The sequence below is a fragment of the Dreissena polymorpha genome, chromosome 1 (genome assembly GCF_020536995.1).
Source record: "Dreissena polymorpha isolate Duluth1 chromosome 1, UMN_Dpol_1.0, whole genome shotgun sequence".
Taxonomy (NCBI): domain Eukaryota; kingdom Metazoa; phylum Mollusca; class Bivalvia; order Myida; family Dreissenidae; genus Dreissena; species Dreissena polymorpha.
The window spans coordinates 150746217-150890395 of NC_068355.1; the positions used below are offsets into that span (position 1 = coordinate 150746217).

At 35.9% G+C, this 144179-nt stretch overlaps 3 protein-coding genes across 16 annotated transcripts; 2 read left to right on the forward strand and 1 right to left on the reverse strand.

Annotated features, from left to right (window-relative positions):
• Positions 1–6796: 6796 nt before the first annotated feature.
• On the forward strand, positions 6797–55434 carry LOC127855814 (leucine-rich repeat and WD repeat-containing protein 1-like). Its single transcript, XM_052391634.1, has 16 exons — positions 6797–6940; positions 8250–8475; positions 9055–9174; positions 13626–13781; positions 16252–16385; positions 20728–20902; positions 23767–23890; positions 28214–28320; positions 30892–30973; positions 31502–31700; positions 39255–39398; positions 42684–42781; positions 44411–44572; positions 45852–45955; positions 46774–46848; positions 47452–55434. Exons 1-16 carry the CDS (start codon positions 6864–6866, stop codon positions 47542–47544), a joined length of 2076 nt encoding a protein of 691 aa, XP_052247594.1. The 5' UTR covers positions 6797–6863; the 3' UTR covers positions 47545–55434.
• Positions 55435–57338: 1904 nt separating this feature from the next.
• Positions 57339–111902, reverse strand: LOC127855895 (F-box/LRR-repeat protein 7-like). Of its 14 annotated transcripts, none has more exons than XM_052391811.1 (20): positions 111817–111890; positions 107673–107761; positions 106169–106263; positions 105677–105760; positions 104961–105057; positions 102692–102884; positions 99831–99944; positions 97649–97787; positions 94492–94567; positions 86624–86689; positions 84747–84857; positions 80614–80656; positions 77132–77175; positions 67333–67412; positions 66914–67019; positions 64061–64151; positions 63449–63592; positions 61312–61434; positions 60562–60624; positions 57339–57545 (listed from the first exon to the last, which is right to left on the reverse strand). In XM_052391811.1, the coding sequence occupies exons 2-20, from the start codon at positions 107751–107753 to the stop codon at positions 57433–57435; spliced, it is 1863 nt and encodes a 620-aa protein (XP_052247771.1). In that variant the 5' UTR covers positions 107754–107761; positions 111817–111890; the 3' UTR covers positions 57339–57432. The 14 variants fall into 14 exon arrangements, with proteins under 14 accessions (XP_052247771.1, XP_052247778.1, XP_052247749.1 ...); XM_052391818.1 differs by lacking the exon at positions 111817–111890 and adding an exon at positions 111498–111639; XM_052391789.1 differs by lacking the exon at positions 111817–111890 and adding an exon at positions 111198–111434.
• A 4638-nt stretch (positions 111903–116540) lies between these two features.
• LOC127855962 (serine protease inhibitor Cvsi-2-like) lies at positions 116541–119167 on the forward strand. The gene is made up of 3 exons (XM_052391904.1): positions 116541–116708; positions 118487–118594; positions 118976–119167. Exons 1-3 carry the CDS (start codon positions 116618–116620, stop codon positions 119092–119094), a joined length of 318 nt encoding a protein of 105 aa, XP_052247864.1. The 5' UTR covers positions 116541–116617; the 3' UTR covers positions 119095–119167.
• The last annotated feature ends 25012 nt before the right edge of the window (positions 119168–144179 follow it).

The following is a 144179-nucleotide window of genomic DNA, read 5'->3' on the forward strand; positions in this document are numbered from 1 at the left end:
TTTTAGTGGTTTGTCGGACATTGCTATTTGATTCGATTATTAACTGTATCGAGGCTCATCGCGCTCGTGCTTAATACAATAGTCAATATGGTGGAATAATTATTGTTAAATTAATCTAAAATAATATTTATCATTGTATTGTTGAAAACACATTAATAATCTATTATTGACATATCTTAATTATATTGCTGAATATCTTCATTTAACATATTTCTATTCTAAAGAAAATTCCAGGTCACCTAGTTCACGGATAGAGTCTTTATATATAACGATTATTTTACTGGCTGCGAACTCCGGTGATGAACTGTATATAAACTCTGACTTTCACACACTGGCCGCGAATTGACCCGAAACCTCGCGGGTTGAAATGCAATGCATTAAAGTGAGGCCTCGCTTCCACTGCTCTTTATACTTCTACATGTTAACATGTTGACATGAATATGGAAGTAAGTACTAAATATGAGAACATCGCCTTTAGTATAAACGCTTTTGCGCTTGTAATTCTCTGAAAATAGGAAAATAAAAGGTGCACGCACAAACTATATTTATGTCGAGAATTGATTGTAAAACTGTTCTATCTATTGAGCCTTTTCATTCGAGATAAAATTGTTTCATGCAGTATCACAGTTTTACAAAGACGCGGATATGTTTCCAGTGTTTTGGTGTTATACTCAAATCAGCCAATAGAATAAATGAAGTGTATTCATTCGTACCTAGCCGCGGGAAATTTTATTTGAATATTATTGGACACTTACAAAGGTCAGGTCAGGTGAAAAGCTGGCTTAATACAGCACGCCGAAAAAACATCCGGTATTTGGTAGTTTTTTTTCCACAGTTCGGTTGACCTCGAAGACGATCAGATTATCCTGCTTGTCTGTGAGAGGGGTAGAGAACTCCGTGTTGTTGAGGCAATCTCGGCCTTGATCCATTAACACATATAATTGCTGCAGTTTGGGACACCATTAGATTCCACGACTATTTGCTGTATTATTCTCATTTTTCATAATATTAAAACTCTTCAAACAGTGAGTAATTGTTGTTAGGTACCTATAATATGATCGGGCCGGATAACTCGGTTGGTAGCGTGCTGGTTGTTACGTAATCTGATCTGGCCGGGTACCCAGTGGGCATCCAAGGTTGCTGCAACGTTGTATTTAGGTTGCATTCGAACGTTGCAGTTTGGTTGTACCAATGGTCTAAAAGAAAGTTTTCCCGACGTTTTTTCCAAACGTTGCTGCAACGTTTTTTTCCAAACGTTGCTTCAACGTTGTGTTTAGGTCGCATTAAAACGCAGTATTTTTAAATTCTATTTTTTTTATAATATAAAATAATAAAATATTATACAAATATTACTGCCAATCGCTCTTTCGATTAGTATCGGCAGTTTTGGACATTTTCGAGTTTGTTTCTTAGAAAGAACCATTATTTCATGTTATAGAGGAGTTAATGAAACGCTCCCCGAGTGGGAATCGAACCCACCATTCTCCCGATCGCTAGGCGGACACCTCAACCACTACACCACGGCGACAGTTGAAAGTTTCAGACAAAAATGTTGACTATTTTTTTTTTGAAACTTTGAAACTAGATTCTACCATTTTAATGCATAACACAACTTAAACAAAATATTTTATCCGGCGATTTTGAGTTAAAGTTCATCTTAAGCATCTTTAAGTTTAAGCAACTGATCTGTAAAATTAAAAAAAATGAATTTCTAAAATTTACAAGAAATCATATTTTCATTGATGCATGCATAAACTGTATTATTATAAAGTACGATTCCTACTCGGGGAGCGTTTTATTATCTCCTCTTTAGACACCAAGTACTGGTTCTTTCTAGGAAACGGACTCGACAGTGTGCATATCTGCCGATAATACTCGAAAGAGCGGTTGGCAGTAAATAGTTTTTTTGTTTTTTTTAATGCAACCTAAATACAACGTTGCAGCAACGCTTGGCAAAAACGTCTGGAAAACTTTCATATACACCATTGTGACAACAAACTGCAATGTTTGAATGCAACCTAAATACAAGGTTGCAGCAACGTTTGGAAAAAACGTCGGGAAAACTTTCATATACACCATTGTGACAACCAAACTGCTACGTTTGAATGCAACCTGAATACAACGTTGCAGCAACGTTTGTAAAAAACGTCGGGAAAGCTTTCATATACACCATTGTGACAACCAAACTGCGACGTTTGAATGCAACCTAAATACAACGTTGCAGCAACGTTTGGAAAAAACGTCGGGAAAACTTTCATATACACCATTGTGACAACCAGAATGCAACGTTTGAATGCAACCTAAATACAACTTTGCAACAACGTTTAGGTGCCCACTGGGTTTAAAAGTGCACAATTACCTATAAGCAACGTTGTTGCAACGTCCTTTTCAAACGTTCGACCGACGTTTCGCGTGCAACGTTGCAGAAAAGTTCGGAAGTGGTTACTAATGTCACAACCAGAATGCAACGTTTCTGAAACGTCCTTGCAACGTTATGATGAAACGTCCTGGTAAGGTTTTGTATGCAACGTTATGGCAACATTCGGTAATGGTTGCCGACGTTGCGACCTAATTATTACGTTTCGGCAACGTTCGCACAACGTTTGATGCCCACTGGGTAGCTTGTTTGTTTGTTTTATTTGTGCATACATGTCGAGCAATTTACATTTCAATGCAATCAAGGCAATAAATAACGTATAGATTGCATTATTATCATATTCAGAAACATGCATTACATGAATGGTGCCATTTATCACAGATCCAAATAAGATTACGACATGATGTATACACAGGATAACCCGTAAAGCTTAGACATGTAAACATGAAAAAGCTTATTTTCAACGGGGTCCCTGGATTTAGTCGAACAGATCTTATAAGTGACTATAAATATATTGTTTTTTCAGTTCTTAATATAGAATCGACATGATCCTACACATGATTTCTTCTACAAATTAAGTGAATCTTTCAAAAGTTGACATGATAATACACTGACACGAATAAATAACATAAAAAATAATGAATTACATAAAATAAAACAAATCTAAAAGTAAAAATACATGGAATTCTCGTCTACTTTCATATCATTTAATAGATGTGTCTTAACAAGTTTCTTAAAAGTAAATTTCGATTCGATTGACTTTATATTATCGGGTAATGCATTCCAATCCGTAATACCATTGTAGTAAAATGAAGAACTAGTAAAGCCATCAACTTGAGGTACATAAAAATTAAATCGGGATCTATTCCCATACTGATGAACATCTGTACATTTGACAAAATTGTCTTTCATATAGCTTGGACATTTATTGTAGAAAATCTTATGGATGTGGTTAAGCCGAAGTTGCTTGCATCTTTGCTCAACGTTCAATAAACCAAGTTCTTCAAAATGCGATACAACAAGTGATGTCCTACAATGGGAATTGTTAATAAAACGAACCATTTTATTTTGGACTATTTGTAACTTGTGCTTAAGCTGTTTCGTGAGTCCACAATACCACGAAGAGGATACATAATCTAAATGACATTGTATTAAAGAATCACATAAGCTTTTTCTAAGACTTTTATTTAAAAAATCACGTTGTCTATATAAAAAATTAAGTCTAGAGTTAACCTTCTTGACGATATTATTTACAATAGAAGTACCGGACAAGTTGGTAGAGTTCTGGTTGTTACGTAATCTGATCTGCCCGGATAGCTCAGTTGGTAGAGTGCTGGTTGTTACGTAATCTGGTCTGGCCGGATAGCTCAGTTGGTAGAGTGCTGGCTGTTACGTAATCTGATCTGGCCGGATAGCTCAGTTGGTAGAGTGCTGGTTGTTACGTACTCTGATCTGGCCGGATAGCTCAGTTGGTAGAGTGCTGGTTGTTACGTAATACCATCGGGCCGGATAGCTCAGTTGGTAGCGTGCTGGACTACAAATCCGAGGATAGCGGTCATAATATAGTAACCATAATGCAACTCTCAGCTTTATTATCCAATAGAGCCCATAGCCGCCAAAGCAAAAAGTATAAAAGGATCTAGGAGTACGTGTATGGACTATGTTTTTAATGAAATTATCATGGAATCCTCTTTGAACGTTATTGTCCCATGTGATTGAGGTGATCTCATTGACATAAACGCTCGATTGGTAATTTTCGCCTCGGATTCTACTTACATGTTCCCCGGGTACTCTTGAGTATACTTAGTATACTTACATGTACCCCGGCTACGGTAAATATTCTGAAAAGTACCCGGGAATTCTAATGCTGGTCTTTGTCGGCTTTTTTCAAAATTAATTCTGTTCATAGGTATATCAATATTCTGTATTAATAACCTATTTATCATCAAAACTCCTGCTCAAAAAGCATTTTGAGGAAGTTTCTTTTTTGCAAAGAGATTTTTGTTTCGTATTCCGTAGCGCGTTTTACGCCATCGGATTTTAGGCGGGAACAAAACACTGGTACAGTCTTAATTGACCGGTGTCCAGTCGTTACACCCCCTGGACGTTACACCCCTGGTCTTTACACCCTCTAAGCCTGGACGTTACACCTCCCAAAATATTGATTAGATTAGAAAGGTGTAATCAACTTATGAACCACTAATTGGATTTGTCATGTAAGATGACACTGATGAGATTAATGGTTGCTCAATTTATTTAATTGAGCAGCCATCATCTAAACATTAATTTTTATTTCACCAGAATGACTGTAATAATATGCATCTAAATCATAAATACTTTTTTTTCAAGAATATACAGACAGAAAAAACTTGAAGAAATAAAAATAATGATAAATAAAATAAATATTTAGGATAAACAAAACACAATCTTAATTCATAAACATTTATTTTTAGTTCACCATAATGTAATAATATGCATCTAAATCATAAATAATTTTTTTCAAGAATAAATTGACAGAAAAAACTTTGAAAACAAAAAAAAATAATGATAAATACAATAATTATTTAGAATAAACAAAACACAATCTTAATTTATATACATTTATTTTTATTTCACCGTAATGTTATAATATGCATCTAAATCATAAATACTTTTTTCAAGAATATACAGACAGAAAAAACTTTGAAAATAAAATAAAAATAATGATAAATATAAAAAATATTCAGAATAAACAAAAAACAACCTTAATTGTATACATTTATTTTTATATCACCATAATGTAATAATATGCATCTAAATCATTAAAACTATTTTTCAGCAATATCTTTATCTCAGTGTATCACTTATCTATTGATATATCTATTTGATTAGCAGTGCATAAAATGCATGCAGTGTTATGTCTCTGATATTGACAATGAAGCAAATCTGCCCTTAGGCTATTTCATATCACTCAAACAAAAGGAGGTAACTTGCTATTAATTTAATAGTTACTTCTTACTTGTCTCCTTTCAGAGTATTAAGAGGTTTTTTTCCTTTCATATTTAAAAGTTCAATTGGTCTTCAAATGAATAAGCAATCAAAGTTTTTGATTTTGCCAACAAATAATGTTTTCCAATTGTGGGTCTACTCTATAATCTTCTTTCAATTATTTTTTTGATTTAATATTTTTTTCTTATTATGTTTTTTATTTTTATATCTATTGAAAATAAAATATTTTTTTCACTATTTTGTTTAAAAAGAATTTAAAAAATCTAGGCAAGAATACATGACAGGTAAGGTGTGACAGTTCAAAAACACACATTTTGACCAGAAAAATCCAATTGACCAACTCTGACCAGGGCCGTACCCAGGATTTTTTTAACTGGGGGGGCCCAACCGGGGAGGGTTTGGGAGGGGTCCCCCCTCCCTATATATATACTTTTTTAATTTGGCACTTTGCAAGGTGAATTGTAATGCTTATAAAAAACGTATTTTGTGATATGAATTAATGGAATATAACAAGTAAATCAGCACATTTCGGAAGTCTTGAGCTTAAAACATTGGTGTAAATTCACAACAATATTAAAAGCTTTAGATTTCCGAAACTTACAGGTGCTCTTTTGTTTTAAGGGAAAGTGTACTGTGGGCCCTTGCATGAGAGAAAAAAATTGCAGTGAGCCAGCTGGGGGGCCCGGGCCCCTGGGCCCATGGCCTGGGTACGGGCCTGCATGACTTATGAAATTTAATAATAATGGTGTGACCAAACTCCTTTAATTTTAGGTGTTATTATTACATTTTGATAATTAACAAATTATTTGAAAAGATCAAAGAACAATATTTTTCACACCAAAAAAATGTTATTTCCGAATTAAAACTGCACATCAATAAGACAGACATACAGACAAACAAACAATAAAAAAAACTTGAACAGACCCCCATTGGACACACATTAAAGCAGGAACATCATTAATCAAGTGAAGTGTGCCTTATGGTAGGTGTGATCACACCTGAGTAACCTAATCAATTATGTTTACATCTTGGGAGTTGTAATGTCCAGGCTTAGAGGGTGTAAAGACTAGGGGTGTATTGTCCAGGGGGTGTAACGACTGGAAATCAATTGACCGGGTACGTGCTAGTATATTTTCCGTATATTTTAGTATACTTAAGAGTGCCCGGGGTACATGTAAGCAGTACTCGAGCCGACAATGACCAAAGACCTATAAAATACATTAGTATTTTATAGGTCTTTGTAATGACCAATCGAGCGACAATAACTGGCATATGCGCGTGCATTTAGGAAACTAGCTGACAGATAAAAGTTTAAGTTTAAAAACTTTGCGAAGTGATATAAATTATTTAAAAAAAAACACGGATGAAAACGGAGAAAAGTCTTTACCTAAATTCAATCGATTGTTTAATGTATTGTAACCCGATTCGATAATCAAGTGTTATGTAGCCAATAAATCGCGGGAAAATTGAGCCCAATTACTGAGGTAAATAAAGTAAAATGAAAGGCCCACCAACAAAAGAAAATCTTCTGCACCTCGGAAAATGTGATGAGCTTTATAAAATACAGAACCTTGAGTAAGTTTTTGCATTTGATATTTCTAATACTAGCTATTCCATTAGTCAATATAACACTAAACAGACATTCTCATATGGACAATGGGGACTTGGTTTACTATCCTCACACTAAGAAATGTAAACAAATAATTGAAAATGCAAAGCGTAGGGCCACCAGATTAGTACCTGAAATATGTGAACTATCATATCAAGATCGTTTGGCTGAATTAAATCTTCCTTCAATGGACTATCGACGTAAAAGATTCGACATGATTCAAGTATTTAATTAATCCATAAAATTGATGATATTGATGCTGGATTTTTTTTTGAATTTTGCTGAAAATAGTGGGACAAGAGGCCATTGTTTAAAACTTGCAAAACCGAAAGCACATAAAGCACATAAGTCAGTTCGCCTCCATTCTTTTGGACACCGCACAGTCTCAGTTTGGAACAACTTACCACAAGACATTGTGACATGTGATACGGTAAATTCGTTCAAGTCTCGACTAGACAAATTTTGGAGGGATAAGCGTTTTGACATATCAGAAGTGTATTAATGAAAGAAAATTTAATATCTTGTGACATTTATAACAAATATAAATCAGACCGGAGTGGAGACATTAAAATTGAAGAAGTCTAAAGGGATCAACTAGCTTTAAGAGCTATGAAAGTCCCTAGAAGACACAAGGTAGGTAGGTATTTTGAGTCCACAGGACAATCGGTCCTGTGGACTAAAAAAAACTGGCAGGACCGGACTAGGATTCATAGGACCGAAACATCCAACACGGACTCAAATTTATTGACATAAAGATTATTGGGAAAATGTAATGGAAAATAAGCAACATAACACTGAACACTAACAAATCGCAAAACGCTTGCAGTATTCTAAAGTAAAATATTTAGACCAAAAAGTAGTGAAAAACAAAACAATTTCTCAATTTATAATAATTGAAATACAATTAGTGTACATGTATACCTGCATGCAAATTGCTGTTTAAACAAAAGTTGTCAGATACTGATCAAGGCTTTTTTCCTTGTAGTAGTGTAGAATCAGAGTTTATTGACAGGTCCTACACGCCTCTTCACGAGGTCTTTATAGTCCGACCTGCCCCTGTGACCTTTCAGGGGAGAAAGTTTAATTTTGAGCCAAAGTAGGTCAAATTCACCCCGGCTTCCCTGGTATTCGCCAAAGACTAGCCTGTTTGCCTGTTTTGTTTGCTTTCATTTCAAACAGCTTTTTTTCTATAGCATGTTCATTAAAAGCACTGATTTCTACTGTGTATCAATCTGGTGTTGTTTTTTATATTTAATAATTCATTCTGCTTTGCAGTTTGTCGAGGCATAACTTAACAGAGATTGATGTAGATCTATTCAACCAACTGACCTCCTTGGAGAGCCTTGACGTCTCCCAGAACAGCCTGTCCCACATTCCCCACAACTTACACTTGCCCCAGCTGCGCATTCTTGATGTCGCTGATAACAAGCTGACATCAGTTGATTTTGTCAAAAACTTCAGATGCTTGACTGAGTTGTACATTGAAGATAACACTCTTATTGTATGTTCAATTCTTGTTTGTTTGTTTATTGGTAAAAATAATATTTTATATCAATGAAATAGTATGTTTGGCTTGAAGTAATTTCAAAAATTGCACTTAAATGGTTGATAATTTAAATTTAGATATCATTAAGGTGATTTATTCATGATTAATCAAATTCATTTTGGTCCATGATCATGAGTATTAAGGTATTTATAAAATTTATCTGTTATTATCATTCATAAAAAACATAAATTACAAACTTCAAAGTTCTAATTGGTCAACTGGTTGTTACCTTTATACCTCTATGCCAAACCAATAAAATGATACTCACTCTGTGAAAATGGGGTTAAATGCATGTGTAAAATGTCGTCCCAGATTAGCCTGTGCAGACACATTCCACCTTAACTTGATTTATGCAAAGAGGATACTTTCTTGACAAAAAAATATAAAGGGAAAGTGTCATCCCTGATTAGCCTGTGCGGTCTGCACAGTCTAATATGGGACAACACTTTACTCACATGCATTAAACCCCCTTTTTCACAGAGCTCGGCCAAAATTAATGGTAATATTAAAAGCTCTATTCCCTTGTGTGTTCAGGATGAAGATGACTTTATAGCCAAAGTACTTTGTCCCAGCCTGAAGTCACTGGATGGTGGATTTGACATGGAGGCCATAGACAGGGCCATCTTTCAATATCGAAGTCAGCTGAAGCCCCAGGTCTGTGCTTTTTGAACTTAAAGCATGCTTGAAATATTCAAATGAATAGCAGTCAAGGCTTAATGGTCTTATAACATTTTGCATGAAAAAGCTGAAATCATTTAGTTCTACAAAAAGTTTAACAGTCTGAAAAAAGTTTTAAAAAACAGATCTGAATCAATAGATATAATATTAATCATGTGAAATTTTCTCTTTCCTTGTCATGCATAACTGAATTTCTACTATCTAGAATTACAACTCTGTAACCAGATGCTTTTTGCTAGAAGACAGTGCAATGAAAATAGATTTCATTGCCTTCTTTAAGTAAAATGTGTTCTCGATGATCTCAAAAGAAACTTTAAAAACAACAACAGCATGACAAGGCATAATGCTGATGATGATTATCAAACAGATTGTGTGTTCATATTTAAAAGGACCTGTTCACAGTTTGATAAATTAACAATTTAGAAAACAAAATGTTTCAGATTTTCAAAGTTTCATTGTAGTTTTTTTGCAAGGAAACAGTAATACTGAACATTTGCCATGCTCTAAAATATCCATTATATGCATCTTTGATGATTTAAAAACCTGAAAATTATAAAGTGCTACAAACGTATAACAATTGAAGTATTTGGAGGTTTCTGTTTGTATCGTTATATGTTGTGACATTACGAGGATTGCTGATGTAAAATACATCACTTATCATATGAGCACAGATGGCTGAGTGGTTTAAGCGCTTGACAGTTTTGACATAAATTTTCGATATTGTGACATTGTGATGTTTTAACATGAATATTAACTACAGTTAAGAACTGTAGTACCAGGTTTTAATTTTATGAATGCAGTTAATGATATAGAATTACAATTACAGTCAATCTTGTGGATGCAACTACTTGAATTAAGCGACCTTTATCTAATGCGACCACTTTGAATCCCCTCCCCCCCTGACCATTTACACTTTATTTTGACATTGTATTAAGCTACTTTTGTCTTAGGCGACCACTGAATTTTAAGTATTTGAATGTCCAAAGATTGGATTTAGCAAACATTTGATGGTAAATTAGAAAAATCTGTTGATCGTTTAGGGACAAACCTGATTGCCAATTTATTGTCAGATTGACATACGTAATCAAAGGAAATCCGCTTCCTGTCAAGAAGTCAAATCAAAGCGCTGAAGGCACTGAAGATGTTCGCTATTGCATAATTTAACACGCAATTCATTTTTCAAAATCAATCGCAAGTTTGAAATGAACACACGCCATTCAACTTTAAAAAGTGTGTGTCATAGCGCACGGGTCGAGTTTTGTGTGCACTTTTTATCATCCTTATTATTTCATAGAAATAACTAAGACAAAATAAAAACAGCATGCTTTTTTGGAAGTTCTGAAAGCAAAGAAAGTATGATGAAAATGGTAATGAGAACTTAATATAAAGAAAATTTGCAGTCACCATCATATTAAAGGAATATTTTTTCTAATATCAAATGACTATCTCACCAAGAATATAAATTCATAATGAAAGTTCTGTGTACAAAACTTTTGATTTTTGACACCATATACAAATTCAAAATATACAATAATCTTCGTATATTGTATATGGAGGAATAAAAGTATATAAACATTGCTGTTTATGCTTTACTTGTTACCCGAGCAGTTCACACGGTGTCAACAACGCTAACATAAACATAGGTATAGAGCACTAATGCGCTTTTAGGCGAAGCTGTTTCAGTTTTCATCTTAGTGACTTTAACATAACGCCAACAGACACGCATGAATATTTTCGAATATTTAATAAGCTGATTCGAGATACAACCTCTGAATTTTTGCTACATCACTGCGTATGTGCTCAATTCAAAGGATGTAGCACTGTTCAGTGTAAGGAATTCTGGACCACACTCTGTATGCTCAAATTACACAAATTGTGGCCCTGTTACAATTACGCGTTACAATCCATCTCGCAGAATTTCAATTTCGCCTCCAAGATGAGAAAACAATCATTAGCGAAATAGTATAGTGTCACGATAAGAGAAAATCGTTTAATTATCATACCACAATGTTTGCCGTACTTTGTCAGCACGTCTGGAAATCATTCCTTAATGCGTCGATAGGCTGCCATTATTAACAAGTTTGCTATTTTGAATTCAATTTTGTATCAAAAAGCATTGTTTTTAAATGTGGGATTTTCAATTCGCAATGAGATTTGTAATGACCCTCGTCATGCGAAAATGGGTCTTATTCCATATGCGCCCATCATATAAATAGCCCACTCAGCTATCCCTCCTTCTGGTAAGGAGAAACATAACATATTGAGTGATTTTAAAGCGAACAGCGTCGCCTATGGCCTGACTGCGCAAGAGCACATGTTGGGTTTAACAAACGCTTGCCGAAACGCATAAGACCCATTTTCGCATGACGGCGCTATTGACGTGTGATTTAAATGTGACGAAAGAAAACTGCGTTTAAATCAAATATAAACATACGATATATTTCGATAATGAAGAAAGATACTCATAACAAGGCATATGAGGACACATATGAAGTGCTCTCCCGTAGTATATTTTTTATTTACTCACACTAATGTGTGGTTTGACAATGCTAACACACATTTCATGCGGTGAATATGCAGCTTACAAGTGAAAAACACAACACAATAGTTTAACTTTTGTTTAATTGTATTCAATTATTTAGAAAAGTAAATTGCTAACTTTATTTCAAAGTCGGCGTATACGCCGACTACATTTTTAAAAGACATGTATTGTTATAAATATATTTAATATAATATATTTAGTTGTTTTCGGTTTTAGCGATTATAAATCATTTTCGAGGTTGCCTATAGTATGCCTGAGTAATTGATGAACTCATATCCAACTGTCAATGTATTGAGAACTGTGAATATAAACAAGCTAACCCTTCTACTAAGCTTCTACTATTGCGTTGCTAGCACCCGTAAATACAAAAGATCGCCGCTATGTGTTGAGAACCAAGAACGCTTTCCAGAAATACCCGATGTAGTAGCTTCAACGAGGTTATGAAACAGGTCATTCGTATTATTATTATAAATTATTTGTTATATTCGGGTTAAGCGATTATGATTTTTTTTAGTCTATCGTATCGCTGAAGTTATTGTTGAACTTATGTTCAACGTTTTATAAATTGAGAATATAAATAAGCGTCAACTTTTTCCCAAATCTCTCAATTTACGACCTGTACTACGTCATTGAGTTGTATGTGAGAGCGTAACCTATTGCGTTGTTATCGCCCGTAAACTTTCCTTTGTTTATCGACAGGCGCATCTATTAATAGCCTCATATCATGAATGCCAAAACACCCGCGAAAAAGAACCACGTGACCAAATAGGACGCTAAACGCAAATACCATGCGACTACGACTTTAATTATGTAAGAACGCTCCGCAATTCCTCTGAAGCCGGGGCCTTGTGATTGCTTTTACGTAAAGAATTGACCTCTAACTGAAGTAAGCAAAGGAAACGCAGCACCTAATTGACCCATTCCTTCTATGTGCGAAGGCAGATTGAATTTTACTAATGTATGGTTTGCCTATTATAACACACATTATAATGCGACTAAAAGTAAAAAACACTATAATTAAACTTTTGTTTTTAATTAAGTTATTTAGAAACCAAAATTCCAAACCTTATTTCAAAACAGCAAGACTACATTTTTTAGAGAATATTCTTGTTATATTTAAATGTTTTTTAACAGTTTCAGCGATAATGAATCATTTTTATGTTGTCTATCGTATCCCTGTAATAATTGTTGAACTCGTGGTCAACGTGTTATTAATTGAGACCTGTGAATATAAACAAGCGTAACCTTATACTAGTGCGTAATTCTCACCCGGACTCCCCTTTGTTTATCGCCAGCCTCCGATTTATGAATGAGATGAGCGAAAATACTACGTCACGCAGACGCAGCAGAAAGTGGACTATTTTAATCATTCATAAACAATCTCCTCCGCGACACGTGCAATACGATCATTGTTTTTTTTATTCTTTTCTATAAAACACCATTCGAAACTATTGCATTTAACACGATATTAATATAATGTTTCCATTTGTGAATAAACATAATTGGAGAACTCAAACCTCTTGCATAAATTATACAACTCTTTCTTCGCGCGTAGTGTAAGCGGGAATTGGGCTAATCATACCCAGGCCGTATCGACCTGAATTTTACATCAAGCACATTAGACGGTCGCTAAAGCGACCATCTAAAAACAGTTTCTTGTCAATAAAATTGGCTTCCTCTGATTGTCTACTCTTTTTTGTGGTCTCTAAGTAAAAGATTGACTGTACTTAAAAATAGACTTTGAATAATAGAATTGTGGCAAAAATTCAACAAATTGATGGCAACAACCTTTTTTTTAAACCTCAACCAGCAGGAACCCTTGCTACTGAGAGTAGTAGTTTGCAAAACTTTGCCGCAGTGGTTAACTCGCGACACAAACTATTAGATTCAGGCCGTGTGGGAAGCCAGGTTTGCTGAGGTGTACAGCTCGGGTGTGCCTGTGTCAGAGATTGAGAGTCTGCATAAGGTGTTTGTAGACACTGTCCATGATGGCAACTTGGTCGGAGCCAACCTAACCATGACGAAGTTCAAGACATTCATGGTAAGTGAAACCAATGTTTTTCAGCTGTGCATATTTTTGTAATGCATTGACTGAATTTTTTTAGCTTACTCGAGCACAAAGTTCAAAATATGAGCTTTTGTGAACGGCCTATGTCTGGCATTCCGCAATATGTGTAATCAAGCTGTAGCTCATTACCACTCTAGAGGCAACATTTTACATCCAATATCCATTACACTTGGTCAGAACATTAAACAGGACACTATCAAGGCAGAATTTTAATCTGTGTCAAGTACATTTCCAAAACTAGGTCAATGGGTCTAATCTAAGAAAAACTTTGTCACCTCTCTAGAAGCAAAATTTTTAATGGGTCATTTGCATCTAGAAACACCATTACCAGGTCAAATCTTAACACATTTTTACTTTTCTGGGGACTGGGCAACATTTATAAGTCGAGCATTATGCAACTTATTAAGAATATTAATCTTACAATATTTAGGCCATGTTTGAATCTGGTTCAGGTGCGACAAACTAGGTCACCTGATAATATCATACAAATAAACTTGAAACCACTCTATAGGCCTCATTTTTGACTCAATCTTGATGAAACTTGGTTAGAAAGCCATCTTTTAATATGGGTTATGTGCCGCTAGAAACTAGGTTACCATGTCAATTTTTAGCGAGGCTGTCATAGCCAGCTCGTCGTCCGACTTCCGCCGTCTGCCGTAGGCGTCGTGCTAAAACCTTAACATTGGCCATAACTTTTTAAATATTGAAGATAGCACCTTGATATTTGGCATGCATGTGTATCTCATGGAGCTGCACATTTTGAGTGGTAAAATTTCAAGTTGAACATCATCCTTTAAGGTCTAGGGTCGAAAAAACAAAGTCAAGGGAAGTAATAAGCTTTAAATGGACATAGTTATCTGACCTGCCCACGTATATATTTTTGTTAAATAATCAAAGCGGCGCAGTAGGCGGCATTGTGTTTCTGACAAACACATTGTGGTAAAAGGTCAAGGTCATCCTTTACGGTCTATGGTAAAAAATACAGATTTAAGGGAAGTAATAAGCTTTAAAAAGGGAGAAAATTATTCAATATTGAACATAGCCACTTTATATATTTGGCATGCATGTGTATCTCATGGAGCTGCACATTTTGAGGGGTGAATCTACAGTCACAGTATAGTGGCTTTTAATTATTTGCTACTAAAAATAGAGATTTGTTACAGACAATTATTTTCAAGGGAAGTTATTTCTATAATTATAAATCTCATATTATATATTTCCTTACCAAGAAATGAAGTTCTTTTCACAATTACTGTACAGATTTATTATTTTGATCCTTTATAAACCAAATGATTGATTTTTCAAAGTTTTTTTTTTTAATGATATAATTATAATTTCTTTGATGTTCATTACATACCTGTGGACTTATGTCCATAGATGCATGATCAACTCTGGTTATGATCTCTTTTAAACCACAGGCCTTGGTTGTCAGTGATGTCTGACATGGTCATAATTGACTGTGAGACCCCCCCCCCCTGGTTGGATTGGACAAAATTCAAGGGAAGTAATAACCTTTAAAGGGAGATGATTTCTATACCTGCCAAATGATAAATAGAAATTTCATTTCAATGCAGCGCAGAAGGGGGCATTGTGTTTCTGACAAACACATCTCTTGTTGGGTCACTAGGTCAAAGGTCAAGGTCGCTGTGACCTCTAAAAAAAAAAAAGAAAAAAAAAGAATCTGGCAAGCTTTCGCAGCCGAGCGTGGCACCCGTTATGCGGTGCTCTTGTTTAAACAAATTCTTACCAATCTAGGGGCTACATTTATTAGTATATTACTCAAACTTAATGAAACTTGGTCAGAATGTTTATTTTAAAAATATCTAGGCTATGTTTGTGTTAAAAAAACTTGGTCACCAGATATAATCTTTATTAAAGAAACTTGTTACTACTCTAGAGGCCACATTTGATACTCAGATTCGATTAAACTTCAGAATGTTTATCTTGACATGGTCGGCCAGATTTGAATCTTGGTTAATTGTGGTCAAAAACATTGAAACCAGATCTCTTTTCTCAGAAGTCTTAAGCAATTAATATCTGTAGTTTAAGGGGAGCACATAGCAGAATTCTTGTTTTATTACATCAAAAGTTACCATAATCAGATCCTTTCACATCACATTTTACAATATGATGTAAGAAGTGCAAGACAACAATGCAAATCAATTTGAAGGTTTTCTTTATGCGCCATGTAATGACAGCCTCTTGACTGCTTATCACTGTTGAAGAAATGGCTTTTGGTGTGAGATATATTGGCCATTTACCACTTACACCAGATGACTGTAAAACTCAGTTGTAATAATGACTGATTTTCTCCAGGCGTACTTTTGCCAGGTGACTGCGTAACTCAGGTGACTGCTTAGTTAGGTTGGACTCTTACTTTTCTATTTCAAACTATATCCCAACTTCTTTGACACAGTGGTTTTCCAATGAATAATAATTTCAGATAAGCCATCTCTGTCATGAGCTACTGGAGGATGTAAATAGCTTGACAAAGAAATTCTCAAGGGGCTCTACCAACACACTGTCACGCTATGGGACACGAGTTTCCTTAGGAATTACACCAGAGAAGGACTACAGGTGAATATTCTTTTTATCCCCAGCCAAAGGAAAGGTGGCCCCGTGGCGCAGTAGATATGGTGATCGCCTAGAGACCTGGAGGTCACGGGTTCTGTCCCCACTGTGGGAGCGTTCTTTAGATCTCCCCCAGAAAAACCAAGTACTGGTTCTAGGCCCAGGAAACAGACTCCAGAGCATTTGAAATTAGCTTAAGGCTTTCTATGCAATCAAACTAAAATAAATAGGTTTGAAAAAAGGCAGAGGGATCTAGAATTGGCAATGTCCATTGGTCAGTCTGTCTGTCTGTCCGTCATTCTGTATGCAGTCTTTCTGAAATACAGTGTGTCCTCGTATTTTTATGCCCCCCTTCGAAGAACAGGGGGTATATTGCTTTGCACATGTCGGTCGGTCTGTCGGTCGGTCGGTCTGTCCACCAGGTGGTTTCCGGATGATAACTCAAGAACGCTTGGGGCTAGGATCATGAAACTTCATAGATACATTGATCATGACTTGCAGATAACCCCTACTGATTTTGAGGTCACTAGGTCAAAGGTCAAGGTCACAGTGACCCGAATTAGTAAAATGGTTTCCGGATGATAACTCAAGAACGCATACGCCTAGGATCATGAAACTTCATGGGTAGATTGATCATGACTTGCAGATGACCCCTTTTGATTTTGAGGTCACTAGGTCAAAGGTCAAGGTCATGGTGACCCGAAATAGTAAAATGGTTTCCGGATGATAACTTAAGAATGCATATGCCTAGGATCATGAAACTTCATGGGTAGATTGATCATGACTGGCAGATGACCCCTATTGATTTTGAGGTCACTAGGTCAAAGGTCAAGGTCACAGTGACCCGAAATAGTAAAATGGTTTTCGGATGATAACTCAAGAACGCATATGCCTAGGATCATGAAACTTCATAGGTAGATTGATCATGACTCGCAGATGACCCCTATTGATTTTGAGGTCACAAGGTCAAAGGTCAAGGTCACGGTGACCTGAAATAGTAAATTGATTTTCGGATGATAACTCTAGAACGCTTTTGCCTAGGATCATGACACTTCATAGGTACATTGATCGTGACTCGCAGATGACCCTATTGATTTTCAGGTCACTAGGTCAAAGGTCAAGGTCACAGTGACAAAAAACGTATTCACACAATGGCTGCCACTACAACGGACAGCCCATATGGGGGGCATGCATGTTTTACAAACAGCCCTTGTTCAGATAATAATTTGGAAAATCCGGAAATGATTATAATATTGTAGGACCTCGTTACCGATAATAAAATTATGCTTCTTGGAATTCCATTAGCTATTTTCAGAAAAGTTTCAAGGCTAAAGTTAAAATTTACTGAATTATTAATGAATACTCCAATAATGTAGAACGCTTTTTAATTGGTTGATTAGTGTATATATGGTATCTGAAGGTTTTTGTGTCGTCGTCCAAGCGAAAAACACACTATGTCATCACTATATGGGTACATTTCGCAAAGGGAATCAAAACTGACAACCATGTGCTTTTTGGTTCCCGTTTTATTGGATTAATTCATAAGCAAGCAGGGCATAAACAAAGGTAACTGTGACATTCTTGCGAACTGTCAACATCAACACAGGAGTTACAATACAGTTATTAAACATTAATTAAATAAACAAACATGGAAACAAGTATTTAATTAAATTACTAACATGCTCCCAATGAAATAAATATTGTGAAGCTCTCAGATGTACATTAACTTGTTTAGGAGGAATTAAGTTTCATTATTGTTCAGTGACATTTATGAATATTGATATAAAATTTTATTTGCCAAAACTGCATTTTTGTCTTAATCATCATTTTTATTTTGGGCAGGAAATGATCAGTACGGGCCGGCAAAGGCTGCATGATTATAGGACCTACTGGCTGGAAATTAATTATAATTTTAGGAAGGACTGTCCTCTGTCCGTCACCAACTTTTCAGATCTATATCTCAGAAACTATTTAAGATACCAACATGCAACTTCATGGTTCTATAGATATTAATGAGAAGAAGTGACATGAACAAGAACCATAACCCTACACTTTCTTCATTAAGAGTAATTGACCTTTGTTTGTTTGATGTAACTTTTAAGAGCTTTATCTCAAATACCATACAAGATTTCAACATGAATTTCATGGGTGTACTGACATCAATGAGGAGAAGTGCAATGCTTAAGAACCATAACCCTACACTTTCTTAACTAAGAGTTATTTCCCGTTGTAGTTTTTTTGTATGACATAATTTGTCAGGGCTAAATCTTTGATACAAAACAAGATTTTAACATCATACTTCTTAGGTGTATAGATATTACTGAGGAGCATTGCACTGCATAACAACAATTACCCTACGCTTAATTATTTTTTAGGATTATACTGAATATCATGGGATTTGCACCAGTCCATAAATAAACTTTCATTTGACAGGGAATATCAATTCAACGAATTTTCTTGTCCATGTACAATTGTATAATGTCTGCAGCAAAATGGAATGGAAACACAACCTTTAGGTTTAACTTTTTTCTCAGTATTGAAAACTATATGCTTTGTTTTCAAGGTTGTCTTTGTCTGCTGTTTCATAAGTTTATATTTTTCATGTCCCCCAGTCTGTACTGGGGGACATATTGTTTTTGCCCTGACTGTTTGTTAGTGTGTTTGTTTGTTTGCTTCAAACTCTAACATTGGCCATAACTTTTGCAATATTGAAGATAGCAACTTGATACAGTACAGCCAAAGCGGCACAAACATAATCCGCGGCTACGCCACGGCCAGATTATTAGTACGCGGCGGCCGAATCGTGTGTTGACGCGGCGTATCGCCGAGGCACTCGGCATCTATCTGCGCAACGACGCCGAGTCTGTAGTTAACCTCGCGTACTTTCGCGGAGTAAATCCGCCGCATACGTACGCGGCGTATCGAGTGAAATGACATCCACCTATATGTACATACATTTATGTGTAGCGTAGAATTAATTTACGAGCAACTGTTAATGTTTCGTTCAATTATCATTATTAAATTTGTAATCCGAAACACACTTCCGAATTTTAATGCTAACGTGACCTTTGGCAAATTCTAGCATCAAATAAACAGTGCTAAAATATCCTTTGTTTCATAAAAAGCGCGCGAAAATAATATGCAGACATGTAGAACGTCGTTTGGAAAGTTTGGGTGTATTTTGTGTTGTATAAATAAATGAACATCACGTCAGGTGTAAATTGCGTGTTCAGTGGGGAAAAAAAAAGTCCCGATTAGACGTTATTTCATCATCTCTATAAATAGTAAAAAATGCCAAAATGTATTTGATACTAAAGGAAATATCGAGAATGTTTGTGTATCGTAAATATTTACCAGCATTTGCTTCAAAACTGGAATATACGGGATTATCGGGTAATTAGTAGCGATATTAACTATATAATATGAACAAAATAAAACGTGTTTATATACGCATATTCAAACAATAGTTATATAATAAGCTGATAATTAACAAAACAACAAATATGTCGTCACCGTCTTGATTATTGATGTGGCTTCAAGCTGCTAATTTTCTCAGCTTAAATATAATAGCATATTCAACATGCAATTAATTTATAAATCCACCATATGCAGTAGCCTTGACAACTTGTATGTGCGAAAACATAATTATGTGACCTTGTTTATGTGTGAAATACATACACAAGGGGCGGGAAACAAACTTAATTGGCCAGGCACATTAACTATGCTTACATGTATATGCTAATACAATCCGCGCGCAATAAATTTATTATGATTTTAATTATTATTATAATTGTTCTTTCAAAATTTGTTAACTACATGTAACTAATAATTTTTACAAGATTTTTTATTTCATGATGCGCATCGACTCGGCATCATGTCGCGGATCGCAGCATGCCTCGGTGGACAGATGCGAAGTTTTGCGGGGAAATGCAACTTGCCGCCGCATACTGATGCGGCTTCAACGACTGACGCGGCATCGACTCGTTTCACCTTGCCGCCGCGGATCGCGAAATACGTTTGTTCCGCTTTTGCTGTACTGTATTTGGCATGCATGTGTACATCTCATGGAGCTGCACATTTTGAGTGGTGAAAGGTCAGTGTCAAAGTCATCCTTTATGGTCCAAGGTCAATTACCCTGTATATGGGAGGGGGGGGGACATAGTGTTTCAAAAACACATCTTGTTTATGCTGCTTATTTTTCCTTGTATTAAAAAAAAGCAGCAACATTTTTAATGAATTTGTGTCTCAAAAATATATGCACTCGGATTTTATGAGCTGTTAGGCATTATTCCCACCTTTTTGATACTCCTGCATGACACCAATTATGTCATCAATGCTTTGTTTATAGTCATGGAACACCAAAGCTGAAAACAGAGGTTTCTGAATCTGAAAGAAGCAAAAAACGGAAGAGAGATGAGGACACAGAATGCAAGCCTGTAAAGTCTCCAGAGGCAAAAAGAACAAAGACACATCATGTGACCCCAGTTGTGACACAGTTGACACCAGACACTGAAATTATTCCAGTTCGTTACTTAGTTGTTTTGTTTCATGGATTCATTACAAATATAATCTGAGTTGCATTGATAATTGCGATCGTTTTGAAAGCAAATTTGATGTAATGTTACCCCCCCCCCCCCCGTTCACACATAGCTGCAACTTTACGACGATTATCCCGATCAAGCCAAGATCTGAAAAAAGGATTAAGGCCGATCGGAGTCTAAATGGAGCAATTTGGCAAATTATGGTCTTCATTTCGACCGTTCTACCATGCCCCTACGTCAAACACTTACTGCATTTACTGCCGCGACATTCAAGATCACACTACGACACTACGCAGAGCTTTTACTGCGCTTTTACTACGTTCATGAAGATCTCTCCACGATGCTTCCCCGCTGCCTGTATGATTACGGCGCTTCTACAACGCTCTTTTTACGACTGTACAACGATTCTTGTTGGCCACGATTCCGCTACGCTTGTTTTGAGCGTGTTCAAAATAAGCGTGGCGAGAGCGTAGAGCTTTCCGATCATGAAGACTCTACCGCGATCATACTGCACTTATGAAGGCTCTACTACGTTTCTCCTGCGATTTGTCCCGATCGGCCACGTTATCAGCCACACTTTGATCGTAGTAGAAGTGGCGTCTATGTGTGAACGGGGGTTTATGTACCAAGATTCTAAGAATGATAAAGTCTCTGTTTGGCAAAAATTGTTTAAACGGAGGGGGGAGGGGGGGGGGTATGCTGGAGTCACCATAATGGTTGGTTGACTCCTTTATTAGCAAATCTTTTCTTTTGAACTTTTATTTAGATGAAACTTCTGCCTCCTTGGATAAAAGTTAATCTTAATTTCTTTGTATCTGATATGATTTAAGAATTGTGAAAGAAGTTGAATAAAATGTTAATCTATAACAAATGCTCTCATCATGCATGGGTAAGGACATTGAGAGGTCAAAATACAAGACAATGTAATGTCAAACCATTAATTAAATGTGTGTGGATGTATCCCATGTAGTAATAGCTCTTGTATGGGTAAAACAATAAGGAAATATTGCCCATTTGTATAAATGCCTATAAGCGGAAAATTAAAAAGATTGTTATGATTGAAAAAATGTGTACACTGTAACTCCAATATAACGCGGTCAATGGGGTCCAAGATGCGAAACAGCGTTATAACGGATCCGCGTTATAAGTTTTGAGCTCATTTTCTGCAGGGCGCTATAAAAAAACAGGTATAGAATAGCCTATAATATAGGTAATGTATATTGCCATTCTGTGTTGACGCAAATACATGCATATAAATCGAATCGTATCGATAACAGTATACATACCGCTTTTCTTATGTGCATATTTATCCGATAATCCAATAAAATTGCAAAATCACTTAAAAAATAATAATCTTGAACATTAATGACGATATATGTTTAAGAAATTCGTAAACACAACCGTACGCATATATGCCATTTTCAGACGTGTTTAGAGTACAGTGCATTATGGGGCAGAGCTTTAATTGGACGAGCGACTTTAAATTTTGATTGAATGCAATACGATTCATGTACAAAAATTGTTTTATTGCGTCATACGCATGCAAAAAACGTGTTTCCCGGGGACTTTCTGATACTGCGCGAAAATGAAAGTGAAACTCTGTTAACAATTACAGGTACACTGGGTTCGCATGTAAATAAATCGTCTGCATTATTTAATTTCTTATACACGAACTAAAAGATTAAATGACATAATACTAGAATGATAATGAAATGAAAGAAAAAGTTGTTTTATACAGTGGGCAGTATATTTCCCAGCCGCTCATTTAATATAGTCATACTGCAACCATATCAAAGTAAGAATGTTTTAATCGTTTTGAATTACTTTAATTGTATAACTATCCCGCTTGCACTTAACTTATGGAAATTATCGCACTGAACCGCTCTGATGAGGAATACATGTAATAAACACTGACACGCGAGTTTTTCACACCTTAATGGACATTACACAACAGATTAACACTAATTAGCTGTCGTGTTGTTTAATCTCGAGGCGATTATAATCGGTTCAACGGACGGTTGAATAAAGCAATCAACATGTGATTGCCGCCATCTTTGAATTGTCTGAAAATACATGAAGTTGCATAATACGGATTTGAATCAGAAATCAAATGGAAGGTTGGAGAAAAAATGGGATCCAAGCACCCCCCGCGTTATATTGGATTCAGCGTTATAACGGAGCGCGCTATATTGGAGTTACAGTGTATAGCTTTATGCAAGAACAAATTTAAATGAGCCTAATTTCAGCAAAACGGGACTTAATGTATGTGTGAAAAGTGTCCTCTCCGATAAGCCTGAGCAGTTTGCACAGGCAATTCAGGGATGACACTTTCCGCTTTAATGGTATTAATTGTTCCAAGGAAAACTTTTCTTAGCTCAAATCCAGCTTAGAAAGAAAGTGTTGCCCTGATTAGCCTGTACAGACTGCACAGGCTTATTTGGGAGGATGCTTTATGGCTGATCTGGGATGATGCTTTATGTACATTTATGAAGGCCTGTTTTCCCAGAGCAAAACTTAAACCATTGTGGCCTGTATTGTATTTCAGTCCTCAGAATGCCAATGTGACCCTTCACTGTATTGTATTTCAGTCCTCAGAATGCCAATGTGACCCTTCACTGTATTGTATTTCAGTCCTCAGAATGCCAATGTGACCCTTCACTGTATTGTATTTCAGTCCTCAGAATGCCAATATGACCCTTCACTGTATTGTATTTCAGTCCTCAGAATGCCAATATGACCCTTCACTGTATTGTTTTTCAGTCCTCAGAATGCCAATGTGACCCTTCACTGTATTGTATTTCAGTCCTCAGAATGCCAATATGACCCTTCACTGTATTGTATTTCAGTCCTCAGAATGCCAATATGACCCTTCACTGTTCATTCGGTGTCACTCTGATAAAAATGATCCGGAAGACAGAAACACAAAAGTGTGGAAATGTGCTTTTGAGCCATTGATTGGGGGGAAAAAAGGTTGGTATGTTTATGTTTAAATATGATGCCTCGATAGATCAAATTCAAAAACAGATTATTAACAAACACAGGTGGTTAGCGTGTGGCTTATGATATTTAGTAGTGAAAACATCATTTTGAATGATAAATTATAACGAAAAATCTACTTTTCTGGAAAAAGAAAATTTCACTATCAAATATATGTATATATATACCTTGGTAATGGGGGCTATGTAGGAGTCACCATGTCTGTCCGTCTGTTGGTCAATCTGTCTGTCTCAGGGGTTCCACTGGCCCAAAAAAAGTTGTCGCCACTTTTTCGTGGCGCGAAACTGTCAGTTATTCCGACCTTATTAATTATGACAATCGTCTAAGAAACCTTACAACATCAATGTCATTGACTATATTATTACTTTTAAAAGTATGTAAATACATAAATAATAATAAGTAACTTCTTAAGTCTTAATAAGCTTTATTTATACATAAAAACATTGGTTTGCACATGATAAACAATCACATATAACCAAACTTATCTAATCATGTTAACATCAATGGAACAGTATGCTGCATACATTTTTTATAAAAAATTATTTAACAAGGGCTGTTTGTAAAACATGCATGCCCCCCATATGGGCTGTCCGTTGTACTGGCAGCCATTGTGTGAATACGACTTTTATCACTGTGACCTTGACCTTTGACCTAGTGACCTGAAAATCAGTAGTGGTCATCTGCAAGTCACGATCAATGTACCTATAAAGTGTCATATCATAGGCAAAAGCGTTCTTGAGTTATCATCCGAAAATCATTTTACTATTTCGGGTCACCGTGACCTTGACCTTTGACCTTGTGACCTCAAAATCAATAGGGGTCATCTGCGAGTCATGATCAATCTACCCATGAAGTTTCATGATCCTAGGCGTATGCGTTCTTGAGTTATCATCCGGAAACCATTTTACTATTTCGGGTCACTGTGACCTTGACCTTTGACCTAGTGACCTCAAAATCAATAGGGGTCATCTGCGAGTCATGATCAATCTACCCATGAAGTTTCATGATCCTAGGCGTATGCGTTCTTGAGTTATCATCCGGAAGCCATTTTACTATTTCGGGTCAACATGACCTTGACCTTTGACCTAGTGACCTCAAAATCAATAGGGGTCATCTGCAAGTCATGATCAATGTACCTATGAAGTTTCATGATCCTAGGCCCAAGCGTTCTTGAGTTATCGTCTGACAACCACCTGGTGGACGGACCGACCGACCGACCTACCGACATGAGCAAAGCAATACCCCCTCTTCTTCGAAGGGGGGCATAAGCATACAATCACACAAATGTACATCATCTGGAGGGGAAAAAAATTCAAACATCAGTAAATAAAGCCTCTCAATTTAATTGTTAAACAGTTACATTTCAGAAAATAAAACATCTAAATTTAATTTTTTAACAGTTACATTAATTTTGGTCATTTGGCTAATATGATGCACATTAATTAACTGAAAGAGAAAAAAATGATACACATCTGAACGACAAACATCTCAATTTAAATTAACACCGCCTTATATATCGTTATATCGCCATTGATCTTTGTGCCAGTTTGTCCTAAGTGTTACATAATAAAAGAACCGTTAATCCGATAATAACCCCAATAAAACTTGACAATAGCAGTAAAAACACCGACTGTAACACTTTCACGCTTCCGTGATTTCAGTGCACTCTACACTGTAGGTCGCTTACATCGTCGTAAATCAATATTTACAACTGACAAACGCTGGCCGCTTATGCTCGGTCGCGTACTTTTCGACTCGCAGTACATTTTCGGATAGGATTTTACCGATTTTTTTAAATTCGCCACTTTAAAAAAAATTGGAGCCACTTAAAAAAAATTAGCGCCATTTGGCGCCAATGGCGATCGACAGCGGAACCCCTGTGTCTGTCCCAAAAATGTCATCCGATCTTCACCAAACTTGGTCAGAAGTTGTATCTAGATGATGTCAATTTTGAATATGGGTCATGCCGGGTCCAAAACTAGGTTACGGGGTCACTTAGTGCGTTAACCGAAAGTCCAGACCATAACTATTTCATTGATGTTTAGATTTTAAAATGACTTGGTACATTTGTTCACCATCATGGGACGGTGTGTCATGCGAAAAAAGTACGTCCATATCTCAAAGGTCAAGGTCACACTTTGAGTTCAAAGGTCAAATGCTTGTATGGGCCATTACTTTGTCATTTATTGTGAGACTTTAAAATCATCTGTTCACCATCATTGGGCGGTCTGTCATGCGAAAGAATTACGTCGATATCTCCAAGGTCAAGGTCACACTTCGAGTTCAAAGGTAAAAAATGGCCATAAATGCGCTTGTCCGGGCCATAACTATGTTGTTCATTGTGAGATTTTAAAAAATCATTTGGCACATTTGTTCACCATCATTGGATGGTATGTCATGCGCAAGAATTACGTCGATATCTCCAAGGTTAAGGTCACACTTTGAGTTCAAAGGTCAAATGGCCATAAATTATCTTGTCCGGGCCATAACTATGTAATTTATTGTGAGATTTTTAAATTACTCAGTTCATTTGTTCACAATCATTGGACGGTGTGTCATGTGAAAGTGTTATGTCAATATCTACAAGGTCAAGGTCACACTTGGAGTTCAAGTTAAAAATGGCCATTAAGGAGCTTGTCCGGGCCATAACTATGTCATTCATTGTGAGATTGTAAAATGACTCTGTACATTAATTGTGTTCACAGTCATTGGACGGGGTGTCATGCGAAAGAATTCAAGAGTTCAAAGGTCAAAATGGCCATAAATGATACTTGCATAATAGTTCTTAAAAATCGCCATAAATTAGTTTGTGTTGTCTAGTGAAGACAGCATGCAAAATATTCTGTCATACATGCCATAAATTTTCAGATCAATTCCGGGACATTGAGCTCAATTTTCTGGGACATTTGCCGATTTTCAAGGACATGTATACATATAGCGATATAAATATATATATATATATATATATATATATATATATATATATATATATATATATATATATATATATATACACATATATGCATTTTTGGTACGCATTTTTTCACATCGTAAATTTCTAAGTTTGGAAGCCTAAATCCGAAATACACTAGATCTATCAATGTCAAATTAAACATTACTTCTTTAGTTACTAGATTCAAGCCACGTGTTTTTCGTGTTTGAAAAGAGCACCAAATTGCTATTGTGTACATGTCACATCATCTGCAGGAAGAAAAACTAAGTTTAAAGTATAATTTTCTGGGATACAATTATGGTGTCGGAAAAAAGAGCGTATGAAAATCTAGTGCAATAGCGGCAAGTCACAATTGTGCTGACAATTTAAATTTACTTTTTATTTGTATTGTATAATTACTGGGGGTTTAGAACAAGACAGAAATAAACCTAGTGAGGATGACAATTTCATATGCTTAATTTTTGTACTCAACTTCTTTTTCGGTTAAACGTGCGAACATAACCAGAGCTTTTAATTTTTTACTCAAATATGTTAACTGGACTTCAGATGTGTAAACAACTCCTTTGCCCTTACGCAGAGGGAAATTATAACATAGTATATTAAAGCCAATTAACAACCACATTAAACAATGCCACCTTTTCGGTTTGACTGCGAACGTGAGACAATCAATATGAAAACAGGATCCCTGTTAATTGATCGATTTTGACACATAGCGTAGTCACCTATTTTGGTAGGCATTGCCATGGAGACGCTGCGGATTAAGATAAGGTACATGTATATATGGGTTTTGTAAAATCCCGGACACTTGACAGATTTCCGGGACTGCAGGACACGGTCTTCATTTCCGGGACAATCCCCGACAATCCGGGACGTATGGCATGTATGATTCTGTGTCAATGCAGAGTGTGGGGGTATACGTCACGTCTGTGACAAAGCTTTAGTTTGTATCTGTCGTGTCTGATTTTGTACTTTCGAACTGAAAATCACAGAATGTGATTGGTACAGCCCTATCAAAGCTATTTTTATGTCCCCCACCACTATAGTGGGGGACATATTGTTTTTGCCCTGTCTGTTGGTCTGTCTGTCTGTTTGCGCCAACTTTAACATTTGCAATAACTTTTGCTATATTGAAGATAGCAACTTCATATTTGGCATGCATGTGTATCTCATGGAGCTGCACATTTTGATTGGTGAAAGGTCAAGGTCATCCTTCAAGGTCAAAGGTAAAAAAAAACTTAATCAAAGCGGCGCAGAAGGGGACATTGTGTTTCTGACAAACACATTTCTTGTTGTTCATGTATTTTGTTTGTTGCTACTATGCTGACAATGTTATTTTTTCGAAGGTGAGACAAGCAATATCCTGGCCAGCTGTGGAGGGAAAATTGTGTGCATTATCGACTGTCAGACTGGAAAGGTGATTAAACGCTACAAAGATTCCAGCAAGTCAGAGGTGAGAACATGCATAAAGGTCATGGTAAAAAAGGGCACATAAGACTTAAATAAATTTAGCTTGGACAAACACAAGTTACATGAATTTCCTAAGAATTCACTAAATATAAGAGTTTGATAAGTAATAATGCCACTCATAGGTTTATAAGCAATTGTCTTATTTATTATGCCCCCCTTCGAAGAAGAGGGGGTATATTGCTTTGCTCATGTCGGTCGGTCTGTCGGTCGGTCCGTCTACCAGGTGGTTGTCAGATGATAACTCAAGAACGCTTGGACCTAGGATCATGAAACTTCATAGGTACATTGATCATGACTCGCAGATGACCCCTATTGATTTTGAGGTCACTAGGTCAAAGGTCAAGGTCACAGGTGAAGGTCACAGTTACTTGAAATTGGCATTTTAAGGATTTAGCATGGTTCAAACAAGGGAAACAACTACCGTTTATGCATGTTCTTTTTGTTACAGCATTTGCCTCCCTTGTAATATTTTTAAATTTTACCAAATGTAAGGCTAACTGCATTTTTGTAATGCATTTTATCAACCACCACCACCACCGCCGCTGCCGCCGCCACCACCACCAACACCACCACCAACACCACCACCACCACCACCACCACGGTTGTTCACATTGACAAAAAACGTATTCACACAATGGCTGCTACTACAACTTATAGCCCATATAGGGGGGCATGCATGTTTTACAAACAGCCCTTGTTTATCTTTTCTTCAATTTCAATCAGTCTCAATACAAAAATATGGTTTGAATATTTATTGCATCAAAACATAGGCCTAGTTAGAATTCTGCATCAAAAATAGATAGTTATCGAATAAATCAAAACTGCCATTTTAAAACTTTAGTGTACATAATATTGTTGGAAAACGTAAACAAAGAGGCATTTAATGTTTATGATGTTTATAGGTTTTGATCTTCACAATTATATAATTTTATCACATGCCATACCCTGTTTCCCATGTAATATAACCATTACTTATTTTCTTATATTACACACAGAGCTCCAGATAAAAATTTGGTCAAATTCTTATTTACCCCCTATTTTAAAAATAGACACTTAGGCTTAGGTCATAATGGCCTTTTGGTCGCCGTTAAAGTCATATCAAAAACTATATTTAATATAATGACATTTTGAATAGATATACAGTATATTACTTTTGTATAAAAATTACGATAAGTGTAATTTAAAAGGTACAATAAACAGTAATGACTTGCCTGCAATACTTGGAGAACAGAATCGAGACCGTTTGGCCTTTGGACCGTTCTTAGGTGTGGCTCTTCCTCACAGCAAACGCTTGAGTTACGTTGACTTAAAGCTGTAGTTTTAATTGAGCGCCTAGACGAGTCAGAACCGGGATGAAATGTTTACCGTATAGTCTATAATTTGCTACTGGAAGTTTTACGCACGCTCGAAAATTTCGAATTCGTGTTTTATTTTTTCAATGCGTAACTTTACGCAAAGATTTTAAATCTAAATCGTTATTCAAGAAATTTAATTTGTCTTTACGCCTTTACGCATGTAATCTGGAGCACTGATTACACATGTGTAATACAACGTTTTTAAGAGTTTTCATTGGCTTAGTTTTTGTTTATTGACCAATCGCTTTTTGTTATTTTGCTGAAATAACGTTGCAATGTCAAGTGACATCACGAAATAAAAACAACATTCGGGATTTATCATTATGTTTGCGTAAATGTTTATTTAATTTGCTCATTTAAAAGCATGTGATAAAAAAGATCTGACACTTGTTGTCATATCATACCATATCTTATTAAACTTGTCCAGGAAATTCGTTAGTAAGCTCGCCGAAGGCTCGCTTACTAACAAAATTCCTGAACTCGTTTAATAAAATATGGTATGATATGACAACTCGATCCTATATATATTATATCAACACTAGATTGTTAGTTTTTTTGTAAAGCACTGTACCCACACTTAAAAGCACTGTACCCACACTGCAAAACACTGTACCCACACTGCAAAGCACTGTACCCACACCGCAAAGCACTGTACCCACACTTCAAAACACTGTACCCACACTGCAAAGCATTGTACCCACACTGCAAAGCACTGTACCCACACTGTAAAGCACTGTACCCACACTGCAAACCACTGTACCCACGCTGCAAAGCACTGTACCCACACGGCAAAGCACTGTTCCCACAGTGCAGCACACTGTACCCACGCTGCGAAGCACTACTCATGCTACAAAGCACTGTACCCACTTTGCAAAGCACTGTACCCACACTGCAGCACACTACCCACACTGCAAAGCAGTGTACCCACGCTGGAAAGCACTGTACCCACGCTGGAAAGCACTGTACCCACGCTGCAAAGCACTATACCCACACTGCAAAGCACTGTACCCACGCTGCAAAGCACTGTACCCACGCTGCAAAGCACTGTACCCACGCTGCAAAGCACTGTACCCACGCTGCAAAGCACTGTACCCACACTGCAAAGCACTGTACCCACACTGCAAAGCCCAGAGACCAGCTCTAATTATTGCCATATTTCTGGAGACTCTGGGTTTCTGAATCCATGTTCTCTGTTACAGTCGTTCTATGCACTTGCCTGGACCACACTGAAGGCTGATGGGGAGAACCTAAAGGAGGATGCAAATATCCTGGCTGTGGCGGGTAATTGGTCGTTATTGCATTTATGGTTTCATTTGGTTATTGTGTTTTACAACTATTGTTAAGGTTTGCAATGACTCTGGATCGAATGATGAGGGGTATATTGTTTTTGGCCTGTCTGTCTGTCATTGAATGTGCAGATGTGTGTTTGTGTGTCTGTCTCAAAACTTAAACTTGGTCATAACTTTTTTCAATATTTAAGATAACAGCTTGATATTTGGCATGCATGTGTATCTCATGGAGCTGCACATTTTGAGTGGTGAAAGGTCAAGTTCATCCTTCAAGGTCAAAGGTTTAAAACAAAAATCAAAGCGGTGCATTAGAGGTCATTGTGTTTCTGACAAACACATCTCTTGTTTTTGTGGAAAACTGACGTTAAATGTTTATTTGCCTCTCTAGGGCCACATTTATGATGAAGTCTTTATGAAATTTCAATTGGTGTCTATGAACTCAGGTGAGTACTGAAGGACCATCATGGCCCCTTATTATCAGTTTTTAAACATGTAAAGGAAGCCTTCATTCATATCACAGGGGAAGATAGGCAAATCAAGTTGATTCACCCAACCCAGCTGGTGATGTTTGGATGTCTCAGTGGTCACCGTGGGTACATCTCCTCCCTCGTCTTCCATCCGAGTAGACCTGAAATCTTGTTCAGTGGCTCCCGCGATAACAAAATCATCATGTGGCAGATTTGCACACCAAATTTCAAGGATTTTTCCATTAGGTGGAGGTAATCATGCTGTAAATTGTGATAATATGGCAAGACTGTTCCTTTAAAACTTTCTTATATCCTTAGTTGTTAAAGACTTATGATCAAGACAATAAAGGTAATGGACTCGATCTTTAATGAGCATTTCTTACCAAATTAATATTATTTTTAAGTTTTCTTCTCCGAAAATAGTAAAATGGGCATCATTACTAAACAATTTGAAGATATTAGTTTTTTTTCGTAAAACTGCTGCCACAAAAGTAAAATACATGTACAATCATAAATAGTTTTTATGCCCCCCTTCGAAGAAGAGGGGGTATATTGTTTTGCACTTGTCGGTCGGTCGGTCCATCCATCCATCAGTCAGTCCACCAGATGGTTTCCGGATGATAACTGAAGAACCCTTAGGCCTATGATCATGAAACTTCATAGGTACATTGATCATAACTGGCTGATGACCCCTATTGATTTTCAGGTCACTAGGTCAAAGGTCAAGGTCACAGTGACTCGAAATAGTAAAATGGTTTCCGGATAATAACTCAAGAATGATTTGGCCTAGGATCATGAAACTTCATAAGTACATTAATCATGACTGGCAGATGACCCCAATTGATTTTCAGGTCACTAGGTCAAAGGTCAAGGTCACAGTGACCCGAAATAGTAAAATGGTTTCCGGATGATAACTCAAGAATGCTAAGCCTAGGATCATGAATTTTCATAGGTACATTGATCATGTCTGGCAGATGACCCCTATAGATTTTCAGGTCACTAGGTCAAAGGTCAAGGTCACAGTGACTCGCAACAGTAAAATGGTTTCCTGATGATAACTCGAGAATAAGTAGGCCTAGGATCATGAAACTTAATGGGTACATTGATCATGACTGGCAGATGACCCCTATTGATTTTCAGGTCACTAGGTCAAAGGTCAAGGTCACAGTGACAAAAAACGTATTCACACAATGGCTGCCACTACAACTGACAGCCCATATGGGGGGCATGCATGTTTTACAAACAGCCCTTGTTTAAATTACTTTAGGCAACAAAAATGTTCAAAATCAACGAATATTTCCCAAAATATTCCATAAAATAAAGTTAACCCATAAAGAAATCAGTGTTCTTCATAGCAATAGCCAAAATTTCAACGCTAGATGTGGTATGGTAACAAAGATTTAACGAGATACAAAATGATCGTTTTTAGCTGGATTTTTTTCGAAAAAATCTCGGCTTATAGATTGATGTTGTCGGGGGGGCGGGCGGGCGGGCGGGGTGGCGGCGTGCTCGAAAATGTTAAAGTTCTTATTTCATGGTATAACTTTGGTATGCTTGGACCTAGAGTCTTCAAACTTGACATGAAGGTTGGCCAGGATTAACAGATGACCACTGGTCATTTCAAGGTCATTCATTTGAAGGTCAAGGTCACTGTGACCTTCAATATAAAAAATGTTAAAGTTGTTATAACTTTGGTATGCTTGGACCTAGAGTCTTGAAACTTGACATGAAGGTTGGCCATAACTAGTTAGTAACCACTGGTCATTTCAAGGTCATTCATTTGAAGGTCAAGGTCACTGTGACCTTGAATGTAAAAATGTTAAAGTTCTTATTTCATGGTATAACTTTGGTATGCTTGGACCTAGAGTCTTCAAACTTGACATGAAGGTTGGCCAGGATTAACAGATGACCACTGGTCATTTCAAGGTCATTCATTTGAAGGTGAAGGTCACTGTGACCTTCAATATAAAAATGTTAAAGTTGTTATAACTTTGGTATGCTTGGACCTAGAGTCTTGAAACTTGACATGAAGGTTGGCCAGAACTAGTAAGTAACCACTGGACATTTCAAGGTCATTCATTTGAAGGTCAAGGTCACTGTGACCTTGAATGTAAAAATGTTAAAGTTGTTATAACTTTGGTATGCTTGGACCTAGAGTCTTGAAACTTGACATGAAGGTTGGCCAGAACTAGTAAGTAACCACTGGACATTTCAAGGTCATTCATTTGAAGGTCAAGGTCACTGTGACCTTGAATGTAAAAATGTTAAAGTTCTTATTTCATGTTATAACTTTGGTATGCTTGTACCTAGTCTTCAAACTTGAAATAAAGATTGGCCAGTACTAGAAGATGACCACTGGTCATTTCAATGTCATTCATTTGAAGGTCAAGGTCACTGTGACCTTAAATGTTAAAATGTTAAAATTGTTATAACTTTGGTATGCTTGGACATAGAGTCTTCAAACTTGACATGAAGGTTTGCAAGCACACTTAGATGACCACTGGTCATTTCAAGGTCATTCATTCTAAGGTCAAGGTCACTGTGACCTTGAATGTAAAAATGTCTGGATTTCTGTGTAGGTATGTGAAAGCAAAACAATAAATAGTATTATTTCATCTAAGTTTATTTTCTTACATTTGATAATGAAATTGATGGAAACTTCAAACAATATGTTACTAATTTGCTAATAAAAAAATTGAGATCAAACTTTCCTAATTGTCAATTCAAGTTCATATTTGTGACCTTAAATGTTATTGTTGTTCATGTATATGCATGCATTCAAAACATAACACAAGGTTTGCTCATGCCTTGAAAAGTACTTACATTTCATTTTGACCTTTGAACAATATTTCAGTAATTTAAGTATTGCATTGACAAAAACACGAAAGGTACTTTCCTGTCATTTAAATCAAAAATCCGGCTTCAATGCGGTCATCTCCGACCGCGGAACTCTTGTTATTTTTTGTGCCACAATATATTTAATTTTAATTTTTCTGCAACAATATCTTATCATATGACACACAAACACTAAAACGGTATATGAACATGTGTTGAATATACTGTAAACGTATAGAAATTCGTCGGTATGAAATTTCGTGGTTTAATAAAAAAACAACTAATTCGTTGACACGTAATTTCGTGGATTCCAAATTTTTGGAGAAGACTGACCGTCATAACAATTGAACTTTTATTAAAACAACAAGAGTAATAATGAAGCATAATCTGCTAATCTGTGTTGACAGCAAGACTTGAGGTTAATTTGCAATGAAGCATGAAAGTGTTGCCGAGTATTGTCAATTAGAGGGATAAAGCGGCGCACTTGTTTGTCCCCGCTCGCTAATTGCCATAAATGTTGTTTTGACAATATTTGCAATTCTCAGTGCAATCGAGATCCCCTAGTAGTAACAATTGAGAAATAAGGTCCCCAAAATATACGTGTGAAAACCGTTATGTCTCTTTTAACTTTAATTGGCACTAATTGACATATGTGATAAATCTGCAAACTGTTAATTTCACGCATCACCTAGAAGAGAACAATCATTAGCGTACAGATTAAATACATAGTTTGTTTTAAAAGTATTATTACCCAAACACTTATCAAGAAAACAACATATTGCAGGGCTTTCCAAAGGCCATTGAACGATCCCTCGCCGGGGCGCTTGAATTTCGAAATCTGAGTCCCCGGGGCGCTTGAAATTTTCCGATCAGTGTATTTTTCAGTAAATGAAAGTGGAGATTGTCCAAACAAATCAAGGTTTGTCTATCAGTGTATCAATATTCCCTGTTTTAAAAGAGAACTCGGTACCTACATTCACAAGTAATCGCCATAAACACCACATGGGGTAATGGATAATCCACTGCATGACGCGCGTATCGATTATATTAGCCACATTACACAGTCATTTAAATGCTGACAAGGATGTATCTGGTAACTTTCCAGTCGTCAAACTGTGAAGTTCCTCGTCCAATCGGTTACGCCCCCCCCCCCCCCCCCCCCCCCCCCCCCCCCCCCCCCCCGAAAAGTATACTTTTTTCCCCTTTTTGGGGGCAAAATTCCCCCTAAACAAAAAGTGTAATCAAAATAATCAGATGTCTCATGATTATTATATTTCAATTCTATTTTAATTTAATCTTGTCAAACATACTAAATTATGAAATAAGCAATGAATATAGTTCAAACATGTACAAATGTAATAATTAGATAGTAAGTAAAAAATCCCCCAAAAAGGGAAAACGCCGCGAAAATTCCCCCTGCTATGGGTAGTGACCCGCTTCCCTTAAAATGGATTGAGGGCCCTGACAACGTGAATTTCATGCATAATTCCGTCAAAACATTTATTCGACTCGTCAAGTGTTTAAACAAATTATCGTTGAATTTATAACGCAACGGTTTATATTGGTTGAAATCTCAAATGGTAATAATTAAATTTGTAATCCGAAACCCATTCCCTGAAGTCGATGTTAACGCGTTTTTAATCCGAAACACACTTCGAATGTACATGTTACCGCAACGTTAAATAGTTTTGCTTCAAATAAGCAGTGCAAATTTATTGTGTTTTGAATCTTTTTCTCAATTAAAAAGAGCGCAAAAATTATGCAGCATGTACAACGTCGCGTCATTTGCATACAAAAACGTGCGTGTATTGAGCGTTTTAACAAGCACACAACAGGTCAGGGGATTGACGCATGTTCAGAGGCAATATTTCATTAAATCTATAAATAATCACTAAATATTTACCAGAAAGTGATTTATAAAAATGGAATAAACGGGATTATCGGGTAATAAATAGAAACTTGAAAAGAAGTAAGTATATAGTAATAGAGTTGGGTTGAAACAGATGAATTGGGGGAGTCGGGATTACCTATCTGTGCGGGAAAGTTTTAAAACAATTAAACAATATAAAAAAATAAATATTTTTAAATGACTGGGGGATTTTTTTAAGAGTCATAGCTCACCAAATGACGTCTTTTGACGCTGTTTTCTTTGAGTTATAACGCACCACAGAACATGAATTGACACGTTAAATTAAAAAAAAATCAACGTTGGGAGGGGACACCCCTCCCTAACCACACCTAGCAGCCCCGGGGCGCCTGACAAAAATCCTGTGGAAAGCACTGTATTGTATTACCTAGCATAGCTCAATCAAACAATGTCTCTTTCAAAATGGTTGAAAACAGGAACAGTTCAGACACGTCCTCCTACTATAGCATGATTGCCCCGTTGACATTAGGAAACGACCAATTTCGGATTACAAATGTATAAATAATCGTTGGTACTTGAATTCCTGGTTCAGCGGACCAACGAAATCCACGAAAATTCGTACCACATGAAATTTAATGGTTTTACAGTATTGTCCCACACAAAAGGGCATTTTTTTTATCTTGTTAAATCTATGTTACCAGACCACATCTAGCATTGAAATTTTGGCTATTGCTATAAGGAACATTGATGCCCCCATTTCGAAGAAAAGGGGGTATATAGTTTTCGCACTGTCCGTCGGTCGGTTGGTCGGTCGGTCGGTCACACTTCGTGTCCGCTCTCTAATTCAAATAGTTTTCATCCAATCTTTACCAAACTTGGTCAGAAGTTGTATCCAGACAATATCTAGGTCAAGTTCGAATATGGGTCATGCCGGGTCAAAAACTAGGTCACGGGGTCACTTAGTGCATTTCAAGGATTTAGCATGGTGTCCGCTCTTTAATTGAAGTAGTTTTCATCTGATCGTTACTAAACTTGGTCAGAAGTTGTATCAAGACATTATCTAGGTCAAGTTCGAATATGGGTCATGCCGTGTCAAAAACTAGGTCACTGGGTCACTTAGTGCATTTCAAGGATTTAGCATGGTGTCCGCTCTCTGATTGAAGTAGTTTTCATCTGATCTTTACTAAACTTGGTAAGAAGTTGTATCAAGACAATATCTAGGTCAAGTTCGAATATGGGTCATGCCGGGTCAAAAACTAGGTCACGGGGTCACTTAGTGCATTTCAAGGATTAAGCATGTTGTCCGCTCACTAGTTTATGTGGCTTTCTGATTTATTTTGATATTCTAAGACATTTTTATGCCCCAAAGGAGGGAATATAGTGATCGGACTGTCCGTTTGTCTGTCCGTCCGTCTGTCCTTCACACTTTGCGTTTAGATTTCGAAAAATGCTCATAACTTCTATGTCGCTTCTGATAGAAATTTCATATTTGGCATGCATGTGTATATGGACAAGGTCTTTCCATACGCACACAAATTTTGACCCCTGTGACCTTGACCTTGAACTTAGGGTCCGTGTTTAGGTTCGAAATCTGCGTTTAGGATTTGAAAAAAAGCTAATAACTTCTATCAAGCGTTTACACAGTTATACTTTTATGTAGTGACAAAGTTACAGTTGGGGGCATCCGTGTCCTGTGGACACATTTCTTGTTTTTGGTCACTTTATTTTTCGAAAGATTGTATGAAATATTTATTGATTTTGAGTGTTTATAGGCTTGTAATTAACATGTGCACACAGATTTTATGCCCCCGAAGGAGGGCATATAGTGATCGGACTGTCCGTCCGTCCGTCTGTCAGTCACACTTTGCGTTTAGGTTTCAAAAAATGCTCATAACTTCTATGTCGCTTCAGATAGCAATTTCATATTTGGCATGCATATGTATATGGACAAGGCCTTTCCATACTCACACAAATTTTGAGCCCTGTGACCTTGAACTTAGGGTCAGCGTTTAGGTTTCGAAATGGGCGTTTAGGTTTCGAAAATAGCTGTTAAGTTCTATCAAGCGTTATTAGGGGGCATAAGTCATCCTATGGTGTGTGCTGAGTAAAAGTGTAATAGTGAATGTAGCTGCCCTGTTGCAGAATAATGCCCTTGTGTGTATTTAGAGATTGCTTAGTAAAATAGAGGAAATTAATGAAGTCCAGCTTGTAAAGTTTGCCTGTAATATCTAGTAAGCAATTATTGCTTCATGGAATCATGGATTCTGTATTATTATCCCACGCTTTTAAAAGCATGGGTTATTCTATTGGTCTCCGCTTTCTGTAAAAAGTGTTCGGCCACTATCTCCTCCTACACTGTTAGCACTAGAACCTTGAAACTTACACACATGGTAGCTATGAGCATATGTGCGACGGTGACAGTGACGGAATTTTGATTCGACCCCTTGGTCAAAAGTTATGGGTAAATAAATGGGTAAAATGGGTTTAAAAAAAAACTATTTTTACTAACAACATGCGACGCACAAGATAATAACTTTTGACCAAGGGGTCAGATCTAAATTCCCAATAGTGCACCGACAGGCATATGCTCATAGCTACCATGTGTGTAAAATTCAAGGTTCTAGTGCTAATAGTGTAGGGAGAGATAGTGGAGAACCACGCCCAACCACAACTTTAAAATGGGTAAAAAAAAATCATTTTACTAACAACACGCAAGGCACATGATAATAACTTTTGACCCAGGGGTCAGATCAAAATTTCATATAGTGCACCATCGCACATATGCTCATGGCTACCATGTGTGTAAGTTTCAAGGTTATAGGACTAATAGTGTAGGAGGAGATAGTGGACAACCAAGCCCACCCAAAATTTTGTTTTAACATAAATTCTTCATTTATTCACCAACTGACTTCAAATTAATACTGAACATCCCTTATGACAACAAGGTCTATCTCGACCATCCATGTCCACATTACCCACCCCAGGGCCCCACCAACTTGGCCTTGCCCACCCAAAATTGCCTTTTAATATAACATCTATGAGGTGTGGGGATACGCGTCGGCCTCTGCCGCACCATTTCTAGTTCTTTATACCTTCACTTCCAGTCGCTGTGCAGTTCTTAGTCTCAACAAAACGGATGCTATATCTCTGATGATTGAGCCCATGCTGAACGTGCTGCTAGTCGGCTGTGAGACTTCGTGCTTTGCTTGGAGCATTGACAAAATTAAAGAGGAAAAAAACACACATCAGTGAGTTACACTATTCTCGAATGTAAAAATGTTAGTACTTCTTAGCTCGGCTGTTTTCGGAGAAAACCCGAGGTATTGTCATAGCCAGCTCATCGTGTCATGTCGTGTCGTCCGCTGTCCGCGTCGTGCTAAAACCTTAACATTTTGTCAAGGTTTTGAACATTGGCTCTAAAATCAAAGTGCTTCAACCTACAACTTTGAAATTTCATATGTAGCTGCACCTTGATGAGTTCTACATGACACACCCATTTTTGGGTCACTAGGTCAAATGTCAAGGTCACTGTGACCTCTAAAAAAAACAACATCGGACAAGCTTTCATCTATTCAAAACTGCACCCGCAGCTGAGCGTGGCACCCATTATGCGGTGCTCTTGTTAAAATTCTATGTTTACTTTCATTTACATGTTTTTGATAACTGTGTCATAAAATATTTGCAATAAACAAAAAATAGTTTGTGAAGCACTTAAGTTATCTTGATGTATTAATAGTAATATTTAGTGTACTAGTTAGCCGGATTTTTTTCGAAAAAATCTCGGCTTATAGATTGATGTTGTCGGGCGGGCGGGGGGGGCGGGCGGGCGGGCGGGCGGGGTGGCGGCGTGCTCGAAAATGTTAAAGTTCTTATTTCATGGTATAACTTTGGTATGCTTGGACCTAGAGTCTTCAAACTTGACATGAAGGTTGGCCAGGATTAACAGATGACCACTGGTCATTTCAAGGTCATTCATTTGAAGGTCAAGGTCACTGTGACCTTCAATATAAAAAATGTTAAAGTTGTTATAACTTTGGTATGCTTGGACCTAGAGTCTTGAAACTTGACATGAAGGTTGGCCATAACTAGTTAGTAACCACTGGTCATTTCAAGGTCATTCATTTGAAGGTCAAGGTCACTGTGACCTTGAATGTAAAAATGTTAAAGTTCTTATTTCATGGTATAACTTTGGTATGCTTGGACCTAGAGTCTTCAAACTTGACATGAAGGTTGGCCAGGATTAACAGATGACCACTGGTCATTTCAAGGTCATTCATTTGAAGGTGAAGGTCACTGTGACCTTCAATATAAAAATGTTAAAGTTGTTATAACTTTGGTATGCTTGGACCTAGAGTCTTGAAACTTGACATGAAGGTTGGCCAGAACTAGTAAGTAACCACTGGACATTTCAAGGTCATTCATTTGAAGGTCAAGGTCACTGTGACCTTGAATGTAAAAATGTTAAAGTTGTTATAACTTTGGTATGCTTGGACCTAGAGTCTTGAAACTTGACATGAAGGTTGGCCAGAACTAGTAAGTAACCACTGGACATTTCAAGGTCATTCATTTGAAGGTCAAGGTCACTGTGACCTTGAATGTAAAAATGTTAAAGTTCTTATTTCATGTTATAACTTTGGTATGCTTGTACCTAGAGTCTTCAAACTTGAAATAAAGATTGGCCAGTACTAGAAGATGACCACTGGTCATTTCAATGTCATTCATTTGAAGGTCAAGGTCACTGTGACCTTAAATGTTAAAATGTTAAAATTGTTATAACTTTGGTATGCTTGGACATAGAGTCTTCAAACTTGACATGAAGGTTTGCAAGCACACTTAGATGACCACTGGTCATTTCAAGGTCATTCATTCTAAGGTCAAGGTCACTGTGACCTTGAATGTAAAAATGTTAAAGTTCTTATAACTTTGGTAGGTAAAAATGTTAAAGTTCTTATTCCATGTTATAACTTTGGTATGCTTGTACCTAGAGTCTTCAAACTTGACATAAAGGTTGGCCAGTACTAGAAGATCACCACTGCTCATTTCAATGTCATTCATTTGAAGGTCAAGGTCACTGTGACCTTCAATGTTAAAATGTTAAAATTGTTATAACTTTGGTATGCTTGGACCTAGAATCTCAAACTTGACGTAAAGGTTTGCAAGCACACTTAGATGACCACTGGTCATTTCAAGGTCATTCATTTGAAGGTCGAGGTCACTGTGACCTTGGATGTAAATATGTTAAAGTTGTTAATACTTTGGTATGCTTAGACCTAGAGTCTTCAAACTTGATATGAAGGTTGGCCAGAACTAGTAGATGACCACTGGTCATTTTAAGGTCAAGGTCACCGTGACCTTGAATGTAAAAATGTTAAAAAATAAAAAAATTGAGATCAAACTTTCCTAATTGTCAATTCAAGTTCATATTTGTGACCTTAAATGTTATTGTTGTTCATGTATATGCATGCATTCAAAACATAACACAAGGTTTTCTCATGCCTTGAAAAGTACTTACATTTCATTTTGACCTTTGAACAATATTTCAGTAATTTAAGTATTGCATTGACAAAAACACGAAAGGTACTTTCCTGTCATTTAAATAAAAAATCCGGCTTCAATGCGGTCATCTCCGACCGCGGAACTCTTGTAATATGTTTTCTTTTTATGCTTTAACCAAATTTTACATTTAAATATAGTATGGTATTTGCCCAGTATAAATTATAAAGCAGCCAATCTATCCCCACCATCACTTTGCAAATTAGATGAAATATTTTCAAGTCAACTATGACTGGCAGGTTGGTTTTACAAACATTACGTTTTTGGCCCATAACGTAAGTTTGCTCTATATAATCTTGATGAAATTTGGGATTTACATCAAGACCTAGCTTGGGGGGCTTATTTGCGACTTGTGGGGTCATGTGTACTGTGATTGAAAATAGAAAAACTTTAGCTTGGATGAAGATGAAGCTAACATGATCACAATGCTAGGGATATCATACGGGCAAGTTGGATGAGGTCAATGGCACTATTTCTCAAAATGTTTAAAGTTTCTGCATAAAACTTGAGTTCGGAACAAGATATTTAGGTGAAATTTTTGTGCAAGTAGCTGCCATGTATTCTTATCTTCGGATTTCCATTTAGGCTTAGTTATATAAAGATCAAGGTCATTGTTTATAAAAAATTGTCTCGCTCAATATCTTTGCTTGGGATGCAGCTGCTTTTTATATTGTGTGTGTAAGTAGCTACATGTATGCCTAGTATTTGAGTACATATGAGATCAGTTGGGTCAAGTTCAAGGTAATTGTTTGGTTGTAGTTTATAGCTTTGCATTTTGTTTTTAGTTAGGATAATAAGCAGACATTGCTTGGGACTGAACATTTATTTAAATTAAAATAATATCCAAAACTTTGAAAACAAGGTTTCATGTAGAAAAGAAAAGACAAGGAACAACTTAACTTATTCATGTACTGGAGTTTTTTTATTTATATTTTAATTTCATGTAAAAGGTTGCACAATGATTTCTGTTTCATTTTAAGGCCTGCACACTATGAGTTTGTCCATCCAAAACAGGGAGAGGAAGATAACAATGGGCCGACGGTGGATGGCCTCGTTGCACTTCCTAACAGCTGTGTAGGTGAGTAAGTGGACAAAATTGGAACTTATTATGCCCCCCCAAAAAATTTTGGGGGGAGTATATAGTCGCCGCTTCGTCTGTCCGTCCGTCCGCCCATGTGTCCGTCCTTGCACAATTTTTGTCAGGGCTATTTCTCAGCAACTAATGACCGGAATTCAATGAAACTTTATGGGAAGCTTCACTACCAAGAGGAGATGTGCATATTATCAGTGGTTTGTGGTCGGATGATTTGTCACAGAGTTATGGCCCTTTGAAATTTTCCATTAACTGTACATATAGTGCAATTCTTGTCCCGGCTATTTCTCAGCAACTAATGACCGGAATTCAATGAAATTTTATGGGAAGCTTCACTACCAAGAGGAGATGTGCATATTATCAGCAGTTTGTGGTCGGATGATTTTTCACAGAGTTATGGCCCTTTGAAATTTTATATAAAAATATTCTTGTCCCCCCAACTACTGTGCCCTCAAGATGTTTCCTTTTATCTGAATATATAGTGCAATATTGTGACAAAAAAACTTTGTGGAGCATCACACGTCTCCGACGGTTTCTTATTTATTTTATGCCTCCGGATTGAATGATGCATGCATGTGTATCTCATGGAGCTGCACATTTTGAGTGGTGAAAGGTCAAGGTCAAAGATCAAAGGTAAAAAAAAAAAATTCAAAGCGGCGCGTTAAGGGGCATTGTATTTCTGACAAACACATCTCTTGTTTTAATTTTTAAACCTGGAAGATTTTTATAAAGTGGAATAATAGTATATATGGTATTAGAAGCATACAATGAAGGTAAAAACACACACTTACCAAGTACTTATGTTTATTGTCCCCTACTGGTTTCACCGGATGGTTTGCGCTCTATGCGTCTGTCTGTGAGTCTGTCACACTTTGCTGGATCCTGCGATTACTTTAAAAGTTCTTCATATTTTTCATGAAACTTGAAACATGGATAGATGGCAATATGGACATTATGCATGTCATTTCATTTGTTTATATGTCAAAAATTCTGGTTGCTATGGCAACAAATAGACTAGAAATACTGCTGAAAATGGTGGTTTTCTGGATCCTGCGATAACTTTAAAAGTTCTTCATATTTTTTCATTAAACTTGAAACATGGATAGATTGCAATATGGACATTACGCACGTCATTTCATTTTGTTCCTATGTAAAAAATTCTGGTTGCTATGGCAACAAATATAATAAAAAATTCTGACAATGGTTGAGCCGGTAGGGGACATATATTTCTTGGCAATATTCTTGTTATATTTATATTTTATAGTAATATTATTTATAAATGTAACGGCTTCCACATAATTAAGTTAAATGTATGTTATCGTTATATGATCTTTAATGGAACGGCTTCCACATTATTAAGTTTAATGTATAATTATTTTATCGTCATATACGTTTCATAAACATAATTATGTTTTGTTGGTTGTGTTGCTTTTGATATTAAAACAATGTTTTTCTACTCTTATAAATTATCTTAGTTTCAAATAAGAAATAGTTTTAAACTAAATTGTATTGAATAGAAATGGTTGTCAAAGTAAATGACGTCAAGCTTTTAAAATAGTTTTTCCCCAAACATATTCTAATCTATTTTATTTTATTTTTTGCCTGTCATGTCAGCCAGCAAATGTGTAGGCCACTTAACGCTGTATTTATGGGACTTGGGGAGCCACGTGGGAAAGATTTCCCATTCCAAATGTCGGCAAGTGATAGTTGAGCCGCTAGCGTTTCTGCAATACCGAAAGATTGAAGTAGATTACCTCTACCTGAGCGCTAACAGAGGTGAGCATACCTACGTAGAGCTGTCTCCTTTGTGTAGTGGTGTCGGCCTTGTTATTTATCATTTAGTGGTTTGACCCATAATCTTGAGCCTTCACAAAATCTTGATAAGGACACAAAGAGCTGATTCTTTATAGATATCAGTCTTGAGGGTGTCTCTACTAACCCAGTACTTTTGACACAATGTAGCAAAAATAAATATGCTAAGATAAAAATTGTCAAGTAAATTGTTTACTTGTGTAGATTATGGTGCATTTTTCGCTAGACATTTTTTAAATAGAAAAAATTGTAGCTTTCAATAATATGTAAAATTTAAATTGTTAACAAAATTGATTACCTCTGTTTATTATGGACCTTTTTTGATAGACATTTAAAATAAAGAATTTAAACAGATATCCTCTGATAAGTGTATCCAGCGATTAAGGAAACAAGTAAAAGAATTTCTATATTATTGCAAACAATACATCAGCAAACAATTTACCCTCAAAGATTTTTTTATTCCTGTTAGATCCATGTCAAAATATATTTTGCACAGATTGTTCCATGCAACATTTTCTGAGAATCTAGAACAAAGTAAAAGACTTGTCTTAAAAATAAATCAAATATATGAAAGTGTTGTGTTAACACTAGCTCAGTTGTCTGCCAGGGCCCTCAATCTATGATTATTTTTTTTTTAAGGTGTGTCTCATCATTATTATATCTAAATTCTATTTCAATTTAATCTTGTGAAACAAACTTAATTATGAAAAAAGAAATGAATATAGTGCAAACATGTACAAATGTAATAATGAGAAAAAATCCCCCAAAAAGGGAAACGCCGCGAAAAATTCCCCCTCATGAGGGTAGCAAACCCGCTTCCCCTAAAATGGATTGAGGGCCCTGTCTGCCTCACTTTGCAATTTATGTGGAAGTTAAATGAAGAGGACCGAAACAAAATTAATATATTAGGGATACATTTGGATTTTTTCAGTTTAAGTAAGATTTTGAAAGGTAATTATTATTTTTTTATCATTTTGGTCCTGTCTGTATTTATTTTCAAGTGTGGTAATACACGTAAAACAAAATACTCAGAGCGTATGCGTGTTACTTCATCCCGAAAGCGGCGTTCTTAATGTTAACAAAGCGATTGCAATCAGATGACTCTTGATATAACAGAATCATACAATATATTGCATCCCAAATGCAATGATATAGACATTTTAACTCAACAGACTATTTCCTTTTACTGTTCATGTATTTATATCCAGCTTTACTCCAACATCCTATGCCTTTTATGTTTCAGGGATGTTGTGTGTGGGAGATGATGTTGGTAGGATGTACATTTACCAACTGGAGTCAGTGTGCAAGGACAAGAAACCAGATAAAAAGCTCCTTCAGCCTTTGATGGTGGGTGTATTGGTTTTCTCCTGTTATGCTGTTTGAACTTCCTAGTTTGGAAATTGTACATTATGACTAACATCATGGGAAAAATGGTCTTACGTCATATGGGGCTAGTGAAGCTCCATCCTTGCTGTCTGGTAAGGAGCAACACTCTCTGTTATTGTGACCATAAAACCTTGAGTGACTATAGCAGATACGGTAGCCGTATAGCAGATATGGTAGCCGTATAGCAGATATGGTAGCCCTATAGCAGATATGGTAGCCATATAGCAGATATGGTAGCCATATAGCAGATATGGTAGCCATTTAGCAGATATGGTAGCCGTATAGCAGATATGGTAGCCGTATAGCAGATACGGTAGCCGTATAGCAGATACGGTAGCCGTATAGCAGATACGGTAGCCGTATAGCAGATACGGTAGCCGTATAGCATATACGGTAGCCGTATAGCAGATACGGTAGCCGTATAGCAGATATGGTAGCCGTAATTATACAGTAAACCATATTGCGCAGGCTAGTCTCCAGCTACTATGGCTGCATATGTCATCAGACCTATTTTTGCATTAAGCAGCTCTTATGTCATAAAAGTCCCTTTGGCCTATGTTTTGAGGTGCTTAAAATGCATTTTAATTGTTTATTTAATTACAAGAAGTTTGTTGTAATGTGCTTTATGTTTGCTATATTTTGTGAGATGTGTACGTCGTTAATTCGTAATTCAAATACAAAAACATACATCTAAAACTATTAATTAGGATCACAATCATGTTAACATCAGTAAATGTCTCATGTTGTATTTGTAATGTGTTTTTTATTTAAAATTCCAGGTGTTGGAGTACCCTGACCTTGTGATTGACAAACAGTTTACAGGCAAGATGAAGGATTTGGAGATAGGCAAGCAGGTAAGGGCACCTAACTCTGCCTTGTCCAGTCGGGTACTCAACAGTCACTCACTATTGTTATCCTTACACTTGGTTATTGGGAAAACAAAGTTGCACTGAAATTTTCTTTCATAGCAATAAATATTTCTAACAATTTTTATGCCGTCAAAGGTGGGCATATAGTGATCACATTTCCGTCTGTCTGTCTGTCTGTCCGTCCGTCACACTTTTGCGTTTAGGTTTCGAAAAATGCTCATAACTTCTATGTCGCTTCAGATGTAACCTTCATATTTGGTATTCATGTGTATATGGACACGGCCTTTCTATACGCACATACATTTTTCCCTCTTTGACCTTGAATTAAGAGTCGGAGTTTAGGTTTCAAAATCTGCGTAAGGTTTCGAAAAAGCGTTTTTCGGGGGCATATGTCTTCCTATGGAGACAGCTCTAGTTAATTCAAACATTTTGTACTTTGTTTTGTTAAGGTACTTTTAACTCTGGTGTTTTTATATATTTTGACAACACGTATTATATGCTGTTTTTGTTGTGTAAAAAAGGGGTAGGGGATAGAAACTTAAGCATGTTTCATGACTGTACAAGTTCAGTGTATATTTCACCTTTTAGCCTGTTGTGAATTGCGTTGCCATATCGTCCAGTAAGGAGTACCTGGCCTGTGGTACAGACAACAATGTCGTCTGCATATGGAGACTGATGTAGCAACAATGACCAAATTAGCATGACAAGAGTGGAGAAGAGTGTTACATGACATTGAAACATTTTGCTGAAGATTTTTTAAGTTTCTTTTATACCAATGTTGGACATGAATGTTGGTTGTTACTCATAGTGTTATGAAGTATTAGACGATGTTAACACTATCCACTGAAGATTCTTTCAGTTTCTTGTTGCCAATGTTACACATGAATTTGTGTTTATAAGTTGTATGGGTGTAAAAAGAAATGTCAAGAACAAAATGAGTGTTTTTTCCATGCTACAGTTCCCCTTGGAGCCTGTAAGTGGGTTGTATTGATGATAGTGTGCCAGCATTTCTAGTCAGGATGTGTTCAGTTAATTGATCATAGTACACTCATGGTTACTCATGGTTGTCTGATTAGTGAGTTTGACTTTGTTAGGATAGAGCAATTTATTATTAGTATTATAGGCAAGTAGCATTTTAAATATGTTTCATGTTTTCATCTTTTGAATTTTATGCGATATTCTGAGTTCCGTTTTAATAGCATGTAATGGTATATAGCATTACAAATTGTTATACATTTAATTACCTTTCTCTTTTTATGTTTTTATTTCATAGTTTTGCTTTCCTTGTTTTCTTACCTAAAATCTTTCTGATTTTGACATCTTAAATGCATATAGTGTATACTGTTTTAAACGAGTTGTTATCTCGCTATTGTAGCTTTGTACATATGTTTTATATTCAATGATTTTAATGTTGTTAATGAATGTAAACAGTTTTAAGTGTAAAATGTTCAAACATTCCAGGAATATTTTTTTTTAATTGAAGCGAAATTACTGAGAGTGAATTAACTTGTTCAAGATTTTACTATTGAGTGACTGTCATGTTTTTTACCTGACATGAAAATGTTGCTCAAAAATTGTTTTGGCTGGATGTAGGTCTGTCTGTTGATAGACCAGGTCGTTTCCAAACAATAACTTGTGAATAGATTGACCAACGGGCTTGATACTTCCCATGTGCATTGGCCTTTGCCAGTTGATGTCTCCTAGTGAAATTGGGGTCACTCTGTCAAAGGTCACTGTCACACCAATAATGAAAATTGTTTCAGATCAATAACCTGTGAACTGAGGGACTAATTGGCTTGATACTTCCCATTTGTATTCGCCAGTAGATGGCCCCTATTAAAATTGGGGTCACTAGGTCAAAGTCACTGTCATATTTGGTGTGAAATTGTTTTCAAGCAATCACTTGCAAATGATTCACTGATCTGATTGATACTTCCCATTTGCATTGGACCATAGATGGCCCCTAATGGAATTGGGGTTACTAGGTCAAGGTCACTGTCACACTTAGTGGGAAATCATTTCTAATCAATAACTGGTCAACTGATCCATGAATTGGCTTGATACTTTCCATGTGCATTGGTCTTTAACAGTAGATGACCCATATTAAAATTGGGGTCACTTAGTCAAATGTCAAGGTCACTTTCACAATAATTGTGAAAATTCTTTCTTATTAATAAATTGTCAAAGAATTTACCGCTTGGCTTTATACTTCACATGTTGATTTGCCTTGAACAGTAGATGACCCCTATTGAAGTTTGGGTCTTTAGTTCAAAGGTCAAGGTCACTGTGACTATCATAAGTGTTAATTTGGTTTCCACTCGATTTGTCATTAAAGGATTGAGTGATGGGCCTCATACTTTGCAGATGCAATGACCTTGAGCAGTAGATAATCCTTATTGAAATTTAGGTAAATGATCAAAGTCTTTGTGACAATGTCCTGTGTTGGTAGGGGTGTGGGACAACTGTCTCCGACTGACCATCTCTTGTTCATGTTGATAATGCAGAGCTCCATTGTGTTTGGAACCATTATGTTTTTATGTCTTTAAAGATGCAAAACAGCTGTTTATTAGTTTTTAAATATGAGGCCTTGGAATTGTCTTTAAGAGAGAAATGTATACAATGTATTTCTTGGCTCTTGCACTGTAAAGATATGACCTCACAAACACAAAGTGGAAGCCAGAAAGCATTCACATTTGTACGTCGCATAACTTGTGTTTTCACTTCCTCGTTATCTACTGTTTGCATCTCACTTTAGAGTTAATGTGTAGGTGAGTGTAAATACATTATTGTTTGCGACAATGGTTGTGGGCAAAATAAAGGCCCTTTGTTCTACTAAAGAATATTTCGATCAAAAATTGTGTGTTTCAACTCAATGTGTTCCCACATATTAGGACTAAGACGCAGTCTCTTACACAAACTTTTTCTGTGCTTTTACCAGCCCATGTCTCATATGTCAATGGGTATTTTTTTAATATGTGTTAAAATAGGTCTTTTCACTGTTTGACATGTCTTTCAACTTTTGTCCACCTGTCGTTAAACTTTGGGTTAGCCCTCCTGCTGACGTTAAATTAAATACTGCCGACAGGGAATGACAATTCATCGACAGTTCCTGTGTGCTTTTGTCTTGAAGAATTCCACTGTATTTCTTTTTCAAGAACTGTTTGATCATCTTCTGCTCTTGTGACCTTTGGTTGATGAATATTTCAAACGGACTTTGGCAAACAAGAGGAGTTTCAATTTTCCACTCCGAAAGCACATTAAATGATTTTGTGGACAATGGCTTTGTTTGAGGTGTACCAAAGCAACGTCGACATGTTTCATCAGTATCTTCAAAGCTAGAATCTGTGTCACAATTATAAGATTTCCAATAATACAAAACAGATTCCTTCAGTCTTTCGGACAGAAAATCATCTCGCAATTTAAAACGCATGTATTCCCCTGAAGATTCTTTATACTTTTTTATAGATCCAGAAAAGAACACAAATTCTGAACACGTTTCCTTGTGGTTTGTTTTTACATATGATGATATTATAGTCTTAATATCAGGAATGAAAGCCTGGCTGCCTTCTGAAATGTCTGCATAAACATATAATGACTTATCATGCGTACAGTGACTGGTACAATCAGGCAATACAATTGCATTCAAAAAGCTCTGGTCAGGCATTGCATTCATCACTTGTGACTCAATAATAGAAGGACTGTGTTTTTTTCCTCCGATACATATTTGCTCACCCATTTCAGCAGGTTCCCGTCACTTTCTTCTTTCAAAAATTTCATTTCTTGACTGCTCCATTATCGTCCCTGCAAGTTGGTGCGCCTGTTGCATTTGGGATAAGAATTTAGTTTTTTCATAATTGTTGTCTCAGATGAATCACTTTCAATTTTAAAATCTCAATCTCTCATAAAATGCAATTCAAAGAAACATTTTCCTACAGCTTTCTTCAGTAAACTCATTTTTAGCGAGGCTGTTTTCGGAGAAAACCCGAGCTATTGTCATAGCCAGCTCGCCATCCGACGTCCACCGCAGGCGTCGTGCTCAAACCTTAACATGGGCCATAACTTTTTATATATTGAAGATGGTACCTTGATATTTGGCATGCATGTGTATCTCATGGAGCTGCACATTTTGAGTGGTAAAATTTCAAGGTGAACATCATCCTTCAAGGTCTAGGGTGCAAAAAACAAAGTCAAGGGAAGTAATAAGCTTTAAATGGACATAGTTATCTGAACTGCCCACGTATATATTTTTGTTAAATAAATCAAAGCGGCGCAGTAGGCGGCATTGTGTTTCTGACAAACACATTGTTGTAAAAGGTCAAGGTCATCCTTTACGGTCTACGGTAAAAAATACAGATTTAAGGGAAGTAAAAGCTTTAAAAAGGGAGTAATTTATTCAATATTTAACATAGCCACTTTATTTATTTGGCATGCATGTGTATCTCATGGAGCTGCACATTTTGAGTGGTGAATCTACAGTCACGGTAGTGGCTTTTAATTATTTGCTACTAAAAATAGAGATTTGTTACAGACAATTATTTTCAAGGGAAGTAATTTATATAATTATAAATCTCATATTATATATTTCCTTACCAAGAATTGAAGTTTTTTTACAGTTACTGTACAGATTTATTATTTTGATTATTTATAACTCTCCATGATTGATTTGTCAAAGTTTTTTTTTAAATGATATAATTATAATTTCTTTGATGGTCATAACATACCTGTGGACTTATGTCCATAGATACATGATCAACTCTGGCTATGATCTCTTTTAAACCACAGGCCTTGGTTGTCAGTGATGTCTGACATGGTCTTATTGACTGTGAGACCATCCCCACTCTGCCCCCCCCCCCCCCCCCCCTGTTGGAATCGACAAAATTCAAGGGAAGTAATAACCTTTAAAGGGAGATGATTTCTATACCTGCCAAATGATAAATAGAAATTTTATTTCAATGCGGCGCAGTAGGGAGCATTGTGTTTCTGACAAACACGTCTCTTGTTGGGTCACTAGGTCAAAGGTCAAGGTCACTGTGACCTCTTAAAAAAAACAAAAACTGACAAGCTTTCGCAGCCGAGCGTGGCAACCGTTATGCGGTGCTCTTGTTGTAAAATGAATTTAATGTTGAAATGTAACTTCTCAATTTTAAGTTCCGACAAAAGGACTTTAGATAGAAAATCAGCATAAGCTATATGTTTGGATATCTCTTTTGTAGATGTAATGGAGGTTTCCTCTGACTGTTTAACTAATATCCCCCGAATTTCCTTCGTTACCTGTCTACGCACTTCATAAGTGTTGCGATATGACATACAGTATTGCACTAAGTCTCCAGTTTAAATGAAGATTTTCCTTCAACACTTTTTACACTGTGATCTTTTCCTTTCAACCAACTGAAAATGTTGCCACTTTTAATTGCTGGTTTATCTCCACACTTATTGCTTTTCAGAAATGCTTTGAACTCATCAAAGGTAATATATTCTTAATCATTTTCGTCAAAGACTATTGTAAGTTTCCTCACTGATGGAATATGAAAAGTCATCTTGGTTTTCAATCTGAAAGAGTGAAAAAAACTGTCTCTTAAAATCATTAAAATCATTTAACTTCTATAAGTTTTCATTTCAGTCATTTCATATTACGTTTTCGGTGTTTGTTACATGTCAAGTTTAAAATCTAACAAAGGTGAGCATAAGTTTATTTTACGAACAAATTTCAAGCTTACCTGTTTTATACATATCCAAAAGATCAAAATACATTTTTTAGTTGGCAATTTATATTTATCACAAACACCATAAAGCAACTTCATTGTCACAAGTCTTGATGTATCACAGACACCATAAAGCAACTTCATTGTCACAAGTCTTGATGCTCTGAAGCAACTTCATTGTCACAAGTCTTGATGCTCTGAAGCAACTTCATTGTCACAAGTCTTGATGCTCGGGGAAGACACTTCACATGCTGAGCTTGTTTTTTTTCAGCACAAATTTAAAGAAAAAATCGTCACACTTGCTGACTAGTTTCTGACAAAAGTCATTATCCCTGGACAGAGTTGCCACCACACTTTCAACAGATGTGTAGACAAACAGGTCACATGATTGCACATCATGTACATACATCTGAAGCTGGATTTGTGTGTAGTATCTATGGCTGCTTTTTAATTCACCTTCCTTATTTAAACAAAAGTCTTTGTCCTTAATGTCTTGATTTTTTTCTCCCTATGTTTATATGGGCACTTGTGGGAGCGTTCTTTAGATCTCCCCAAAAGACACCATGTACTGGTACTAGGCCCAGGAAAAGGACTCGAGAGCGTTTATATAAGCCTTAGGCTTTCAATTTAATCGAGCTAAAATAAATAGGTTTAAACTATTTGGGCACTTAATCTCTAACAGTCTGTTTGGGCAACAGGCACATTTTACTACCCAATCAACAGACACGGCAATAAATGGTTTCTCTTGATGAACCAGCAGACCTGCAGTCATGACATTCAAATACTGGTGATTCCCCTTCTGCTGTTGAACATACTCATGTCTTGCCTTTTCTTCATTGTTATTTCCCATTTCACCGCCGCTTTCCCAGACAAATTGTAACACTTGCTTCCTGTTATATGCCTAACCAGATTATCTGTGTTTGAAGATACCTTGATGACGAAAACATCATGGGCTTTCATGCCAGTTATCTGCTCTTTTCTATGCTCAAACAATCGTGGACAAACAGACTGTCCACGTGTCTCCTTCATTTATAATGACTCCAAAATAGATTTATTACACATGTAATTAATAGTCTCAAAACAGGTATAACACAATAAAGACAGTAAATAAAATATAAAGAAAGCGTCATATAATCCCATAAGTAAGAAGGAAATGTCGGACATTTACTAAACAGGTCTTACTCAAAATATGTGCTTTACCCCACCCACTCAGTTGTTAAGGTTGTAATTAATACAAAACATTGCAAAAGGTTCTTAATTCACAAAGATCTTTTCGTAATGATGAAAATATCTGTAAGCTTTTAGTGACTTGTATGCTTTCAGCGACTCTGGTAAACGATCCCGGCGATTTAATTAAATATGCCCAGATGTCAATGTAGTCGATTTCAGGCCACAGTGAAGGATCGTCTTTCCAATCATTCTTCAGAGTGTACGGGTCAGACAAGATGTTCTGACCATAATTATACATTAACTTTATAACAAATCGTTGTTTGGCCTCTGGGTTCAATTTTTTTACGTAATCTGACAGCTGTATATCCGGTGATAATGGAGCGATTCTCTTCAACGCCATGTCGGCCATTTTCATTGTTGTTTTTTTTGCCCACCAGCTTACTGCGCATGCGCAAGATGCGAATCTTTTATTTGTAAGCTTAATGACCCCTATTAAACTGGTCGATAACTCTCTGAAACATGTTGCAGCAGATTTAGATCTCGCCAGAGATAACACCTGGGTTTATTTATTTTCGCCAAGCAGGCTGTGATCAGCCTGGCAGGGAAGTGTGCATAATGACCATACACACAGAACAGTTAACACTGATTAGTTATGCTGATAAGCGATGGCTAAAATCTACACTTTCTGGGAGTAACTTGGTAGGGCTGAGTAGTTAATTCAGACATGTCAAATTTTCTTTCCAAAAATTACATGATTAAGGGCCATAATCAGGTTTTAACCGCTTAAAAATCCAATCATCAAAAAGAGGCTTCAGTTGAAATAAATCACCAACTGCTTATACTGAGTTATCCAGCTAGACCTTAACAAGTGTCTTGTTCTCATAAGGAAGTAGTCCAAGTCTGAATTGATTATCTATGGTAGTATTCAAATTATTGAACTTATTAAAAATATTACCCTAAAGTCTAAATTAAAAAGGGGCATAACTCTAACAATAATGCTGACAGAGTTATGCACCATGACCTACACTATTGTCTTGTTGCCATAAAGAAGTACCGGTATTCCAAGTTTGAGTTCATTATCGTTGAAAGTGTTTTAAGTTATTTGACTTGTAAAAAACTTTAACAAACGCCGGAGCGAGTAGTATAGCTCTCATTTTTCTTTGAAAAGTCGAGCTAAAAAAGTGATTTCAGCCCTGCGAGTTTTGTCTTTTTGTCCACAAAAGAATAGAGTAATGGATTTCTGTATGCAGACAGGGGGCCTTTGCTCCTTAGACACATATTTCAGTTAATATTGGTTTTACTGGTATGTTTTAAGTCTTGTTTTGTATTAAATTGTACTGAGTTGATAACTGTTCATCAATTCCCAACCAAAGAGTGTGGCTTTAAATTTATGAACCAGAATGTATGCAACATTATTAAGGTTACGTAAAATACAGGAAACTCTGTATAAGCTAATTTTGCTACCTCTTGTTTAGTTTAATTTCAATAAACAATCCATGTATCTGTCCATACTGCGGCCATAATGCTGCAATGAATCAAATTTTGAGTAAAATATGTGATAGTGTGTAAATATCATATATTTTTGTATTCATTTATTTTGAGACTTGTTTGCTTACCTGGTACGGATTATTGTTTGCTGTATGTTAAATTAATATGTACATAACGTTTATTTTGGGCAAAAAATACAATAACAATTTCATCATCGTGTTGTTTTGTAATGTGAGTAAACTGCTTTTGTAATGTGAGTAAACTGCTTTGATCTTAGCATCTATTAATTCCAACTTGAAAGTTACCTCTAGTTGATGATACCAGCATGTTTTCGAACTACAACTCAGTACATAAAAATACATTAAGCCCTGGTCAGATTGTACGAGTGTTCTACACGACAGGTACTTCAAACAATGTAAAGCTTGTTGAATGACTTAACCCACGTGTGTGCTTCTAAGTTGGTGTCCATCTGCTCCATAGGCTGCATTAGGTGAGAATCCGGAGTGTTTCAAGCACTCCTTACTTATTAATTTACTAGTCTAGCGAAAGGTTTGAACGGGCTTCGAAAGACCACTGCAATTTCTAGCCATTTTGTTTTAACTGAAAGTTATAAAAACAAGAGGGCCTGAAAGGCCCAAAGTCGCTCACCTGAGATAACAAGATTATATTGTTGGGACAAATCTACTGACCAAGTTTCGTTAAGATCGGAAAATAAATGTGGCCTCTAGAGTGTTAACAAGGTTTTACTACAGCCATATAAGGAAAAATGCCCCGCCCCCTAGCAGCCATGTTTTTCAACAAACCGGCATCAATTTTTAACTCGTCTAAGAATTGTGCTCAGGTGAGCTAAAAATATGTGGTCATGGTGTATTTTTAGGAAAACCCTTCTGTACAGTGTGGCGACCACCAACCAAACTTAAATTGGCCCTGAACAGAGATTAAAGCCGCATCGCTAACAAAAGAAGTAAATGGAAAAAGCTGTGCTAACCGTACAGCAATTACTTGACCGATTGTCAATCAACTGGAATTGTGGCTAGTGAAATATCTGCTTGAAAAACACATGCAACTAGCTGTATTTGAACCAATGGTAGGTTATTTTGGTGAAATGACGTCGACATCGTCAAAATACGTAACGTCAGTGAAGCTCGCAAATGCTCCATTGGTCATTGTTGGTTGGGTACTACTTACATGTACCCCGGGTACTCTTAAGTATACTTACATGTACCCCTGGTATGGTAAATATACTAAAAGGAACCAGGCAATTTTAACGCTAAATCAGTCATTGTCAGCTTAAAAAAAAAAAAATATCACAATTATCAATTTCCTATTAAATAGCCTCAATATTATCGAAACTCTCACTTTTTTTAAAATTTCTATTTGTTTAAAATAAACAATATCGTTTAAGGCGATTGGTAGCGAGTTTTATGATATCGGATTTTGGGCGTGAACACAACTCGGGTACAGTCTTAATATCCACCGGGTACATTTAAGTATATTTCCCGTACCCGAGGTACATGTACGTATACTTAAGAGTACCTGGGGTACAAGTTGTACCCAAGTTGTTTTCATCCAATCCTCCCCAAACTTGGTCAGATGTTGTATCTAGATGATGTCTAGGTCAAGTTTGAAAATGGGTAATGCCGGGTCAAAAACTAGGTCACGGGGTCACTTAGTACGTTTTACACATTCAGCATGGTGTCCACTCTCTAATTCAAGTAGTTTTCATACGATCTTCAACACACTTAGTCCGAAGTTGTAACTAGATGATGTGTAGGTCAAGTTCAAACATGGGCCATGCCGGGTCAAAACCTAGGTCATGGGGTCACTTAGTGCGTTTTAAACATTGAGCATGGTTTCTGCTGTTTTTTATGAAGACAACATGCAAAAATGTCGGTGTCAATGCTGCATGTGGGGGTATTCGTCAGTTGTCACGTCATGTTATGTATTGACCTAAGGTGATCAAGTTTCAAACTCGGCCAAGATATCATTAGGACATGTGTTCTGACCAAGTTTCAAGAAGATTGGACAATAAAGGTGGCCTCTCGAGTATTCCAAAGGTTAAGATGCACAAAGGACAAAAGAACTAAACAACAAAGGCAAAACAGACGACAAAGCTAAAACCACATAACACGTTTATCAATAAATTCATTGCAGTGCATATAACAATGACATGCATAAAACATAAGATCAGTTGCATAGTGTCTCTGTGTTAGGACATGTTCCACTGTTCCTGCTCCAGCGGGTCATCATTTTCAAGGAAACCGTCGCCATAGTAATCTTCATCCCAATCATCATCAATGTCCACATTATCTGGTTGATATGCTGAAAAGAGTCATGCAGAAAATTACTCACTTATGGATACGGATGATTTATTTTCATTTATACTGTATCTGCTGTCTTAAACTAGAGCTTCATCACAAAAATGACATATACCCCCACATGCTGCATTGACACAGAATATTTTGCATGTTGTCTTCACACAAAAACAGCGGACAACATGCTGAATGTTTAAAACGCACCAAGTGACCCAATGACCTAGTTTTTGATCTGGCATGACCCATATTCGAACTTGACCTAGACATCATCTAGATACAACATCTGACTAAGTGTGGTGAAGATCCGATGAAATCAAATTGAATTAGAGAGCGGACACTTAATAGGGACCGACAGACAGACAGACAAGCTCACTCCTATATATATCCCCTAAACTTCGTTTGTGGGGGTATAATAACACATGCAGTGAGAATTGATATAGCCAATTAAGACAATGCACAAACAATAATAAATGGTAGGATTGTGAAACACTATGTCCCAATATCTTTGACCTTGAATGATGATCTTGACCTTTCACCACTCACAATGTGCAGCTCCATGAAATACACATACATGCCAAATATCAAGCTGCTATCTTCAATACTGCTAAAGTGTACATTAAATTAGTGATTTTGACCCATATATTTGACCTTTGACCTTGAAGGATGACATTGACCTTGACCTTTTACCACTCAAAATGTGCAGCTCTATGAAATACACATGCATGCCAAATATGAAGATGCTATCTTCAATACTGCAAAAGTTTGCACAAACAAACACACAAACCAACCAACAGACAGGGCAAAACAATATGTCCCCCACCATAGTGGTGACAACTTCTTATTGGTCAACAGCCTCACTTGTTATATCAAAGGGGGTAGCAAATACACATTGTGCCACTCCCAGTCAAAACACAAGTCTAATGCTTCATCTAAGTCTGAAGCTCAATTAGTAAAGATCTATAAATAAGCACTTGTTCATTGCTCTCTCAAAGGTATTCACATCATGGGTTTGGTCTAAAAATGGAACAAAAATATATAATGTCCTCGTTCCGAGTTTTATGTGACCTTCTGGTATGATGCAATATGTATCAAAGGAAACAACCATAACCTTAAAATTCAGGAAAAATAGAAAGTTTGAACTTCAGCTGCAACAGCAGAATACCTGGTTTTGAATTATGCTTACTGCTTATACCATGATCATATGAGTCGTGTTCTGAGAAAACTGGTCATAATGCATGAGCGTAAAGTGTCGACCCAGATAAGCCTGTGCAGTCAGCACAGGCTAATCAGGGATGACACTTTCTGCCTAAACTTGATTTTCGGTAAGGAGGGACTACCTTTAAACTTAAAATACCATAAAAGCGGAAAGTGTCGTCCCTGATTAGCCTATGCAGACTGCACAGGCTAATCTGTGATGACACTTTACGCACATGCATTAAGCCCAGTTTTCTCAGAACGCAGCTCATATGCTAAAACAATAATTGACAAGAGGTTGAGGCACGGCTGACTGCCATAATCCATAAGGCATAAGTTTACATCATGAAATGTTTTATTAAGCATTAAAATTCACCTTGAAGTCGGATTTAAAACAATTTAAATACGGGAGATGAGACCCCTCCAGCACCCTCCCCAGTTGGGCCCCCCAGTCAAAAATGTCTGCGTTCGGCCCTAGGTTCATAGAATATTATTTGATATTTACTGGTAGCAAGTAATACTTTGGCCTCAGTGTTCCATGTTCCTGGTACATGTATATATCAAATTATATTAACCCTTTCAGTGCAGGAACCGAATTTTAAAGGCCTTTGCAAACAGTTTGGATCCAGATGAGACGCCACAGAACGTGGCGTCTCATCAGGATCCAAACTGTTTGCTATTCTGATAGTATTCTTTGAAAAAAATCGAAGAAAATGCTAATTTTAGAAATTCAGCAGACAACATTTAAGCAGACAACAAATTTCCCAGCATGCAAAGGGTTAACTTGCAAAGTAGACAATTTATACAATTTGGGAGCTCAATGCAGTCAGCTGCATCATCTGCTGACAAAAAAACCTTGCGAAAATGCTGTGTAGCAAGAGATGTTTGTAAAACATAACTCCAAAATGCATTACATTTTAATGAGGTTTCTTGTCAACAGTTATAAAACAGCCAGCAAAATCAATTTATTGATTACTACTTTTACTGGAACAAGTCTCTGTAAAAGAGGTTTTTATGTTTATGGTTGAAGGCATTTGTTGATGTTAATACTGTAATAAATCCATAGAATTTCTATTGTGTTAATACTGTTTTATCATTTTTGAAAATCTGCTAGAGTGATTGTTATTTTGGTACTGTACTCAACCTAATTATCATACTTTTCTACTGTGATGTAACCCGCCTCTTTTTACATGCCCCGGTTATCTTGGCATTTGACCTATTGACCCCATAATCAATAGGTGTATTCTTCTCCAAAGTAACCTTCATACCATTTTCAAGGTTGTAGGTAACAGATTGTTATTGTGCGAAGACGAAAGGTCTTCAAACAGACCGGTCCACGTAGTTACAGAGAGGTGCAAAGCAATATACCCCTGCTTCTTTAAGTGGTGCAAGATAACAAGTTCAAACTTGTAGATGTATGTAAGACAGGGTTCTAACCTTTTTGTATGAACAAAATTCCCTGATTTTTCCCTGATGGAAAATACAAATTCCAGGATCATAATTTCGACCTATTTCTTGTTTTAGACACCCTCAATAAATAGCAGTTGCAGACATAACTAAGCTACATGAATACTACAAAGCCACCATAGGCATGCAGAGGAATCGAGATTTGCTGTTTAAATCGTATGGACTTCTCGACACAAGTCAGGAAAGTCTGACCCAAAAAAAAATCTTAATTTTTCCCTGATTTCAGGAACTTTTCTCAAATTCCCTGACTTTTCCCTGACTGGAATACGGGAAATGCTTTTTCCAGGTTTTCCATGATTTCCAGGTTGGCTGGGAACCCTGTAAGAGCACATAGCATTCAGTACCAGCAGGGCATGCCTTACCTTCTACAGGCAGATGTGGAGCAAAGTCCTCACCCTCCTCCCAGCCATCATCATCATCATAACCTGCAAAACACAATCACACATCATCATAACCTGCAGAACACAATCACACAACCTCACAACCTACAGAACACAATCACACAAATATATGGACAACAATGTTACCAAGTTATAAACAAAGAAAACAGTGAATACTGGTAATAGTATTATAATTAACTATTAGTATAAAACATCTTCATTCAATATACATATTGAGAGTCATAACATTTTATAAAATCCTTTAGTAGAAACTTTTAAGCAACTTTTATGCAAAAGAAATAAAATACTGGACATTCACATTTACTCCAAGAAGCGTCTAGTAATAGAAGAAGATAGATTATAATGGACACAGCTATGATGGACTAAACTAAATCAAAAACAAGTGTTCCGCGGTCGTGGACATATGCCCCCCAAACGTGACCTTGACCGTGACCTTTAACCTGAAAATCAATAGGGGTCATCTGCCAGTCATGATCAATGTACCTATGAAGTTTCATGATCCTAGGCCTAAGTGTTCTTGAGTTATCATCCGGAAACCATTTGGTAGACGGACCGACGGACGGACCGACATGTGCAAAACAATATACATGTGTACCCCCTTTTCTTCGAAGGGGGGCATAATAAGTTATAAATCAGTAAAATCTGACAATGTGTATTATAAGATCAACTGTAGATCGCAGTACACATGAAAGTAAACATTACTGTACGAACTAGGAAGAATAATATCCATGTCGGGCCGCAGTGCGTTGATGGCTAAGTTGTGCATGGAGACATCGAGGTGTGAGAATCCAGACACCCAGTCCACCTGGTACGACTCCCAGTCTATGGCAGTCCCTACACACAGACAAGACAAACATTATTCGCGGCCATAGGCAACATTACATTTTATGTTTACCAAGAAGAATGGCAAAAAATAAAACCGGGTTTTAAATATTTTGTTTTTTTATTTACTTTAATACTTGTGCAATCCCTAGCTTGGTCTGCATGATAGTTTCAGAATAATACCACCCATTTAAACTTAACCTTTTGAGCTAAAAAAGTTTTTCTCCATTTAAAAATATTGACCTTGAATCGACCAAAATAGTCACGAAGAAATCGCAGCGGCAAACTCTGTAAACCTTAACAAAATGTTTAAGCACAATAACTTTATCTATATTCAAGTTCTTATGCAGATTTTTATTTTATTTTAGAAGCAGCGACTTAACCTTAACGTGATTTCCACAAATGAACTCCCATGAAAGGTCTGCATATATAGGCAACCTACACACAAAATACAACACAATATCACGATGGAAACTAAACCAACTTCTATATTTCGGACAAGGAGATTGAAATTTACTCAAAACACACCCTATACAATCACCAATAAGGTGTCAATCTAAATCTTGCTATATCCTACGTGTCATGAAAGATTGTCAATGCAAACTAAACTTATTTGCAGAAAACATGCATTTGCTGGTTTACAATTTTTATTAACAGCAGCAAGGATGATGACCCAACCTGCCCAAATGCATTCCCAAACTCGGTCTAATGAGTAAAAACTTTTTTTTCACTTTTATTTACATTGCCCTTGACCAGACATACTCCAAGCAAGGTCTCAAAACAAGAAACCGTCAGAGACGGGTGATGCTCCACAAAGTTTTTTTTTGGTCACAATATTGCACTATATATTCAGATAAAAGGAAATGTCTTGAGGGCACAGTAGTTGGGGGGACAATAATTTTTTTATATAAAATTTCAAAGGGCCATAACTCTGTGAAAAATCATCCGACCAGAACCCGCATATAATATGCACATCTCCTCTTGGTAGTGCAGCTTCCCATAAAGTTTTATTGAATTACGGTCATTAGCTGCTGAGAAATAGTCCGGACAAGAATTGCACTATATGTACAGTTAATGGAAAATTTCAAAGGGCCATAACTCTGTGAAAAATCATCCGACCAGAACCCGCTGATAATATGCACATCTCCTCTTGGTAGTGAAGCTTCCCATAAAGTTTTATTGAATTACGGTCATTAGTTGCTGAGAAATAGCCCGGACAAGAATTGCACTATATGTACAAGTAATGGAAAATGTCAAAGGGTCATAACTCTGTGAAAAATCATCCGACCAGAACCTGCTGATAATATGCACATTTCCTCTTGGTAGTGAAGCTTCCCATAAAGTTTCATTGAATTCCGGTCATTAGTAGCTGAGAAATAGCCCAAACAAAAATTGTGCACGAACGGAAACACGGACGGACAGACGAAGCGGCGACTATATGCTCCCCCAAATTTTTTGGGGGGAGCATAAAAAGTTATTGACTGATAAGCACATGTTTGATGCTGGCAGCACAACAAACATTTCTTAATCTTATGAAAAGGATTTTCAACTTTGAGGAAAACTTATATAAATATCATATATGTAAAATGTATGATTCAATTAAGATTGAATAAAACAAGAGATGTGTTCGTCAGAAACACAATGCCCCCTAATGCGCCGCTTTGATTTTTTTTACCTTTGACCTTGAAGGATGACCTTGACCTTTCACCACTCAAAATGTGCAGCTCAATGAGATACACATGCATGCTAAATATCAAGTTGCAACGTTCAATATTGCAAAAGTTATGAAGAAGGTTAAAGTTTTGGGACACACACACGGACACATACAATGACAGACAGGCCAAAACCAATATACTCCCGATCATTCGATCCGGTGGCATAAAAATCCAGTTTACCTCAAATTACATATACACATGCTACCATCAGAACTCAATCATATAAACAACACAACAAGCTGGTAACCTCGAACCCACAGTGGTTAAGTTGGTAAGTTTGTTGTGTGTTTATCACATTTGGTAAATTATACCTCCAAGCTTGAGTTCAATCTTGGCTTGACGCTGAACACTGGAATCCATTCGAAAGGCTTCAAAGATCCTGGCCGTAATCTGGAAACACCCACTGACGTCTACGTACTCTACACAGGGGCACAGTGTCGCTAGGCTGATTATCACTGTGAATAATATTTGTCTTATTTTACAGGCAAATAAATTCCTCTATAACACGATGCTAGGTAGTCTCACAATCCAGGACTTAATGATTGTTAGTGATTTTTTGTTACCCATATTGTATTTTTGAAGCCAAACAGGCTCATCAGCTTTTTACACATATATGCAGTTTGGCTAAAAAGGACTACTTGTGTGTGTGTGTTTGTACATATTAAACATATAAAATAGATAAACAATATAGAGATATATTAAGTTTCTTTCTTCTGAAAACAATATTTGCATACTTTCAAGTATAAACATATAACAAAAGTTATAAGAATTAAGATGAAGATAAAAAAAGATTGCTCTTCTTGTGAATGCTCCACATTCCTGTCAGTTTTTCATATGACGCCCAGTGCTCTAAAAGATCAGATTTCATTTTATTTCATTACAGTTTTCAAAGAAAACAAAACTAAAACTATGAATAAGACTACCTTCATCAGTCACACACTTTGTTGCCTGTGCCACCAATGCATGCAGCTGGCCATTTTGAACTATTCTGTCAATGCTTTCTGATGAAACCTGCTTTAAATATGAGCCATGTCATGGAAAAATGGGTCTTATGCCATATGCTGTCAGCATAGCTCCAAACCAGACTGCCCATTACTCAGTCTAGTCAAGAGCTACCCAATTAGCTAATGAGACCACAAAACTTGGCATTCCTTTTTATCATACCACCGCATTGATATCTGCCTGATAAAACGTTGCCTGATATATTTTTTTATATCATGGTCAACAGGAAGTTCGTATATCAGTCATGTGTGGAGGATGGTCATATTACTCGGTAACAACTATAAAGTAATCATTTTTAGTAATATCAAAACAGATTCAACAAAACAAACAATTTGATACCAAGATGTAATATATTTTAAACAGAAAATGCAACACAAACAGCAAACAACATTTTTTACAAATATTAAGCACGCGTACTCATGAAGTCATTATTAACACGTCAAACGACAAAAGTCATATTATTTCCCGCTAAAACTGCAGTTTTTTTGTGCTTTTTAAAATCGGGGACGTAGAGGTATGATAAACAGAAATACAGGTTACTGTCTGATCTTTTTGTAATATATCAGGCTCGGCACGAATAAAATAACGGCCCGGAATGCCTTGCCTCGCTATTATTCAAGCCTTGCCTGATATATTACAAAAATAATAGGCAGTAACCTGTTATTCTCTATATAGAGGACAGGATAGCTTCTGACCAGATTGCATGGATGCCAAGGCTGGTTTGGAGCTAAGCTGGTCGCATATGGCATAAGACTCATTTTCGCATTAAGCGACTCAAATACAAATATTTTGCTTTCAGTGCTGAATAGAATTACTAAGAAATTCCATGATTATTTTCACACCTTGTAACATTTTTAAATAAATTATTGTTCCTATCAACAAATGAAAGCATACAATAAATCAATTTAAAAAAGTATTATTTTGCAAATTAATCACTTTCTTTCATTTTATTTGCATATTGTCAAACTGCTGCTTTACCATGACATTAATTTATGGAGATAATATATTCACTACAGCTATATGCATATCAAAAACCATAGGGCCCGAATTTATTTATATTATTAATAATCCATTACTTCTGACAGACTAGTGTTCCACAATTTCACTTGTCCTGATTATTAAATAAAACTAGCATAAAACAATGATGCAAAATGACTGACATTAAAAACTATTGTCTTCCTCTTATATAGATCACAATTATGTTACCATTGCTAATAATTGCTAACAGCCCATCATTGTGCATAAGAAAATATTATTTGTAAACATACAAGACTGACTCGTGAGTTTCAATTGTTTACAAGTTATGAACAAAATCTTATTTTAATAAACTGCAAGTGTAAATGATGTTGTTTAATACACAACGGAACTAACAGCAACAGTCTTGTGAATTGAAATATGTAGGTAATCTCTTATATTAAACAAGAGGGCCAAAGTGGCCCTAGTTCGCTCACCTTTTTGAACTCAACCAACATACATGTATCATTAAAACAAACATTTTGACAAAGTTACATGAAGATTGGGCATGAAATATGACTTCTACAGTGTTTACAAGGTTTTTCTTTTTTTTGCTCTAGTGACCTAGTTTTTGACCCAGCATGACGAAGTTTCGAACTCGATCGAGGTATCATTGGGACAAAACTTCTCACTAAGTTTCATAAAGATCGGACAAGAAATGTTGCCTGTAGAGTGTATACAAGGTTTCTCTATAGCCAAATAAGGAAAACTGCCCTGCCCACTGATGGCCATGTTTTTCAACGGACCAGAACCACTTTTGAACTCAACCAACATATCATTAAGACAAACATTTTGACAAAGTTACATGAAGTTTGGACATGAAATGTGACTTCTACAGTGTTTACAAGGTTTTTCTATTTTTTGACCTAGTGACTTAGTTTTTGACGCAGCATGACACAGTTTCGAACTCGATCGAGGTATCATTGGGACAAATCTTCTGACCAAGTTTCATGAAGATCGGACAAGAAATGTGGCCTCTAGAGTGTTTACAAGGTTTCTCTAAAGCCAAATAAGGAAAACTGCCCCGCCCACTGGCGGCCATGTTTTTCAACGGACCGGAACCACTTTTGAACTCAACCAACATATCATTAAAGACAAACATTTTGACAAAGTTACATGAAGATTGGGCATGAAATGTGACTTCTACAGTGTTTACAAGGTTTTTCTTTTTTTTGACCTAGTGACCTAGTTTTTGACCCAGCATGACCCAGTTCGAACTCGATCGAGATATCATTTGGACAAATCTTCTGACCAAGTTTCATGAAGATCAGACAAGAAATGTGGCCTCTAAAGTGTTTACAAACCAAATGTGGACGACGAACGGACGGACATACGACGGACAAAGACCGATCACAAAAGCTCACCTGAGCAATCAGGTAAGCTAAAAACAGTACAGTTTGTAAGCATCAGAGTAATTTGATTTTTAATGTTAAAATGTCAACATGAAGATTTGTAAGTTAATTCCTAACAAAATACTGGATTTTGTAATCAAATGTTTATGCTAGTTTATAATTGAAAGAGAAGATCTGGATTTATTTTTCACTAGTCCCATCTGACTAGCAGACGATTGTTTTACTTGTCCGTGACCATTTTTGGTACATTCACATCTGAATACTGTTAATGTCAGGCCCTGACCCACCCATCCTTGTATTAAACCAATAATAATCACTGCTCAAATGTTACAATCATTCTCATTTGTTCAAAGTGAAACAAGTGTAGTGTATGTCCAGTTACAAAGATTCAATACAGATATTGCTCACAGAGTTTGGCAGGTAGCTGACAGACAGCCTCTGTAGTTTTCGCAAGTGGGCCAGCGATATCACACCTGCGTCTGTGAGGGAGGAGCATCCACTTATGTCCAGCACCCTGCGGATAGTTACCTTACTTTGTCTTGGTGTGTTAATGTGTATTTTATCATAATAATTGTAAAAATTATCAGTGATAAAGTCATTGGAAATACTTCTCCAACATTCTCCTTGCAACTTAAATTAATATTGTATATTGATTCATTTGTTCTTCGTAATAATTATCTCGACAAGTGTCAATCATAATCTTATGTATGTATTCATCGACAAATAGCGATAAATAGATTAGGGAGCAGTTTGCCATCTGTTTGTGTGATAGCTGAATGAAGGTTCAAATTATTTTTTGCGTTTTCGTTTATATGTACAGATCCTACCTGATGTTCCTGGCGTTTTGTACCAAGGAAATGATGGTGGTGTCCAGGACATGACGACTGAATGACAGATCAACATGCTCCTGCAAGGAAGAATTCATTGAACTTTTATCAATTAATTTACAAAAGCCGATGTACATAATAATGCCATCTCATAATTTGGACACAACAATATTCCTTCATAGAACTCTGCAATCCATGCATAAATAATTTAGTAAAGTATGACAAAAGATGTTGTTAAGAAAGGGCTGAGTCCTGAATAACTAAGTGTCATAGATAATAAAGAATACTCCCCTGATGCCACATGTCGTAATAAGTAGCATGATGCTGTACAAAGTATCATTTTAGCATGAGGGCAAAAAGGACCTGGGTCTCTCATCTCTAAAACATGTAGAAACAAGCAAATTCGTTGATTTGATATCCCCCGCCAATATGCTTCTGGACACAAAAGTGTTATATTTGACACTCAAAAAAGCATTTTTTCAAGATACAAAGGGCCATAACTCCGTTATTAACCGATGGTGTACAATGCCATTTGGCATGCATCATCCTCTTATCTATATATATACTCATACCAAGTTTCAATGAAATCCGCCATAGCACTTCCAAGATAAGGCTCCGGACGGATGGTCGGAAAGATTGACGAACAACGCCACAACAATATCCCTCCGCCTATGGCGGGATATAACTAGACTTTTATAAGCTGATTTTGTGGTAATTGACAACTTTATTTTTTATCAAGTTTTTTCAAAAACTCTGTTTGAAAACAGATAAGATCTTTTAACCAAACTGGACATTAAAATTCCTTCATGAAGATTTTTATTTTTCAGATCTCAATATTCAGTCCATCTCCCATCTAGCGCCATAAGTTGGACCTTAGTACATATAGTATTGAAAACGCTTGTATTCTCAAGTTTGAAACCCTCACAACTTATTTGGCATAGTAAATTTAAGTATAAATAAGAAACATATTTTATCTATGCCAATTAGAATACATCTGGTGGTTACAAGTTAGAAACTTAAAAATAATCGCGTTTTTCGAAATGGACGTATAAGTCTAGAAATCCTACTTTCGGTTTTAAAAGCGTTACAGTTTGAATAGTACTAAATTACTTGCTAACAAGGATATAGATTCAATTTTATCTATGCCAATTAGAATATATTTGGTGGTTACAAGGTAGAAATATGTTTTTTTGTGCTTTAAAACTTAAAAATAATTGCGTTTGTCGAAATGGACGTATACGTATAGAAATCCTTCTTTCCATTTTAAAAGCGGTACCGTTTGTAAAATAATAAATTACTTGCTAACTAGGCTATAGATTTAACTTTATCTATGCCAATTAGAATATACACCTGGTGGTTACAATGTAGAAATATGTCTATTTTGGGGTTTTAAAACTTAAAAATAATCGTGTTTGTCGAAATGGATATACATATAGAAATCCTACTTTCTGTTTTAAAAGCGGTACTGTTTGAAAAATAATGAATTACTTGCTAGCTCAGCTATAGATTTTATGACAATTTTGCACACTTTCAAATTGCATCTATATGTACTGATTAACATGTATTTCATTTCAAGGTCAGAGGCAAAGTGTGTGTCTTTGAAGCATTTGTTAACAAAACAACAATAACAATAACTTCCCAATTTTAGTCAGATCACCACGATTTTCTCAATCATAAGGGACCAGGCCCAATTACCAAAAAAACAAACTCTGCTAGAATGGAGCCAATTTTTAACCTTGTGGCAAGACTTAAAGAAAATTAGGAGAGGAGCACTTTACAATATATCACACCATATAGAATAAGATTGTTTAGTTTATTTGCTTTAAAAGTCATGTGACCCTTGTGGTTTTGTTATTTTGACCCCCAGTGGCAAGATTTAAACAAACAAAGTACTACAAAACTATACAATGTTAAACACCAAATATTACACCCTTAACCCTTGGGATTTCAGAGATGACAATTTTGAAGTTATAGCAGAGGGCCAATATAAGAGGTTACATGATAATTAACAAACCTCTGGGCCTTAAGGTTTCAGGGAAGAACTTTTGTTAAGTTTTCACTAAAAACATAAAAGGAAAACAAGTAACCCCTATAGCAGGGCCAATTTTGACCACAGGGTAATTTCCTCAACAAACTTGGTACAAGATCACCATAAAATGGTAAATACCAACTATTAACCCCTTACCCTTGTAATTTCAGAGAATTTTTTTCAAGTTATTTACTTAATAACTTATGAGTCTATAAATCTTGTCAAGCCCTATGGCGTGGCCAGGTTTGACCCCAAGGTCATTATTTCAACAAATTTAGTAGATGACCATCTTACGATGTTAAAACAATTTTTTTAAAGTAAAATTCATTTTAATTATTAAATACTTACCTGTTATCTCTAGCTTACCCCTTTCCAAGGGAGCTTTATCATCCGGAAAATATAAGTGCTGGGGAATCGTCCACCTCTACAAATAATCCAAGTCAGGTTAAACATAGTACAATGTAACCTAACCGGAAATCAAGAACCACAACTCATCTTTCCTTTACAAAAAGAACATAAAGAAGGCAAGAGCGGGGTGGGAGATGGGACTTACCGATAACAGGTAAGTATTTAATAATTAAAATGAATTCTACTTTAAAAAATTTGTTTTAATATCATAAATACGTTACCTGTTATCTCTAGCTGATTTTGCAGCTGTGTCGGGAAGGTTCACATATCTTTTCCCATCACAGCAGAACCCATATCCAGGGTTTTTCAGCCAGAGATAATAAAATCATGTCCTCAGATAATCTTCGTTAGTACATAACTGTACTTAATTCTCGGATGGCCTAGAGTACTTACGCCATAGAAGAGACAACAGTTTGAGTAACTTCAAGAGGACCCAACATATACAAATTGTCTTGTTGGCACTCAAGAGAACGAAGATAAAAAGAGGAGGTGGTTGGATTCCTCCAGAAAGCAGCTTGATGCACTTCAGACAGTGGGGTCTGATTAATATAAGCCCACGAAGCCGAAAGAGCTCTTAATTCATGGGGTCTTATCTTAAACAGGGACAAATCCCTCGATGAAAGAGAAGAATAAGCTTTCCTTATAGTCGAGGCTATCCAACGAGAAATAGAAGCCGCAGACACATTGCCCCCCCCCCCCTTTAATGGAATGAAAAGTCTCTTGCGAGAACCTCGAATAGACTTTACCCTATTAAGGTAGAACTTCAAAGCTCTTACGGGGAAAAGAAGTCTATCATCATCTTTATGTCCACAAGTTCTAGACAGACTTGGAACTTTGAAGGGTTTGGAAGCCATAGAGGAGATATGATTTTTAGCAAGGAATCCTGGCTGACATAACAACCTAACAGATCCATCTGAGGAATCAAAACGAAGATGACCATCCTCGATAGAAAGAGCATGAATTTCACTTCTCCGTTTGGCTGAAGCCATAGTAAGAAGGAAAACGGTCTTCCAAGTTAGGAACTGTAAAGAAGCTTGATCCAGAAGCTCATTTGGAGCCTTAGTAAGAGAATCAAGAACACAAGCCAAATCCCATTTAGGAGCAAGTGTCCGAGAAACAGGACGTTTAAGTTCCATAGCTCGAATCAGTTCCGAAATCGCTGGATCAGCACAGACTTGTGATGACTTACTAAAAGCCAATGTATGCGAAATCATAGATCTATATCCTTTGATGGAGCTAAGAGAAAGTTTCTTATCATCAAAAATATAGATGAGAAAATCCGTTATGCGTCTAACAGAGGGATTGAGGGGATCAATTTTCCCTCGAATACACCAATTAGAGAAGAGTTTCCATCGAGTATCATAGACTGCTCTGGTGGACTTTCTCCTTGCAGAAGCAACAAGGGTTGAAGCCCTGACAGAAAAACGTTTCTTCTGCAGAGATTGCCTGATAACGGCCAGACGTGTAAGTGGAACATTTCTGAATCCGCATGTAGTCTGCCTCTTTGAGACAGAAGATCTGACCTGTGAGGAAGTTTCCTGGGATAATCGTACAGGAGACTGAGAAGATCGTTGAACCAAGATCTCCTGGAAAGCGCGTCTATTGCCCACGCTGCTGGATCGTAAACTGGACTCACATACAGAGGAAGTCTGTGGTTGTGTCTGGTTGCAAAAAGGTCGACCAGGGGATAACGGAACTTGAAAAAGATCTGGTTGGTCACTTGTTGATGAAGTGTCCACTCCGAAGGAAGTAACTGGTGTTTGCGAGACAACCCATCCGCCAGGGAGTTGAGGCGACCTGGTATATATTTGGCCAGAAGATAAATGTTAAGTGTCTTGCAAAGAACAAGTAATTTCCTGATTTCCAGATACAGGGAGTGAGAATGTGTTCCCCACTGTGCCTGGATGTAAGTGACAACGGATGTGTTGTCTGTTGACACCATCACACAAGAATGTTGAAGATGTGATTGGAAATGAGATACAGCCAGAAAGACTGCTCGCATTTCTAGATTGTTGATATGTAGCTGAGATTCCTGATGAGACCACAACCCTGAAATTATCAGACAGAGGTTCCAGGTGTGCACCCTATCCTTCCTTGTTCGCATCCATTATTAGATATAATGACTGTTGCGGAGGAAGAAGTGGAACTCCTGCCAGACACTAAGGAAGGAAGGATTGGAATCTGTGTTAGTAGATTGCCCGGAGACCATTTTCAACAAGCTGAGAGATAGTGCTGAAGAGGACGTAGGAAGAGACGTCCCAACTGCACAAAGTCTGCTACTGAGCTCAGGATACTGTTGAAAGAGGAATTCTTGAGCTGTTATATGAGATTGGGATAAAACCCATTTGACCTTTACCAGAAGGTCTGATATACGTTGACGTGGCACTCTGACCCGATTGATGTGGGTCAAGAATTCATTCCCACAAAAGTAAAATCCTGAGAAGGAATGAGGTCTGATTTGTCCACATCGAGAAGGAGCCCTAAAGAGAGGAGTTCCTTCCAAGAGAATTCTAGGATGCATTAAAGCAATTGACGATCAAGCTGGTGTAATAGCCAGTCGTTGAAATACTGAAGGAGAAGTATCCCATGAACTCAAAGGTGTGCTCTGACTGCAGCTATTAGTTTGGTAAAAACTCGTGGGGCCGTTGCCAACCCAAAAGGCATAGCCCTGAACTGGTAGACCTGACCTCGAAAGGCGTATCGCAGATACTTCCAGTAGTTGGGATGTATAGGAACATGGAAGTACGCATCTTCCAGATCCAAAGACACCCCCAAATGCAGGGGTTGGATGGAGTTCCGTATGAAGGAAGAAGTCTCCATTTTGAAAGTTGGTTTGAGAAGGTACATGTTGAACACTTTTAAATCTATTACTGGTCTCCAGGAACCATTTTTCTTTTGAACAAGAAAAAGACGACTGTAAAATCCTGGAGAATGAGGATCTTGAATTCTTTCTACCGCCTGTTTTCCAAGAGACCGAGAATGGAATCTGGAATATGTGAATGCAGAGATACCAGCTCCAAAGGGACGCGAGAAAGTGGAGGACTTTTTTCTAATTGAAAAGTCAGGCCTTTTGTAACCAAAGAATAAACCCATACGTCCGAAGTAATTTGAAACCATCAATTTGCAAAGTGAAAAGTCTGGCCCCGACTGCTATTTCCGGCATCAGAGGTTGTGACGGTAGAAAGGGTAGGGCCCTAGGGCTGATAAGGAGGTAGTGCGCCCTTGCCGGTAGAAGGTTTTTAAATTCCTCTGATCCGGCTTGGGTTTGTCCTTTTTCCCAGAATCTCTACTATAAGACTTCTTAGAAAAAGAAGGTCTTTTATAGGAAGAGGGCCTGTTAAGACCCGACCGTGGACTAAAAGCAGGCCTTTTAGAGAAAATATTGTTTCTCTAAGCCTTCTTGTGTGCTGGAACTGCTCGTGGCCTAGGAGCAGGATGCTTCAAGGCCCCTTGACGTTGTCCAGAGTTGTTTCTAGCCAAAGAAGCATGAAGTTGGTCATCCTTGCCAGCTGAGATTGCTTCTTGTATCCTTCCACCAAAAAAGAAACCTGACGTGAGAGGAGCTGTTCTGAGCGAGTTCATACCTGGTTCTAATAGAAAATCTTAAGGTAAAGATGACAGGATAAGATCTCTACGAATCCTTAACATCTCAGACATTGAAGAAGCAGCATTGTGTGAAAGGGACAATGTCGTTTGTGATAGATGGATCAATAAATCCCGAAGTTCTTCCGGAACAGAGTCCGACCAATGACAAACCAAGCGCAACAAAGTCGCTAACATTAAGTCTATTTGGTTAGATAGACCTAAAGATCTCCGCTCTCTCCCTTCCCAATGTTCTAACATGGAATAAGGGACAGAAACCGAAGTAGACGAACTCGGCATAGTAAGCAAAAGCTTATTGATGTCTGGATCCTGAGCCGGTAATTTTGAAAAATCCAACCCGGAAGTCGGATCAGGTACAGGAGGTTTGTAGTTTCGGGAACATTCCTGAAGTTCAGAGAGATCCTTAGGAACTTTCCACAATTTTCCCGCTTTAGAAATTGTTTTATTAACTGATTCCAACGATTGAAACATAGATAAGGCAGTAGAACCAATTGGAAGGCGTGTATCCAAGCAAGAACTCGCCTTAGTAACCATGTTGGGATCAAATCATTGCTCAGTGATCGAGATCTTCGAATTAGTAGAACTCACCGCCGGTCGTGGACAATACTCTTCACCAAGAGTCTCGAACATCAGTTCATAGATCTGATTAATAAATGCCAAATATTTATCAGTGTCAATATTTGATTCGGCATCTGATTCAGCCTCACTCTCTACAACACCAGCGGTGTGCATAGAATCAGCGGGAACAGCAGTGAGAATATCATGCACCAGATTGTGATTATCTGGTATAGACGAATGACCATGTACGACGTCAGCACACTTATAATGTAAACCGTAGTCGACGGTAGATCATCAGTATTGACCGGTACAAATTGTCCAGACAAATTCTGAATCCATAATGTATCAGGATTTGATGGGGTAGCAGCAGGAGGTACACAACTAAATAACTAAAAGATACCCGTGGTGCTGACAATGTAGCCGTAGTAGTGAGATGAACTCCTGAAGTCAAGGCCTGAGAGTCAAAAGAACCAGTGTTCATAGGCAAATTAGGCCCAGTGACTGCAACATGCGTGGATGTCAACAAGGGAACCGACACATGTGGCATGGAGACATGAGATTTCGTAAAGGAATAAGATGGTGAACGACTATATGAAAGGTAATTACGATGATGTCTACGTGAATGTTGTCGTCGTCCTCGGTTCCTGCGATGTCGAGATCTGGAATGGCTGCGTTGAGAACGAGATTTCCTGTTATAGCGTCTACGTGATCGTCGACTTAATCGCTTACTAGCGTAGCGACAACGAGAAATGCTCGACGAAGAAGAACGTGTCCGATGTCTACTCCGTGATGATGACGAAGCATTTGACAATGACAATGACGAAGAAGAGTAATCCGACAATGAAGATCGACTTCTTCTTCTGACTGTTGACCGGTGACTGTTGCGATCGTAGGCCGATGTAACAGATGACTGGTGATCAGTGACCACACCCATGACCGGACCGGACCGGTACTCAATGATCAAACCGGACTGGGCCGGTCATATCATGACCTGAGACATCACCGGACAAAGACCGTAATATGGCGGCTTCCATATGGTCTGACATTGATCGATCCGTAGATCCATGATCAATGTCACCGGTATGTATGGTGTGAGTCATAAAGTCCGATGTTGACCGACTGACAACAACACCATCTTGCCCGGCACCCAGTGACTGAGAGATCATCTGGTCATCGATAATCCGTAAAGTCACCGGATAATCCTCTGCTGGAGGTTCATTCAGACGTTTGCGGCTGACAGACGTTCTACAGCGACCTGCTTTTTTCCAGGTGTCGTAAGCCCACAAATCGCACACCGCACATATATTTTGAAAAGTGCAACAAGTACATGCAAGGCAAGTGTTGAGAGAATCCCACTTTGCCTTTACATGTCCACAAGAACCTCTATTCTGCAAGTTCATTTCTCAAATAAAAGAATCAGAAAGAACCTACAAAAGACAAGTTAATGGTTATAAAATCAAATAAAAAGTTAAACCACAATGAGTAAACAAATAAACACTGTACAAATTGTCCTCAATTACCTATTGAGGCATAGCCACGGATTCCTCGTGCTTCACGTGCTCATGTACCTGAGTACGCTACAAAATAAAAAACCCAGCAAAAGCAGAAATAAACAATAAATGCAACAAAAATTATAGAAATATAGACCGAATGATTTAGAGAAAAGATAAATAAAATCCCTCAAACTCTGATTAAACACGACGAAAAGATCCGTGAAATCCGGAAAGGAAAGATGAGTTGTGGTTCTTGATTTCCGGTTAGGTTACATTGTACTATGTTTAATCTGACTTGGGATTATTTGTAGAGGTGGACGATTCCCCAGCACTTATATTTTCCGGATGATAAAGCTCCCTTGGAAAGGGGTAAGCTGGAGATAACAGGTAACGTATTTATGATATTAAAACCAAATATTTAACCCTTCATCCTTTCGGTTTCAAAGTGGACACATCTTATAAACAGTTAGTAACAAAAATTATCGTGTTTTTTTTAACCATGTAATTCGAGCTAATATAAATGATGTTGCAGTAAGCAACAGACCCGAGAAATTCAAACAAAGTTGACAGATGGTCACCCAAAGTTTCGTTAAAGTACGTCACATTAACGAGGAGAAGTTGTTAGAACAAAATGTTAAAGCACACACCTCACTCACTGACTGACATTAATAATTCCTAAAAGGTGAGAACGATGTGAGCAGGTGAGTTTAAACAGGGTGCTATTTTTGTCATGTTCAAAGTAGGATAGAAAATCGCACATCCACAACTTCATATAATAACGAACAAGAGTTGTCACCATAGGATGACTTATGTCCCCTATAAACGCTTGATAGAAGTTATGAGCTTTTTTCTTAACCTGAACGCAGATTTAAAAACCTAAACGCGGACCTTAAGTTCAAGGTCAAGGTCACAGGGGTCATAATTTGTATGCGTATGGAAAGGCCTTGTCAAATACACATGCATACCAAATATAAAGGTTATATCTCAAGGGACAAAGAAGTAATGAGCATTTTTCAAAACCTAACCGCAGATTTCGAAACCTAAACGCGGACCCCAAGTTCAAGGTCAAGGTCACAGGGGTAAAAATTTGTGTGCATATGGAAAGGCCTTGTCCATATACACATGCATACCATATATGAAGGTTATATCTCAAGGGACATAGAAGTTATGAGCATTTTTCAAAATCTAAACGCAGATTTCGAAAACCTAAACGCTGAACCTAACTTCAAGGTCAAGGTCACAGGGGTAAAAATTTATGTGCGTATGGAAAGGCCTTGTCCATATACACATGCATAACAAATATGAAGACTATATCTCAAGGGACATAGAAGTTATGAGCATTTTTTGAAACCTAAACGCAGATATCAAAACATAAAAGCGGACTCTAAGTTCAAGGTCACAGGGGTAAAAATTGTTGTGCGTATGGAAAGGCCTTGTCCATATACACATGCATACCAAATATGAAGGTTATATCTCAAGGTACATAGAAGTTATGAGCATTTTTCGAAACCTAAACGCAAAGTGTGACAGAAAGATGGACAGACGGACGGACAGATGGAAGTCAGATCACTATATGCCCCCTTTTCTTCGAAAGGCATAAAAAAGCCTGCACTTTTGAATGTCATACGCTCATGTTCATGATTCAAGTATACCCCTCCTTACTTTGATACGAGGGGAATACTGCAATTGACAGTGCAGTGTAACCTACCAGCTGCTGCATGCATCCAATGTATTCATCTCCATGTTCACCCACTGCAATCAGAGGTACAAGCATTTTGAATACATATTTTGATGTGTCCAACAGCATTTGCAGACACAACATACATACACTAGAACTGTTAAACATGCTAAGAACATACACCAACATTATTGTCCATAAAACAATGGAATTAATTCATTAAATGAGATTGGTTTAAATTGCTAATTTAACAGAAAAATGTATATAGGAGCCAAGTATGCAAGTTTCATTTAACTGTGCTGATTTTTTATGATGTTAGATATTTGTGTTCAACATATTTGAATATTGTAAGCTTTTGATGAGACATTGTTGTTTAAATTTGAAAAAACTTTGTACAAGACCATTACATCATGTTACAGTTAAAATATAAGACCTCTTGACCTTTTTTCCATAAGATTATTTTCAAAGTTTTTTACTATAGAAGTCTTTATATATGGTAAATGTATGTGTATATAAATCATTTGATCCCTTTGTTGTGGCCCTGATCCCTGGGGCATGATTGAAACCAACTTTGTAGAGGAGTACAATAAAATGTTTGACAAAAAATATTGACATAGAATATTTTGCATGTTGTCTTCACAAAAAACAGGGGACACCATGCTCAATGTTTAAAACGCACTTAGTGACCCCGTGACCTAGTTTTTGACCCGGCATGGCCCATGTTTGAACTTGACCTAAACATCATCTAGATAAAACTTCTGACCAAGTGTAGTGAAGATTGGATGAAAACTACTTGAACAAGGGCTGAATGTAAAACATGCATGCCGCCCATATGGTCTGTCAGTTGAAGAGGAAGCCATTGTATGAATACGTTTTTTGTCACTGTGACCTTGACCTTTGACCTAGTGCCCTAAAAATCAATAGGGGTTATCTGCCAGTCATGATCAATGTACCTATGAAGTTTCATGATCCTAAGCCTAATAATTCTTGAGTTATCATCAAGAAACCATTTTACTGTTTCGAGTCACTGTGACCTTGACCTTTGACCTTAGATAATATAGTGACCTGAAAATTAATAGGGGTCATCTGCCAGTCATGATCAATGTATCTATGAAGTTTCATGATCCTAGGCATAAGCATTCTTGAGTTATCATCCGAAAACCATTTTACTATTTTGAGTCACTGTGACCTTAACCTTTGACCTAGTGACCTGAAAATCAATAGGGGTCATCTGCCAGTCATGATCAATTTACCTATGAAGTTTCATGATCCTAAGCCTAATTATTCTTGAGTTATCATCTGGAAACCATTTTACTGTTTCGAGTCACTGTGACCTTGACCTTTGACCTAGTGACCTGAAAATCAATAGTGGTCATCTGCCAGTCATGATCAATGTTCCTATGAAGTTTCATGATACTAGGCGTAAGCATTCTTGAGTTATCCTCCGGAAACCATTTTACTGTGTCGTGTCAGTTTGGTGAAGAAAGGATTAAAACAACTTGAATAAGAGAGCGGACACTTAATACTGACCGACAGACAGATTGACAGACTGACCGACAGACAAGCTCATTCCTATATACCCCCCTAAACTTTGTTTGTGGGGATATAATGAGTCTCTTAACATTACATTTTGTAATGGTTTGTACCCATACATAACATTGTCCATACTTAAAAATGTGAAGTCTTTTTGAAGTAACATCAGAAAACCACTGGATGAAAACATATACCTTTGTGGAAGCTTTACAAATACATTTACAAGTTTTTCAAGCCTTTTCCTGTCTACAAACAATATCTAAACATTTCTTCACACATGTTTGCATGTTACTGTCTTTAGAATCTTAAGGCAAAATACTTTCAGGAAAAAAATGACATCAATTTTGTATTCCATATTTTCATGTAAATCTGTACTTAATTGATTTGCAACTAAATAAATGATTTATAAAACAAGAGCTGTCACCATAGGATGACTTATGCCCCCTATAAACGCTTGATAGAAGTTATGAGCTTTTTCGAAACCTAAACACAGATTTCGAAACCTAAACACGGACCCTAAGTTCAAGGTCAAGGTCACAGGGGTCAAAATTTTTATGCGTATGGAAAGGCCTTGTCAGTATACACATGCATACCAAATATGAAGGTTATATCTCAAGGGACATAGAAGTAATGACAGGGCTCGAAATTAACACTCGCACACTCGCAAAATGCGAGTAAAAATACCAATTGCGAGTTAAGTTTTAAGCCATTAGTATTTTTTGCGAGTAAATAAATAGTGAAAAGAAATGAGTAGGTATCATGCTGCTCGACGTCATGATCGCTAAATCTTAGGTCAATTTATAGAACGCCCAAGTACCCTTATGCGTAAGCGCGCACCTTGTATGTAGACTGGTATATACAGATACGCGGATGGTATTAGTACAAAGGAAGTGAAACAGTCGACTATTCACACATGTTCATTGAAGCGAAAAATAACTTGTCACTTTACTCCCAGACAGAAATAACACAAAATACACATAATACAAAAGATAAAGCAAAGTTAACCATTTAGTTAAAAAAACACTGATTTTAAATCCTTCTACAAAAACAGTGAATTAGTGGGAAAAATAGAGTAAAATAAGACTAAAACTTGTTGTAGATGAAGATGGTCAATCAACCTTATGTGGGCCCTTATGGTCCAAGGAACTGATATCTTTGTATGGTTGCAGAAATAAAATGCGTATACATGTTAAGTACTTTTATTTTGTTTAAATAGTACTAAACTAATGTCCAAGGTTTTTGTATGTTTCCATCAAAATTTGAGAGAATGTTTTTGATTTTGCGAGTTGGTATTAAAGCTGCTCGCAATTTTTTGCAAGTAGAAAAAAAGTTAAATTCGAGCCCTGAATGAGCATTTTTCAAAACCAAAACGCAGATTTCGAAACCTAAACGCGGACCCTAAGTTCAAGGTCAAGGTCACAGGGGTGAAATTTTTGTGCGTATGGAAAGGCCTTGTCCATATACACATGCATAACAAATATGAAGGTTATACCTTAAAGGACATAGAAGTTATGAGCATTTTTCGAAACCTAAACTCAGATTTCGAAACCTAAACTCGGACCCTAAGTTCAAGGTCAAGGTCACAGGGGTAAAAATTTATGTGCGTATGGAAAGGCCTTGTTCATATACACATGCATACCAAATATGAAGGCTATATCTCAAGGGACATAGAAGTTATGAGCATTTTTTGAAATCTAAACGCAGATTTCAAAACCTTAACGCGGACCCTAAGTTCAAGGTAAATGTCACAGGGGTAAAAAAAAATGTGCGTATGGAAAGGCCTTGTCCATATACACATGCATACCAAATATGAAGGTTATATCTCAAGGGACATAGAAGTTGTGAGCATTTTTCGAAACTTAAACGCAAAGTGTGACGGAAAGACGGACAGACAGACGGACAGTCCAATCACAATATGCCCCCTTTTCTTCGAAAGGGGGCACAAATATATAATGCTGCAAACTACTTAATTTACTTACAATTGATCCCAGAGGCCACGAAAACTCTAAGATTGTTTAAATTCTGAAATATATTAAGCAATATGTTAAAATAACTTCACATACTACACCACTCCTTTGACCTCCATAAAAGCCTTGAAAGATTGAGTTGAGCAATAATTTTTAACTGATAAATATAATCAAGGTTGCTCACCTGAGTGTATGATGCAATTCATATTAATGTACCCCAAAACTTTCCAGTTTTTGATTCTGCTAAGAAATTATTTGGACCAATGTTTCGACCATAAAGATTGGACAATGAATGTGACCTACAGAGCGTTCTTTAACATTTTCTTCAACATGATCCAATAAAAGATGTTATACAACATATACAGAAACAAGAGTTCCGCGGTCGGAGATGACCGCATTGAAGCCGGATTTTTGATTTAAATGACAGGAAAGTACCTTTCGTGTTTTTGTCAATGCAATACTTAAATTACTGAAATATTGTTCAAAGGTCAAAATGAAATGTAAGTACTTTTCAAGGCATGAGCAAACCTTGTGTTATGTTTTGAATGCATGCATATACATGAACAACAATAACATTTAAGGTCACAAATATGAACTTGAATTGACATTTAACATTTTTACCTACCAAAGTTATAAGAACTTTAACATTTTTACATTCAAGGTCACAGTGACCTTGACCTTAGAATGAATGACCTTGAAATGACCAGTGGTCATCTAAGTGTGCTTGCAAACCTTCATGTCAAGTTTGAAGACTCTATGTCCAAGCATACCAAAGTTATAACAATTTTAACATTTTAACATTTAAGGTCACAGTGACCTTGACCTTCAAATGAATGACATTGAAATGACCAGTGGTCATCTTCTAGTACTGGCCAATCTTTATTTCAAGTTTGAAGACTCTAGGTACAAGCATACCAAAGTTATAACATGAAATAAGAACTTTAACATTTTTACATTCAAGGTCACAGTGACCTTGACCTTCAAATGAATGACCTTGAAATGTCCAGTGGTTACTTACTAGTTCTGGCCAACCTTCATGTCAAGTTTCAAGACTCTAGGTCCAAGCATACCAAAGTTATAACAACTTTAACATTTTTACATTCAAGGTCACAGTGACCTTGACCTTCAAATGAATGACCTTGAAATGTCCAGTGGTTACTTACTAGTTCTGGCCAACCTTCATGTCAAGTTTCAAGACTCTAGGTCCAAGCATACCAAAGTTATAACAACTTTAACATTTTTATATTGAAGGTCACAGTGACCTTCACCTTCAAATGAATGACCTTGAAATGACCAGTGGTCATCTGTTAATCCTGGCCAACCTTCATGTCAAGTTTGAAGACTCTAGGTCCAAGCATACCAAAGTTATACCATGAAATAAGAACTTTAACATTTTTACATTCAAGGTCACAGTGACCTTGACCTTCAAATGAATGACCTTGAAATGACCAGTGGTTACTAACTAGTTATGGCCAACCTTCATGTCAAGTTTCAAGACTCTAGGTCCAAGCATACCAAAGTTATAACAACTTTAACATTTTTTATATTGAAGGTCACAGTGACCTTGACCTTCAAATGAATGACCTTGAAATGACCAGTGGTCATCTGTTAATCCTGGCCAACCTTCATGTCAAGTTTGAAGACTCTAGGTCCAAGCATACCAAAGTTATACCATGAAATAAGAACTTTAACATTTTCGAGCACGCCGCCACCCCGCCCGCCCGCCCCCCCCGCCCGCCCGACAACATCAATCTATAAGCCGAGATTTTTTCGAAAAAAATCCGGCTAAAAATATAAAATCTTTGACTACCTATCTTAATAATTAGGATAGAAATGTGACATCTGCATTGTTAACAGGCTTTGACAGACAAATGCTGATCACAGCAGATCACTATAACATCAGCAGATTGTGTGCAGATGAGTTGAAAAGAAATTGCTATAGGAAAGCCACTACGGTTACTGAGCCTACTAAAGCATTTTTAATGAACAATAGACTTTGAGAAAGGTAAAATGAAACAAAATGGCCGTGATGGCTAAACTGAGTTTACACATGCCCATTGCTGAAGACTTGACTTCGTAGAATGAAAAAACTTAGTAAGAGAACAATAGGGTAGAACTAAAGGAACACAACATGTGTTCATAGATGATAGAGGCCTCCACTTTCCCATTTTGCCTCAAAACTTTGCTTATGTCAAACACAAGCTGCTTATGGACAAGGTGGACTTTTAACCTCTTACTGGGACCTTGATTTTTAAGGTAATGAGTTAGAAGATACACACAACACTCAGTCTCCTCCTGGTAGTCATTTTAGGTAAGTAGTGTTAAAGTGAATCACAAATAAAAAAAGAGATGTGTTTGTCAGAAACACAATGCCCCCTACTGCGCCGCATTGAAATAAAATTTCTATTTATCATTTGGCAGGTATAGAAATCATTTCCCTTTAAAGGTTATTGCTTCCCTTGAATTTTGTCCAATCCAACCCCAGGGGGGGGGGGGGAGGGTCTGACCATGTCAGACAGACATCACTGACAACCAAGGCCTGTGGTTTAAAAGAGATCATAGCCAGAGTTGATCATGTATCTATGGACATAAGTCCACAGGTATGTAATGAACATCAAAGAAATTATAATAATATCATTAAAAAAAAAAAAAAAAAATCAATCATTTGGGTTATAAATAATCAAAATAATAAATCTGTACAGTAACTGTGAAAAGAACTTCAATTCTTGGTAAGGAAATTTATAATATGAGATTTATAATTATATAAATTACTTCCCTTGAAAATAATTGTCTGTAACAAATCTCTATTTTTAGAAGCAAATAATTAAAAGCCACTACCGTGACTGTAGTCACCACTCAAAATGTGCAGCTCCATGAGATACACATGCATGCCAAATATATAAAGTGGCTATGTTCAATATTGAATAATTTTCTCCCTTTTTAACGCTTATTACTTCCCTTAAATCTGTATTTTTTACTGTGACCGTAAAGGATGACCTTGACCTTTTACCACAATTTGTTTGTCAGAAACACAATGCCTCCTACTGCACCGCTTTGATTTATTTAACAAAAATATATACGTGGGCAGGTCAGATAACTATGTCCATTTAAAGCTTATTACTTACCTTGACTTTGTTTTTTCGACCCTTGACCTTGAAGGATGATGTAAACATTGAAATTTTACCACTAAAAATGTGCAGCTCCATGAGATACACATGCATGCCAAATATCAAGGTGCTATCTTCAATATTCAAAAAGTTATGGCCAATGTTAAAGTTTTTTTGGACGGACGGACAGACTGACATACTGACTGACGGACAGTTCAACTGCTATATGCCACCCTACCGGGGGCATAAAAAGTTACAGCCAGGACAAGTGTCTTTATAGCAATATTTGACATATGACAGTTTAATGAGACCTTGACCTCTGAGGTAGAAAGACAGGTTTCACACACAGAATGCCAGTTCATCTTAGTTGTCATAAGTGATTAGGCATGTCGAAAAAGCCTGATGGATGACAAATTTACAATCACAATAATGTGTTCATATCCAAATGTGATCTTTGAAGTGTGACCTTGTCATTTGAGGTGGGGAGAATAAAATTGCAGCCAAAGTGCAGTAACTAAGAAAATCCTTTATTCTATCTTAAAGAGAATAGTCTCACATGTTATATAGGCTTAATTCATAGAGGGAGTAGAGTGGTAACCAGGCTTTTCGAGGATTTGACCTGCTGACCTAGCTTTTGAATACAGGAGAAAGCAGATTTGAACATGACCTAGACATTATCAAGAATAATAATCTGACAAACTTTCATCATGATTCAGTAAAAAAAAAACACGACATTTAAAGCGTTACAAGGTTTTTCTTACATTTTATCCGTTGACCTAGTTTTTGATGCAAGTGACTCAGATTTGAACTATCCCTAGCAAATGTAAAGAAAACAACATAACACTTAGGATTCTGAAAACATTACATTCAATCCCAAGCAGTTCCATTCATTACAAAATGATATCATCCTATGAATACGAAATTAAATTTGAATAATAGATCTACTTGCTTCAGCAAAATTCAAGTACAGTACTTTTCACATACTAAGCATTCAATTCAAGGATACTAAGGGATCTGTGAAAACCACATACTATATACCTTGAACAGTTTGTGCATTATGGCAGGCGAAAGGTGTGGACAATTGGAGATGTAGAGCTCTTCTAACTCAGTGCATTCACTAAGCAGCTGACCCAGGCCGTAGTCATTCAACTGTGAACAAGTAAGCTGTCAATTATGTAGCTAATCTGTAGTCATTCAACTGTGAACAAGTTAGCAGTCAGTTATGTTGCTAGTCTGTAGTCATTCAACTGTGAACAAGTTAGCAGTCAGTTATGTTGCTAGTCTGTAGTCATTCAACTTTGAACAAGTTAGCAGTCAGTTATGTAGCTAGTCTGTAGTCATTCAACATTGAACAGGTTAGCAGTAAGTTATGTAGCTAGTCTGTAGTCTTTTCACGTTGAACAAGTAAGCAGTCAGTTATGTTGCTAGTCTGTAGTCATTCAACATTGAACAAGTTAGCAGTCAGTTATGTTGCTAGTCTGTAGTCATTCAACTTTGAACAAGTTAGCAGTCAGTTATGTAGCAAGTCTGTAGTCATTCAACATTGAAGGTTAGCAGTCAGTTATGTTGCTAGTCTGTAGTCATTCAATTGTGAACAAGTTAGCAGTCAGTTATGTTGCTAGTCTGTAGTCATTCAAAATTGAACAGGTTAGCAGTCAGTTATGTTGCTAGTCTGTAGTCATTCAATTGTGAACAAGTTAGCAGTCAGTTATGTTGCTAGTCTGTAGTCATTCAACTGTGAACAAGTTAGCAGTAAGTTATGTTGCTAGTCTGTAGTCATTCAACTGTGAACAAGTTAGCAGTCAGTTATGTTGCTAGTCTGAAGTCATTCAACTTTGAACAGGTTAGCAGTCAGTTATGTTGCTAGTCTGTAGTCATTCAACTTTGAACAGGTTAGCAGTCAGTTATGTTGCTAGTCTGCAGTCATTCAGCTTTGAACAAGTTAGCAGTCAGTTATGTTGCTAGTCTGAAGTCATTCAACTTTGAACAGGTTAGCAGTCAGTTATGTTGCTAGTCTGTAGTCATTCAATTGTGAACAAGTTAGCAGTCAGTTATGTTGCTAGTCTGTAGTCATTTAACTGTGAACAAGTAATCAGTCAGTTATGTTGCTAGTCTGTAGTCATTCAACTGTGAACAAGTTAGCAGTCAGTTTTGTAGCTAGTCTGTAGTCATTCAACTGTGAACAAGTTAGCTGTCGGATATGCAGCTTGTCTGTTGTCATTCAACTCTGAACAAGTTAGGAGTCATATATGTAGTTAGTATGTCTTCATTAAACTGTGAACAAATAAGCAGTCTGTTTTGTAGGTAAGATGTAGTCATTCAACTATTAACAAGTCAGCAGTCAGTTATGAAGCTTGTCTGTAATCTTTCAACTGTGAACAAGTAAGCAGTTTTATGTTTTTAGCATGTAGCCATTTAACTGTGAAAAGTTAGTGGTCAGCTATGTAGCAAGTCTGGATATTTAATTGTGAACAAGTAAGTCATCAGTTATAAAGTATGTCACAATAAAGCTTTAAAACATCACAGACATAGACTTCAGATTAAGAAAATGCACCAATACATGTGTTTTAAACATACTTTCAGCTTTTTGGAACATCATGTTGCTTATAGCTATTTACAGCATTTAAAATTAAGTAAATTATATAACAATTAAATCAAAGTTAAGTAGCATTATCTAGGTAAACACTAATGGTATTTATTAAGCATGACAGACATCCAAACTTATTCGTCATATATCTTATGACAGATTTAGTGCTGTCTAACACCTCTTTACCAATTTTTTCAAAATACAAGGAAATATTGACATATGTTTAAATTTTTCAGACAAAACATGTGAAGTAATTTATTATGAACTACATGTTTATCAGTGTTATTTATAATATCATATTTCAAAACGCAATACAAAATAATCTCACCTTATGGCATTTGGTTAAAACTATTGCCTTCAAACATCTATGTTCTTTTGATTTATGCTTGAAACACTGAAAATCAAGAGGGACAATTATAAGAGGTACTAACTTGTTGTACAGGCAGGATGAACAAAGTTTAACCAAAGTATTTTGTCTGCAGTAAAATATGCGTGTCAATTATACATTAAATACGGTTTTAGTGATTCAATTGAAGATAAAAAATACTTTTTACAAAAAAATTATTTGTTTATTAAAATTCATCATACAAAATACAAAGGGCAATAACTCTTATTAAAGAAAGTGTATGGTTATGGTTCTTGTGCATGGTACTTCACCCCCATTTATATCTATACACCTATAAAGTTTCATGTGGCTATCTTATATACTTTTTGAGAATTTTTTTTTTTTTTTTTTTTTTTTTTCCTGTTTAAATGTTTTTATTCATTCATAAAATATACATATACACACAATTTACAATGGCATGTTCGTTCATATACTTAAATTACCATATGTAATGTGTTTTCGCTATTTTAATACAATCATTACTCAAGCTGAATGAGGATCGTACTTCCTTCAACCTTTTTACCTTTTTTACTTAACTTAAATAAATATTTATGTATAGCACAATAATATTAAGTGTTAATTCTTAAACAAGAAAAGGATCAGATTTACAACAACTATGGCTACAGTGTTCAAAGAGATAAAGAGATAAAACATAGTACATTTGCTAATGTCGTTAAAAATTGACCTTTTTAAGAAAGTTTGATTTTACAATTTTAGTGCAGATTACAACACAATTGATATAAACTTTATGATCAAATTGCAAACAACATAGTAATACAAGGAAAGAGTCATATTTACAACTACTATGGTTACAGTGTTCAAAAAAATAAAACCTAGTACATTTGATAGTGTCATTAAAAATGGACCTTTTTAACAAAGTTTGATTTTACACTTAGACTGCAGTTTACAACACAATCAATATAAACTTTATGATCAATATGCAAACAACATAGTGACACTTAGTTAAGAAAACACATTTTGCAGGTTTCATATAAAATGCGAGTTAATAACAGTTATTTTTGTTATTCATGCAATTATGAATTACATATTAATCTTATAACTATCCAAAAAAATCCTTTATTTGATTCATTAGTTGTGTTTTCATATATATTTAAAGATAATTTTAGGCTAGCCTTAAATCCCTGAAAATGTGGAATTACTTCTTTCCTTTTGCATTCAAAAATGTACTTTTTAACTTCCATGAAAAGAATAAAGCAGTTATCATTTACGTTTGTATCACCAAGAAGGAACATTTTGCTGTTTATTACTATTTGTATATTTGCGTTTTTTAAGCTATCGAGATATCTTTAATAAGTATTTTTACTGTGTTACAATCCCAAAATAAATGGGTAATTGATTCTTCTGACATTTTGCAAAAAGTGCATGTTTTACTATTGGACAAGCCCATTTTAAAAAGGAGTGTGTTTGTTCCCAATATTCTGTGGATAATTCTAGTTTGTAACCATTGAATATATGTATTATTCGTTTTTTTAAACACTTGTCCATGGACATTTTTCCATTGTATGGAGTCATCTGCAAAGTATTCATTCCATTTTGTTTGGCATGTGGGGATTTCAGAGTTCTTTTAACATATTGTATAGTAACTTATTACAAGAATTTAGAATGATAGGTTTTATATAGGTCGACAAAATGGGATATGAATGTACTTTATAATTTTTTAATTTTACATTTTGCACCGAGACAATGTATGTGGAAAGAACCTTTTTTATACCTTCATAATGTAAAAAGTTTACCGGTTTATTCATTTTGGCTTGTAGCTCTTGCAGTGACAAAATCTGCCCACTGTCTTTAATAATATCTTTAACAAACCGAATGCCATCATCATACCAATATTTCCAAAAAATGTATTTATTGTTGATTAATAAACAGTTATTAAAAAACAAAGGCATATCTACAAGTTTATCAACAGAGTCAATATTAATACTCTTAACAAAGTCAGAATATATTGTTAAAACATCTATCCAAAAAGCGTTGGTTATATTTTTAACAGCTGAAATTGCGTATAAACTGCCTGTATTACATAGTATATTAAAATCTATTAACTTTCTAGCCAAGGATGTAAATTTGTTCTGGCCTTGAATAACTTTTCTTATCCATGATAATTTTAAACTTTTCATAAATGCATTTATGTCCACCATTTTGAGTCCCCCTTCATCAAAATCTTTTGTTATGACTTTTGCTTTGATTTTTGAAGGCCCTTGCCACACAAATTTGAGTACTTTATCATTTAAAACTTTACAAATAGCCTCTCCGGGTTGTGGCAAGGAGACAAACAGGTGAATAAACATTGGAAGTATCAAGGTCTTAACAACAGTTATCCTACCTAAGGGAGTTAGCTCTCTTCTGTTCCAATGTGCAATGATATTGTCTAATTTAACTAATTTGTCATTATAATTTAGCTCAATCATTTTAGGTAGATCAACATCGAAATTTAAACCTAATAATTTAAATTGGGTACATCCCCACACTAGTTTCCATCTTGTTTTTATGGACCGTGTGCTGTATTTTAAAGATCCTATCCAGACAACATGAGTTTTTTCAAAGTTTACATTCAGGCCTGAATATTGTGAGAAGGAGTGCAACAATTGTAATGCAGTATTCAAGGTTTCTTCCGACCTGTCCATTAATAAATAGGTATCATCAGCAAATTGTGATATCTTATATTCTTCATTGTCAATTGTTATTCCCTTCATTTGCTTACATTTTCTTATTTTAATAGCTAGTATTTCTGCACAAAGGATAAATATATATGCTGAAATAGGGTCTCCCTGACGACAACCTCGTCCTATCATAAAGAAGTCTGACAAAAACCCATTCAACTGGACCGCATTTTCCATATTATTAAAAAAAAGCGCTATCCAGTTCTTAAACATTGGCCCAAAGTTTAAAAAATCAAACACTTGTTTTATAAAACTGAATGATAAAGTATCGAACGCTTTTTCGAAATCAATTAGCATCAACAGGCCAGGGATTTGGTTGCACTCAGTATAACTCATAATATCATATAATAATCGTGTGTTATCTCCCATGTACCTGCCTTTAATGAAACCCGTTTGGTCATTATTCACTTATTTGTTTAAGGTTGACTTAAGTCTGTTAGCTATCGTTCCTGATGCTAATTTATAAACTGTGTTCAACAGGCAAATTGGTCTCCAATTTTTTAAAAATTGTTTAGGCTTACCCTCCTTTGGAATACAAGTTATAATTCCCTGCTTTTGAGTTATTGAGAGTGACCCTATATTATATGAATAATTAATGCTTCTTACCACAAAACCCCCCAATTTTTTCCAAAAAACTTTAAAGAAATTTGCTGAGAATCCATCGGAGCCTGGACTTTTGTCATTTTTCATGTGTTTAAGCGTTAATGACACCTCTTGTAAGGAAAGAATACCCTCTAACATGTCCGCCTCTAAATTTGTTAATTTGGGCAATTCATCATTTTTAAATTCATTTTTGAGATCAGGGTTGGTTGTGGGTTGTTCTGAATATAAAATTTTGTAAAAGCTGTTTGCTTCCTTAAAATATTTTCAGGTTCATATATAAATGTTCCATCTTCTCTCTGAATACAAGATATATTTTTGGAAAGAAAATTACGTTTTTCCAAGTTACAAAACATTTTAGTAGGTTTTTCTCCATTATCTATCCAGTCTGAACGGGAACGTATAAAGCAACCCTTCATAGTTTCTTGTCTAATAGTTTCTAGTTCATTTTTTAATGTAATTAATAAATCCTTATTTTCTTCAGTCAGTGATTGCTCTAATATTTCAATTTTTGATATTAATATACTTTCCTGTGTTCTTCTTAATTTTGCTCTGTGACTTGAAAAAGAGATGGTCTTGCCTCTAATCTCCATTAAAAGTGTTTCTAAGAAAAGTTGATCATTTATGACAAACTGTATTTGGCCATCTTCAATCTCGTTTAATGTGTCTAAATTATATATAGGAATGCAGTATTGACGTTTAATATCTTCTATCACAGTATTAATTACTCGCAAAAATTCAATATCGGATAGTAACGAGTTATTAAATTTCCATAAACCTTTACCGTGTATAATTTTTTCGAAACTTATAACCATGTCAATAATAGAATGATCAGATCTGTAGCTTAATTGTATTTGAGCATTTAATAAATATTCAATCATATTATTTGTAATAAGGAAAAGGTCCAGACGGCCCTGTTGCAATGGGTTAGTACGTCTCCACGTGTAACCTTTTTTCTCACCGTTTATATATCTAAATGTGTCCTTCAATTCCCTTTTAACTATTTCCCCCAATAACAAGTCTCTAGCTTTCCTATTAGTATTTAAATGTTTATAGTTAGTATAGTCCAACAGTGGGTCAAGCACTAAATTAAAGTCTCCACATATAATATACATTGTATTGCCAAATTTATCAATTGTATCAAATACTTGTTTATAAAAGGACGGGTTGTCTGTATTTAGGCCATATAAGTTTAGTAATGTGAACTGTTTGGAACAGAAACTAAGATTCAGGGCTATCATATTTCCATAATCATCTTTTTCGACTGAATTCACTGTAATTTGTAATTTATTTTTAAATAATATGGCGACACCCCTCGAATTAGTTGACCCAAAACTAATGTAGCAATCCCCACCCCATTGTGAGTATATATTTTTCTCCATTTGTGCATTCCAGTGAACATCTTGTAAACAATAGATATCAGCATTAAGCTTTTTTAAATAATTCATTACATCAAATCTCTTTCTACTATCGTTCAAACCCCGACAGTTAAAGGAAATCATGCGTAGTTCAGTCATAACAAAGGATTACAAAACATAGTATCAGTATTCGATCATAATATAGAATATGGTAAATTGTCAGTGGCATATAAAGCAGACAAAACTTTAACAATACACTTATGAAAGATATAAAAGCATGTAAACAGGAATTTAAAACAAGGAACAAAAAGCAAAGAACACAGACAAACATGTCTGCACCACCAAAAATATACACAAAAACCCTGCTCTGCTGCAAAAACAAATAGGACATACAGTATTTAGTATAAATTATGTTTTTATGAAAAGGAAAACAAAATATCTATAACATAATAACATTATGGATGGTGGGGAATGTATGCTAAAAGAAATTATGTTCTTATGAAAAGTGTTGGCATATATCTTTCCTGTGTGCAGCTGTAATAATATTAGAATAAATATTGAGGTCTAAAAAAATAATTTTATTCTGGTATGATAATTTTACATAATACCATTTTCAAAAACCGATTATTTACAATGTTTTATACCAATATACAAACAAATCAACCTACATATTGGATATAATCTGACCACGTTAAAGACTTGAGACAGCAATCAGACAAAATCACACTGTATTGACAAATTCGCCTAGTGTTGTTTGGTAGGTAGATAACAATGGTGTTGTTATAAAAACATATTTTTCCTTACATAATCAAGATTAGTATCTAGACTACTATACATTTATCTTGCAATGCTAAAGATGTACAAAACGTGTGAGCTTATTTATTATTACTTTTTGAGATATAGCATTAAAAAGTTTTGTGACAGACGGAAAGACGGACTGACAGACGGACAAACCCAATTTTATACTCCTCCGCCTTTGGCTGGGTATAATAAGCCTGTGATTGCATGTATTTAAATCATCTTGACAACTATTTAATTTTTCAAGCAGGCAGAATATATTGAACTACAAATGAAACATGTCTAGACAAACTTGTCAAAGCTATCAATGATTCAAAATATCAATAGAACATAAATAGAAACAGAATTGGAAAGTGAAACCTTTTCAACCATTTATTTGCATAAAACAATAGATTTTCACACGTTAACTGTTTAAAGCCCCAGCAATCATTACTCTCTAATTGATGATAATTAAGCAAAAATGCAATCCGCTCGATGTGCCCTAGATATTTGAATTTCAAGAAACAGCTAGAATAAAGGAAATGGAAGATTGCCATGGAGACAAAATGCAGCCACTACACATTCGCATTATATTTGAGCATTATAATATAGCGAAATTAATTAGATTAATAACAGAGTATATCCACCTATCAAAGCCTTGAAAAACAGGTATTCCAACACAATTCATATTTAACTAACTCTAATAAATATATATTACACGTTTTCAAAATGCTGTGTTCTTCCATAAGTTGATTATTTCGTGTATTTACAAAAATTCAGTACAGTTTAAGCATATACAGTATAGACTTAAAATGTTTAATAAAATCCAAAGAATATGGCTTTGTATCTTAAATGCAAATTAATTATTTTATGTACTTACAACTTTAAAGAACTGAGAATTACTTATAACATATTATTATTTATTCTTAAGTTAAAATAAAACATTTTTGAAGAAGAAGGCTTTCAGTGATTTTTTTTGCTTTAATTTGTTACAGCCTGTGCCATTTGAATTGGGAAAATTAGCGCGATAAACTGTGAAATTGGGAAAAATAGCGTGATAAACCATGAAATTGGGAAAAATTAAGCATTATGAATAGGATTATAAGTAACAGAAGTGATATTGTTTTTAAGTGCATGTTCAGGGAGTTTTCTAGAAAAGGAGTCTGGTCAAATTGGGATTTTTTTTAATCAATAAAAGTGGCAAGTTTGGGAATGATTTATGGACAAAAATGACTAAATTCAAGTTATATATTTTGTAAGATGTTTAAAAAATAAAGTTGAGACCTAGTTTTAAGAAATCATAATTCAGTTATATGAGACTTCTTTCTAAAAAAAAAAAAAAAAAAAATTTTTTTTTTTTTTTGGAAGTTGGGCTTTTTTTGGGAAATTTTGCCGTAGCAACTAGATTTTTTGACGTAGGAACAAAATGCAGTGTTTTTTTATGGCAATTTCGGGGCCGATATTCGGCCCCATTCCCCTCAAAAAATAGTATATATTTTCCCCCAATTTTTTGGAAAAAATACCCTCAGGAAGTAAAAAAAAAAATTTTTTTTTTTTTTTTAAAAAACAACTGCCTCATGATAGATATATTTCAAATTCATTTTATAAACATCTAACAAGGTTTATAACTATAATTAATATGATTTTTTATTATTATAAAGAGTTATATTAAATTAGGTTTTCCCAAATCAGTGGACTTCATGAATTAATTTTTTTTCCAAAATGGCCAAGAAAAGGTCTGATGTATCTATATTGTGTCAATATTTGTTGATAAAAACATTCCAATTTGGCCCATTTTATTGATAAAAAATGCTCAAATTTGCCATTTTATTGATTAAAAAAATCCCAATTAAACTCTAATTGGCTTGGAAAACTGATACTGTGCATGACGGCTGAACTGACTGAAACTAATGTTGAACAAATCATTGATATATATTTAAGAAAAAGAACAGAGACATTCAGCTGTGAATATTACATTCATACATACATGTGTATTCATATAATAAATATCATTACATATAAAAGAATGACTTCTTAATTTTCCCCTTTTCCTAAAAAACGACGCGTTTTTCCCCTTTGGACGGGCCCCGCCACCATTCCCCTATAGGTGAAAAAAAACACTGAAATGAAATGACGTGCATAATGTCTATATTGCCATATATCCATGTTGGAAGTTTCATGAAAAAATATAAAGAACTTTTAAAGTTATCGCAGGTTCCAGAAAAGTGTGACAGACACACAGAGCGCAAACCATAAGTCCCCTCTGGTGAAACCGGTAGGGGACAATAAGTATATAATATGTTACCTGTTATTTTCAAGCAAAAAAGCATCATGAAAAATTATTAGTTATAATGTAACTGACTTGACACTCATTGCATAGAATTAAATTGCCTACCTTTCCTGTTAAGAGAGGAATCTCAGCTAAATCCAGGTGTGAGAGCATCTTGCAAAACTGCAAAATGTGCCCAACTCTAAAAGAGCAGTAAACCAAGGTTATGCAGTAGTTTTAACCCTTGCTTTAGTTAACTCTGTCTAGCTCTTACTGCAACCTTAGATAACATTAAAAAATATATTTAAGCTAAATACTAGGGATGCAAGAGGTTAACCATTTAACATACCAAAATGACCAGTTAACCAGTTACAATTTTGGGAAAAGGTTTACCTGAACAAAATTATTTTTCATTGTATAATTCGGATGAGTTTATGTCCCCCCCAACCCCTTGACATACTGCAAACTTGTGCTGGAAACTAGTTTGCCCAACATGCCGCACCATTGACAGTATAAATAAAGTGTCAACAAAGTAATAAAGCAATAAATCAGTACCGGTACCTTTGTGATTAAAAAAAAGGGGTTTCGTTTTGATAATTGGCACAACTGTTTTGTCTAACTTTAACTAGCAATATGAGAGGACTTGAGGTTATTAGTGAGGACGTTATTGACACATTTATAGAACTTACGATAAAAATCTGTTGAGACATTGGACGGATTATTTTGATGTTTTGTTAGTCAATATCCAACACAGATTGCTTGCGAAAAAAATGTTCATATGTACATAAGTATGTATGAGAATATGACATATTTAACATATACTTTAACATTTTTACTCCCTAATAGGTGTTTCCCTTAACCGGTTAAAGCAAGTTTAACTAGTGGTTTGGGAAGATAATACATTATGCCATTACTAAATTGTAGCAAATTCAACTTAAATCTCACTTTATTTAAGGAGATACTTAAAGTGATATTATGGGCATCTAACAGTATATAGGTGTATATCGCAACCGCAGTTTATTATGGGTGTTTTCACTTCATATACACTTATATTTGTTAATGCAGCATCAACATACCAAAACAATATCCCGGAAAGAGAAAAATAATCCATTTGAATATCAACCGTACTTTCGTTTTGAAACTGACGACAGAAATGATTCGATGTACGATGCGAGTCTAAATGTAGTTTTCATACAGATTCGTTCATACGAAACAGACACAATTTTGTTTAACGGATCATTTCGGCTTTGAGGACTGGGTAAGTCATGTAAAATATCGAAAATAATATATATTTTTTTATAAACAACTGGTAGCAATATGAGTTGTAGATAATTGGTCAGTTACCACATTTTAACTAATTCATTTGACCTGTTAATTCTTTTCAGCTCAATTCAACAATGAAAAATGCCCATAAATTCCATAATACCACTTTAATATGTAGTGCTCAATACAAGAAACATTTCTGATAAACTGAATTATTTATTGATTATTTGCAGAAAATTTTGTGATAGCTATCAATAACCTTAATTAACTTTCAATAATCCTATCTATGAAATTTCAAACTAATGTTGAAAAAGTTAAAATACATTTCTACATCTTTCGTCAGCAAACAGCCTTTTATGTGTAAACATATTCTAGGGCACATTCTTTTTTTGTTTTGATATTTCTGGAGAAAGTTTTTCGTCTATAACAACAAAACAAACACAATTTAATTTAAATTCTGTGTTTGGACAGATATTATCTCAAAATAATTGTGACACCTTTTTTCTGAAAAGTTTCAAAGTTCTTTGCTGCACATGGATTTTTTCATGTTGAAGGGCTTGTTAGTTGGGTAAAAAAGCATGAGAGGTGATCGAGCTTTTGTCAGTCGTTTTTGTACCTGCATCTCTCAAGTTTGACGTGTTTGTGTCTTGGCTGTGTTTGACAAAGACATTGCCATTCATGAGTTTTTTCCCAAGCGAGACTTTACCATTAACTCCAAAGACCTGCTCATTTTCACAGGACCGGATCATTTTTGTGTAATCCCCAAAATATTTGCTGGATGGTGTATAAAAAAATAAACAAAGTTTCATATTGGGTTAAAACTACAATAACATGTCTTAAATTTACACTTCCAAAATAAAAATAAAAACACTTAATAATTACAAGCTTGCCTGTTTAAAGGGATGTTGATAATAATGTAAATGCATTTGATTTTAACAACAATTTTCAGTTCCAAAGATATTTGGTGCCTTATACAATAACTTTAGAATATTCTCCTTTTTAAAGAACAATAGTGGTGCATTGTGGAAACAAGAGGACCATCGCTCAACAGCATTCAAGGAAAACTAGTTGTCAAAACTTTACCATGTGACCTAGTCTTAGGAGACATGTGACCCAGATTTGAACATGACCTAGGTATTATACAGAAAAACATGAAATAAAAGTTTCACCAAAATCGAGACATTAATGTTGCCTCTATAAAGGATACTAAGTTTTTCTAAGATTTGTCCTGTAGCTCTAATTTTTGGACTTTCATGCTCGGTTAAGCTTAACATGTATATGTGTGAAGTGGCATTCCTTTTAGGTTTCTTAAATCTAATGGGTTAATTCGGGGCAGAGATTTCTACTTAAGAATGCGTATTGTTAAGAAAATACTTCAAAAAACAAAACATTTAATTATCATGAAGTTTTTTTCTTGATGTGGACAGCCAAAGTAAAATGTCATTTAAGTTTTGCACAAAAAGATCCACCTAAACATAAAAATGCACTTTTTTTATTATTCCGGTTTTTGTAGAAAATGTCAACTTGATTGAATGGGATTTAATTTTAACTATACATATCTGTGTAACACAACATCTGAACATTGCTATGAATACTGTTGATTTTAATACATCAAATTATTTGTTTTTAATCTTTACATAACATGTATTACTCAAGGTCATATGAGCACATAACTTGATATCAGGAGTTGTACATGTATATGTAATATCAACAGAAGAACACATTTGTGCTGCTTTTTATTACCAGTAAAAGGTTGCTGTTGTTTTTTATGATTGCTTTTTGGCTTCAGTCATTTTCTTTTTTAGCGCCAAGTTGCACAAATACTTGTCACATCAGAATTTAGGTGTACGCAAGGTAACCTTGAGAGACTGTTTGAGCTACATGTCCATCGTGAATTCAGCAACATTGTCCATTGGCCTAATGGAACAACCTTAACGCATTTTGTACAATATGTTTGAGTTAGAAGGTGGAGGCCCTAAAGGGCCCTAATTGATGATTAAGGTCAGGTAGCTAGCCTCACCCTTTGTCAGTGACCAGGAGACACCGGGTCAAGATCAGAGAACAGAGATGGGTACATTTGCTGGCCAGATTTCTCAGTGACACGTCTGTTACATTCACTGCTGTTAGGTCCAGATTCTTCAAACATGAACAATGCTTTCCTGTGAACAAAGTTCTTTAACAATTCAAAATAAATCATAATAAAATTATCAAAAATTGCATACATGTATAAATAAAATTTTAGCATTATTTACAGTTTCTCTTTTGGGATGTTTATTTTATTGAAAGTTCCTATTTGTTTTGCTTTTATTCTCAAGATTATGGCTATTCATCTTTTACACACACATCAAAATAGGACCTATGTGCAACAAGAGGACCTCGAGAATGTTTGAAGTCTAACCTGAAAAACTAAGCCCAGTGGCATAATACTCAAGACCCCTGTATAGGGGCTACTTTTTACCACAGGGGCGTAAGTTAAACTTACATGTATGTTGCTATGTTATTCTATATTATATAACAAGAGTTTGCCAACTTTGACACCAGTTGCACGGTGTCGTCCCGATTGTCCCACATTTAGAAATTCAATACACCGTACAAATAGGTGTGAAGAGGCGTAAGATGGGTAATACAAGTATAAAAAATATCATGTCTAGGATTTATTATAATTAACTACGATCAAAGTATAAAACGATAATTATCTATTGTTTGTCTGCTGTAACATAAATACAATTTAAATTTAAAAAAAAATAAGATAAATACTGTTATTTTATATAATTAAATAACAGTTGAACATCTTAAACATGCATTAATATATATCCATGCGTTATCAATAAATTAACCTAACTTCACTTTTTTCAAAATTCCACGTTATTTATTTACTAATAAACACGAAGGGATGAGCATTTTGCTTGACGCATTCAGATTTGTATTTTAATATGTATACTTGTATACTCATTGATCTTATAACAGTGTTACTTATAACTAAGTAGTGTTAGTATGCCATTCGAATTAAAGTATACAGAATCTTTATTCAGAGGGGAGATTAAATAACGGATTGAATGATTGATGCTTTGAATCGAAATATTAAGATTAAATGGAGATTGTTAAATAAACAAATTACCTGAGATTGTTTGATTTTTTAATACATTCATATTTCATTTTTATAGATATTAAATCGATTGGTGATTAAATATAAAATGTTAATAAAGTGTGTCTATATTCCCTCTATTGGAAGAAAATAAAAATAAAATATTGAGAAACACTTTTGTGTTTATGTTTTGTTAATTTAATCAAATAAATACACGAAATAAATACCCCTTTTCGAGCCCCAGATATGCAACTTACCTGTATTTTCCGTTATCGATATTTTACTCTTAAAATAAAAATGTGGGACAATCAGGAGTAAACCCAGTTGCACAACTTGAGCAAACTTTCCAATGCTTCATACCAAATATTACTATGGACCTTATGCGTTCAGAAAATATATTTTGCTAATAATATTTAATGTTAAATTTGGTTGGTTTCAAACTCTGGGACAGAATTTGAACAAGAAAATTAAATTACCCACAAAATAACTTTTTTTATGAATGGGTTTTATGGGACCGTTTTCCAAGCTTGCCTTTCCAAAGTCTGGCATGGCACATGTAAGACCCATATCCTTATAACCAATTGAATCTACAAATGTATTAGATCCACAACTTAAATTGTGGCCACTATTTCCTCAGATACTTGGTTAGTTAAGCCCCACATGAGTTAAGTATAATAATTATTTGCAACAATAGAAGACCGTGATCATAATTGTGTCTTGTCAAGACATATATTTAGGAAGTTTCAGCCCTCTTAAAGCAATACGTGTTAAAATACACTTGACACAAGTGAAAAGGGGCCATAACTAAGGTAGCAATAGTTTGTAAGTTAAAGATACACACTTTCAAAAATTATAATTTAGTGCTAACATAAGGGCAGTAACTCCAGGTATGTCAAAATATGTGAACCAAAATATGAAAGTTCATATGGTAATTTATATGTGACTGCAACGTTTAATCCCTAAAGCACCGATAATTTTTTAGGGATGTGCAACACAAAAATAGGAAAACAATAAAGTAGGACAGAAAACAGTGAATCTTCCCCCCTAGTGGGAGCAAAATAACAAAAGCGCATGTGAATTATTTACAATCCAATAAAACTTGTCCAAAGTGACCTACCTATGATATCCATGGCAAAAGTGGTCACCATTCTGGGGGAGGCTGACAAGTCCAGAGTGTCTAGGTAGGCTCCACATCGCATGAGAATACAATCCAATGTTCTGTCTGTTAATCCTACGCAGCCAAAGGGCGTTATTATTTACATCTGAGAAATAATATTTTCCCATTGTTTATCTTATAATAAACTATTGCTTGCAATGTTTATGTGCAGCCATGAATTCGAATGACCAATATTGTTATGTGCAGCCATGAATTCGAATGAACAATATTGTTTTTTGAGATTAAAATAAGCAACTGCCTGAAGAACCCCTATTTAATGTTTGGCTCAGACTCTCAGTTTTAAATAATGGGGTTTACTTTTGTTTGCATTTACAGGCTTTTAAACCAAATTTGATAGAAATATAGGAAAAATGTAGGAACTTCGTTCAGCTCAATATAGGAGTTTTCAGCACTTTTGTTTAGGAAAAAATATAGGAGTTTTATGACAGATATGTCTTAATTTAGATATGAACTTTTCTTTATAGATTGATATAAGCAGTTTTACCTATCTTATATGTGTACTTCGTGACAGGAATGAAATATACATTTACACTTACAAGATTCAGCTTGCATCCTGACTTAGAGAGACACTATTATGACTCTTAGAATTGCAAGTCATGTGAGCATGTTTGTTTAGATTCTATGGAAGAATGAAAGTTCCTTCTATAGCTAGGATGCTGAAAAGCAACACAATAAAGGATTCAAGTGGAACACAAATACATGTCATTAAATACATAGATCATCCCACAACACAAGCCTTAGCATAGCTTTAAAAAACAAGAGCACCGCCTTGCAGGTGCAGACCGCTCATCTATTTTCTTTTTAAAGGTGAAGGGACTCTCATTTTCAATCACAAAGGAGGGAGGGGTGGAGTGAAGAGGGGTGTATAGTGTGGGGGTGTGGACATTTATTACATTATTTTCCAAAAATGCGAAAAAAAAAGGAAAAAAAAAAAAAAAATTGGGGGTGGGTGGGGGGATTCTTGGGTGCGATGGTTGGACGGTATTTCAAACATAAAATAATAAAAATAAATATTTGTGTTTTTTAACAGTTTCAAAAAAAAATTGGGGGAGTGGGGGGGTAGGGTATAGTGTGAGGGTGTGGTGGTCATTTGTGAGATGATCTTTAAAAAAAAAAAATTTAGGGGGGGGGGGATTCGGGTGGGGGGGCACGGGGGATGGTTTGGGTGGAGTCTATTGTGGTATGTCAGGTAAGAGTAGTTTTGTCAAAGTATCAATCAAATCTAATCATATATAAAGAAGTTATGGCAATTTTAGCAAAATTTAATAATTTGACCTTGAGTCAAGGTCATTCAAAGGTGAAGGTAAAATTCAACTTGCCAGGTACAGTAACCTCATGATAGCATGAAAGTATTTGAAGTTTGAAAGCAATAGCCTTGATAGTTAAGAAGTAAAGTGGATCGAAACGCAAAATTAAACCATATATTCAAAGTTACTAAGTCAAAAAAGGGCCATAATTACGTAAAAATGACAACCAGAGTTATGCAACTTGTCCTTTTACTGTACCCTTATGATAGTTTGCGAGTGTTCCAAGTATGAAAGCAATATCTATGATACTTGAGGGGTAAAGTGAACCAAAACACAAAACTTAACCAAATTTTCAATTTTCTAAGTATAAAGGGCCCATAATTCCGTCCAAATGCCAATCAGAGTTACATAACTTTGCCTGCACAGTCCCCTTATGATAGTTAATAAGTGTTGCAAGTATGAAAGCAATAGCTTTGATACTGTAGGAATAAAGTGGACCTAAACAAAAAACTTAACCAAATTTTCAATTGTCTAAGTATAAAAAGGGCCCATAATTCTGTCAAAATGCCAGTCAGAGTTACATTACTTTGCCTGCACAGTCCCCTTATGATAGTTAATAGTCCCCTTATGATAGTTAATAAGTGTTGCAAGTATGAAAGCAATAGCTTTGATACTTACGGAATAAAATGGACCTAAACACAAATCTTAACCAAAATTTTCAATTTTCTAAGTATAAAAAGGGCACATAATTCTGTCAAAATGCATGCCAGAGTTATCTAACTTTGCCTGCCCAGTCCCCTCATGATAGTAAGTAAGTGTACCAAGTTTGAATGCAATAGCATTGATACTTTCTGAGAAAAGTGGACCTAAACGCAAAACTTAACCGGACGCCAACGCCGACGCCGACACCGACGCCAAGGTGATGACAATAGCTCATAATTTTTTTTTGAAAAAATAGATGAGCTAAAAACAATTATTATTGTAGAGAGCTTTAAAAACACATGTATTATTGTAGAGAGCTTTAAAAACACACTTATTATTGTAGAGAGCTTTAAAAACACATTTATTATTGTAGAGAGCTTTAAAAACACATATATTATTGTAGAGGTTTACAGCACATTTAACAGCTTCAAACATTTCCTATTCTTGCTTTATATGGGAAGTCTTTACATGAACAAATTCAAGAAAACTAGTCCATTTTTTCCACTGTCCAAGGATTATCATAATTTTTATATTGAATAAATCATGATTTACTATAACAAGGACTGTTTCATAAATTCACGGATATATTTTTCTTAATTTTTGAAGTTTTAACAAATCTCAAAACGCATGTTTAGATGCATTACTTTTTGACTTCATGGTTGCATTTTTTTTCAATATGTCACACTGTTTATTTGTAATGATCCTTCGTACACAAATAGAGGGTTGTGCTTGGGTACGCCAACAGCAGAGTATTAACAAATAATACAATAAAGTATGTTATATGATAAGACAAATGCAGTGCACAATATCACCCACTTTGTTGGGCATAAAAACACACACAGTAAGCATTACCTAAAAAAGCTTTAAAGACCCTCTTGAAGCTGAGATGTTTGATGTTGATCCAGGTCCTTTGTACCAGGTGTTTCCATCGCCAGCACACACGCTCAATACCAAGTCTCTCTTTCCATGACAGCATTGAAAATACGTGTATCAGAATCTCATCTAATAAAATATCTACACCTGCAGAAAGAGTGCTCGCATCATCCTGAAAGAACGTAAACCTAGGTTCCTGATTGTTTGTAATTGTTGTTTCATATTTTTCATTCACAACAGGCCTCATCATTATTCTGTTCAAAGCCTCACAAAAAATACAAAATACATTGAAAAAGAAAGAATCTAACTAACATCTCAATACATAAATGCCTGTTTATTTTGTTTTAACTATGTGAATAGTCTTTGAAATAACCGACTTGCTAGAAGGCACGGACAAGAAAGAAAAAAGATTTTCACTAAACTGATGGATGCTTCCTCGATGTGATTTGTCAATGAATGGAAATGCCATGAGAAGAGCTGTGATATTAAAGTAACAACATATGCATGGCAGTTAGTCATGGAAGCCACCCTTCTTTTGAGATGAATTAATAAACGAGGGAATGATACTTTCGCGTTAGTGTAATAAGGATCAGAAGTTTTAAAAATACTAGGAGAAATCTACACGGTGAGAAGTTTTATTTGCATTTGCTTAAAATTTGCGCCAATTAGTGTGATTATGCAAAGATGAATTTATCCATAAATGTACAGAAACATACAATCCCATGGCATATGGAAATATAAAGGCCATTTTAAGTTGTGACATAATGGAGATTTTAAATGCAAATTTCAAACGGCTAGCAAATTTCCACCCAATTTTATCGCTAACAATATCAAACAATTGCTTACAACATATAGAAGTTGCTACATTTACAAAAACATAATAATTCTGCTAAAAAACAGGTCTGAGTTACGGGCCTTGCACATATGGATCCACGACCTTGCATGAAGATCCCAATTTCATGGAAAATATCAATTGAATATCTATAAAGGTTTTACAGAGATATATAGTTGTTGCATGCAAACTTCAGACTGAATTTCTTCTTGCAAAAAATCTTACTGGGACTGTCATAAGAACAAAAAGATACAATTCTGCTTAAAAGCTGGTCACAGTTATTGGGTCAGTGAATGGTCCTAAATGACCCAAAACATAGCGTTTTATTTCAATATCTGTAACAGTGTCCATTTGTCACACAATATGCCTGTTTAAAGGTTTGAGATACATTGATCTGTGAAGGACATATTAATGTGTTGTACACATGATGGCACAAGAAAATAATGGCTACAACAAGAAACATGGCAAGGCCATGAATAAATGTCTTCCAAGTTTAACAAATCATATTTTTATTAAACTTATTAATGTGCAATCTCAAGTTAGGTTGACATATAAGTTAACTACATACACATTTTGTTCATAGTACCTCTATCTTAACTCGAGTAATTGAGCAGAAACTGGTTCAACAATTATAGTGACCTTGACCTTTGTTCAACTGGTCCAAAATGCAATAGAATAATATGCCTTAATGAAATAAATCTTCAAACAAAATTACAGTGCAATAAATCCATCTAACCAAAGTAATTAAGCAAAACCGTTTTATACTTTAACTAAGTGACCTTGACCTGAACCTGACTTGTCCCAAATGCAATCCCACGATGAGTATGAAAGTAAGCTACCTACAAAATCAGTATCCATGTAACCTCAAATATATTATTATTGAGTGAAAACAGTTGTTTTAAAGTTACCCTTATCCAGCCACAAATGTAATCCCAAGCAAATTCTCCATGTAATCTTACTACGAACAGGTCTTCATGTAATCGTACTTAATACAGAGTTTTGTAACTTGGTCAGTAACCTCCCACAATGACCCCAAACACATGTACATATTGTTTTGGTGCACACATCTTCTTTGTTATAAAGATTTACATTAAGTTTCATTGGGTTCTGGCTAGAAGTTTCTGAATATCTCCAGAAGAAAGTGTATGGATGGGCTTAATTTTTTCAAACAAAAGTTTAGGAAGCAAAATAAAAATGGTTAAACTTCATTAATAGAACACTAAAGTGATATTTAAATTGTCTGATTATCATATAGCATAAGAATGTCTTCCAGTTGATTACATAATAATGTCATGCAGTTTTTTACACACAAATAAATCATGGAAGCAGCTTCACGGATTCATCCCAAGGCAAGAGCTCTGACATACTAAACCTTGTTATTTGTTATGGCTTACATTTTTCAACTTTCTTACTTGCCTCTTCTGTGTGGTCAGATTCATTCTCCTCCAGATTCTTGTGTTCATCCCAGTAGGTCGCTTTAGGAGACAATTCTGCTGGCTGAACTCTCATTCGTCTGAAAAACACAATCATGTTTACAATTTCTGTTGAAGTTAATGAGGTACTTTGGCAATGATTTTGCATTGTGAGCTGCATCATATGAACATTAACAGCTCCTGACCAGACTGCCTTAGATATGCATTTTTACGCATTTTTATTTCTTAGAAAGTTAGATTCCCCCTACTGCGCCGCTTTGAAGCCATATATTTGACCTTTGACTTTGAAGGATTACCTTGACCTTTCACCACTCAAAATGTGCAGCTCCATGAGATACACATCCATGCCAAATATCAAGTTGCTACATGTATCTTCAATAGTGCAGAAGTTATTGCAAAAGTTTAACCAAGGTTAAAGTTTGTGACATAAAATGACAGACAGACACATACAATGACAGACAGACAGGCCAAAAACAATATACCCCCGATCATTCGATCAGGGGGCATACAAATTCCCAATAATGAAATCACATTTTTCCTGCAATTGCCAGGAAAAGGACTGATATTTGTTAACTGATACATATTCATGTATTGTTCATTACATAAACTTTCCTTTATTTCTTAGTGGCAATCTTATTCATGTATAAACTCATAGATTGTACATGCTCATGCTTCAAAACATATGTCTTTATATAGTACCTTGAATCCAAAACTAATTCACTTTCAGAGGCAGCCAGGGCTTTTTTCATTGATTCTGCATCAGAAAATGTTACAAATGCCATACTGAAATGAAGAAAGGCATCCAAATGTTTCACAACTTTTCTGTACAAGAAACTAAGAAATACTTGTATAAGTATTGGTTTCTCTTTATAAATATAATAAAAGAACATTATATTTTTATGGACAATGTACCTGAAATACAAATTAATCTTGGCACAAATACTAATATCTTTGAGACCCATAACTAACTACCTAGTATTGACATTGCATTTCCCTTTTAAAATATATGATGAATGCAATACTGAGTTATTTATATGAAGATTATAAATGTACATTAAAAGTTTGCATGCACCATTTCAGTCATTCTAAAATCAAGCATTTAATTGTTAATCTTGAACACCACACTGTCCTAATTATAAACTTGATGAAAAAGATTGCATTGATGTTTGTGATAGTCTCAAAGGTTTTTACCCTCTCGACCAGCCTTTCAAGTGGTCAGTGACAATGTAGCAATATTCCACTGGTCCAAACTTGCTAAAAAACGTTGAAAGTTTCTTTGATTGGATCTGGAAATGAAAACATCATTACAGATATTTTTACTATTGTTTCATTACATTTAGTTCAAATTAAATATTTTAATTACTTTACTTATTTCAAGAACATTCTCACACAAAACTAGAATAAATTTACTATCATCACTTATTTTAAGCATATCTTTACAACAACTTTACACACTTTTAGTTAGTGTAAGGAAGTGCACATGTGACAAAAGCTTAATAATCTTGACTTCTATGTGTACATGAAACAAACATTCAACCAGAATAACCCTGGCTTTCAGCAATAGAAATCAAGTAAAGTGTTTGTTATCTAAAATGTCATCCTGCTCAATTAATGGCAGCCAGCTTTTACTAATGAGATACCTTGACTTATGCACATCTTTAAAAATGTACCATACAAATTTGAAAAGAAATGAATATGTACATCTGTTCACAGGGTCATCTTTACAGAGCCCCCCTCCCACCTTATATTGTGAAAGGGTCTGGGACATTCAATTGTTAATAATTTAATAAATGATTTTAAAGCATGTACAATTTAACCTGACGAAGCGGTCACCTAAGTAAGGCAGTCACCTGGTGTAAGTGGTCATCATCAGAATCATCATCATTGATAATCTTTCAAAGGTCTACAGTCTTCGAAATTAGCTTTGAAAAGTTACATGCCAGTCGGACCAGTTACTTAAGAATTTTTACATGCCCAACATATTTTTTACATGCCCAAACTTTTTTAACCAAAAATGTAACAAACCACAACATGTTTGCACTTAAATGCTACACATAGTAAAGCAGAACATTTGTTTCAACAGTAGTGAATACAATGACATCTAATCAGTCACTAGAATAAAGACGGTCGATCGTTACACCAGAGCGCTTGGAAAGAGCGTTCTCTGGTGTCCTCGTACAGTTTCTTGGCTTCCTTTTTCTATTAATCATTGTCAATTTTCTATTTTGGAAGTGCTTTACCAGGCTTAGCCCCATCAACATACAATAGATACTACATAGCCTCTATGTCGACAATGACATTTGTTGACATTGACTAAAACGGAAGCGTATTACTTGATTGAAATAATCGATTCAAAAAGCATCTACTCTATTACTTTCTAAAGAAACCGTCGATAAGAACTGAATGTGACCAAAATGCATCGGTCAAAAACAATAACGATGACGTGAGCAAGCAGGTGCGTGTTGTTATACCAATCGAATTTCATTGTTTTACAACTTCCAAAATTGAAAAATAGATTTGCAAATATCAAGAACTTACGATTTTTTTTATAAACTGTCAATTGGCTTCAATAATTAACATGCCTGGCGGGCCACAAACGTGAATTTTTGTATGCGCCGGGCATGAATTTTACTCGCCACGGGCGATCGGGCATGTGCTAATTTCGAAGACTGGGTCTACCTATCTTAATTCTTACCCGATAGCTTATATTTCCCACAAATATCTTCTTGTTTATGTTGTATTTTTCATCTAGGTTTGCAGCTACACTCTCACTCATTTTCTCATCTGATGAAATATATTGGAAAACTGTTCTCATCAATTTTCATGAAGACTGGAGTATTCATAATATTTTTCTTTAATTTAAGATTGTGAACTAGTTTTTCACTACATTAGACCCCCTTTCCAACTGTGCCAAGATATAATTTGGCCATAAGTTCTGACCATATTTCTTGAAGATTGAGTAATAAAAGTGACCTCTAGTTTTCAAAAGCTATTTCTTTGATTTGTAACCTACAAGCAGTTGTGGACGCCCCCTTCTTAATTTTATGATCATTTTAGGTACCAAGAATCTGTTGTTTAATTGCATTTTTTAACCATCTCAGTATGCTTCAAGTTAGTGCAAGTTTTGTTAATTATGAGCACCACATTTTATATTATTTTTAAACAATGGTTTTCGCCCATCTTTATGATTTTCAGTCTGGCATTGTGTTACACAGTGAATGCCTAAAGTTAAATGTAAATATATCATCAATCAATGCTGTACATTAAAGATGCTTGATTGGTAATAATCACCTTTAATTTTTATTAAGTAACCTTGAACTTGGAACTGGCTCGAACATGTGACACTGATATGCACCAATCTTGTCAATGTTGGTTAGTTATTTGAACTAGATGCGTGTCTGTGGAATGTCTCGACCATTGTCAACAAGAAACTGTCGGAAACAGGTGATGCTCCCCAAAGGTTTTTTTTGTCACAATATTGCACTATACATTCAGATAAAAGGAATTGTCTTGAGGACACAGAAGTTGGGGGAACAAGAATTTTTTTTATAGAAAATTTAAAAGGGCCATAACTCTGTGAAAAATCATCTTACCACAACCCGCTGATAATATGCACATCTCCTCTTGGTAGTGAAGCTTCCCATAAAGTTTCATTGAATTCCAGTCATTAGTTGCTGAGAAATAGCCCAGAAAAGAATTGCACTATATTGTACAGTTAATGGAAAATTTCAAAGGGCCATAACTCTGTGAAAAATCATCCAACCAGAACCGGCTGATAATATGCACATCTCCTCTTGGTAGTGAAGCTTCCCAATAAAGTTTCATTGAATTCCGGTCATTAATTGCTGAGAAATAGCCCGGACAAAAATTGTGCACGGACGGACACACGGATGGACAGACGAAGCGGCAACTATATGCCCCCCCCAATTATATATTTTTTTTGGGGGGGGGGGGGGGGGGCATAAAAATACATTTCATAATTAAACAAGCAAATTTATTGAATTTATATATCCAGTCGTAACTAAAAAGTTTGTGACAGACAGACAGACTGACAGACGGACAACACGAATACTACATCCCTTCTACTTTGGCGGGGGATAATAAGCTGCATCAGATCATTTTAACCTTTGACCTCTTAGAAAGACCTTGACCATTGCCCAAGGGGTACAGGACTTGTGTAGGCCATGTTTTTACCACAAGGTAAAACCTCTGTGGTAAATAACTTTCATGTAATGAATGATGAACTATAAGGTTACAGTCCATAGGAACTGTATGAATACGATGCAGAATGTGGACATCTTAACCTTAAAGCAAGACCTTGACCCTTAAAGCTTTACAGGTCGAGGGGACAAAATTTGTCTGCAGATGAATTAAGTATTGAAAGGATAAGTGAATTTCCCAAAAGATGTTGTCCTATATGTCCTATAGGACAACATCATTTCAATTATACAAATTAATTCGAAAATTTTCAAATTTTCTTTATTATCCCTTTCCCACTCAGAAGCAAAGTGAAAATGGCTTTGTGCAAACAGCATAAAACCAGAACAGGCAGGTTTTATGCTGTTTGCTGCTCATCATTATCTAAGGGTTGGAATTGAAGCCTTGAAAATTTGAATCTAGTAAAAAAGGTCTTACATTAAATTTAACTTTCTGAGGGACAACAAATGCGTACAAAAACGTATCAAAGTGGTAAGGCATTGAAGAATCCACTCGACCGCTCGCATATGCAAGTGAAGTTGACGGTCGGGCAAGTTATGTTTGTTAAATACTCAACCGACCGGGTGAGTGCTGTTTTTTCAAGTTGAGAAATATAAATTCAGTTCCAGAACTCCTGCCACATTGATACAAATTGCGAACAATTTTTTGAACGAACAAAAAATAGGTTTAGTACACATAGAAACTGCACTTTCGTTTTGACAATGAAAACATGACATCACGGGCACAGTAAAAATAATTCTGGAAATCGGCTGCGCTCTTTTCGTATCTGTCAATGCTCTTAGCTAATCAATTTAAAGTGAAAAAAACAGTTAAATATATTTGTCATTCCGTGACGAATAAAATTTCATTTTAATGTAAATATCAATAAAAAATAATACATAACTGGTTAATTATAATACTTCTTATATTTAATTAAAAATAAACAGAAACAATAATTATTAATAAACATAATAATTTGTGATCAGAAGCCTTAGCCAAAAATTGCCTTATTGTAACTATAAATAAAGCATATATATTTTTTAATGCAGGGCGAGTAGATTAAAGTAAAGGGCAAGTGGATTGTCAGGCCTACAGGTACTCGCCCTGCAGGGCGAATGGCTCTGGAAAAATTCTTCAATGCCTGGTGGTAAAAAGCTAAAGGGGCCTTTTCATGTTTTGGTACATTGACAAAATTGAAAAAAAAAGTTGTTTCAAATTCGTACATTTTCGCTTTGTGATATTTATGAGGAAACAGTAATACTGAACATTTACCATGCTCTAAAAGTGTTGCAACGCGAAACAAATGAATAATTTGGAGAGTTATGTTGTTGTCCTTAAATTTTGTGAAACTACGGGAATTGCTTATATAAAGTATAAAATACATCCTTCATTGAATGAGCACAGATGACTGAGTGGTCCAAATGGTAGACTTTTGCTCCAGGACGCCAGGGGTCAGTGGTTCGAGCCCAGTTGAGGGTTACTTTTATTTTTTTTATATCTTATTCTTGTTTTTTTTACTGGAGCTTTTTAGATCCAATGTTTGCATTTATCAATATAAAGCATTTGATGCCAAACTTCAAAACATGCTAAATCTGTTCAAAAAGGCGCCTTTAATATCATAGCCACAGTCTAACTAGTCCATATAAACGGACTCCCAGAGCCTTTGATAACTTCATAAACATGGGTGCAGTTCAGCGCAGCGAATCCGTGCGCTTCACTAAACAGACGTCATTCGAGACAAATTGAGGAAAATAATGGGCTAGATTGAACTTTACCGGAACGCACTTATTTACCACTCTCGACAAAGCGGGGTTTTGGGGGCGGTAGCCCCTGATACTAAGGAAATATATAGGATAAAAAGGATAATAAGTATTGCGTTTGTTGTTATGTGTTAGGTGTTAAGGGTTAGGGTTAGTGTACGCTGTTTGATGTAAAGTGTTGCGTACCGGTAAAGTTCAATCGTCCCAAATAATGAATAAACTTCATAAACATGTTAAATTCACCTGAATGGCAACCTAATTACCTATGGATGTTATCCTTTGCATGCACCTTATAAAAACACGACAATGTTTCAACACACTTTTCTTGCTGACATGTTTATGTTTAAATTTGAAACAGTGTATTCTGTATCGAATACCACATCGTTATCGACTTTATAGGCTGGAGCACATAACCCGACGTGCAAAATATTGGTGCACTGCGACCTAACCAATATTGGGTCAATTTTCCAATATGGCGGATACAGCGTACATAACAAAACCTAAGTCAATAAAATCAATTATTTCTTGCTTTAATGGTACCATTTAGATAAGATTGTGGTTACATAGTTAAACTTTAATAAGTTCTTGCAGTTTCAGTGTTCCTTAACCCTTGCATTGTTGATAACATTTTGCACCCATGGACAAAAGAGAGCGCATTGCAACTCGAAGCAGCCTATTGGGCTATAAAGCTAAGAGTTGAATTATTGCAACAACAGTCTAACCACCTGTGACTTAATATTAAAAAACAACAATCGTAAAATTCATAATCGAATTTCTCGAAAAAATCATGATCGAAATTCTCTCTAAATTATGCCGAATAAATTCGAAAGAATTTCTTTGCAAAAAAAAATAATGATAAACAAACAAATAACATAAACTAACGTGTACGAATGTTCTTGTCGATTAAAGGAAAGGAAAATTGTTGTTGTTCGTTGCGGAATCATTTAAATGAGATTATTTTAAGGCGCACACCGGTTTGATTAGAAGCAAGTCAATACGGCCAGAAGTTACACCGGTGAAGCGTGAATTTCACAAGAGCGTGAGAAAGTTAAGATTTATCGGAAACGAATGATTGTGCGCATGCACAGTATGATGTAACAATGCTCGCGGGGAAGACTTTATTAATGATTATTGCAAATGACACATGATTTCGATGCGTAAGGTACATTCAACAACCCTGGACAAGATCGTCGCGATCTTTAATCGTTAGTTTTTGTATTGCGTGAACAAAAACATACATTGTTATTATAACGGTAGCAGGCTAAAACCTGGTTAAAAAGTGGCGGAGCTCTCATTGAATGGCCTAGATATCGTACATAGAATAACAAATAGAGAACAAATCGCGACACTATTGTTACGTTTGTCTCCAGATTTGCAAAAGACGTATAATACGTAACATAAAACTGCTAAAAACTACGAACGTTTAAGTGAATGATGACCTGAAGAAACTAAATCCGCAAGTCTTAATGTGCGTAAAGAAGAAAACTATGGACGAGGTGAAAGATGCCTGGACCAGCAATGGGGTTCTCAAGTATATATACTGTGCAACACGAAGAATACCAGGAATGGCTGGACTTGCAAATCGCCTGCTTCTCAAGTAGTTCGATCACCCTTGTACAAAGCAATATGATTGACCAATAGAAATATATTTCCTACTGCAGAATAAAGCTATGATCATATTAATGGGTAAACGAACATATCTAATCAGATTGTGCATTACATAAATATACAAGTCAAGTTTATAACATTTCTTGATAAGCGAGTTTTATGCATATGCATTTTTATACAATATTTCCGTGAACTGTTGGGAACTATTTTCTAAATATAAAACTCAGCCCATTATTATTGCAAAATAGCACTTGATTTTTTTTTGTCTAGAAAAAAATAGAATTGTGTCGTGGTAGAAGTGCGAACCCACACTTATGTTTCGGTGTAAATTTGCATGAATATATCTGATAAACGAAATATTCATTCTGTGTTAACCTTGTAGTTTCTTTATTTTGGAAAGTAAATAAAAAATTATCACGTTTACTTATTTAAATTTTGGCACAACTAATTTCACACACACGCGCACGCACATCCGCACAAGCACGCACGAAAGCGCGTGCGCAAACACTACACTCATTGAGAATAGCTCTCATTATAAACCGTAATGAAAATACGTTCAAAAGGTAACATTAAATAGGAAAGCAAAATACTTTCTAAAGATGTTGAGTGCTAAAAAATTTGCCTTGAATTATTGTACATTAACAGGTTATACAAAATAAACTACAGTCAAGCAATATATTTAAGCATAGAAACACACAGGTTATTAGCGGAGTATCGCAGCATAATTTTTTTTATAAAAAATGTCTTAACTAATCAAAGATAAGAAGAATGAAAAAAATCACAAATAAGACGTAATTATTGCAACATAATTTCAAAACAAAAAAGACAAACTGAGATAAATAAAAAAATAAAAAAAGCAATTTTGAAGAAAGGACAATCTTACCGGGGATGATTCATTATTAAGGAGAGAGGGGAACTGAAATTGTCAAGTCGAACCCGACGAAATCTAGCTTTTACGACCTTATTATGATGATACACTTTATAATAAGGTTCATGAAATTGAATACAGCAGATGTAAAACATCTCATGGCGAAAAAGTATGACGGAAGGACGACCAGACAACGCTAATATAGTGCACCTCCGCCTTCGAGGAAAACACAAAGTAGATGTGATCATATTTACTGTAAATTGTAACCGGTAACAATGAAAAATAATAATCGGAAACAAAACAGAACTAATTAACAAAAATAGCGCGCAAGAAGTTGATCTAATACGATTATGAACATTTATTTTGCATGTTTTCGCTTGTGTTTGGACAGACTTCTTCTGTGTCTGAACGACTTCACATATTTGTCATATGTTTGCCTTTTCTCATCACAATGGGTGTGCATGTGCACCATTCAGTCCAACCTTTCGTTCAATTCAGCGGCACACGCATCACACTTGAAACTTACGGCTTATTACTCTCTTCTTTAATAATTTGTCTACCGTAATCTGTTTTCGTGGCAAATTCTACACAACAATTTGAAAAAAAATGTTGTCTCGTTTCCCTATGCACACTGCACCTAAAAATAAGTTAACAAATAAAGACACCATTAAAACGTTCTGATTTGAAATGAACATGTATATTTTTATTAGCCAAAAGATGCGCAGTTCCGCCTGCATTTACATCTTGTGAATTCCGGGTCACAATAACTAGTAGCTTAATATGTAATTTTCTCGAAATGCTTTATTCTGTGCGTGATTTAAAAAAAGTGTTTTTAAGTGTCCGAAAACCAGTTTTGACCCGATGAGAATAATTTAAACACACACAAAGCCCGTCATACTATAGCTTATTCCAAATATTATACCTCTGAGATTTTTCGCTTAAGAGCAGAAGATTTTAATTAAATATTTTAACATATAAGTCATTATTTATCATATAACCTCTAGGGTGTGTGCAGCTTTACACCAGGGTCATGGTTGGATCAAACGTAGTAAAGGACCCCATACATCGTTACACACTATTATTAACCCCCTTACCATGGTGGATTTTAAAGTTCCAGTTTCGAATATGTATTTTTGTTCTGGTACTGGTGATATCAGTCGTAACTATTGTAATATCCGTATAGAAGAGTAGCCTATGAATGATTCGAAGAGTTTAAGAATTTTGTGAAAATCTTCCCTGCGGTTTAAGGATGAAGTCGTTTGAAAAATTCCTTAACGCAGGGTGCACTTCGTACGACTCACAACCAACGAAAGGCGGTCCCAAAACTGAAGTAGAACAGAACAGAAAACGTGTTATGAAGATCGTGTGAACGGAAGAATTGAACTGTTAGGTCCTTGTTAATGTTATCCGAAAAATATTGTTCGTTTCGTCCGTGGGAAAAAATCGTTTTAATAATATTGCGTTTATGAGTAAGCAAGTAACATACGTAACGCATAGCAAGTAAAATATGACCGATAAATTATTAATGCTTTATCGTTTTTATTTAGCAGATTAAGCGGGTTTCAAAGTTTGATTATTTTAAACATAATGATAGTTTAGGTTGCTTTAGGCTCAGGTCACATGGTACGCTTTATATTAAGGTGCATATTTTCGTTTGATACTTCATTTTCATCCGTTTTAATTAACCCATTTATGCATAGCGTCTAGAAAAAAGTCATTTGCAAACAGCGTAGACCCAGATAAGAAGCCGCTGTCTGCGCTGTTTGCTTAAAGGAATTTTCTGTAAGAAATATTCTAAATATAGAAATAAATATACAAGACAACCCTAATTTTTGAATTAAATTGACCCAATTTAGAAGGATGGGAGAGTCCACTCGGCATAAATGGGTTGATATATTGAACTTTATGAAGGAAAGTGGATCTTGTGTCATTCGCATAGTCTGATCAGCAGCTATATTGTTCGCTAATGGGACAACGAAACGCTGCGTAATTTTTAGCGACATGGTAGCTCCTGACCTGAGTTCGCAGGCTGGTCTGAAGCTACACGGGCTGTATATTCGCAGGCTGGTCTGAGGCTACACGGGCTGTATATTCGCAGGCTGGTCTGAGGCTACACGGCCTCTATATTCGCAGGCTTGTCTGAGGCTACACGGGCTGTATATTCGCAGGCTGGTCTAAGGCTACACGGCCTGTATATTCGCAGGCTGGTCTGTGGCTACACGGGCTGTATATTCGCAGGCTGGTATGAGGCTACACGGCCTGTATATTCGCAGGCTGGTCTGAGGCTACACGGCCTGTATATTCGCAGGCTAGTTTGAGGCTACACGAGCTGTATATTCGCAGCTGGTCTGAGGCTACACGGGCTGTATTTTCGCAGGCTGGTCTGAGGCTACACGGGCTGTATATTGCATAAAACCAATGTTCGCAAAATACGGCTTAATAATAAATGAGAATGGATATTGAAATATCGAAGTTATTTGTACATGTATATACATAATGTGTTTAGCTCGTGTGTTAAGGGATTTCTTTCAAAATGCCATCTCCCCACAATATATGTATGTTCGTTTACAATGCCAAGTGCAAGCTTTGAAAGATTCCCCAAGGCTTCAAGAGGCTAAACTCTACATACACCACTGCACCTGGGCTTAACTTCTTATTCTGGAGACAGACCATTTTCATTCCCCTATCCGCAATAATCCAAATGGCGTCAAATCACGCTGTCCTCTCATTGCCTCGTTAGTTGACGTCCAAACTATTAAGGTCTATCGGTTTGAATCTAGTTTTTTAAAGTAGTGTTGTAAATCCTTAACTTTACATGCTGAATTTTGTAAAATTAAAGCGTTAACGTTAACATTAATAGATTACATGTATTCTGTATGAAAGGAACATATTTGAACAAACAACCACATACGTTTTATTTCAATATTAAATAAAGCATTTCGACAGCAGGTATCAGTTTCCTCTCACACATTCTGTTTGTTCATTTATATCGTGGACATGTGAGGCAACTATAATGTTCTACCAAGGTTATCGATGATTACATTCTCTATAAATCATTGTATAATACAAGCCACTTTATGGAAACATCGTCACGATTTATACTGTATCCGTCAGGTTTTAATGTCAACATAGATTGGGCCCTCCCTGTTTGGAAGACTATAAGCACGAGCTCGATTCACATATCACGAAATACCAATTATAAAATAAATGCACCGCTATTCTACTTGCCATAAGGAGTTTACTAGTCTAAGTAACTGCGCAATCATGCGGACCTTCGTTTTGTTGGCAATTATTTTGGGTAAGAGTTTCTTTACGGCTTAAGTTCTATGTTTCATGTTATAGTTAATTAGCGGGGAAACCGACCCGCTGATCAAAAAATGTTGTTGTCTTTTTGTTTGTACGTATACAATTAGCAAAAATTTAGTGCATATCATTAATGTTGCATATATTTGTTTTTTAAAGTATTTATTATGGTTAACAAAAGCATGGACATACAGTGTAACTGTCTGAAACTTAACACAATTATGGGCTCGGTTACATATTTTTGTCATTAAATGAATACCATATTATTTAAACAATATGCTAAAATGATTTTTTGATTTTTTTCAAAATCTCTTTACATAGCGATTTCGTTGCTAGAATTCCCGTGTTCTTAGTCAATTGAACGTTGACCTCTCGTTGCGGCTTTCACTCAAATAAATTGAAAATGTGTATATTTATTTTACCTAAATATGTTTGGGATTTTAATTTCGATGTTGTAAAATGAAGATTTAATGAATCGATTCATACTACTCACTTCTTCAGAACATGCTTTTATTTTATTCAAATGATATACACTTGGAGACTTTTCTAACGCAACACTTTTTAAAATCGAATATCCCACTTATGAGTAAAGATTTCGATTTAAAATTGTACATGTGATCATTTGACTACAATCTATGCAAGCTCGCGATAAAATCATTCATCCGTGACGAACGGATGCTTAAGCACGTGCGGAAGGTATCGGTTCATCTTTTTAGACGTGAAAATGGTGAAACGCGATATAATTATATTTTAATTTCGATTTCCTAATTCTACACACCAGCAAAACAGAACAATAAATTAAAAAAGCAAATATGGCTCGCATGAATATTCGGTAGCGCAACCGCGCAATTGGAATATTGCAGGCTAACTTCCCCATATGCTTAAGCGTCCGATCGTAGGGATGAATGATTGTATCGTGTGCTTGCTCACAATGTAGGTACGAATGATAACATGTACAATTTTAAGACAAAATCGTTATAGCTGAGATACTCAAGTTAACAAATTTTTGCAATAGAAAAGTCACCAAATGTAGGCCCATGTGGAAGGGTGACCAAATATCCCTCAAAGTTTTATAAACAAATGTGTGGCTTCAATGAGAAAAAGAAATGCACACGTTGTTACAGCACAGGAGGACACCCAAGGAATTAGCCACTCGAATTTGTTACATTCGTGGATTTTCACAATGTTATTGTTTTACGTTGTACGATTTTGAGAATTTGACTTATGAAATGGTGTTTTAAATTTTGTAAGTTTTATTTCTTTTCAATTAATTTCAATTAAATTTACAGAAATTTATACCTTATGTTGTACTATTCTTCGTCCAAATTTCAACAAAATCCGTTAAAACAATAAGGAAGCATTATATATTTGAATATGTGCTGCGTTAGGAAAGTCTCCAAGTGAACACCTTCATGTGAATAAAGTTGTGAAAAGCGTTTTGTTAGTCCAAGAATAAATATCAATGTGACTGACACTTCATGAGCTCAATATATGCACTTTAAGATGAAGTTATCGAAGATAGTCAAGATACATATTAGCCGCCATCTGAAAAACTGGGCTTAATGCATGTGCGTCGTCACTGATTGGCCTATGTGCACTCGTGTATTTTAATTATGCTCACTGTTATTTCTGGCCATATTAATGTGTTATGTTGTTGTTTTTGACAAATGCACGTAACAAAAATGTTTCTTTAAATTGTGTAATTAATGTAAAATTAATATAAATATGGGGCTTTATTTAATTAATATTTCACGTCGAAACTTTTTTCGTCAGTCGTGTGCTACGCCGAGGAATGCAGGGACGTTGGTGGCTGCCATCACGTGACATGTGCATCTGGATGGCACATTGCGTGTCGAGAGCGTGAATGCACGTGCCTTGCTGGTAAAACATATTTTATTCGAAAGTATTTGATCGTGTATCACTTAAAGAACCGTACATGAAACGTGTAAATATATAATTAAGTAATATTTGTAAGAATGGACCATACGTACACATTCATTTAGCGTTACAATATTAAGGGCCGCCAATACCGCTTACTAGATTGACAAATAGTTAAACTATTATTTGTTAATAATAATAATAATAATCTGACACAACTATAAGCTTCATGAAATAATATAATGTTACCATCAAATTAATTGTGGTTGGAAATAAAATTATATGCCACCATATCACAAAAATGTAAGAATAAGGTAAAGGTTATATGCTCAATAAATGTTCGCAAAATTACACACACGCTATGAGTCTAGATGGCATTTACAGGCGCTCCCGGTGGTTCAGCCACCACCTGCACCGCGGCTTCCGACTGCACGTGTGACAGGGATACGCCCCACTGTGTGGACGGGCGCTGCACGTGTGGTTTCCCCGGAGGCAGAAAATAAACGTGTAGCTGCTAGACTTGCAAATGTATTGACTTGTTTATTATGAACTATTAATTAAATTTTCCCTTTGATACTTGCCATTTTTGCTTTTCATCTTTTAATTCAAGATGCAGTTACGAATAAGCGCATAAGACTGACAATGTACATCACTATGATTTATAGCATTGGAAATAATGAAGGCTTGAGAACCTGTGTGTGGCATATTCAATGTTGGGTTTATAAAAAGTCAATTAAATATTCTATTTTTTTTCTATTTTTATGAAGTAAAGTTATTTTTTCATGTTTGATTTCTTAAATTAAAATTACTTTTGTTTAACATAATGATCGTTTTTGTTTCGAAAAAATACTTAATTGATATTTACCTCGCAATGTCAAGACGCATAAACTCATGAATCCCGTTAGTGCCATCGCATATGCAAGAGTTGATTTTAACCCATTTAAGCCTAGCGTCTAGAAAAAAATTCCTTGGAAAACAGCGTAGACCCAGATGAGACGCCGCATGTAAAACATATTCTAAATATATAACTAAATATACTAGACATCCCTAATTTTGAAAATAAATTGATCCAATATAGAAGGATGGGAGAGTCCACTAGGCAAAAATGGGTTAACAACGATACGCGACAGAACGACGATCAAGCGCTATCAAAAACGCTGAAATGGGAGCGTGTATGGCAAGCGGTTCGACGCATAATCCCAAGAAACTAGGTACCTCATGAGAACCTAGGTTCTAATGAGAACTATGGTTTCCAAATGAAATCTTGGGTTCTCATGATAACCTAGGTTATCAGAGAGAACGACGCGAAACCTAGTTTCTTGGGATTATACGTCGAACCGCTTGCCATAATTAACCTCCAGTTGTCTCCCATTGCTTGGTACACGCTGGCGGCATATGTGTAGAATGATAAGAAATAGACGTGAAACAGAGAATGTTACTCCCAAAGAACATTGTTTAACAATGTTCAGACAATGCTAAGTAATATTCAACGAAACTTGTAGGAAACTTCTTAAGGAATGAAATTAGTAAAGTAATCGGTCGACATTGGTCTGACACGTTAATAAAAAAAATAAACTGTTTATGAAATACATCTTAAATTGTAAATATTATTTTGAGACTAAAAATTGAAACAAATTCAGATCAATCGTTACATAATTCATTGTTACAGCATTAAATGAGTTTCAGATATTCAGTCCCCTTGTTCCGGCCTCAAACGACTGTACGGTACAGTTTTCTATTTAAAGTATGTCGGTGATATAGTAAGCTATCATTATGGTATAAATAGAAGTTTAATCTCTATTGATAATTTGTCTCGGTCAGCAGCTGGAGCGTGCTCGTCGCGACCGAGGCCAGGAGCCGCCTGCAGAAGATTGATATCTCGCGGCTTGATCTTCTGCGGATGGCTCAGCAAATCCAGCTGAGTCCGTCACCCTCGAGCCGGACGTCTATTTCACTGCTGAGACTGCTGTCTTCTCCAGGATGCAGCGGATCTGACCAATCCGATGTTTATCGTCGAGAGTTCGCCTGACCGTACCGGTCCAGAGGTCCCGTCTGTAGAGGGACGGGTACGGCGGGACAGCAAGACCACCGGTGGGAGGACATACGGGACGGACTCGGGGTTCCTTCTGCGGGGAGGAAACCCAAGAACATCGAGGGGGTGGCTTTAAAGAGGGACCCCGGGGCGGCGGTACCTAGTGCGCTCAACGCGCTGGGGAAACCGTCTCGGGGATGAAGACGACAGCCGGTGACAGCGAGAGGGGCCATAAAGGCAGAGCGGTGCTTGCACTCCCTTGGCGGAGGCGTACAGACAAGAATTTTTCTTTGAATTGTCAACTACCAGTGCACATTAAGGTCTCATTGGCCACCGTGCACTGGTTTATTTGGATCTAAATTATATCTTTGGCGAATACCAGGGAAGCCGGGGTAAATTTGCTCTACTTTGGCTCAAAATTTATATTTTTCCCCTGAAATGTCACAGGGGCAGGTCCGCACATAAGGTAGTCGTGAAGACGCAGCGAGACCTGTAAATAAACTCTGACATTCACACACACACTTTGAAAATGTGTAATAATGTATTATTCAATCGTAAGATATCGGTCCACGCTGCAAGAAAAACTTCTGCACAAAATACTTTGCAAACAAATTTCAATAACTTGAGATATCTGTAAAAACAAGAAATATCTTCTAAAAAAAGATATACGGCGTTGATTGTAGTTGCCTGGTTGGAGTTGGTGAAAGGTAAAGAGTTCAATGAATGAGATCAAAGATAGCGAATGTCTTTTTCAGTGCAGTTCTTAGCTGCATCACACGCAGTACGGGATGTAACGCGGAGTTTTCGCGGCTTATTTTACATTATTACATATTGCTGGCCAGAAACCTATAGATACAAAACAGAAAACCAAAAGAAGAATGGAAGTGAAATTAAATCATATGAGTCAACCGGCCACACGCGAAGTATCCGTACATATTTTTAATATTTATACGCGCGTTCTTCGAACAAACCTGTTTTAGTTATTTGTCGGGCATTGCTATTTGATTCGATTATTAACAGTACCGAGAATCATCGCGCTCATGCTTAATATATTAGTCAATATGGTGGAATAATTCTTGTTAAATTAATCAAAAATAATATTTATCATGGTATTGTTGAAAACACATTAAGAATCTATTATTGGCATACCATAATTATATCGCTGAATATCTTCATTTAACATATTTCTGGTCTAAAGATAATACAAATTCACCTGGTTCACGTGATAGCGTAAATATTATATGACGAATATTTTACTGGCCGCGAACTGACCCTGATACCTTGCGGGTTGGAATACAATACATTAAAGTTAGGCCACGGTTCCACTGCTGGAACGACGGCTTGTTTAAAACGTTATACTTTTACATGTTTAGTTTAAACATATTTAAAATTCTTTTGTTAAGTAGAATGTATCAAAATACACAATACAATATATATCAGAAAAGGATTGAAAAGAAAAAAATAATTCTTATATAGTTTCTCTCCTTGGGATTATGTTTACACATTATTGGCAATGTATAAGAAACAATATAGACATAGGAAATGTGAGTCGCCAAAAGATGCGCAGTTCCGCCTGCATTTACATCTTGTGAATTCCGTGTCACAAACACTAGTAGTATATTTCTCTAAATGCTTTATTCTGTGCGTGATTTAAAAAAAAGTGTTTTTAAGTGTCCGAAAACCAGTTTTGACCCGATGAGAATAATTATAACACACACAAAGCCCGTCATACTATAGCTTATTCCAAATATTATACCTCTGAGATTTTTCGCTTTAGAGCAGAAGATTTTAATTAAATATTCTAACATATAAGTCATTATTTAACATATAACCTCTAGGGTGTGTGCAGCTTTACACCAGGGTCATGGTTGGATCAAACGTAGTAAAGGACACCATCGTTACACACTATTATAAACCCCCTTACCATGGTGGATTTTAAAGTTCCAGTTTCGAATATGTATTTTTGTCCTGGTACTGGTGATATGAGTCGTAACTATTGTAATATCCGTATAGAAGAGTAGCCTATGAATGATTCGAAGAGTTTAAGAATTTTGTGAAAATCTGCACTGCGGTTTAAGGGTGAAGTCGTTTGAAAAATTCCTTAACGCAGGGTGCACTTCGTACGACTCGCAACCAACGAAAGGCGGTCCCAAAACTGAAGTAGAACAGAACAGAAAAAGTGTTATGAAGATCGTGTGAACGGAAGAATTGAACTGTTAGGTCCATGTTAATGTTATCCGAAAAATATTGTTCGTTTCGTCCGTGGGAAAAAATCGTTTTAATAATATTGCGTTTATGAGTAAGCAAGTAGCATACGTAACGCATAGCAAGTAAAATATGACCGATAAATTATTAATGCTGAATCGTTTTTATTTAGCAGGTTTCAAAGTTTTATTATTTTAAACATAATGATAGTTTAGGTTGCTTAAGGCTCAGATCGCATGGTAAGCTTTATATTAAGGTGCATATTTTCGTTTGATACTTCATTTTCATCCGTTTTAATTAACCCATTTATGCCTAGCGTCTAGAAAAAAGTCATTTGCAAACAGCGTAGACCCAGATGAGACGCCGCTGTCTGCGCTGTTTGCTTAAAGGAATTTCTGTAAGAAATGTTATAAATATAGAAATAAATATACTAGACAACCCTAATTTTTGAAATAAATTGATCCAATTTAGAAGGATGGGAGAGTCCACTAGGCATAAATGGGTTAATATATTGAACTTTATAAAGGAAAGTGGATCTTGTGTCATTCGCAGAGTCTGATCAGCAGCTATATTGTTCGCTTATAGGACAACGAAACTCTGCGTAATTTTTAGCGACATGGTAGCTCCTGACCTGAGTTCGCAGGCTGGTCTGAGGCTACACGGCTGTATATTCGCAGGCTGGTCTGAGGCTACACGGGCTGTATATTCGCAGGCTGGTCTGAGGCTACACGGGCTGTATATTCGCAGGCTGGTCTGAGGCTACACGGGCTGTATATTCGCAGACTGGTCTGAGGCTACACGGGCTGTATATTCGCAGACTGGTCTGAGGCTACACGGGCTGTATATTCGCAGGCTGGTCTGAGGCTTCACGGGCTGTATATTCGCAGGCTGGTCTGAGGCTACACGGGCTGTATATTCGCAGGCTGGTCTGAGACTACACGGGCTGTATATTCGCAGTCTGGTCTGAGGCTACACGGGCTGTATATTCGCAGTATGGTCTGAGGCTACACGGGCTGTATATTCGCAGGCTGGTCTGAGGCTACACGGGCTAAATATTCGCAGGCTGGTCTGAGGCTACACGGGCTGTATATTCGCAGGCTGGTCTGAGGCTTCACGGGCTGTATATTCGCAGACTGGTTTGAGGCTACACGGGCTGTATATTCGCAGGCTGGTCTGAGGCTACACGGGCTGTATATTCGCAGGCTGGTCTGAGGCTACAGGGGCTGTATCTTCGCAGGCTGGTTTGAGGCTACACGGGCTGTATATTCGCAGGCTGGTCTGAGGCTACACGGGCTGTATATTCGCAGGCTGGTCTGAGGCTACACGGGCTGTATATTCGCAGACTGGTCTGAGGCTACACGGGCTCTATATTCGCAAGCTGGTCTGAGGCTACACGGGCTGTATATTCGCAGGCTAGTTTGAGGCTACACGGGCTGTATATTCGCAGGCTGGTTTGAGGCTACACGGGCTGTATATTCGCAGGCTGGTCTGAGGCTACACGGGCTGTATATTCGCAGGCTGGTTTGAGGCTACACGGGCTCTTTATTCGCAGTCTGGTCTGAGGCTACACGGGCTGTATATTCGCAGGCTGGTCTGAGGCTACACGGGCTGTATATTCGCAGGCTGGTCTGAGGCTACACGGGCTGTATATTCGCAGGCTGGTTTGAGGCTACACGGGCTGTATATTCGCAGGCTGGTCTGAGGCTACACAGGCTGTATATTCGCAGGCTGGTCTGAGGCTACACGGGCTGTATATTCGCAGGCTGGTCTGAGGCTACACGGGCTGTATATAGCATAAAACCAATGTTCGCAAAATACGGCTTAATAATAAATGAGAATGGATATTGAAATATCGATTTTATTTGTACATGTATATACATAATGTGTTAAGCTCGTGTGTTACGGGATTTTTTTCAAAATGCCATCTCCCCACAATATATGTATGTTCGTTTACAGTGCCAAGTGCAAGCTTTGAAAGATTCCCCCAAGTCTTCAAGAGGCTAACCTCTACATACACCACTGCACCTGGACTTAACTTCTTATTCTGGAGACAAACCAGTTTCATTCCCCTATCCGCAATAAGCCAAATGGCGTCAAATCACGCTGTCCCCTTATTGCCTCGTTAGTTGACGTCCAAACTATTAAGGTCTATCGGTTCGAATCAAGTTTTTTTTTAAGTAGTGTTGTAAATCCTTAACTTTACATACTGAATTTTGTAAAATTAAAGCGTTAACGTTAACGTTAATAGATTACATGTATTCTGTATGAAAGGAACATATTTGAACAAACAACCACATATGTTTTATTTCAATATTAAATAAAGCATTTCGACAGCAGGTATCAGTTTCCTCTCACACATTCAGATTGTTCATTTATATCGTGGACATGTAGTGTCGCTAGAGAGTAGCCAGATCTCGGTAAAATTGTGATCTTATATGTATTATTCTTTTATCATTTCATACTAGTATTTCGAACCAAATGTGAGGCAACTATAATGTTCTACCAAGGTTATCGATGATTACATTCTCTATAAATCATTGTATATTACATGTCACTTTATGGAAACATCGTCACGATTTATACTGTATCCGTCAGTTTTTAATGTCAACATAGATTGGGCACTCCCTGTTTGGAAGACTATAAGCACGAGCTCGATTCACATATCACGAAATACCAATTATAAAATAAATGCACCGCTATTCTACTTTCCATAATGAGTTGACTAGTCAAAGTAACTGCGCAATCATGCGGTCCTTCGTTTTGTTGGCAATTATTTTGGTAAGAGTTTCTTTACGGCTTAAGTTCTATATTTCATGTTATAGTTAATTAGCGGGGAAACCGACCCGCTGATCAAAAAATGTTGTTGTCTTTTTGTTTGTACGTATACAATTAGCAAATAGTTTAGTGCATATCATTAATGTTGCATATATTTGTTTTTTAAAGTATTTATTATGGTTAACAAAAGCATGGACATACAGTGTAACTGTCTGAAACTATATACAATTATGGGCTCGGTTACATATTTATGTCATTAAATGCATAGAATATTATTTAAACAATATGCTAAAATGATTTTTTGATTTTTTCAAAATCTTTTTACATAGCGATTTCGTTGCTAGAATTCCCGTGTTCTTAGTCAATTGAACGTTGACCTCTCGTTACGGCTTTCACTCAAATAAATTGAAAATGTGTATATTTATTTTACCTAAATATGTTTGGGTTTTTAATTTCGATGTTGTAAAATGAAGATTTAATGAATCGATTCATACAACTCACTTCTTCAGAACACGCTTTTATTTTATTCAAGTGATATACACTTGGATACTTTTCAAACGCAACACTTTTTAAAATTGAATATCCCACTTATGAGTAAAGATTTCGATTTAAAATTGTACATGTGATCATTTGACTACAATCTATGCAAGCTCGCGATAAAATCATTCATCCGTGACGAACGGATGCTTAAGCACGTGGGGAAGGTATCTGTTCATCTTTTTGGACGTGGAAATGGTGAAACGCGATATAATTATATTTTAATTTTGATTTCCTAATTCTACACACCAGCAAAACAGAACAATAAATTAAAAAATTGGAATATTGCAGGCCTACTTCCCCATATGCTTAAGCGTCCGATCGTCAGCGATGAATGATTGTATCGTGTGCTTGCTCACAATATAGGTACAAATGATAACATGTACAATTTTAAGACAAAATCGTTATAGCTCAGATACTCAAGTTAACAAATTTTTGCAATAGAAAAGTCACCAAATGTAGGCCCATGCGGAAGGGTGACCAAATATCCCTCAAAGTTTAATAAACAAATGTGTGGCTTCAATGAGAAAAAGAAATGCACACGTTGTTACAGCACGGGAGGACACCCAAAAAATGAGCCACTCGAATTTGTTACATTCGTGGATTTTCACAATGTTATTGTTTTACGTTGTACGATTTTGAAATTTATACCTATGTGTTGTACTATTCTTTGTCCGAATTTCAACAAAATCCGTTAAAACAATAAGGAAGCTATATAGATTTGAATACGTGCTGCGTTAGGAAAGTCTCCAAGTGAACACCTTCATATGTATAAAGTTGTGAAAAGCGTTTTGTTAGTCCAAGAATAAATATCAATGTGACTGACACTGCATGAGCTCAATATATGCACTTTAATATTTCACGTCGAAACTTTTTTCGTCAGTCGTGTGCTACGCCGAGGAATGCATGGACGTTGGTGGCTGCCATCACGTGACATGTGCAACTGGATGGCACATTGCGTGTCGAGAGCATAGATGCACGTGCCTTGCTGGTAAAACATATTTTATTCGAAAGTACTTGATCGTGTATCACTTCAAGAACCGTACATGAAACGTGTAAATATATAATTAAGTAATATTTGTAAGAATGGATCATACGTACACATTCATTTTGCGTTACTAATATTAAGGGCCGCCAATACCGCTTACTAGATTGACAAATAGTTAAACTATTTAGTTGTTGAAATAATAATAATCTGACACAACTATCAGCTTCATGAAATAATATAATGTTGCCATCAAATTAATTGTGGTTGGAAATAAAATCATATGCCACCATATCACAGAAATGTAAGAATAAGGTAAAGGTTATATGCTAAATAAATGTTCGCAAACATACACGCACGCTATGAGTCTAGATGGCATTTACAGGCGCTCCCGGTGGTTCAAACACCACCTGCACCGCGGCTTCCGACTGCACGTGTGACAGGGATACGCCCCACTGTGTGGACGGGCGCTGCACGTGTGGTCTCCTCGGAGGCGGAAAATAAACGTGGCTGCTAGACTTGCAAATGTATTGACTTGTTTATTATGAACTATTAATTAAATTTTCCCTTTGATACTTGCCATTTTTGCTTTTCATCTTTTAATTTAAGATGCAGTTACGAATAAGCGCATAAGACTGACTATGTACATCACTATGATTTATAGCATTGGAAATAATGTAGGCTTGAGAACCTGTGTGTGGCATATTCAATGTTGGGTTTATAAAAAGTCAATTAAATATTCTTTTTTTTTTATTCTTTTTTTTATGAAGTAAAGTTATTTTTTCATGTTTGATTTCTTAAATTAAAATTACTTTTGTTTTACATAATGATCGTTTTTGTTTCGAAAAAAATACTTAATTGATATTTACCTTGCAATGTCAAGACGTATAAACTCATGAATCCCGTTAGTGCGTTAGTGCCATCGCATATGCAAGAGTTGATTTTAACCCATTTAAGCCTAGCGTCTAGAAAAAAATTCCTTGGCAAACAGCGTAGACCCAGATGAGACGCCGCATGTAAAACATATTCTAAATATAGAACTAAATATACTAGACATTCCTAATTTTGAAAATGAATTGATCCAATTTAGAAGGATGGGAGAGTCCACTAGGCATAAATGGGTTAACAACGATACGCGACAGAACGACGATCAATTTGGCGAGTAAACACGATCAAGTGAGCGAATGAGGAAATTCAAGCGCTATCAAAAACGCTGAAATGGGAGCGTGTATGGCAAGAGGTTCGACGCATAATCCCAAGAAACTAGGTTGCTCATGAGAACCTAGGTTCTCATGAGAACTATGGTTTCCAATTGAAATCTTGGGTTCTCATAAAAACCTAGGTTATCAGAGAGAACGACGCGAAACCTAGTTTCTTGGGATTATGCGTCGAACCGCTTGCCATAATTAACCTCCAGTTGTCTCCCATAGCTTGGTACACGCTGGCGGCATATGTGTAGACTGATAAGAAATAGACGTGAAACAGAGAATGTTACTCCCCAAGAACATTTGTTTAACAATGTTCAGACAATGCTAAGTAATATTCAACGAAACTTGTAGGAAACTTCTTGAGGAATGAAATTAGTTAAGCAATCGGTCGACATTGGTCTGACACCTTAATAAAAAAACAAACTGTTTAATCTTAAATTGTAAATATTATTTTGAGACTAAAAATTGAAAGAAATTCAGATCTTATTCAGTTCCCTTGTTCCGGCCTCAAACGACTGTACGGTACAGTTTTCTATTTTAAGTATGTCTGTGATATAGTAAGCAATCATTATGGTATAAATATAAGTTTAATCTCTATTGATAATTTGTAATAATGTATTATTCAATCGTAAGATATCGGTCCACACTGCAAGAAAAATTTATGCACTTAATACTTTGCAAACATATTTCAATAGCTTGAGATATCTGTAAAAACAAGAAATATCTTCTAAAAAAAAAGATATACGGCGTTGATTGTAGTTGCCTGGTTGGAGTTGGTGAAAGGTAAAGAATTTAATGAATGAGATCAAAGATAGCGAATGTCTTTTTTAGTGCAGTTCTTAGCTGCATCACACGCAGTACGGGATGTAACGCCGAGTTTTTGCGGCTTAATTATTTTACATTATTACATATTGCTGGCCAGAAACCTTAAATTAAAACATATGAGTCAACCGGCCACACGCGAAGTATCCGTACATATTATAAATATTTATACGCGCGTTCTTCAAACAAACCTGTTTTAGTTATTTGTCGGGCATTGCTATTTGATTCGATTATTAACAGTACCGAGAATCATCGCGCTCATGCTTAATATATTACGCAATATGGTGGAATAATTCTTGTTAAATTATCAGAAATAACATTTATCATGGTATTGTTGAAAACACATAAGAATCTATTATTGACATACCATAATTATATCGCTGAGCATCTTCATTTAACATATTTCTGGTCTAAAGATAATTCAAGTTCACCTAGTTCACGTAATAGCGTCTATATTATATGACGAATATTTTACTGGCCGCGAACTGACCCTGATACCTTGCGGGTTGGAATACAATACATTAAAGTGAGGCCACGCTTCCACTGCTGGAACGACGGCTTGTTTAAAACTTTATACTTTTACATGTATACACAATACAATATATATCAGAAAAGGATTGAAAAGAAAGAAATAATTCTTATATGGTTTCTCTCCTTGGGATTATGTTTACACATTATTGGCGGTGTATTAGAAACAATATAGACATAGGAAATGTGAGTGATACATATATAAAGGTTTTGGAAAACAGAAAAAAACGAGAGCTAAATAAGAGAAAATATAAGTAAAACAATAAGCAAATAGGCAAATAAGGATGAAGGATTGTAGATGTTAGGACTATGATTAAAAACAGCAACGACAAATCGTAACCGCATTGTTAAGCAAATCGCAGGGATTCTTTTATAAATTGTTGAACATGTAGGAAAATTTCAGAGTTTTCAGTATCGTTAAGATGTTTATTACCGAAGAGTAGAATATCAAGCTCAACATCGCTGGTTATTCTGGTGATACCATTCATTAATGTAATACGTATAGTGTTAAAGTAAGGACATACGAGAAGGAAGTGTTGATTGGACTCAATATCTCCACAGGAGCACAATGGGGATACGATTATGTGCCTTGCGTAAAGGTGTTCATTCAGTGCACTCGATTTAGTCCTTAGCCGCGTATGAAGTATTTGGAGATAACGTTTTCCTATGTAAAAGTACGATGGTGTTTTAATCAATTTTTTTAAGGTTTGATTTAAATATATTCAATGATTCACTATGTTTAATTTCTTCTGGTAGTATATTCCATTTTCGAATGACTGCTGGTAGAAAGGAATTATAGTAGAGCGTTGATCTTGATTCGGATGTACGTAGTTCACGTGCATTGCGGAGATTATAATTATACCTAGTAGCAGCTCTGACATGTTGAGGTACAAGGTCGGCGCTGCTTCGGTTTGAATTTTGTCAAGTTCATGTTTTTCTGCTTGAGTGCAGTTATCCCATATTACGTCTGAATATTCTACTAACGGTCGTATAAATGACGTATAAATAGTTTCGATTGATTTTCGGTCAAGTTTACGCATGATATTAATCCGACTCCATGCTTTATCAGTTATGTATTTAATATGGATGTGCCACTTACAATCGTTCGAAAGAAAAACTCCAAGGTGTTTGTGAGAGCTTACTTCCGGTATTGGCGTTGACAACATTGTGAATTGATAGGTATTCGGTTGTTGCTTTCTGGAGAAAGTAAGTGTTTCAGATTTGGAAGGATTGAATAAGACATGCCATTTTAGTGCCCGGTTAGATATTCGGTTGATGTCGTTATGTAATATTGAATTTGAAGTGTTTGGGTCATCTTTGATTATGTAAAGGTATGTGTCGTCGGCAAAAAGACGAATGTTACTTTGAATATCGTGTACAATATCGTTTATGAAAATTAGAAATAGAAGGGGAATTAATATGGAGCCCTGAGGAACACCGGCCTGTAGTGAAGCCCAGTTTGAAACGGCGCCTAAAAAAACTACATGTTGACGTCTTTCATTAAGATAGTTTGAAAACCAAGAGTGTAATTTTCCACGGATGCCAATAGCATTTAGTTGATGTAAAAGACCCAGGTGCCAGACTTCATCAAATGCTTTACTATTGTCGAAAAAGACAGCTTTGACCTCCAAACCGTTGTCGAGGGCTTTGCAAAATGTATCGTAAATATAAGTAAGTTGGTTTGTGGTTGAATCACCTGGCAAGAAGCCAGACTGAAATGGGGTTAGAATTTTGTTATTAATGAGGCGGCTGTACACATGTTTAAATATTATTTTTCAAAAACTTTTTCGATTGTATTAAGCAATGATATAGGACGGTAGTTAATCGCTAGTTTATGGTCACCTTTTTTAAAGACTGCACTGACGTTCGCTTCTTTCCAACAGCTTGGCATTATACATTTGTCGAGTGAGAAATTAAAGAAGTTACATAAGGAGGTTGATAATTCGACTATACATTCTTTTAATATACGGTTACTTATACCGTCAGGTCCTGATGCTTTATCAACAGGAAGTGTTTTGAGAATATCATGAACATCAGTAGGAGTGATAATGAAGGACTCTAGCAAGTTAGAAATTGGTACATGAGCGAGATACGGTAAACTCTCGATATCAATGTCAGTTTTTGACTGACTTTGAAAGAAATTGTTAAGAATGTTCGGCTTATCAACACAATCAGTTACAATGGAATTGTCGGCGGGATTAACGAGTGCAGTAATTGAGTTATTATAAGGTTTGTTGATAAATGGCTTAAGAGTTCTCCACCAGTCCTTAGACGTGTGGTTATTTTGTTTCAGTTTTAAGCATAGACTATCGTAGTAATGCTCTTTGGCTTGTCTAATTAATAATGTGGTCTGGTTACGAAGTGAACGAAATTTTGACCAAAAATATATGCTATTTTTGCATTTTGCATGTTTGTAAGCTCGTTTGCGTTTTCTTATCATACGACGTATGTGTGAATTAAGCCAGGGGGCGTCACGCGGTTTGATCTTAATTAGGTAGCCTGTGTGGAATACAAAGTTTAGCATTTCGAATAATAGTATCAGTTATATTAGTGCAATATATTTCGACATCATTACTTACAATTGATTCCCAATTAAATAAAGAGAAAGTTTCACGTAACAAATCGTAGTTACCGTCATCGTATTTCCATATGAGACGCTCGTATATTTTTGCCTTTGGCTGTTATATTTGAATAGACCAAAAATAGGACGATGGTAGCGATAATGTTGGTCAAGAAAAGGATCACTGACATCTGATAATACCAAGCTGTTTGGGTTACTTAAAAGCAACTAATCAAGAATTGACGAAGACCTTTCTGTAAAATGCGTTGGCTTGTCAATTACTTGAACAAGGATGCACCAAGAATCAAGTTACCTGGCTAATGTAGATATATTGTTATTCATGATATTATAATATCTGATATACCGGTGTCAATTGCTAAGCCTATAGAGTTATCAATTAAATTAGTGTAGGATGCATCTGCGTTTGGTGGTCTATAATAAAAACCAAGCAAGACACGCTTTTTACCCTGCAAGTGTAATTCAATCCAAATACATTCTAATGAGATAAGTGCAAGGTCAGGTCTGCGTTCATAGTGGATAGTGTTATTAAGCCAAGTCTCAATTCTGCTGTGAGAGTATCCATTTTGTTAAAAATACTTTGCACATTATACTGAATAAATGAAAATTGTTAAGAATTGTCAATAAGACAGAAAGAGAATTTAACTTCGTGACAGAGGAAGATTGGGAACTAATCGATACTGGGCCTAGATTTAGTTCGATATCCCCAGAAAGCAACATGATTGAATAAAGCTATGAAACTATTACGACTGTTAAAAAGACAAAAAATGTTTTTCTTACAAATATTACATTAGAATAGTAGCGTTTACTTACTATTGCGCGTGTATAAGGCAGTTGAACATGTCGGGAAAGTTGGGATTGCCGCTGAAGTTAAGAATAGACGATTCTAGAGCAATTTCGTCATTGTACACCGTTATTAAGATTAGTAAATTTAAAGTTGCGAAAAACAATCCGATTGGTTTATATCTTGGTAAAATGTTATGTGTAATCATCATGAAACATTGAGAAAGGTGAGTGCACTTTAACAAGATTTACAAGAATCGTCAACAGATCTTTCATCCTGAGAACAATAAAGAAAGAAAATAAAGCAAATAAAAAAGGTTAAAAAGATGTAAATGAGTTGGTAAGAGGTCATTTTGCAAATGAGCTGATCAGCGAGAGAATTAGGTGTCTTACACATAAGTTGGACGGTATAAGGCGCTATAATGCGGTGAAGACATAAATACGTATACTATAAGGGTATTTTACACATACGAGAAGCAGTGTAAGCACATCGTTACAATAGCAGAACATACACAGCATGGAAACACACTCATGAAGAGACACAAAACAGGATATTTGGATTGCTTGCAACGAGCATTAAAACAAAACAGTAGAAGTTAGCCAAGTCAAGCCGTATTACAGTTAAAACAATGTAGTATGAGTAAGCCAATCCGACAGTTATTCAGCTACAGACACATTAGCATACATATTTATGAAATTGAATTAATTAAATTAAAGTTGTTTATGTTTTTATATATTATACATTATGTATTTAAATTTAGTAAAAAAATGTTCATGTTTGTGTATATTATATATTATGTATATAATTCTTTAATTATATAAATATGTATTTACAAAAAAGTACCTAAAGAAGATACAGACAAGCCGATCAATCGGTGATATACCTACAAGACAAGATAATGAACTAATAATACAGAATGTAGTAAAAATAAATCATACATTAATTCAGTTACAAACACATTATCATAGAAATCTGTGAAGCTAAATTAATATATTTGAAGCTGTTTTTGTTATATATTGTGTATATTATTGGTTAATTTTTATAAGTATTTATTTACAAATGGTAGTACTTTAAGAACAAAAACAAGCCGGTCCAACGGTAATACACCTGTAAGCAAAGACAACTATATAGTTAGCACAATTATGTCATGAACAATTTATACAGAACCATACACAAACACATACGCACGTACTCGGGTACATGTTCACACACACGCCCACAAATGCATTCATACGTACATGTTTAATGTTCATATTCGAAAACAATTTAAAATGGTTTGGCAAAAACGAATATCAGGTGAGGGAAAAACGATACTTAAATGAACTTTAATGTACTAGTACATACATGTAGACCGGAATATGGAAGTAATTGCTGAATATGAGAACATAGCCTTTAAGTACAAACGCTCTGGCGATGGCAATCCTCTGAAAATAAAAGTTGCACGCACAAACTGTATTGATGTCAAGAGTTGAGTGTAAAACTGTTCTATCTATCAAGCCTTTTCATTAGAGATAAAATTGTTTCATGCTGAACACGCAGTCAAACAGCGCTACAAACACGCGGTCATGTTTCCAATGTTCTGGTGGTATGCTCAAATCAGCCAATGGAAAAAATGAAGTGTATTCATTCGTGTCTAGCCGCGGGAAATTTTATTTGAATTTTATTGGACACTTACAAAGGTCAGGTAAGGTAAAAAGTGACGTTAAACAGCTACGCCGAATAAAGTTCTTAACGGCGTATTTTCATTCTGTCCAGCCCGTGTGTAATCATATGTAAACCCCATTGGACCTGCGCCCTGAATAATATGTGTCTCGTACTCCAAACGAGCAAGTTAACGCCGTCCGACGCGTAATTCTGGAAAGCTAGGTTCGCATGGGATCCTAGGTTCTCATGAGAACCTAGGTTTTCATGAGAACCTATGGTTCCCAAATGAAAACCACGGATAAAGTATTACAGACGCGTTATTCTGAAAACCTATGTTCTCATGAGAACCTATGGTTCCCAAACGAAAACCACGGATTTAGTATTAAAGACGCGTAATTCTGTAAACCTAGGTTCTCATGAGAACTATGGTTCCCAAATGAAAACCACGGATATGGCAAGCAGTTCGACGCATAATCCCAAGAAACTAGGTTTTTCACGAGAACCTAGGTTCTCATTTTGAGAACCTAGATTCTTACCAGAACCTCGGTTTTCAAATAAGAACCTAGGTTCTCATGAAAACCTAGGTTCTCATTTGAAAACTTGGGTTCTCGAAGCCATATGCAATCTTCATTCTGAGAACCTAGGTTCTCATAAGAAACCTATTTTCTTGGGATTATGCGTCGAACCGCTTGCCATAAGCGTATGTATGGTAATGTAAAGGCATTCTAGTACACATTAATAGAAGTGAACTTTAAATGTTATACTTACGGTTACTCATACAGATGTCTATTTAAATTCCCAATTTAAACACATCTTCTATGGGTGTATCTCTCCTAAAAAAATTGTCCAATTGTGTTTTTTCTTTGAAGTCATTGATGCATTTTTTTCTTACTCTTTTGAAAGCTTTAATGTCCATCATGAGTCTTGATGTTATGATCCACGATATCTGTCATAAATGGGAGCACGTTTCCATCGCTGCTTTTACAGCGGACCCGTATAGATGACTTTGGACAAACAATGTATTTCAGTTTGTCTACAATATCAACCGTAGATAATCCTAAAGAATATTAGCGATTCATGAAAAGCGTTTGGGAAATATTGTGTCCGCATATTACGTCCTTGTAAATATTTTCAATTACAAAGAATTTGGTACACTATGTATGCGTTCAACAATGGTATACTATATACGTTCGTACACCCGAGTAATAATAAAGACGCAGAACAACATAAAATATTTGAAAAAAGAACGACGCATTTTGAGCCTAGTTGTACTAATATAGTATCTGTTTATGAACTATTTATTAAAATATTATACATATCTTACTAATAATTGTGAGTGTGTTGTTGATCATATATTGCATCCACAGAACTTTTTACAAATGTAACATATATTTATTTATTTGTATTACGATCTTATCAGATTCCTACTTGTTCCAAATCTTAATTATGAAGGAACAAAACATTGATGCTTATTGCATTTATATTTTCGAAAAAAGCGAAAATTTGGTTAAAACAACTTACACGCAGGTATTTTGTTCACTGAATAGCAAGGAATGTAAAGTAACTAAACAGGAAAAGTACGCGGAATTACGGAAGTTTTAAGTGACTAACGGATCGTCAACGTTGTGTAACGCTCTATTGAGAGTACAAATATGTGATCGGAAAAAATACTGTATCAAACTTCAAACAGAAAAAAAACGAAAAATGTGTCGCTTTTTAGCTCACCTGAGCACAATGTGCTGATGGTGAGCTTTTGTGATCGCCTTTTGTCCGCCGTGCGTTGTGCGTCGTGCGTTGTGCTTCGTGCGGCGTCAACATTTGCCGTATAATCACTCTACAGGCCACATTTATTGTCCATTCTTCATGAAATTTTGTCAGAAGATTGGTCTCAATGATATCTTGGATGAGTTTGGAAATGGTTACGTTTGCTTGAAAAACATTGCTGCCATTGTAAAACCTTGTTAACACTCTAGAGGCCACATTTATTGTCCGATCCTCATGAAACTTGGTTAGAAGATTCATTCCAATAATATATTGGAGGAGTTTGAAAAAGATTCCGGTTGCTTTAAAAACATGGCAACAAGGGGGCGAGGCATTTTTCCGTATATGGCTATATGTGCCTTTCGTACAACCTTGTTAACACTCTAGTGGCCACATTTATGTTCCGATCTTCATGAAACTTGGTCAGAAGATTTGTCAAAATGATATCTTGGATGGGTTCGAAAATGGTTTCGGTTGGTTGAAAAACATGGCGGCCAACGGGGCGTGGCATTTTTCCTGAAATAGCTGTAGTAAAACCTTCTTAACAATCTAGAGGCCACATTTATTGTCCGATAATCACGAAACTTGGCCAGAAGATTTGTCCCAACGATATCTTGGGCAAATTTGAAAATGGTTCCGGTTGCTTGAAAAACATTGCCACCAGGGAGCGGAGCATTTTTCGTTATATAGCTATTGTAAAAACTTGTTAACACTCTTTAAAGTCACATGTATTGTCCAATCTTCATGCAACTTGGTCAGAATATTTGTTTTAATGATACCTGGGATGTGTACGAACATGTTTCCGGTCTGTTGAAAAACGTGGCTGCCAGGGTGTTCACTATTCATGAAAGTTGGTAAGAATATTTGTTCTGATGACATCTTGGATTGCACAGAACCGGTCAGTTCCTTTGAATCTCAGGTGAGCGACTTTCGGGCATTCTTGTTTTATTTTTATGTATTTTTGAGTATAACAACTTAAGATACTCGATGCAGGTGCGCCGGTGATTGTTTTAAAGCCATCTTTTCAAAGACAATCAAGCGAGCAAAATCGTCATCCGTCAAGAGATTTATGAAAATTGCAACGAACACGATCAAATCTCACACTCACAGCTAACTTAAAGTTAATAAAGAAAATGACGTTAAATATTATAAAGCTTAAATGTGATGAGTAGCAAGAATACGACGGCTTTTGAGCCGACCTTATAAAGTAGTTTGCATACAATCTTACCGAAACTTCATTACTTATTCAATCCGATTTTAAACACTGTGGATATTCGAGGTAATTGGTACTATGCAAGAGGGCGAAAGCAGTGCAGTAATAATTAACATACTTATGAACAAGTTGTCCCCCTTTAATGCCAAACTTCAATAATTGCCAAAATCTGTGAAAAGGCCCCTTTTATAAAGGAATTTATTTTATAACATAATCGTGAACAGTTTTTTATTTCATTTTTAAGCACAAATTAATTGAAACAAACGTATCACCGTTGCTATTGCTTACGAAACTTTATTGTGAAACTGCGGAACAAAAGTGTGTTCATCCTTTGTATAACTATTTTTTGTTAATATTACCAAATGTGGTAACAGTCTGTCTACCAAAGTTCATTTGATGTAAATAACCAAATGTGATGACTTTACGTATGCCACAGATCAGATTTGTTTAACTACATGTACCTTCTTTCTTAAAATGTAAATAACGTACCTGTGGATTGTAACTGCACACAAGGCACTTTAACACAAGGTGCCTGTACCACGTGACTTTTTCGGCTATGTGTGGGACAATCGGATGTCAACAAACCATCGCTTCAGATAACGTTTTTGATAATTTCTTCATTAATTCAAAACCATTTTCAAAAATACAAAGACGAGAGCCCGTTCATTGTCAAAATGCACAACTGTGTTAATTAAGTATTTTTTTCCAAAAAGTGCAACCGCGTGTTTGAAAACACACAAAGTGAAATGCTATGTGTGGTATATTTGTTATTCAATCAACAAAAACGTTCATTATAATATTGTTGAAGGTTTAAAAAATAGGGCGGACATTGTAATTCTTTATAGAGAAGCTACATATATTGTATGTTTGCGCATATACATCTGATTCGGTATCTGTGTATAAAAATGCAATAATGATATGTGTTGGACACATTTTTGAAATTCTATGTGTGGTATGCAAGAATTTTCCCGTGAGTTCTGCAATTAATATGAACACAGTTTTGTAAGAATCTAAAACATATACTTCAGTCTGTACTGCAAATATATAAAATTAACCAAATGTTACATGATGGAATACTGAAGTAATTGTGTAATGTTTAAACAATTTATGTTTAATGGAACATAAATTTTAAATTAAATACACTGCGTAATTGTTATCCAACCAATTGTCTTTTTTAAAAAACACGTTATGTTGAACTACAATATTTTATTTGTTTTGACTTATTGTCTTTAAATAAATATCATGATTGATATTTCTGTCTGATTATTAAATTCGGTCCTTTTTTATAAATGAATGACAAAGAAAGTAAAAGCACTTGCTTTAAAATGGGTTTTACTTCTGTTGTTTTTCAGACTTGACAATGATTAGTCGAAGGATTTATTACGCTTTAAGGCGCGAAGCTGTGTTAGAATTAGATGAACACCATCAAACCACACGGAAGGTGTTATGCGGCAAGTTAATTATCAAAACCACAGTGATAGAGACGGACCCAGCTTCATTCTGTGATGTTTACGGAAAGCTTTTTCAATTAACTATGCAAACACACCATTTAATATGTATTTTGGCATAATCAAAACAAAGTGTATGTATTGATATTTGTGTATATTTATGTGTTTTGTATCTATGTTATTAATGCAATTGAGTAGATGAATATAAAATCTGAGTATATATGTTAATAAAACAATTGTTTCATAACAAATAACAATATAAATCCAATGATGATTGTTTGTGGTCTACTAAGTTCATTTAGTTTCCAATATCATCTCCATATAAATGTCTTAAGTATATCAAAATAAACACTTCATTTATAATAACATTGCTTTAAAACCAGCATGCACATGTTACAATAGAAATTAAAGCACCAAGTACATAAAGAAGTACATCACTTTTCGCAAAGTAACAAATCTTGCTATACAAACATATAAATGATCTAATTAACACGTAACAAATGATCATCGCAAACAGTCTTGGCTTTGGGGGTTTATTATACCAACAAACATATTTAATTGTATTAATACTTCATGAACTCAATTTCAAATGAAATCTGAATAACTAAAAATAGTGTAAGATGTTTAATGAAAATACTCATTCGACCCTGTCATGAAAGGGGCTGCAAGATCTTGTTACCACCGCACCAAGTAATAAAAAATACATGTTGTTCAATTTGTTGAATTGTCAAATGTGTATTTAATGTTTACTTTGATTGTTTTCGTTCACTGCAATACTTGCATCATCTGGTAGCAAAACAAACAGTCTTTTAAACTTTTGAACATTAACTATATATGACAACTTTTCATTGATCAAGATATCAGTACGTCTCTTGAAGGTGCTTCAAAAAATACTTTAATCTCCCTGAAAAGAACAAAATACACATGAAATAAACTGTAAAACTTAAAAAAAAATTAATTGTCATGCGTGATATATAAGATAGCTCAATAGGATTTAGATACGAATACATGATTTAATAGAAAAATAAGTTATTGATCCTTTTGTCTATTTGTTTAAATAATACTGTATTATGTCGTTAAGCTTATTTAATAACTCTCGTTACGGTCTAATATGTTTACACATTCCTGATAACAAGCACACGACCATAAGTTCAATAACACTTTTTGTAATTTTGTTACAATTATATTCACATGACACCTTGCACAAACCATCCTTACGATTTTGTGTAATAAACAAGTGCCTTTGTTGGAAGTAACAATTCACTGAAAATATAACATTTTGTAACAATAAATTTTATAGAAACTCACAAGAAAAGGTTTGCCGCAACATAAATATTTTCCTTCCCGTGCGTGGGTGGCTTTGTGTTTGGAGATTCCCGACTGTGTTTTGACCTCTACCACAATGTTCCCAAACAAATGGCATTCTACAAGTAAAAAATATGAATATAAATTATCGACAATCATGATATTTTTGAGTAACATGAACGTCGTGATTATCATATTTTAAGCACGCAAAACAGTACCAACAATGTTTTATTGACCAACTTTTGTGATTTAGACAGACTAAAAATATTATTGATGTTTATGTCAATCTTTCGATTCTCTAGTTTAGTTTGTATACCACACATAGCATTTCAAAAACGTGTCCCACACATAGCATTATTGCATTTTTAAGCACACACTCCGAATCAGAAGTATTTGTGCAAACATACAATGTATGTAGCTTCTCTATGAAGAATTACAATGTCCGCCCTATTTTTTTAAATCTTCGACAATATTATAATGAACGTTTTTATTGATTGAATAAAAAATATACCACACATAGCATTTCAATTCGTGTCTTTTCAAACGCGCGGTTGCACTTTTTGGGAAAAATACTATATTAATTTTGCTCAAACTTAACACAGTTGTGTATTTTGACACAACCGGGCTCTCGTCTTTGTTTTTTTGAAAATGGTTTTGAATTAATGAAGAAATTATCAAAAACGTTACCTGAAGCGATGGTTTGTTGACATCCGATTGTCCCACGCATAGCCGAAAAAGTCACGTTGTACAGGCACCTTGAACAACTGTGTGTAGTTTAACATCTGTATACTGTGGGACGATCGGATAAATAAAGTGAATCAACGAAAGAGAAGTCGTACTTTCTGTTGTTTCGTTTCATTACAATAGTTCAGGGCTATGCATTTCTGTTCATGACAAGTGTACACATGCATGCTGAAATATAAATGCCCTTTCAATTCCAGGATACGAAAAGACGATATTAGCAAGAAACTACTTATTATTTGATTATATTTGCATTATTGATATAATTATGATAATCGTACTTTCACTAATAAGTCATTTCATCATATCTATATCCCCTTTGGGATGAAATCTAATCTTCCCCACGAGAGCTTTCTCGACGTTTATGACGTTCCATCTCATCAACTATGCATTTACACTGCGGGGAATCACGTGATCACAAAAGTACATTGTACGCACAAAATGGCAGAACAAGCTCTCGCTTAATGACAAAAATCAAGGTATTCTCATATTTTATAATATCAAAATAAATGATGACTATGCGCAGAGTACCCGCTTAGTTGCCTTATGTTATCTGGCACTTGTCGTTTTTCTTAGATTTCTGTAGTTTTCTCAAACATTCAGGAACAATAAACAATAAAAAACGTACATCGTCTGAACATACGTTATTTTGACGCGTTTACTATTCAAGACGATAAACAAAGAAATAAATACAACATATTTTTCTTTATAACATGTTTAGAATATTTCTTACACGGTTTTGCACGTTGTTTAAGCTTTTTTAGATCTGTGGCGAGGATTTTGGAAAATAGTACATCGTCTGAACGGATTTTTGTTTGAGTACATCGTCTAAACAGTTTTGAGTACATCATCTGAACTGCTTTTGTTTTTACTTTTAATGCGATGTTTATGATAATGAAATTGTAATAATATCTGTGATCAGCCAATGACATTATTTATGACGCTAGCATTCTTTTAATTTTACTACAAACATTAATAGGCAAAGAAATCCTTCATGCCTATCTGTGAATGTGTGTTTATTCAATGTGTTAAAAATGTCTTTGCTGTTATATTGTCAACTGTATGCTATTATATCTTTAAATTTCAGAACTGAGATCAGACTGTACTACACAAGGTCCCAGAAGTCTTTACCATACATGTCAACAGCAAATCGTATCCGGCAATGTTATCTCTACATATCGAGGGGCAAATAAAGCCCTCAATACGAAGTGGACAAATTACACTGGATTGCTAATGATTGTTTCATATTGAGAAATAAACAATAGTGAACGGACTGATACAAGCTTCAGTAATTTTATAACTGCACTACCATGACCACGAATATTTGTGCTAAGGTACAGCTGGCCTGGGATGTAAACGTCACCAGACACGAATCTCTGTGCAAGACTGTTCTCCAGGGCACTTTCGAGGAAGGTCGACGCCGAGGCCGTCAGAAGAAAAGCTGAATGGATAATGTAAGAGTTGACATCCCTTTCCATGGATGAATTACTCTAAGCAGTACACTACAGACCTGACCGGAGGAGGATTTATGTAGTGTTGTCCCTCATTTCCCCCCAACAGCCGAACCGGTCAAGGGATTGATGAGAAAAATATTTATCAAGTGATATGACTTTTTATAAATCTTGAGAATTAATGTGAAAAAGAAATAAATTTAATCTAACAGTCATAATAATATTTGAATATGTGAACATGACAATCTATGTAATGTGTATGTGCATAATCTTTACCTCTCTGATTATGACATAACCAATATAAAGAACTGGAAATTTAGTTTAGTGCAAATAAAAATTACAATTTTTTCATAAAACATGTAACGTTTAGTTTCTTATTTTTAGCTAATGGTGTGCTTTTAGGAACAGAGCAGAACATGTGTTTTATTATGACTTGCACAATGTACATCGTCAATATATCAAAACAAACAAAGCATTATTAAGAACATTCATGTCACGGTAATCATATATTTTCAGTAACTACGGTATACCTGTATATACGGTATACCTGGTCTTTAATATAAACTTATTACATTTGATTGTGATATACATACATATTGTGTTATTCAAAATGTTAAAGTATGTGTCCTTGTTTTACGAGGATGAACTTACATTTAACAATGAGTTTCTTTTATTTAATGCGTATTTAATCATAAGAGAAATTTTAATTAATTTGGTTTTGTTATCAATGTCACCAGGATCACCATTTGTCCTTAATGGGTCGTCAACATTTTTCCGTGTGAACACTCTATATGCAACATTTCTTGCTTGATTGCAATGAAACGTTGTAAGAAAAGTTCTTCCCAATGATATCTTTGTCGAGTTTGAAAATGGGTCACACCAGGTCAAAACCTATGACACTTGGTCAAAATAAAGAAAAAGATTGTTAACACTAGAATTTACATTTATAGTTCAATCTTCTTGAAACTTGATTAAAACGTATGTCTTAATGATATCTCAGCTTTGTTTGAAAATGGTTCAGGTTCATTGAAAAAGATGGCCGCCAGGGGGGGGGGGGATAAGTGTTCACATGGCGATAGTAAAACCTTTTTAACACTCTAGAAAACACTTTTATACTTCAATCTTCATGAAACTTGGTCCGAACATTTGTTGTTATGATAGCAGTATATTCTGATAGGAAGACGTTTATGTACCGGGTATAATAGATATAAAAGTCCTCAAAATGCTTTAATCCAGTACATTTCTCTTAAAGCATCATAACTTGTGTAAAGTGTATTTGCTGTTCTTTGCTAATGTCTCATATCCCCCCCCCCCCATCAAATTGGGCACATGTCCGGTAGGAAGTTATTTTATCAGTTATTTAGCTTTTCGAGTAAATAAAATATTTTACTAACTGCGTGTGGCCACTTCTGACCCCCGTCAAGATTAAATAACACATACATGTAGTCGAGGGCTTCTATATGGTGTTTCATATAAAATATAACACTACCCTGGTAGGTCATAATGACTTCTTTATTAACATTAAATTTTATTTCATGACATAACATAATTTGTATTTGGCATAAAATAGC

Excerpts from the sequence above, each read along its gene's own strand:
- LOC127855962 (XM_052391904.1), top strand. The coding sequence starts at position 116,618 with ATGCACCGCTATTCTACTTGCCATAAGGAGTTTACTAGTCTAAGTAAC. Across the intron at positions 116,709-118,486 it reads TTTGTTGGCAATTATTTTGG|TCGTGTGCTACGCCGAGGAA; the intron begins GTAAGAGTTTCT and ends TTTTTTCGTCAG. Across the intron at positions 118,595-118,975 it reads TGAATGCACGTGCCTTGCTG|GCGCTCCCGGTGGTTCAGCC; the intron begins GTAAAACATATT and ends TGGCATTTACAG.
- LOC127855895 (XM_052391789.1), bottom strand. The coding sequence starts at position 111,219 with ATGCAAAGGATAACATCCATAG. Across the intron at positions 86,690-94,491 it reads TTCCTCTCTTAACAGGAAAG|TGTTTCAAGCATAAATCAAA; the intron begins GTAGGCAATTTA and ends CTTGATTTTCAG. Across the intron at positions 63,593-64,060 it reads AAAGTGTGTGACTGATGAAG|TGATAATCAGCCTAGCGACA; the intron begins GTAGTCTTATTC and ends TATTATTCACAG.
- LOC127855814 (XM_052391634.1), top strand. The coding sequence starts at position 6,864 with ATGAAAGGCCCACCAACAAAAGAAAATCTTCTGCACCTCGGAAAATGT. Across the intron at positions 28,321-30,891 it reads AAGATTCCAGCAAGTCAGAG|TCGTTCTATGCACTTGCCTG; the intron begins GTGAGAACATGC and ends TCTCTGTTACAG. Across the intron at positions 45,956-46,773 it reads AGCTCCTTCAGCCTTTGATG|GTGTTGGAGTACCCTGACCT; the intron begins GTGGGTGTATTG and ends TTAAAATTCCAG.